A 118,966-nucleotide genomic window follows, 5' to 3' on the forward strand; every position below is an offset into this window, starting at 1 on the left:
AACTCAGACTCAATGTTGTATTATTGTTTTAATGTAGTGAACCAATGAACACATTACATCATGGATTTCACAATGCCCCGCCCTATTATCCATTTCAGTTCATGGGAAAAAAGGAGGTAGAAGATTTCACATCCAAGTCGCAACACAAAAAGCACACTGCCATCTCCTGGATCAAAGTTAATAATGCAGTCCTTTAAAAAATGATAATCCTACAGCTCCAGCTAAGAAAAGCAGATCTACAAAAAGTAATTATACGTGCAAATGAGACTCTGCTTTCCTTCTAACAAATGTTAAGGACAATGTCATTAACATCAATATTGATCACAATAGTAATGAAAATCTTAATCCTGAATTCAGGTCATTTACAAGCCAGTCAATTTGGCCTATTAACGTGAGCTTCCAAGTTCATCTAAGGACCCTCATTCCCCTAGATGCTTTATTCTTTTTCTGAATCTCTACCAGGTCTGGATTCACAGTTCTCTGGCAGTTAATGATGTTGTGCGTTCAGTTAGTGACAGCTTTGTTCTGTTTTGCTCTACCGAAAGCAATGACAAAATCAAGTGTGGCGCAGCAGCCTGACTTAGAAACATTTCAGATGGCAAAGGCTGAAGTTTGACAGACTATACACTCAGTTTGAACATTCTGACTTACTCTGATGACCCAAATCAGGCTTTCTTGGGTGGAAAAGAAGATGAAAAGGATGAGTAAAAAGGCCTAAGTCAAATCCCAGGTACCCAATGTAAGACACAAGGCTAAAATAAATAAATAAATAAATTAATTAATTAATTAAAACCAACATTTGGGGAATCACAAGCATTCTCTGCGCATTCTGTATTAACTGGACTTTGTTTTTCTCTTGGGAAGTTTTTCCTATTGCTCTGAGAAAGACAAGTTGCATTTTGGTCAAGCAGATCTAAGGCTAAGTGCCTACCCACTCATCTTTCTGAGAAGTCCTGAAGATGGGAGTAATCCAGGGCCAGGAGCAGAGGCTACAGAATGAGAGGCCGAGCCTTCAAATGTAAAAGCTACCTTCACAAAATAACCCTCTGCACAGACTGTTAGAAGAGGGCTTTATCTGGCTTGGGCCAGATTTATCTGCTTTTGCTTTATCTGGCTTGGGCCAGCTGGGAGAGGAGAATTCTGGACTTGAGGAGGGGCACCATGCAAGGAAGCAGTGGACTCCAAGAGCGGGGATGCCTGGTTTCAAGTTCTCTTTCTGGCCTGTAATGTTCTGATGGCATCCTCAAATGTTGGATGAAGTCTTGTTAAGCTTCGCCTTCTAGTATCCCCTGTGTTTGGGAGGCTAACAGAGAGGTCTGTGCCCACACTTTGGGTTGAGCAGGCTTTGGGAGGTGCAGAAGCCAGAAGAAGTCGTCACAGGGTGGCCATGGCCAGAAAGCCTGCCTCAGCTGTCCATAGAAGCTGCTGACAAGGAGCAGTCAGGATGGATTTGTGCACGTGTAAACACTCCAGGGTGGGTGTTTCTGGGACCCAACGGAAGATGATGTCTTCCAGGGACACAAGTAGGAGGCTCAGGCTATGTCTGGGGAAAATCAAAGAAATGGATGACCCACTAGAGCTGGAGCCCTTGAAGTTCTCCTGGTGAGTTACAGAAATCTATTTGAATCTGGATCCTGCCGTGTGAGGGCTTCGGATGGCCTTGCTATTTGGTTTGCAATAGGGCTGAAGGTAGGTGGGAGCCACTTACAGCATCCTACTGAAACTTCCCTCCCACCACCTTGCTCTAGTGTTTGCTGGGGTAACAATAACCAGAGTACCTAACACTGAACTGACCCAGGAGAACACTCACCCTGGAGACCCATGGATACTTACATCAAGGCTGTGAGCCTAGGACCTCAGTGTCTCCAGGCCCCACTCAGGCAAAACTTTGAGCCTGTGGGAGGTAGACAGGGTCCATTTGCCTTCCTGTTCTCCTTCTCCAGTGGCCCTAGTTAGGTCACTCCCTACACTTCTGGATTACTTGGAATCTCACCCTGGCTTTGGCCTCCCAAGTCTGCCTTTGGATCCTTTTAGCATCATCCTCTCCAAGGCCTGAGGGTGGTATGGATTTTATGAGATAAAATCATCTCTGTTAATGGGCCAATTAGCTCTTTCAAATTATAATGCCCAAGCCAAGGTAAAATTGTTTGTCTCCAAGAGGTCTAGAATAGGTTTTTCAGGCACTGCAGCAAGCCAGTGGGGAGATGTACTTGGCAAGGGGCCCTCTGGCACTTCTCGGTGGCCGCCTAATCCAGGCCCAGGGCTGAGGACACGATTGAGTCTATAACCGAGCAGAGTTTCTACCATTGTTAGACTCTAGAGATAATACTGCCCTGGGCCTCAAATTACAGGCTTTTAGGGCTAAAATCAGGTCAGTAGCAACTTCAGCTGGAGAAACAGCCTGGCACATCACTTTATTGCTAGGCAATAAATGGATGAGTCCTTCCCTTTGGTCCTTTTGACATCCTAATAAGCTAATTTCTGCCCAGTGAGCAGTGACCAATCACAGAGAATTCAAGGATGTTTAGCACTCACAAAAGGCTTGGTTCAAAGAGTAGAAAAGAGGATTGAACATGGCATAATCTTCAGGATATCGAACCAATGACCACAAAACTATGACAACATCTCGTTCCCAACTTGGCTTTTTGCCATGACAAATGCACCAGTTTACCATAATCCTCGATCTGCCTTGACTTCATAGTTATCATAGTTTTTGCTCTGATGTTATGGAACATGCACATTGAAATTATCCCAGTGAGAAATACTCAAATCACCATATTTCATTACTTAAATGGACTCCATAAAGCAAAAATCAAAACAATTTCTTGATGATGGAAAATGGGAAGCAAAGAAAGTAGAAGAGAAACAGATGGTCAGTAGCTAAAACAGACCTGAATATCATATACAGACCCTTAGCCATTTCCCACCGCACATACAGACGCACACACACGCTCCTCTCTCCTCTGTCCCAAAGAAGGACAGACCATTTCTACACACTCGTTTCTAACTGCATTTTGTGACCTCTTCAAAGTCCAGTCTATTTTTATTTTAGATCCCGGTCCCAGGTACTAAAGTACTGAAGGGAGGAAGAATACCCCCACGCACACCCTCCTAGTCCCTAGAAAGATCTTGTGACGCTGCAGGAAAAGGGATTCTGCTTGGCGTGGAAAGATGGAGCCTCTGATGTAGCCACAGCTGGGCACTGACTTTGATGTGTGCTCCCTGGCTGGACATTTGCCCAGTGACCTCACAGCCTCCCTGTGTGAACACATCCAGGGATGTCAGATGACTTTGGCCAAGACAGAGTGAATCCAATGGCTCATAACGGGGCTCAAACAAACACTAACAATACCCTTTCCTGTGTGCCAGCTCCCGAAGCCAACCACCCTGATGCCCGGCACAGAGGAGGTCTGCAGGACCTGTTAGTCAACAAGATGAACTGAAGAACTCACGCAGGACCAGACTTAACAAACTCTTGGCCACACTCTGTCCCTTCCCCATATCCTCCTCCCAGGTTTCAATACGGAACAACACCATCAAAGGTTAGACCTTCACGTTTGCTAAAAGTGCTAGGAGATTTCTACAGACGCTGAAGAGCCAACATCTTGCTGAGAAATTAAAATTCACTCTCATTTGGATTCCTATCAGCATGCTGTCTGTCATGCATGCGCTATTTTCTGAAGATGCAGTGGGTGGCAGTGATACCAAAGAAATGCCAGCTGCCAGCCTGTGTCTCCAGTCACCCTACTTCTGTGTTATTGGGGAGAGAGCTTGGCAGTGACTAAAGTGTGGAAGGAAGAGTATGAGTGTCTTAAGTCAGACTAACCTCTGTTCAACTCCCAGCTTCCCAGAACAACTTCTTTCTGAGCCTGTTCCTAGGACGGAGATAGTATGTGCAAATCCCCGGGTACAGTGCTACCGCACACACAACAGAATGCATATAAATGGCAGGTAACATTATCACTAAGCCTTTTGAATTGTTATGACCAATAAGAGAGTTCCACATGAGAAACAAAATTTCTATTCCCTTTCCGCATTCATTTAAAATTCAAAGAACATTGGGGGAGGGGTGAAGTTCTCTGAACACAATCCTGCGGAACAGAATTAAAATAAGCCTCATCGATGATGAAAGGTCTTTAATGTTCAGGCAAGTGCTTTGAGCCAATTAAAAGGCTATTCGCCTGGAGGCTTCATCTTATTCCATAGCGCTTCATTCATTCATTCAGTTATTCAGCAAATATTAACTTCATTTTATGTGCCAAGTAAGGTGCTTTGGAAACCATCCCTCGAAAGAAATCACATTACATGTCTATGATCCCACTGATATGCAGACTAACTCTAGTTCCCACTGAGCCACCACTCAATGGTTTGTGGTGCTACGAGTTGAGTCATAAGATCATTACTGGATTCCATGAGTGGGGACCTGATTGAAGTTTCTAGAACCACCACAGAGTTTTGAGTTATGTCGCAATTCACACGACTTTGGGCAAGTAATTTAACCTAACAGCTGCCCTATATATCTCACTGGATAGTTTCAAGGGTCACAAAGGAGCAACTGAATGCCATGCAGCACCAGAGCACGTTATGATACAAACTCTACCTTCAGGGCGCCTGGGTGGCTCAGTTAAGCATCCGACTTCAGCTCATCATGATCTCACAGGGCATGAGTTCGAGCCCCACTATGTTGACAGCACAGAGCCTGGAGCCGGCTTTGGATTCTGTGTCTCCCTCTCTCTGCCCCTCCCTTGCTCGCACTCTAACATACATTAAAAACAAACAAATAAAATAAATAAATAACCCACTTTCTACTATGGCTCTGATTCTTTGAGACAGAGTTCCAGATGTATTCTGAATGGTACTGCAAATTCCATTCTGGTACCTGATCGATAGAATGACTGAGTCATCTACCCTTGTGTGTTTCCACTACTCTGGTTATAGAATGGCTGCTTTTAAAATTCTCCTTTTGTAAGCTCAAATTAATTTACAATCGCTTCCGCCTGGTGTTGGTGGACAGGACTCAGCGACAACTGTCTTGAGCTTTACTCACCTTTCAATCAGTGAAGTGTTAATCGAGTGCCTACTCTGCTCTGCTCTATGCAAGTCAGTCTCCATGCTGAGGGAGGAAGCAAGCTTGTGTGGTGAGAGACTCATTACTAAAAGAGAGGCAGACCAGGTCAGAAAAGCATTTGACAGATTTCAGTAACTTACCAGCAGCTGAGAATCTTCTATTAGTGATGACATCTTTACATATTTTTCAATATTTCTTCCTGTCTCTACCCAATCTCTATTAATCTCATTTTATCCTGTTCTTCGGTCCCACATCTCCCAAAGGATGCCCTAGTTTTATGAAACTACTGTTCTCCCGACTCTCAGCCTCAGCGTCATCTTCAATGTGTTCATTGGCTTTGGTGATTTTAAACGTCAGTCGGCAAGGCAAGCAGTAAAGTAGATTGAAACAGAACTCAGACAGGACTTCCTCATTTATGCTATTCCCTGAAGAGATGATAAACCAAAAGAAGGATCCTAATGAGGCCTAAATTTGTAGTTCCATCTGCGCGGATTGTATGACTGTTTCCTTTGATTTTTTTTCTCTGACCTCTCCGGCTGGTATTTGAAAAGTGTGAAGTTTAAATGCTACAATGTCATCATGTAAAAATACAAGAGCCTCCAGGAGACACACCAGAGGACAACTCTACTACTCACGGTTCTCCCCCAAGGGATCTCCTGAGGGAACAGGACTGGGCTTTGCTGCCCCGTTCAGAAACTGTCACAGCGGTTTCCATGCTGCCACTTTGTTGTCCATCCGTAACCCCTGGCAGCTAGGGTCACCTCTCTTCTAGCGAACCAGATCCTCTGTGCCCTTCCAGGCCGCTCGGGCCTCCTCACGCAGCCTTCCCTGCCTATCCCCGTTATCTCCAGCTCCAGAATCACCAGTCAAGTCCCTCCACTGCTGGGTCTTTCATGACACACAGTCCTGCTTGCTTTGCCGCCATCAACACAGCACCAGTCGCTGTAAAGGCACAGTTCTGATTCCATAAATCGACGGTGTCCTACCTCCCACGTTGGACTGGCTGGTTGCAGTCAGAGAGATCAACAAAAACTCAGAGTATCTTCTTAGATCTGCTACCCACAGCCCCGTGTCCCGGGACAGGGAGGGCCCAGAGGCACACAGACCAAGCCCACCCCACCCCCCCAACACCACCACCACCCCGCACTGCTACCCGTGGTCCCCTCCAGAGTGGAAGTTCAGTGTGGCACCAGGGAAGGGCTGTGTACACACACAAGCTGTGTTTCTGCTGATGGCAGGGTGTGTGTGTGTCTTCTTGTCTTTCTATTATTAGATATGGAAATTCTAAGAGAAATATAGATGAACATTTATTGGATAAAATTACCCAGAGGTCTTTTTTACTTAATTTCAAATGCCATTGTAAGCATCAGCCAATGAAGGATTATTTCCAGATACTTGAGGTGCTCCGACTTCAGGAGCAGCTGTTTTCAGAAGAGAGATGTAGAATTCGGCTCCTCACGAACAGGTTAGAATCAGCAGCGCACATGGCCTGCTATATAAAACAAATGATCCATCTCGTTAGAAAGGCTGCTCTTAGGGCTAATGTAGACGGAGGCTTTCCATCCTCACTTGAGAGGGAAATAATTGAATTTTCAAACCTTTATAGAATTCAAAACAATTGTTAAAAAGAATTGCTAATCAAGTCCTATTGTTGCCCCAAATTATTTGACAAAACATAATCAAAGTGATTTTGAAATAACCTGTACCATGTATAGCTTCACTCTTCTCCCTAACTATTCTGGAAAAAGTTGTGAATAGTGTGATTCTCCAGTGAATTAGAAATTTTGCTTTATTTTTTAATTTTCTTTTTAACATTTATTTTTGAGAGACAGAGCGTGAGCAAGGGAGGGGCAGAGAGGGAGACACGGAATCCAAAGCAGGCTCCAGGCTCTGAGCTGTCAGCACAGAGCCCGATGCAGGGCTCTAACTCACGAACCATGAGATCATGACCTGAGCCGAAGTCAGATGCTTAACCAACAGTCACCCGGGTGCCCCAAAATTTTGCTTTATTTATTTTTTTTTTTAATTTTTTTTTTTTCAACGTTTATTTATTTTTGGGACAGAGAGAGACAGAGCATGAACGGGGGAGGGGCAGAGAGAGAGGGAGACACAGAATCGGAAACAGGCTCCAGGCTCTGAGCCATCAGCCCAGAGCCTGACGCGGGGCTCGAACTCACGGACCGCGAGATCGTGACCTGGCTGAAGTCGGACGCTTAACCGACTGCGCCACCCAGGCGCCCCTGCTTTATTTTTTAATGTGACCTGCTTCATAACTCACTTCAGAAAAAACTGAATCTCTCACACCTTTTTCAAAAGCAGACGCTCCTGAAAGTCTACTTTCCATACCATTTCGGATTTTTAAAAGCATGAAAACAAGATTTAACTACCTCTGTAAAAACGAGCCGTCACAAAATACCTGCCATCCGTGCCACATCAAGTCGCAGCCCCAGAAGAAAGGAGACGTAGCACCGTACTGTTAACTGCCAGTTTTTTGGACTCCCTAGCTACACTGAGAGTCACCTGAGGGTAGAAGCTGTGTCTGGTTTTCCCCAGTGCTTAGTCCCCTACATTCCTGTGTCACCCTCTGTGGTCTCTATTTCTGCGAATGAAACCACCACTCTCTGGGGGGAAAGCTGGGCATGGTCCTCAATGCTTCCTTCTGCTTCTCGACCTCTCACCCCAATACTCGTTCCACAACAGGATCAGAAGGCTGCACAGATAGGAAGCATTCGCAGTACGTCCAGGGGTGCCATTCCCTAGGCAGTCGGTGCGAACGGGCGCTCGCTGGAGTGACGCGCTGAATGTGGAGGCCCTGGATCCAGAGCCAGGTCTCATCTATTCTACTTCCTAAATATTTCTCCATTCTTCCCACTTCTCTCTCTCCTTATGGCTAGTACTCACCATGATCTCTTCCCTTAATCACCCAAAAAGTCTGCCAAGTTGCCCTGACTCCAGAGTTCCCATGCAACTGTGCTTCCCACAGCAGCCAAAGGAAACTTTGTAAGATACAAACCTGACGGCCACTCCTCTACATGAATCCTCCCTAGGTTTCCCAGTTCGCTCACGGGAAAGTCCACGTCTCTTATGATCTCGGCCCGGCTTTCTTCTCCCACTTCATCTCTTACCGCTGTCTAGCTCCCACTCCATGCTCCAAATTAAAGTTTGTCAAACAGGGCTTGTATTTTGCATCTGTTCCTGCTGTTTCCCATGACCCCCTCGTATTACCTGTCATAACAGCTGTCATACGGTTTATTTTATCCCCCACACCCTTTTAAGCTTTGTGAAGGCAAAATCCATTTTTAGTTTGTTCATTTTGTATTTCCAGTGCCTACTAGCACCTGGCATTAGATGTGTACTCAATAAATACTTGTTGAAGGAATGAATGAATGAATCAGTCAAACAATAGTTTAATTAACATTAAATGTTTTAATGTTAAACAGAATTCTGACAAATATCAAACATTAAAAAATTATAAAAATGTAAACTGAGCTTTGGTACTGTGTTCAGAAATGCTTTCTCTTGACACAAATAATAGATTTGTAGGTTGGGAGTAAAATCTTTCTCAAACGCATTAACATAAATTACTGAAATGGTAGGGACTTGGGTACACTGTACCCATTTGTTGAAATTAATGCAAATAAAAAGACTGGGAGGAAGTCAATAAATGGTAGGCATGGTATTTCTGTCAATAATGCAAGATTATGATTTAAATGTTGCTTTCAAGTAAGGAGATATTATTAACAGTGAAGAACTAGATTTTTAGAAAGAAATCACTTGGGAAGTTCTGCTTTTGTGTTTTTATGTCAATTAGTGATATTACTATTATTAACAAAAATAACTAAGCACTATATGACAGGCACTGTATTCAATGCTTGTATGTATCAGCACATTTATCTTTCCAAGAATCTTTGAAGGAGGCACTTACTATTTTTCTAATTTTATGTAAGGAGAAACTGAGGCTTGGGAAGGTTGAGCAATGTGTCTGAAGTCACAAGCAATTTAAGTGCAAATAGGATGTACACTCGGAATACAAAATGACTCTCTTTACCACTGTGCTATTTTGCAGTAAGGCAACAATAAGACATTCCCTAAAGACTATACTTTATTCCAACAACTTTCAGGAAATGAGGGTACCTATAATAATAATAACAACAGTAACTTAAAGTGCTTGCTATATATCTGGACTCCGTTCCAAACACAAGTGTGTCCATTCCTTTAATCCTCACGGTCACCCAGTGAGGTAGAAACTACTAGTATGTCCATTCCACAGCTCAGGAAACCAAAGCAAAGCAAAGTGATTGGTCCAAGGCCCTAAAGCCAGAAGAATGAAGCCAGGATACAAATATGAGAAGTCTGACTCCAAACCTTTGTCTTAACCACTACATGCAATCTTCTCTGGGGGAAAACAGGCTAACATTAAAACTAATACAAACTCTAAAGTAAATTTTGGGATCCATACTTCTTCAGTCAGTCCACAGTCTGTATGGAAGTAATGCAAAATAAATATTCCAGGTTGGACTAGTTCAAATAGCTGTAGGTTACGAATAGAAGACACTATATTCTGAACCTGTTCTGCTATTTTTTAGCTCTGAAATCATGGAACCATTTACCCTGTAAATCTCCTTTTCTTGTGTTAAAAATGGCAATCACCTATCGATAGATGAATGGATAGAGAAGATGTGGTGTATATATAAAATAGAGTATTATTCAGCCATAAAAAAAGAATGAAATCTTGCCATTTGCAACAACATGGATGGAGCTAGGGAGTATAATGCTAAGTGAAGTCAGTCAGAGAAAGGTAAGTACCATATAATCTCACTCATATGTGGAACTTAAACTAAATGAGCAAAGGAAAATGAGAGAGACAAACCAAGAAACAGACTCTTAACTATAGAGAACAAATTGATGATTATCAGAGGAAAAGTGGTTGGAGGGATGGGTGAAATAGGGAATGGGGATTAACGATGACACTTGTGATGAGCACAGGGTGATGTATGGAAGTGCTGAATCACAGTTCTATACCTGAAACTAATAGAACACTATACTATGTTATACAGTATGTTAAACAGTATGTTAACTACACTGGAATTAAAATTAAAAACCTAAAAAAAAAAGGCAATCACACTACCTGCCCTAACTAGTTTGTAAGCCTTTTCTAAGGATCACTCAAGAAAACAAAGAACATTTTTGCCTTTGGAATGCACTTCTGTACATCAAAATCATTAAAGTCATTCAAAATTCAATACTTGTAGCTTATGTATAAGCTATACATAAAAGGCTCAATTTCATTGCCTTTCCATAGGCCAAAATAGAATACACTTAGCAATGCATAACACTAACGAGCTCTATCCCAAGTATATTGTAAAATACGGAAACTCCACAAATTATGATTTTAATAATGCATACCATGAACTGGGAAATTATCTTTGTAAACACAGTACGATTATTACTCAAGCAATTTTAAGCATATGTACGATGTAACAAAATAACCAACAGTATAAAATAAAAGTCCTAAATTTGTCTTACTGATGCTGATAACAGCTACAGAATGGTGACCTAATATTTTAACAACCTGATGGCCTCTAAAATTAACTTAGTTTTAACATTTACAGTATGCCCAAAATTTGCTAGGGTGCTATTTTAAACATTTACTAAAGTTGATTCCTATGGTAAAACTGAATTAAATTGTGTAAATACCAATTGAGTGCTTTATTATGTGGAAAGGACTGTGCCAGGTAGTATGTAAAACAAGGATGAGTAGAATACCAGCCTTGCTTTCAGAAGCTTTACAGACACCACAATTACACGCAAACACACACGCAAGCTACATGCTAATTACAACTTTAAACATTCTTAGTTTTTAAAATTCTTACACTTTACTTTAGATAATTGTCTGCCTTTAGAAGACATAAATGTGGATATCAGGAGGAAAAAAACCTGCAGCATGAAAACTGAAGGATGCTGTGACTCTTTGATTAACCTGTTCAAAGAGTCTAGTTAACAGTGTCCTTTCAACATAAATACTAAAATTATACACCCTGCAATTAAATAATTTTATATTACTTAACTAGCATAATGATATTAAAACTATAGAAACTGTTTATCTACTTAACCTCTATACCAATATAACTTTATTCATATGCTAACGAAGCAACCTTGTCACATGGCTACAAAAACATGAAAATATAAAAATACTGTTATAATTATGGGGTACTGAAGAATGTAGATTTAAAATTTTAAATGACGTAAAATATTGATCTTCATAAGTATACATTATATTTTTATTTCTGGAAAATGACTTATAAATAGTTCACTTGAGGACATTTGTCATTACTTAAGTCACAGTTCACTGTATAATTAACTTATGTCTACAGATAGTCCTTTCCTGTATGATTTCATTTTCTTAAAAAGCAAAGTACTTTATTTTCAGTAAGCAAAATTTACATATGAAAGTCACAGACAATAATTTCAGTAAACAATGGAAATCAGCCACCATATCTTTTCTTAAGTTCTTCAACAGACTTATCCTTCAATCCTGATTTGTCTATGTGATTGAACAACACACATGCAACTGAAAAAAAGAGAAAAGAATCATTTTAATCTCCATTTTTTAAAAACTAAGTGAAACAAAAACTAAAGGCAATAACCTGATTTGCCAAGTAAAACTCTTCATATTTTAAAGCAATAATCATTAGGATTATTTATAAATTCTAATTCAGACATCTAAAAAGGTTATCTGAGAAAAAAACACAGGAAACTAATGACATTTCTTACCAGAATATTCTGTAAAAAAAATTCCCCTACTTTCTCAATAACATTAAACTTGCAGATTAAACTTAACTGATTCTGTACTACCTTAAACACTTTTGCCTGTGTAACAAGTATACTTTTAGTTACTTAATATTTCAATTAACTGTTTTTCAAACTGAAACCATTTTATTTTAAAAGAAAATTCTGTATCACTACTGTAAATTAAAACTTCCTAATAACATCACAAAATCATGTTAGTGATACATTTTTATTATCTCTAATAAAATATGTAACCCTTAAAAGTTAAAACAGGGCGATTGGGTGGCTCAGTCTGTTAAGCGTCTAACTCCTGATCTCAGCTCAGGCCATGATCTCATGGTTTGTGGGTTCTAGCCCCAAGTCAGGCTCTGTGCTGACACTATGGAGACTGCTTGGGATTCTCTTTTCCTCTCTGTCTGCCCCTCCCCTGCTTGTGTGCTCTCTCGCTCTCAAAATAAAAAAATAAACTTAAAAAAATAAAACAGGATTTGCCTATAAATCATATAAAATCACCTTTCATACCACCGAATGGCCCACATTCAACACTTTGGAAAACTCCATTATAGTTCATATATTTCTCAACATTAAAACCAGCTACTGGTTGTTAATGATACAACAGATAACAACAGCTAAATATTAATTAAATGCTTAGTTACATGCCAGGAGCCATTCCAGGTGCTCCCCTGGTGCTCCCTTTGGCTGGCCATGGTGACCCAACCAAGACAGTACTGTTGGTAGGCCAGTCAAAGGAACCAACTCACATTCTTTGAATACACTTGAACTTCCCACATGACAGTAGCAAGAAGCTCCTTTATTCAATGCATTTATACTGACAGGCTGTTATGCACTAAGCACGGTTCTAAGCCCTGAGGCCTAGAGAACAAGGTACACAAAGATCCTGTTCTCAGGGAGCTTTCATTCTAACAGGGAGAGAAAAATAATAAACAAATACAGGAAGTATTTTCAGCTAGTTACATACTATGAAGAAAAGTGAAGCAGGGTAAGAAGCCAGAGGTGATGAGGGAGGGCAGGGGAGCAGTTATTCTGAGTAGGTCTACTGAGGAAAGGTGCCTCTGAGGTGGCAACTCTCAGGTGAAAACTGAATGAAGTGAAGGAGTAGGCAAGGGGAAGACATTCTAGGCTGAGGCAATGGCCAAACGCAGAGCGCCGAAGGCCAAAATAAGTTTACTAGCTTGATATATCTAAAGATATATGGGGCGCCTGGGTGGTGCAGTCGGTTAAGCGTCCGACTTCAGCCAGGTCACGATCTCGCGGTCCGTGAGTTCGAGCCCCGCGTCAGGCTCTGGGCTGACGGCTCAGAGCCTGGAGCCTGTTTCCGATTCTGTGTCTCCCTCTCTCTCTGCCCCTCCCCCGTTCATGCTCTGTCTCTGTCCCAAAAATAAATAAACGTTGAAAAAAAAAAATTTAAAGATATAAAGTCAGTATAGTGGAGCAGGAAAAAAAGTAGTACAAAAGATCAGAATAGTAATTAAGAGAAGCCAATATTTTTTAGGGAATTTCAGGGGCTATTTTTGACTTAAAACAGAAACATCTTTTACTTTTTAAACTCTACCCAAAAAGTTCATGTAAAATTACATGTCCACTTCTCTCAGTACAATGTAAAATGTATTTTTCTTAGTGATTCAGACTCAATGTTGCTGCGAGAAACATAAACAAGAAAAGGAGCCCAAAGTACGTTTAGTCCAGGAGGTATATGAAAATGGTACACAGAGTTTTTGCTATTTTTAAAACTAAACAACCGGTACTCTTGTATTCTAATACCTTTCTCTTTTTCCTAAAACTTAAGTAAAGTCCCAAACTCTAAGTAATTGAAGTTCCCGCACAGTTCGATTTTAGTCAGGTTTCCCTAAGCTGACACCTCATGGTAAAGACCAAGGTGTAGAAATAAATAAGGAATACAATTCTGCAGGCTCATCGCCTGCCAATTTCCCCCCCATAATCCAGCTGCACTGTACTGTTTTAGTTTCTGAACTCAGTCTGCTCTCTCCTGCCTCAGAACTTCTGCATACGTCACTCCCTGGGTCAAAACTCTTCCCCACCCTCTTCATTAATCAACTCCTGTGCTTCTTTGAGGATTCAGCTGAAATCAAACACAAGAAAATTACTCTCATTGTATGAGTCCCACCTCCTTGCACTCATGCCCAGTTACCTGCTCCTATGGTAGGTACCCTTTACGTGGTCCACGACAGCAGGCTCTCCACCGTTATGCTCTGATGCATTTTCAAGAAGAGTCCAGACTAGAAAGCCAGACTGCCTAAGGTTGAATCCTGGGTCTGACTTCCTACCTAGGTGACTTTGGTCAAGTTCCTTACCTCTCTATGCCTCAGTTTCCACCTTTGTAAAAGGGAACTGATAATCACACCTACAACTCATAACGCTGTTGTCAGGATTAAAAGATTTTATTTCACTTAATTCAATTTAACTTAATTGTGATTAAATTTAAATGTATGTGCCTTATACATAGTAAATATTCAATACATGTTCCCTATTGTTTGTTGAAAACATAAAGGAACATGTCAGAATAAAGAGATCTGGAAAAGCTTTCTTCACAGAACTTACTTTTTTTCTCAGGTTCTGACATAAACATCACTGCCATATCAAACCTTTTTAGTTCAGAAAGCCTCTGTAAGATTTCAAAGATGAGTGATGGCTCTTCTTTCCTGAAATAATCCAAATATAAAACAAATGATTAAAAGTAACTCATTTAATTGTTTTTTTCTAACACAGTATTTCTAATTATATAGAAATAAGACCTCCATTTATCTTTCTCCCTGGATACAGTCTATATTTTAAGTGCCCAAATGAAGAGATTTATGGTCAACTGAAGAAATTACAATATTCCTAAATGTGAAGCTTAGCACAGACTTTATTAACTTGCTATCACATCTGTCACTTCTACACCTTCCTTTCTTTAAAAAAAGTTTTTTTTAAGAGGCGCCTGGGTGGCTCAGGCAGTTAAGCGTCTGACTTCGACTCAGGTCATGATCTCACGGTTTGTGAGTTCGAGCCCCACATCAGACTCTGTGCTGACAGCTCAGAGCCTGGAGCATGCTTCATGCTTCAGATTCTGTCTCCTCCTCTCTCTGCCCCTCCCGTGCTCATGCTCTGTCCCTCTCTGTCTCTCAAAAACAAATAAACGCTAAAAAAAATTTTAAAAAAAATTTTTAAGTCCTTTTTTCTCCTACCTAGTCATTTCTCTTTTTATTGCTTGCACTTGTCACCTTTTTTACAACTTCTGTAATGCTGAAATTTACTAGAAAGCTGATTTAGTTATACAGAAGGTAGTAATAATGAAATCCAAGAGAATGACTTTCCCAAATCACTAGAAACAGCGTAACACTACAATACGCAGGTATAAGGGAAAAAAATTCAACTTACTCAATGTAAAAGTCATGCAGAATTTTAATGATTTGGTTGAATACATCTGGATCTAGATTCTTCTGAAACAACTTAGGATACATGGATGGTTCAATTTTCTTGGAAGAGATATAAAGAGTTAGAAAACTACATTATGGCAACATTCACATATCACAAATTATGTATATAACAATTGCTTAGGTGAATATGGTAAAGAATAACTATTATGCATTAATCCTTACTGAGTAATAATGAGGTCACAGTGAAATGTAACTGTGACAGAACAAAAGTTAGAGGAACTGTAAGATAATCACTCTGCTCAAGACAGAGAAAAATCTCATGAACAGAGAGATGGAGATGTACACCCCCTTAGGAGAGACAGGAAACTTGAGAGTGCTCTCAAGGAGCAATAAAAATAACCAGACAGTTTAAAAAATAGAATTACATGAGACAATGTATTTAGAAGTAACTGCGTTCTGGAAAATTGCAAGGGATTATTACTGTAATCACACTTGAGAAAGACAATGCTAAAATCCATTATTTGGTCAATTTCATAAGATTTGTTCTTTTTCTGGGAGCAAATAAGAGCTCATTTTCAGGAGAATGATTGCCTAAATATTGCAAGCAGTTGCTTGGGGCACATGGAAGGCACTCAATGTATTTTAACTTCTTAAAGAAGTTAAAGAAGAATGAAGAATTAAGTTTAGGTTATGGTTTTTCAAATTAGATTAAGTTATTTTAGACCACAGAATTTAACACAGAACCTATTTCCAAAGGCTTCCTGGTTGCAAATATTTAAAATAGTCTGGCCAGGGTAATATATGCATTCAGCAAGTGCTCTACAACCCCCTTATACAAGAGCAAATACAGTACTCTTATTATATAGTGACAAAAGCAGCTCTGACCTTTCACTTAACTAGAACTGCTAGCTTCCTCTTTCTTACCTTCACATACCGATACAACATATCTGGGGAATTTTTAAGTTGTCTGAAATCAGATTCAAGCTGAAACGAGTTTGCAGGAACAGGAGGAAGAACAGTAGTGATAAACTGAGCAGGTGCTCTGTCTATCTGTATAGAAGTCTTCTCACTGAAAGACTGACATACATCCTGTTTCAGGTTGACCTGGGGTCTGAAATATTTCAGAGGCATCAAACAATTAGAAAAGAACCACAAATCGTCAAAGCTTATATAAGGAGACATCAACAGAGATTTTTTAATTTCTGACTTTACTAATATATTATTGTAACTATTTATATTCTGCACATAGCAAATTCTTTTAGCTGTCAATATCTGTATTTTTGGTAAGACAGATTATACTTTTGCAAATTTTCACATACTGGCTATATAACAACTATTCTCATCTATAGGGCTAATATAACCTGGTCACGTTTTAAAGCGCACCATTTCTATATACGACATTACTACATCACATACACTCACAACTCAGCCTTTCCGAAATCTGAATTAGCACGTGTCAAGAAAGATACTCCAAGACACTAAGTGCTTCCTCCTTTAAAAAAAAATCTGCCTACTTAGTGTTTTCCTCAAATCACTTATCACTATCACTTTAAATAAAATCACTGAAATTCAACATTAAAAAAAACCTTTTAATAGGATTGCTGAGTGGCAATACAAGAATGGATGAATAAAGCTTCAACATCCCAAAATAAACCTAATTAATCTATATCTTTTATGTTCTTACCATTAAGCATACATATGACTATTTTAAAATTCCAAGCATAATTTAAGGAGCCCACAAATAATCTTATGTATTAATGACTAGAATAACGATGACTAAATTCTACACTTTTTATGAAGCTTCTTATTAAAAAATTAAAGATTTTTAGGAGTGCCCGGGTGGCTCAGTCAGTTAAGTGTCCGACTTCGGCTCAGGTCATGATCTCACAGTTCGTGAATTCGAGCCTCACATCGGGCTCTGTGCTGACAGCTCAGAGCCTGGAACCTGCTTCATACTCTGTGTCTCCCTCTCTCTCTGCCCCACCCCCACTTGTGCGTACTCTCAGTCTCTCTCTCTCTCAAAAATAAACATTAAAAATTTTCATAAAAAAGAAACTAAAGATTTTTCTAAATTAAAAAGTGAAATACATACACAGAAGTTCTAGAACAAAAATGCACAGAATCAATTTCCTCAAGATACTTTCTTATTTTTAACTCTCCCACTATGGTATAGGAATAGTGATCACACCTTAAACGAACCCTCTCTTACAGTTAAGTACAAATGAAAAAGAAAAACTAGAATGTGAAGTTGGGCAGTTCAAAGAATTTTGGTGATGAGCACAAACCAGAAGTCTCATCAGTAATATCAACTTTCTAGTGAATTATAACCATTCCAGATGAGTATAAAATAAGAGTATTTCTTCTACTCACGGCCGGGCTGAAGTATCACTGATTTCTTCTATTTTCAGTACTTTTGCTTTTGGAATATCACTTGTGGGCAAAAGGTCATCTTGGCTTGAATTTTTCTTACTTGTAGCGCCCGCACTTGCTATCCCATTTGCCAGAGTAATGTTATTAGCAGCAGTATCTGGCACATCAATAGTCTGTATCAAATTACCAGTTTCTTCAATAATAACCTTCTTGAGTGGTTTCTAAAACAATTAAAATCAATTCTTTAAATCAACATATTAGGGTTTTCTATTTTAGGATCACAAATTAAAAGGTTGCAGTGTTCTTACAGCTGATATTGGCTACGTATTTTGAGAATGTACTTGGATTTTAATTTCCCAGACTAACAGTTGTAAGTAAATTCAATTTGATGGTTAGACACACAGGAGTCATACTCTGAGAATATAAAGAATAAAAAGATGCACAGTCCCTACCATATGGAAGTCTAAATGGGAGAAAGAAGAGATGCTCCTATACATAATTACAAGACAATGGGATGCATGTTATAAAAGGTGAAGTACAAAATGCTAAGAGAACAAGGGAGGCTTCACAGAAAAAGGACACATGAACGGCAATGTGGAAGGGCACTGCACGGTCAGTGGAAATATGAGAAGTCCAATGGGGCTGGTGCAAGGGGAGGAGTGGTGGTATGGACAAAGCCTGAAAGGCTCCTTAAAGGCAGTTTATAAAGGAATTATGCGTCATGTCAAGGAGTTTGGACTTCATCCTACAGGCAACAAAGCCAAGAAAAATGATAGCCAAACCTACAGTGGGCTAACTGAAGACACACAGAAAAAGGTCAGGGAGTTAATTAGTATTCTGTATGAAACAGACTAACATTAAAATCGAAGTAGATTTTCTAATATGTAGCAGCTGGATAAAACCAGCGAAGGATTAAAGATCTGCCAAATATATTCACGAAGTTGGTCAGACTTGACCATATGGTTTTTAATTTAATAAAATAAATAGGGTTCACTCTTTCAGTCACTGTGTCAAACATGTTCCATTTCTTCTTAAGTTTACATATAATACTCTGTTAGTAATAAAAAAAATTTCTTCAATATAATCTAAGTGTTCATTCCAACTGTATGGTTGAACTTTAAATCAAAACGTTGTAGATATAAAAAGTTTTTGGGGGCGCCTGGGTGGCTCAGTTGGTTGGTTGAGCATCCAACTTCGGCTCAGGTCATGATCTCATGGTTTGTGAGTTCAAGCCCTGCGTCAGGCTCTGGGCTGACAGCTCAGAGCCTGGAGCCTGCTTTGGATTTGGTGTCTCCCTCTCTCTCTGCCCCTCCCCTGCTCATGCTCTGTCTCTCTGTCAAAAATAAACAAAGATTAAAAAATAAAAAACTTTTTTGACACATATACTGAACTCAATGACATACAAACTCAATGTTAAATGCAGACATTCTATTAACACAGCTAAGACTAACAGTTAACAACCAAATGTTACCGGATGAATATAACTTTTAAAAGCCATTAGCAAATTTGTTAACAGAATCACAGTAGCAGTTCTATTTAAAGTGCAATTACGTTAAGCTAAGGCCTTCGCTTTGCTGAGAAAAATCAACAGCAACAGTTTTCTATGAAGATATTAACCAAGAATGGGCATGTGTTAGTGCTGCAAAATAAACTGTCATTTCTGACAGGCAATAATCATTGAACTAAATCAATATAGTCCCATTTAAAGCCAAACCTTTCACTGACAACAGATGTGTCAACATGATCCCAATTTTAAAATTTCCTAGTCGGTGGTCTCTATTAAGTGTAGGCAGCTCCCACTGGGAGCTGCTGAGGGCTACTGATGGTTAGGGGGGCAGGGGGAATGACAGTATGCTGGTTAACAGGAGTCAAACACAAAAGATATCACTACAGAAAGATGTAAGAATATATGAAAGCTTCAATTAACCATTTTTTTTAATTAAACTTAGATGCATGACATTTTACTTAGCTCTATATGAATATGGCCATTTCAAGAAAAGGAAGAGAAAAATAATAAACAGAAAGGGGGAAAGAGATGGGAAGTACCAGGTAGAAAGGTGAGGTTTTGCTACAGGAAAACAGAGAAATGAAAATAAAGTATTTCAGCAGAGGCTATGAGATCAGGAAACGCTTCATTTACTACCACCCATTAGGGAGCCCCAGGTCCCAGATAATCTACATCACTGCTCTTCTACATTCTCTCCAGAGATCTGCCAGAAGTGCTCTCAGGCTGTCAGCCCTTGAAACAGAGACTTCCCTGGCCTAGGCTCTCACTTGACTAAAATCATCCTAGGACTCTCTCCACGCCCTGGGCTTTCCTCTCTTTCCTGACCACTTTTCCCATGATCGGGTTCCTGAAAAGGAAATTAATATTCATTTCACCTAAAACTGCCTTAGCGTTAATCGGTATTATTTCCTTTGATCTAAACTAACCTGTGAGTTATTCTCAAGGAGAAAAAGTAAGGATCACACAGGGATTTGGTAACTGGCCCAAGACTTCAAAGTTTATGAAGGGGGACTAAAATCAACTCTTAAAAACATTACATCAAACTGCATCTTTGATTTTTTAAATAACACCCACTTTTTTACTATAGAGACCTATTATAAAAATAAACAGCAATTTTCCCTTCCCCGCTAGGATACTGATTTTGTTTGGGATCATTTACAGAATGGTTCACCTCAGATGTTTCATTTCATAGAGGTGTTTTGTTTTGTTTAGAGGCCTTCCCACAAAAGAGTTAAATACATGTTGCATTTTCAAACTATTAACATAAACTGATTTTTAAAGTGAGGGAGAAGAGAACCTAACAGATATATAAAAGCTCCTCAGGGCACACTGGCCATGGTACATCACATACACAGATATTTGGTTTACTACATGTCAATGTTTTTGTTTTTTTTTTTTTTTTTTTTTTTAATTTTTTTTTTTTTCAACGTTTATTCATTTTTGGGATACAGAGAGACAGAGCATGAACGGGGGAGGGGCAGAGAGAGAGGGAGACACAGAATCAGAAACAGGCTCCAGGCTCTGAGCCATCAGCCCAGAGCCTGACGCGGGGCTCGAACTCACGGACCGCGAGATCGTGACCTGGCTGAAGCCGGACACCTAACCGACTGCGCCACCCAGGCGCCCCATGTCAATGTTTTTATAATTATGGACAACGAAGTCTGACAAAAGCTTTTTAAACCTTGTGAATTAATTTTTGTGAAAACATCTTACAAAGATGTAAAAGTTTAAACCACTTTTAATTAAACATCTGATCACCTTTACTGAAAAGAACAGAATAGCAGCACATTAACATAATGTATGAAAATGAATACAATGTATAAAAGCTACTAGGTTTATGCCTGGCATATGAACACGTACAGTCTCAGAATAAAGTCACAGTAAGAACACTAGGGGGCGCCTGGCTGTCTCAATCAGTAGAGCATGCAACTCTTGATCTCGGGGTCCTGAGTTCAAGTCCCACGTTGGGTGTGGAATTAAAAACAACACTGGAAAAGCATTAAAGTAAGAAATTCTGTTACTAACCTGAAATATGAACTTGACAAACTTTCTTTGCCTTTCTTCCTTTGTAAAAGGAAGACAAGGTATCTGTTTTAACTTCCTTACAAAATTATTTCTCTCAAAGTATCTGCCATGCGTAACAGCTACTTCCAGGAGGCAGGGAGAGAATCACGAGCAGTGAGGGGCACACAGGGAGATTTTGGGGGCTGACACCTTTCAAGTTTTGACCTAGCTGATTTCATGGTTGTTCACTTTATAATTATTTTTTAAATCTTAATTTGTCTTGTGTACTCTTCTGTATATGTGAATGTTAGAAATTACCATAGAGTCATATCATATATATATATATACTTATATACATATATATTTGCCCTAAATGAATAACTTTAAAGATCCAGCACAGAACAAATTGCTAAATTCACGCCAGCTATTCCTTCTAATATTGCAGGGGGAAAAACTGGCTTTGTTGGACTTAATGAAAAATACTACAGTATACCAAAAACAATGTGCAATGGTATATTTTTAAGGACGATTTGCATATACTACAGTTTTGCCGTAGGTGCTTTTTTTTTTTTTTTTTTAAGGTGTAGATATAGTACTGAGGGCTTTGCAATGTTAGGGTAATAAACCTGAGGACATTTTAACGATCCTCAGGTTTCTCAGGACATACATGCGATGGGCTGTGTCATTTCCCCACACAGAGCTGGGAGCAGGTGTCTCTCAGAGAGACTGAGGCTGTTTACAGCAAGGTGGACATACCACCTGTGCAAATGTGCATTGTACAAAGACCATGTGCTGGATTCTTCGAGCCACGAGGCACACCTCTAACTTTATTTCCAGCTGACTGAGCCCCAGGCTGTCCACAGTTGTTTGATGAGTTATGAAAACACCCGAACCAGGGCCCTGTGGTGTCTTCACTAAGTAAAAGGGACAGGTCTCCCCCTTATCCTTGGGGGTCACCTGAACATGTGAAAAACTCTCTGCTTCTGATCAGGGACCTGAGAGTAGAGAGTTTAAGATGGTGAAGGAATAAATGGGGGTTTGTTTTATTTCTGCACAATCTATGCAAATCACAATAGGCCTCCAGTCCTCCTAGGGCCTTTATCAGATCCAGAAGCTGGTGCTGCTCCCGTGAGGAACAGCAGCTCTGTCTCTACCAAGGGTACAGAGGACAAGGGAAACGCTGCGGTCATTTTCAGTTGTGACTCTTCCGGGAAACCTTCATCTTTTTGGACAGCACCCTCTACTGGCCTTACCTCTGTTTTGTGTGTTGTGTGGTGTGTCTGCTGCGTTACTTATTTTCAAAGTCCAAACTCTTAGCTCAGGAACCTCCAGGCTTCTCTGTTTTCAGCTTGTTGTCTTGGTTGTGCCTCCAGAAGCCAAAAGCACTTAAAGGCTCAGGACCTTAGGGCTTTTACCGCGCATTTCTGGGAATAACAACGAGGATGGCAACACACTCCATACTGAAGTCTCACGGCCTGGCTGACTCCCAAGAACTCCTCTATGTGGGATCGTTGTTGTTTCCTCCTTTCCTGTCTCCAGTGAGACAATTAACCTGTTCAGAATGTCTGCGGTAATCCTCACAACTGGAAAATGTGAAACCTCATCCCTCCAACTTTACATTGTGTGCTTTGTGCCATTTTGAATGGTCTTAGGTAAATTTCCTAACTCATCACTGCTCCTTCTCTGGTGGCAGATGCGCTACACGGAATCCCTCCAGTTGTACCCTGGGTAAAAATATGCTTAATTATCAGAAGTCACGTATTTGTGCTAGAAAACGTACACTGGAAATGGAAGTTATGAAGAAAGAAAATCAGTTAAAACTGCAGGGCCAGGTCCCCACAAAGTCCTTCAGTTGCGTTCACATGACCACGTTCTGTTGTGTCCTGAGTCACTGTTAGAATGGATACCACCCCTCATGATACATCATGGGAGTTTTATACTAGAAGCTGAAACACATCTGTGTTGACCCTATCATTTAGAATTTTTGTCTTTTTCCATAGAATATAATCACTGTGTCTCACAGTGTACTTAAAAATCAGAATTGACAAATTAACCTAAATATAACTGAGCTTAGTTGACATTTATAAGTAACACGCTCCTCTCAGAAAACACGTTCTCAGTTCCCCTGTAAGACTCCAGACATCCCTATCCAACCAGAGGTCTGAGGCCATTGACAGAACTTCCAGAGAAGACTTCTTTGTCTTGGAGAGACACAGAGGGAGGTCAGGGCTGACAGGCAGAACTTTTCCATGGGAGTGGCTATGATTCCATGTGCAGAGTATGGGCTTTTTATTCCCATTTGTTCTCTTCTCAATATACAAATAACAACATTCTGTGGCCAAGGAGAGGGAGGGATGCGAATGCCTGTCTGAAATGCTACTTTATTAGTCTGTAATTACTTGCGTTCATCCTCTAGGATGCGACCCCTTGCTGTTCTACATTCGCAAACATGAGCAGTGACGGGTGGTGACAGTCATTTAACCTCCTGGCATCTATTCCTCCAAGCTGTAGGTGACACCCAGTGGGAAGGGTAGCGTTTTCTGGCACTGATGCTGCTCTCTTGCAACCTGGTGGTAGGAAAGGTGGCAGGTGCTGACACCTGCTTTTTTGGGTTTCAGCTGCTGCTGGTATTGGTTCTTCTGTCATATCAACATAGCTTTCACTTCTGTTTTGCAGGTCAATATGGATGCAAGAGAACTTCCTCCCTTACCAGGACCATCCTGCACGTCCTACTCCACGCCCCCCCCCATCACCATTCATGCGCTACAAGCCACCTCTACCTCCCACATCTTGGTGGCCCCGGGGAGTGCACCTACCACCTCCACCTGCAGAGGATGTGAACAGTAGGAGTTGACATGCAAAGCACATTCACCTTATTTCTGTTGTGGTTGAACTCAGGTGCTGATTTTATTTTATTTTTTTTTTTTTTTCAACGTTTATTTTATTTTTGGGACAGAGAGAGACAGAGCATGAACGGGGGAGGGGCAGAGAGAGAGGGAGACACAGAATCGGAAACAGGCTCCAGGCTCTGAGCCATCAGCCCAGAGCCTGACGCAGGGCTCGAACTCACGGACCGCGAGATCGTGACCTGGCTGAAGTCGGACGCCCAACCGACTGCGCCACCCAGGCGCCCCAAAGGTGCTGATTTTAGATCAAACCCCACACAAGATGCAAAGCTCTTATAATAAAATCATAATCTCGAACAAGAATGGTACTAGCAATTAAAAATATTTAATTATTATAAAATGTAAAACGACTTCAAATATCTTTAATATCAGAAAACATATGGAAATATTTAAATTTATACCGCTAAATTAAGTCACTGGAAAAGTTATACCAGAATTCTAAATAGCTGAATTTTCTCCAGTTTTATTATGTCAATAATCCTAAGAAGTGTTTTTTAAAGATTCTAAAAATGGTCCTAAGAACTTTCAACATTTCTTTTCAGAGTTTATTAATTCAACAGTTTGTTTCCAACTCTTATTAATACAACACTGATACTTAAAATGGAAAAAACCGAAAGAAAAGTGCTTTTCACTTACAGTTGACCCAAGATGAGATGGATTATCAACAGGTTTTATCACATTTTGCCTTTGTGCAGAATCGAGAAAAACATCATCCCAGTGTCCTTTCTCAATTAAGTCCTTGAAAATAAATTTGTAAGCATGACTATCAAAATATCCTCAAGTTATTTATGTTAACAGATAATGTGTTTCTGTTTCAGAAAATAAGACCGTATTTTGGTGAAAAGAACACATTACCTTTTTAATTTTGGAAAGTTCAGTTACTGCTTGCTTATTCCCAGGTTCCAGAAGTAAAACAGTTTCAAAATCTAAAGTGAATTTTTAAGAACTACAATAAATTAGTGAAAATACTTTATGGAGTTCAAGACATGATACATTTAGTTAATAACCATGTTTATCTCAAGAAGTTTTACTCAGGATGCTAGAAACAGGGGAGCAACAGTAAGAGCTAAGCATTTACTAAGTGCTATTCTAGTTACTTTATGTGAATTCTCATGTAACCCTCATCACAACGCCACTTTACAGATGACACAAATAAGACCTAGAGGTCATCTAACTCACCAAAGCTCACACACACTATTAAAGAATGACAGGGTCACTCAGCAAATGTTAAGATAGAATCTAAGAGACCATATAATGGAATATTGTTCAGCCTTAAACCTTGAAGACATTATGCTAAGTGAAATAAGCCAGACACACTCCCTCTCTCTCTGCCCCTCCCCCATTCATGCTCTGTCTCTCTCGGTCTCAAAAATAAATAAACGTTAAAAAAATAAAAAAAAAAAGAAATAAGCCAGACACAAAATGACAAATATTGCATGATTCGACTTATATAACGTATGTAGAATGGTCAAATTCATAGATAGAAAGTAGAATGGTGGTTACCAAGGGCTGGAAGCGGGGGGCCAAGAAGTTCTTATTTAATGGGGAGATTTTCAGGATTAGATGATGAAAAAGTTCTCAAGATGTCTGGTAGTCATGCTTGCACAACAGTGTGAACGTACTTAATGCTACTGAACTGTACACTTAAAAAGGGTTAAGATGGTAAATTTTGTTCACGTTATGTATATTTTACTACCATTTTTTAAATGCATGAGCTACAGCTAAAGCCAGGCTTAGAGAGAAACTGTCATATTTAAATGCACATATGAGAAAAGGCGGCTGAAAATCTAAGTACTGATGTCAAAGTATTAGAAAACACGCAAATTAAACCTAAACAAAGCTGAAGAAAGAGCAGAAATAAAATGAAACAGAAAACACACACAATAAAACCAAGTTGGTTCTTTAAAGAAACTAACAGAATGAATACTTAAAATCTGACAGATCCTGGAAAAATAAAATAATTAGTACCAAGAATAAAAAGGCGCATCACTCCAGATTCCACATTATCCTCTAACCCTGAACAGCTGATCCCCTTCCCTTTTCTTTCTGCCTTTTCCTTTTCACTGATAATTCAAATTATTCATTAATTTCCACTGGCAGTTAGCCAGATTAGACTATATGCTATTAAAGTAAAAGACAATCAGGTCCACTACGGAAGCCATATTCCTCCAAATATGCAAACTATGAATGATCTAAACTGTGAAAGAAAATTTACTTCTCTGACTTCTGTATTCTTGAACCCTGGAAAAGCTACATGAATCTCTGCTTCTGTAACTTGGCAGTCTCATCAGGACAAGTGAGTGACAGTTGTCATAAAACAGTCGTACCTTGTTTGGCATCATTTAACTTTCCCAAAAATGTTCTTGCTGTTCCTCTCCTGGCAAAAGCTTTAGAGTATGAGCCATCTAATAAAATAGCTTGTGTGCAGTCTTTTTCAGCTTCTTCATATCTATTAAACACGACAAAATTACCAACTGGAAAATGCAGCTTATAGAAAAACTTCACATAAACTTGAGTTTCTAATGTAAAAAGCAGGCATATTATTTCAACTAAAAACTCCCAAATCTGTCTTTGAAGGAAGACCATTTCTTTTTTATTCTTCACTCTCACCAAAACCTGGGATCATCTGGTAAGGAGGGAAAAGGTACCAGATTAAAAGAAAGCCAGAAAAAAGTGTGCTGGAAGGATGCAATAGAATGATGGTAAAGCACAAGCAGAGCAGACAAAAGAATCCCACTGCTGGCAGCCTACCTCCCCTCTAACTTTACATGCAGTACACATAAGTACTACACTAACAATTAGAACTGGCACTAATTTTCAAATACAACTTCATGAATATTTACCCACAATAGACACCACCTAAGGAAAACAAAACCATGGGACTTAGGACTCCTTATATCATCTAACGCTTTTCATAAATTCTACTCAACCATGCAACCAGCTATCAATTCAGTCAGACTGGGTAGTGCTCTATAAAAACAAAAAGCGAAGGAGACCTTAAAAAAAAACCCAAAAACTTAAGACCCTCCTATATTTGAAAATGACATTAATGAATTACTGTAAATTTATTTGGCATGATAATGGTATTGTGGTTATGTACAAAAAATCCTTTAGGGATTAGATGTCATAATACCTATGATTTGCTTTACAATAATTCAGAGGGAAAAAAGCTAAATGTAACAAAAAAAAGTGCGGCTTGTTAAAACTAGATGATTTGGTACATGAAGTTTATTATAATACTTTCATGAAAGCTGCAAAAATTTCATAATAAAAATATTCTAAAACAGGAGAATCTCCCGTGATTACATTCTCCCCAAGGCCTACATGACTGCTATCCTACCCTTGAAACAAGACCTCCTAAGAACAAAATAAAATTTCTAATGAACTTAAACATCCCTTAATCCTTTAATTCGCTTTTCAATGAAAGAAAGAGTATGTCTGTGTATGTGCAAATGTGTGTGCCCTATGCCTCTACCAATATATTTTCTACTTTGCTGATTAGGTCATTCTCCCATTCAAGTCATGAGCATGGCCCCCTCACTTTTCAGGGTACAGTACTTTAAAGAGCACAAAGCCAAGGGCTCGTCTGGCTCTCCAGCCTTATCTCTATCACTGGACCCTGCATAACAGTCATAATATGAACCACTTGCCCTTTCAGAAGTTACATGAACTTTTCCACTCTTGTGCCTTTATACCTGAACTGGGACACTCAACCTATTTTTCACCTCTCAACCTATTATTCACTCTCATTGATCAAAATAATGTGTCTCTAATTGTGTCTATTTTTTTAATTTTTAATATCTATTCATTCTTGGGGGGGGGGGAGAGCGGGCAAGGGGCAGAGAGAGAGGGAGACACAGAGACACAGAATCCGAAGCAGGCTCCAGGCTCCGAGCTGTCAGCACAGAGCCCAACACATTACTTGAACCCACAAACCACGAGATCATGACCTGAACCAAAGTTAGATGCTTAATCGACTGAGCCACCTAGGCACCCCATGTTTGTCTGTTAGTTTAAATGAGGATATATATAAACAAAATTTACTTATATGACAGGAGTTCCTAACCTGAGGTCCTTTGAGAGATGTGAAAAGCTGAATGGAAAAAATACTACATGCTTATTTTCAGTTACTTACTTTAAATGGGATTTAGCTTTCTTTCCATTATAACTGCAGACAATAAACCATGGTAGCAAAAGCAGTAGGTGATTTTACACTAAGTATCACTGATATTTTCATATCACATTACAACTGTTACAAACACCTCAAAATACTATTTATGCTCACCACTATTTCAGAATTACAGTAGTAATTTAACCTGCTGTTTGTTTGTATGTGATCACAGAATCCCTGTTTATAAATGCTCCTATGACCTAACTGGCCAACTATCGGGCAACTCTGTCCCTAGCAGTCATTCAGATGCCAAAGAGCAAGGTCATGTGTTATCACACTGGGAACACAATCATCTGTGCACCTTTTTGGGTATTTCCTATCCACACTTACCAGTTCATCAGTATGTGGAAGATGATGTCACAGATCACCCCAAACCTAAAGTTCCACATTATGTCTTTAAAAAAAATTTTTAGCTTTAAATTTACCTGTATTTTTTTTAAAGTAGGCTCCATGCCCAGCATAGAACCTGAACTCACAGACCTGAGATCAAGACCTGAGCTGAGATCAAGAAGTCAGACGCTTCACCAACTGAGCCACCCCAGCACCCCGAATTCGCCTATGTTTTAAATGTAGTTTCTCATTTTGTTGTGGTATGTATATCACTGTATCACAAATTTTTAAAAACTGTTTCAATAAAATTGATTTCCTTTGTACTCTCAAATGTATAATTATACGTGGAAAAATACTATTCTGAAGAAGGTTCCCCATGCAGCCAAAGGGGTCTATGGCACCAAGGTAACTACGAATCCCTATTTTAAGTATTTACATGGTTTTTTCTTAAATTCTGTCACTAGTGTATAAAATATTATTACAACAGATATAAAGAACCATGAGACGCAGTTTCTGCCGTCAGATATTATCCTGATTGTCCAACTTGGAACCCCTGAGTACATCCCGAACAGTTGTTTAGTACCATAGGACCAAGTTTTAGCTGTATATATATATAATCAATCAGCTTATCTCAATGGCAACAATCCTCTTTTGTGATGTATGGATATGCATATAGAAAACACTTCCAGATAAAAATGTGCCCAAAAGGTTCTGAGGTTAAAATAATCTTTAGGGACACCTGGGTGGCTCAAGTCAGTTAAGCGTCTGACTTCGGCTCAGGTCACGATCTCACAGCTTATGAGTTTGAGCCCTACATCGGGCTCTGTTACTGACAGCTCAGAACCTGAAGCCTGTGTCTCCCTCTCTCCCTGCCCCTCCCCACTCAAGCTGTCTCTCTCTCAATAAACATTAAAAAGATTTTTTTTAATAATTTTTAAATCATTAATTCAGAATAACACGCATGAAACAATTAATGTTAAATTGTGTAATGGCAGACTATTAAAAGTGGGAAAATAGGGGCGCCTGGGTGGCTCAGTCCGTTGAGCATCCGACTTTGGCTCAGGTCATGATCTCACAGCTCATGAGTTCGAGCCCCGCGTCGGGCTCTGTGCTGACAGCTCAGAGCCTGAAGCCTGCTTGGGATTCTGTGTCTCCCTCTCTCTCTGCCCCTAACCCACTCGCATTCTGTCTCTGTTTCTCTCAAAAATAAACATTAAAAAAAAACAAAAATAGTGGGAAAATAATAACAAGAGCTAATATTTCCTGAATACATACTGATATTCAGTCTCTCTCTCTCTCTCTCATTTAAATTGAATGCTCAGCTGCTTCTGATTCTGTGTCTCCCTCTCTCTCTGCCCCTCCCCCACTCATGCTCGCTCTCTCTCTCTCTCTCTCTGTGAAAAATAAACATCAAAAAAAATTTTTTTTAATAAAAAATAAATTTAATGCTCAGGAGTAAATAAATTATATTTTATTTAATTGTCTATCTAATAAGCCAATTTATGGTAAATTTCATTTTCACCCTGAAAAGCATTAAGTACATCCAACACTTACTTCTGAATCTTCAGATAGGCCATTGCTCTGTTAGCCGGAAGAAGGGCATTAGTGCCATCTGCTGCTATCCCCCGAGTGTAGCATTCAATTGCCCTTTCGTATTTCCCCTCTTTGAAAAATCCATTCCCCTATCATTTTGGAGAGAAATATAAAGAAGAACGAAAAAAAATGCCAAAAAGTTAGTTGAATTCAAATCTTAAGTAAACACTATGAGAATACTCAACAATATTATACCAGTAACTAAAGTATATTTTAATGTTAAAAATCTAGTCCATGATATATGCTTTAGAATGTTAGTTTCGGTGGTTTTTTGTAATGGCATTCTTCTCTTTTCAGAACTAAAAAGAAACATACACTACTATACTACTTTGCAGCATTAACCATTATTCTACTAATTAAATGTTAAAGCTTAAATTTAAAAACACATTGTAATATAGGCTCAAATATTATACTCTAGTTATACCAAAGGTTGCACAATAGAATTTCATAACCCAAGTAATTTTTGTGAAAGGACAGAGTACCAAAATTGTACAGTTCATTCTTTGGTAACATTAACATGTCTAAACACAGGATAAATTAAACCATATTAGAATGTGCATACCAGATTACCCTGTAACATTCATTTATAGGCTTATCACAATCAATAATCATTCCATAAGTATTTATTAAAAATCTTCTGTGGGTCCATGAAAAACTACAGACACATTAAATTAAATCTCAACTCACGATTTCTAAACGAATTTATCAGAAACAGTCTAGTGTGAATTAGTGGAAAAATAATTATATATAAGAATGAACTGTAACTTATTTCTATGCTAAATTTACATCTATATGTAAATATGTTAAAATAATCAGAGTAATTTGCTCCCTAAACTATGTTTTTTTTTTTTAAATTATGTACCAAGTCATCAATTACTCAAGTTTTGAATTATAAGCTCCAGAGGTTTTTAGTGTAATTTGCAACTCCTACTGAAGAATTTAAATATTAGAGAAGACAGAAACAGATGAACAAGAAACAAAGAGCAAATTCAACAAAACATATGTATGTTGAAATCCCTCTGGATTACCAGATCTTTCTGTGAAATGGCCTGCTGCTTATTCTGTTGCTGTTCAATTTGCTTTTTCTCTTCTTCAGTTGTCTTAATCATCGTATCAGCTCCCTTTGGGCATGAATTTTCTTTGGATGCTAAAGCCTAGGAGACACAGTAGTCCACTAAAATAAAACAAGTAATACAAGATGCATACATATTTCACTGTGAAATACTAAATTACTCAAATATATTAGAATTTCTACCACATTTCAAATTAATACTGAAATAATATCTTTTACTCTAATTCAAAATCTAATTCAAATTACAAAACAAAACAAATACATAATAAATTTAATACACATCTTATTCCAATTAAAATCACTAATGGTAGTTGTTCATTTATTTATCCAACAAATATTTACTGAAATTCTACACAGGCCAGGCACCATCCTAGAAACTATTTTCAAAAATAAACGGATAATCAAGACATCACCAAATTTCTCAAACTTCATATTCATAGTCATTACTTGACCTCAGACAAAATACAAAAATATATAACACAGTTCACAATTATAAGACAGTTGATATATTTATCAACAGATTTTATGTGCTATACAAGTAATGGCAATATTTAAAAGCTGATTTTCCCCAATTGTCACTTTTTTCTCAAAGTTTCAATGCATGGCACAATAATTATAACTCTGATTCAACAGCAAAGTGAAAGGAATATGTAACTGTACAGTATAATTTGACAAAAAAATGTTTAAGTATTTTCTTACTGTTAAAAAATTAGTATTGTTTTTGCTAAGATATAAACTATAAAGACAGAACAACTTAAAACTAACAAAATCAAAGAAATATGCAAAAACTTAGTACAGAAATAAAAGCACAAGCCAAAAAGAAAAATTATGGGGATAAAGAAAAATAATTGTCATCTGGGAAAAAATAAAGCAGCAGGAGTTGAAAAACCTCCAGTGATTTTTTTTGAAGATTTTAAGTAATCTCTACACCAACAGTGAGGCTCCAACTCACAACCCCAAAATCAAGAGTCTTATACTCTATACCAAGTGGGCCAGTCAGGTGTCTCTCAGACGACTTTTTAAACTGATGATTCCAAGAGATCCTGAAATACTATTCTACTTCCTCTAGCTTGCAAATTTGTTTAGTAAAACTGTACAGTACAAAGAATTAAAATTAGAAAAAGTCTATATTAAGTAATCTATGGTACAAAGACTATGCAAAAACCTTTACTTCATCAAATAAACGTTAAGTAATGCACTTAAATAACTATGTTTTACCTGATTAATTTTCCTGAGTTCATTTGTTGCTTCAAAGTTATTTGGTTCTAGTTCTAATACTTTTTCATAATCTAAGTAAATTTGAAGATAAAGAATATGTGAAAGACAAGATATTAAAAAATTCCATACAACAATCATTTGCTACATGTGACAAACAGGCATGCATCCTACAGCAAAATTACGAGGAACCAAGAAATACTAACCAACAGGTTACTGGACTATCTCCATTCTCCACCAAGACAAACAAAATCCTAACAGAATCCCTTGACAAATCACCCTCTTCCACCAGCCCCAGGAAGGACACTTACTATCATTAAGTTGTACATCTTAAAACCAGAAACAGCAGAATCCTATTAGATTATCAACTTTATTCAAATTTTATGATTTATAGTACACAAACTTATTTTATGGAGTAACAAAAGGCTTAGACTTTACAAATGAAGAAAAACATGTCAAGGACTCTATGTGCCGTGCCTCTCTGCCTCACGATATCCAACAAGATGCTTTAATCCCTATTTTACGGCTGAAAAACTGAAAATCATAGGGGACCCACAACCTTCCCCTTGGTCACATAGCTAATACACAGTGGAGTAAGATTTTGAACCAAAGTCTGATTGGTGGCAAATAATGCATTCCTTCCCAAAGTAGCAAAAATGAGATTTCTTCAAATACAGAAAGCTCTCTGAGGGTAGTAACTGTGATTACCTAGTATTCTTTGTATAGCATCTATTAAATTAAACTATTAAAGAGTGTTTTAGATAATAATAAGATGAAAATATTAATACCTTTTTTGGCATCCTCTAACTTTTGCAAAGCAAATCGAGCAGCACCTCGTCTTGTATAAGCCTTGGTGTAACTTCTATTCAAGGCAATTGCTAAATTACAATCAGACTCAGCAACAGCAAATCTGCAATTTAAAAAAGTTGAAGTTAATAATATTCATTTGTCAAGCCAAAACTTCAAAATTTGTTTCTGAAATACCATCTTCTTTTATTTACTTAAGGCTACTGAAAAGCATTAATTCATGATGGTGAGATGTAAATAACATCCCCTCTAAAGGAAAAAGAATGCCCACTACCACTGCTTTCTGTCAGTATTGTATTAGAGGTCCTGGCTAATGCAATTTCACAAGAAAGAAATATACAGCTAAAAGACTGAACAGGAACAAAACTCAGATGATGTGATGGTCTACCTAAAAAACTCAAAACAATCTGGAGACACTGTTAGTAATAATGAAAGTTTGCAAGGTGACTGCTTTACTAAAGATAAGCAACAACAACAACAAAAAAAAAAACAGAAATAAATCTAGCAAAAGATATGTAAGACCCATATGCAGAACATTTGAAGACTGTCTTCAAAAACATTAAAGACGTAAGTGAAGATGTATCATATTCATGATTTATACTAAGTCACAAAACCATAGCAATACAATTCTCTCCAAACTGATCTATAAATCCAAAGCAATTAGAATCAAAATACCTACAGAATTTTTCAAGGAGTCTGACAAGATGATTCCGGTATTTACACTGATAAGCCAAAGTCCAAGAATACTCAAGACATTCCCAAAAAATAATAAGGTAAGAATACATGACCTATGCCAAATATGGAGACTTATTATAATGCTATAGCAATTAAAGGTAGTATGGAATGAGTTATACGGATAGGCAACAGATCAACTGGAGAACAGAATGATGAAAAAAGAGATTCATGTGGGACACCTAGGTGGCTCAGTGGGTTGAGCTCAGTGGATTTCGGTTCATGGTCTCATGGTTTATGAGACTGAACTCCACATCAGGCTCTGTGCTGACAGTGCGGAGTCTGCTTGGCATTCTCTCTCTCCCTGCCCCTTCCTTGCCCTCTCTATCAAAATAAGTAAATAAATATAAAAAAAAAAAAAAAAAGAAAAAGAGATCCATGCAAACTAAGCATACGACAAGGTGGCACTGCAGATCCATGGGGAAAGTGTGGATGTTCAATAAATAAGACTGACTTGACTGAAATAGTCATATGAAAAGATATGAAATTAGACTTCTACCTTCAGCATACATAAAGACTTAAACATGAAAATTAAAACTTAAAAACTTTTAGGGCGCCTGGGTGGCGCAGTCGGTTAAGCGTCCGACTTCAGCCAGGTCACGATCTCGCGGTCCGTGAGTTCGAGCCCCGCGTTGGGCTCTGGGCTGATGGCTCAGAGCCTGGAGCCTGCTTCCGATTCTGTGTCTCCCTCTCTCTCTGCCCCTCCCTCGTTCATGCTCTGTCTCTCTCTGTCCCAAAAATAAATAAACGTTGAAAAAAAAAAAATTAAAAAAAAAAAAACTTAAAAACTTTTAGAAGAAAATATAGAAGACTATTATGAGCTCAGCATGGGAAACTATTGTTGTAACAAATTATATATTTTAAAGTGCTAACCTCTAAAAAAAAACATCAATAAACTGAAATATATTAAAATTAAGAATTTCTGCTCATTGATACTTCACAGAGAAAGAAAAAAAGAAAAGCTACAGAATGGGGGAAAATAATTATTGTAAACAAAACACTGAAGGATTAGTATCCCGAAAGAATTCTTAAAAATCAATAGAAAAACAGACTTACAGAAAAATGCCCAAAAGACAAAACAGGCATTTCACAGGGAAACAAAGGAATACAGGTGGCAAATAAATATATAAGATGTTCAACCTCATTAGCAGTTGTGGAAATGCAAATTAAGACCAAGGTGAATTACCATTTTGCACCCACTTGACTGAAAACAATTAAGAAGCCCGATTCTACCAGTGTTGATAAAGACACGGAGCAAGCATCCACACACACTCCTAATGAGAACATAAACTTATACAACTACCTTTGCATTACTTGTACAACTGGTCATCACCATGTAAGTAGAACATATATATACATCCTGTGACCCAACCCCAAGAAACCTACAAAACTGTCAACATTATCACTGCTTTAAGGAAGGGAGAAAAGGGTGGTAGGGAGGGAGACAGGGGGGGAAAGAGGGAGAAGAAAAGGAAAGAGTGAAAGAAAGGAGGCAACCAACAATCCAGCACCAGGAAAATGGATACAGGGAGGAAGCCCTGGTGGTGAAGAAAGATAAGAGAGAGGAGAGCGCACCGGGAAACGTACGGGGAGAACACTTCCCCAAAGCCACTGGTTTGGAAAACAAGGGACTAATTTTCTAGTTTCTGCAACCAGCAGGGCTCAAAGCCAGAAGTTTTAGAGGTCATAGGGCAGGGCTGGGATAGAGCCCTGAAGGGCACTGCCCTACTCCTGGAGGGCAGGCAGGCAAACAACCCTGGGGCAGACAGTACAGTGATCTGAGGATCCCCTAAAATTGTTCCCTCTTCTTGGAGCACATCTATGAGAGGTGGCTTTCAAAAAGGGGCCTCTCCAGGGATGAAAGAACCATTTCCATCCCCCCACACCTCTCAGCGTAGGCACAGAGACACTGACTGAGGGCAGCTAACCCAGACACTGGCTATTTAACCTGCTTTGCTCCAAATCCCATGACCCTGAGCTACAGCGATTGCCCTTCTTGGTCAAAACTGCATCCATCCCAGCACAGTGAGACCCTCCTCCAGAAGACCAGCGAGGGTCCCCACCAGACCGGGTCCCTAAAGTCTGGAGTTTTAAAAGTCAGCAGCCTTGGCTACAACAGAGCCCAAAGTGCACTGCACTGTTCCAGGCAGGCAACATGGAAAGAGCATGAAACCAGCAATCTGAAAACCACTGGGGATGCACAAGGGAAAATTATTTGCTCTTCTGGAATGCTTCCCCGAGAGCACAGAGACCCCTCTCCGAGGACAAAGGAGCTGGCTGACACCAGTTCCCTCCCCTACCACCCAGCATAAACCAACTTCAGTAAACAACACGGTGCCAACACTGGCTGCCCTACCTGCTCACACCAAGTCACACCCACCTGTGCTCCACTGGCACTGCTTTTCTCAGGCAAGAGTGCCTAAGTCGCAGAGCAGTGGGCCCCTTCCTCAGAAAGCCAGCAGAAACCTCTGCATGCACCACATCTACTGGCCATAGAGTTCTGCAAAGCTTTCGTTCTAGTGGAAGTAGACTTAGGTCTCATTTAATAAGTGGACCAAAGCACACCTAGTTAAAACTCCCCATACTCTGGCTAATGCAAACACTGCCCACTGCAGGCAAGGAGAGCCTCTGCAGATGACTGACCTGAAAGACAGAGCAGCCAAAACCCAGCAGCAGAGTGCATGCAGCACACACCAGAGACACTTCCCGAAGCTCCAGGCCTTGGACACTTATATGACCTCTTCTTCACAAAGCCATGACTCTCAGGAGCAGGAAACATAACAGGCTTTTCTAACACAGAGAAGAAGACAGAGACTCAGACAAAATGCCAACATGGAGGAATTCATCCCAAAAGAAAGAACAAGAAAAGATCCTGAACAGAGATCTAATGGAAAAAAAGCATAAGTAATATGCCTGATGGAAAATTTAAAGCAACACTTAAAAGGATACTTGGTGGTCTTGAGAAAAGCATGAAAGACATCAGGGACAGCCGTACCACAGAGACAAAAGAGCTAAAAAACAGTCAGAAATGAGAAATGCAAGAACTGAGATTTGAAACAGACTGCATGTAATGACCACAACGATGGAAGCAGCAGAGGAACAAATAAGTGATACAGAAGATAGAATAATGGAAAATAATAAAGCTGAACAAAAGAGAAGAATTATGGATCACGAGAATACTAGGGAACTCAGTGATTCCATCAAATGTAGTAATATTTGTATCATAGAAGTCCCAGAAAGAAAGACAGAAAAGGGTGCAGAAGGTTTATTTGAGGAAATAATAATTGAAAACTTCCCTAATCTGGGAAAGGAAATAAACATCCAAATCCAGGAGGCACAGAGAACTCCAATCAAAATCAACAGAAGCAGGCCAACACCAGACATATTGTAATTAAACTTGCAAAATACTGTGATAAAAAAAAAAAAAAAAATCCTAAAAGCAGCAAGACAAAAGAAGTCCCTAACTTACAAAGGAAGACCCATAAGGCCAAGCTGCAGATCTCTCCACAAAAACTTGGCAAGCGAGAAGGGAGTAGCATGATACATTCAACACACTAAATGGGAAAAATATGCAGCCAAGAATACTCTATCCAGCAAGGCTGTCATTCAGAATAGGAGAGATAAAGAGTTTCCCAGACAAACAAAAACTAAAGGAGTTCGTGACCACTAAACCGGCCCCGCAAGAAATATTAAGGGGGACTCTTTGAGTGGGAAAAGACCAAAAGCAACAAAGACTAGAAACGGATAGAGAAAATCTCCAGAAACAACAATAAAATAACACTAAATTCATATCTATCAAGAATTACTCTAAATGTAAGTGGACCAAATGCTCCAATCAAAAGACGGTGTCAGGATGGATAAAAAAAATAAGACCCATGTATATGCTCTCTATAAGAGACTCAGCTGCAGACTGAAAATGAGGGGATGGAAAACCATCTATCATGCAAATGGAAGTCAAAAGAAAGCCAGAGTAGCAATATCAGACAAACTAGATTTTGCTTATTTTTTTTAAGTTTATTTATTCAAAAGAGAAAGTGCACGCATGTGTGCAACCGGGCAAGGGACAGAGACAGAGAGGATTCCCAGGATCCCAAGCAGGCTTTGTGTAGCCAGAACTCACAAACCATGAGATCATAACCTGAGCCCAAATCAAGAATTGGGACACTTAACTGACTGAGCCACACAGGCGCCCCCAGACAAACTAGATTTTAAACCAAAGACAAGAGAGGAAGAAGGGCACCATATCATAATTAGGGGACTATCCAACAAGATGATCTTAACAATTATAAATATTTATGCCCCCATATGAGAGCACCAGATATGTAAAACAATTAATATCAAATCTAAAGAAACTCACTGATAATAATACAATAACAGTAGGGGACTTTAACACCCCACTTACAGCAATGGAAAGATTAAGCAGAAAACCAGTAAGGAAACAATAGCTTTGAATGACACACTGGACCAGACAGACTTAACAAGTATATTCAGAATATTTCATTGCAAAGCAGAATACACATCATTTTCAAATGCACATGAGACATTCTCCAGAAGAGATCACATACCAGGTCACAAATAAGGCCTCAACAAGCACAAAAAGAGAGACATCATACCATGCATATTCTCTGACCACAATGCTATGAAACTTGAAGTCGACCACAAGAAAAAATTTGGAAAGACCACAAATACATGGAGTTAAACAACATGCTACTAAAGAATGAATGGATCAACCAGGAAATCAGAGAAGAAATAAAAGAATACATGGAAATAAATGAAAATGAAAACACAACGGTCCAAAACCTTTGGGATGGAGCAAAAGCAGTCATAAGAGGGAAGTATATAGCAATACAGGCCTATCTCAAGAAACAAGAAAAAACTCAAATAAACAACCAACCTTACACCTAAAGGAACAAGAAAAAGAACAAATGAAGCCCAAAGCCAGCAGAAAAAGGGAAATAATAAAGATTACAGCAGAAATAAAGGATACAGAAATTAAAAAACCACCAGAACAGGTCAATGAAACCACAAGCTGATTCTGTGAAAAACTTAGTAAAACTGATAAACTCCTAGCCAGACTTATCAAACAGAAAAGAGAAAGAACCAAAATAAATGAAATCACAAATGAGAGAGGAGAAATAACTAACACCACAGAAATGCAAACAATTATAAGAAAAAAACTATGAAAAATTATATGCCAACAAACTGAAAGACTGGAAGAAATTGAAAAATGTCTGGAAACATATAAACTACCAAAACTGAAACAGGAAGAAATAGAAAACTTGAACACACCAATAACCAGCAAAGAATCAGTAATCAAAAATCTCCCATAAACAAAAGTTCAGGGCCAGATCAACTTCCCAGGGGAATTCTACCAAACACTGAAAGAAGAATTAATACCTATTATTCTCAAACTATTGCAAAAAAATAAAAATGGAATGAAAACTTCCAAATTCACTTCATGAGGCCAGCATTCCCAATTCCAAAACCAGACAAAGACTCTGCTAAAAAAGAGAACTAAGCTCCAATATCCCTCATGAACATGGATGCAAAAATTCTCAACAGAATACTAGCAAATCAAATCCAACAATACATTAAAAAAATCATTCACCACGATCGAGTAGGATTTACTCCTGGGCTGCAAAGATGGTTGCAAATCAATTAACGTGATACACCACATTAATACAAGAAAGCAAAAGAACCATATGATCCTTTCAATAAATGCAGAAAAAGCATTTGACAAAGTACAACATCCATCCATGATGAAAAAATCCTCAAAAAAGCAGGGATAGAGGGAACATATCTCTACATCACAAAGGACATATACAGAAAACCCACAGCTAATACTATCCTCAATGGGGAAAACTGAGAGCTTGTCCTCTTCCAGTCAGGAACAAGTCAGGGATGTCCACTCTTACCACTGTCATTTAACACAGCACTGGAAGCCCTAGCCTCAGCAATCGGACAACAAAAAGAAATAAAAGCCATCCAAATTGGCAGAGATCAAACTTTCATTATTTGTAGATAACATGATACTCCATACAGAAAACCCAAAAGATTCCACCAAAAAATTGCTAGAACTGATATACAATTCAGTAAAGTCGCAGGATACACAATCAACATAGAGAAATCTGTTGCATGTCTATACACCAATAATGAAGCAGCAGAAAAGAGTAATGAAGGAATCCTTTTTACATCTGCACCAAAAATCGTAAGATACCTAGAAATAAACCTAACCAAAGATGTAAAAGATCTGTACTCTGAAAACTATAAAACATTGATGAAAGAAATTGAAGACAACACAAAGTGGAAAAACATTCAATGCTCCTGGATTAGAAGAGCAAATACTGTTAAAATGTCTATACTACCCAAAGCAATCTACACATTTAATGCAATCCCTATCAAAATACTACCGGCATTTTTCACACAGCTAGAACAAACAAGACTAGTATTTATATGGAACCAGAAAAGACCCCAAATAACCAAAGCAATCTTGAAAAAGAAAGCAACACTGAAGGCATCAGAATTCCAGACTTCAAGTTATATTACAAAGCTGTGGTCATCAAGACAGTATGGTACTGGCACAAAAACAGACACATAGATAACCCAGAAATGGACCCACAAATATATGGCCAACTAATCTTTGACAAAGCAGGAAAGAATATCCAATGGAAAAAAGACAGCCTCTTCTGGGCACCTGGGTGGCTCAGTTGGTTAAGCATCTGACTTCGGCTCAAGTCATGATCTCATGTATTGTGGGTTCGAGCCCCAACTGTGCTCCATGCTGACAGCTCAGAGCCTGGAGTCTGCTTCGGATTCTGTGTCCCCTCTCTCTCCCATGCTCATACTCCCAAGCTGACCCTCTGTCTCTCTCCCATGTCTCAAAAATAAATAAACATTAAAAAAAAAATTTTTTTTTAAGCCTCTTTAACAAATGGTGTTGGGAAAACTGGATAGCAACATGCGGAATGAAACTGGACTACTTTCTTACACTATACACAAAAATAAATAAATTCAAAACGGATGAAAGACCTACATGTGAGACAGGAAACCATTAAAATTCTAGAAGAGAACACAGGTAGCAACCTCTCTGACCTAAACCATAACAACTTCTTACTACACATGTCTCCTGAGGCAAGAGAAGCAAAAGCAAAAATGAACTACTGGGACTTCATCAATATAAAAAGTTTCTGGGGGCACCTAGGTAGCTCAGTTAGTTAAGCATCTGGCTATTGATTTTGGCTCAGGTCGTGATCTGATGGTCATGGGATTGAGCCCTGTGATGAGCTCTGCACTGATAGGGTGGAGTCTGCTTGGGATTCTCTCTCTCCTTCTCTCTCTGCCCCTCCTCCACTTGTGCTTTCTCTCAAAATAAATATATAAACATTTAAAAAAATAGCTTCTTCACAGCAAAGGAAATAATCAATAAAACTAAAAGGCAATCTTCAGAACGGGAGAAGATATCTGTAAATGACATATCTGATAAAGGTTTAGTTACCAAAATCTATACAGAACTGATCAAACTTAACACCCAACACAACAAATAATCCAGTGAAGAAGTGGGCAAAAGACATGCATAGTCATTTCTCCAAAGACGTACAGACGGCTAACAGACACATGAAAAGATGCTCAACATCACTCATCATCAGGTAAATACAAATCAAAACTGCAATGAGATATCACCTCACACCTGTCAGAATGGCTACAATTAACAATGCAGGAAACAACAGATGTTGGTAAGGATGTGGAGAACAGGGAACCGTTTTACCCTGCTGATGGAAAGGCAAACTGTACAGCCACTGTGGAAAACAGATGGAGGTTCTTCAAACAGTTAAAAAGAGGACTACCCTAAATTCCAGCAATTGCACTACTAGAAACTTACCCAAAGGATTAAAAAATACTAAATACATGCATCCTGATGTTTATATCAACATTATCAATAGCCAAATTATGGAAAGAGCCCAAATGTCCATCAACTGATAAATGGATAAAGAAGATATGGTATCTATACACAACGGAATATTACGTAGTCATCAAAAACAATGAAAGCTTGCCATTTGCGTTAACACAGATGGAGCCAGAGAGTATTATGCTAAATGAAATAAATCAGTCAGAGAAAGACAAATACCATATAATTTCACTCATATGTGGAATTTAGAAAACAAATCAAATGAACTGGGGTGGGAGAGAGAGAGACAAAGCAAGAAACAGACTCTTAACTTTCGTGAACAAACTGAGGGTTGCTGGACGGGAGATGGGTTAGGCTGGGGTGGGGGGATACGTTAAGCAGATGATGGATATTAAGGAGTGCACTTGTAATGAGCATCAGGTGTTGTATGTAAGTGATGAATCACTACATTCTATACCTGAAACTAACATTACACTGTATGTTAACTGGAATTTCAATAAAAACTTGGAAGAAAAAAAAAAAAAAATGAAGACCCCATCCCCACTTTCAAGGGAAGATGACAATTATCTTTTTTATGATGTATGGTTCCCAAATGCTACTCTGCATGCAAATGCCAAAATTTGGGACAAGTTTTTACCACTTTATGTTGAAAATCTGGAAAAGAAAGGCCATGTGGGAAATTTTTATAAAGCCAAATTGATTTCATTTAAAAGACTGCTCTAAGATTATGTCCTTAATACTGCCAAATGCTCTTTTGTTCAAGAAATTATAATGAAAGCAAATGATTGTAGGTTTGTTTTACTATGCTTAGTAATGAGAATAAAAAGTCAGTAACACTATTAAAAAAAAAAAGAAGAAATATGTGTCTAGAGTTTCTCTACAACTTTTCTTTTTTTTTTTAATTTTTTTTTTTCAACGTTTATTTATTTTTGGGACAGAGAGAGACAGAGCATGAACGGGGGAGGGGCAGAGAGACAGGGAGACACAGAATCGGAAACAGGCTCCAGGCTCTGAGCCATCAGCCCAGAGCCCGACGCGGGGCTCGAACTCACGGACCGCGAGATCGTGACCTGGCTGAAGTCGGACGCTTAACCGACTGCGCCACCCAGGCGCCCCACTCTACAACTTTTCAAGGCTTAGTAACTCATGCCTTTTTATCTCTGAATATTATGTCATTGCCTGGGTGTATGAAAGATTCTTTTCTTAAATCAGTGTCGATACACACATAAAATATTCACAAACATTATGGAAATGCCTTACTTTTTCAACCTAAAGTATGCTGACGCTCTGTTTGTTGGCAACACAGGATTATACGGATCAGCATCCATGCCTTTGGTGTAGCATTCAATTGCTTCATCATATTTTCCTTGTTTGAAGTATTTATTGCCCTGAAAAAGCATATGAGTCAGATACATACTGGCACAGAATTCCAGAGACATTTGCTTTCAATATTATGCATAGCTTTCTAACTCATTAGCTCTATAATCAAGGTTAACTGTAAAGAAAAGAGAATTAAGCAAAACGGTCTTTCAACAAATGCTGATAATTCACTATATCGTCATTGTATGGGCACAATCCAAAAGCCCTGGTAGAAAAATGAGTAACACACCTAGCACTATATATTTTTACTGACAATAACCCACAGAAATGTAACAAAAGAAAGGCATCAAGATGAAGTTTAATATGAAAAGAGTTCCATCTTTTTGAAAAAAGCATTATTAGTTTTATAACAAGGCTCTTCCAAAGAGGGATGTTTAACATTCCAAAAAGTAACCAAAGATGGCCTGTGATATGGAGGAGTGGAATTTAATACTCATGTCATGCTGATTTTAAGTTACTTTTGTCTACTACAAAAAATCCTAAAACGACTCTCTGTACAGTCCATGCACTTTACATATAATAATTCCCTTAATATTCATAATAATCCATTGAAATTTACTAATAATATTAATCTGATATTTACAGTTAAGAAAACTGAGGTACAAGCAATTTAAAGAACTTGTCACAGGATCTGAACCCATGTAATCTGGTTTCAGAGCATACATTCCTAATCAATAAGCTCTACTGTTTCTTGATATGGGTACAGCCAATAAAAACTTAAAATTTGAATACCCCCCAAACTATGTTGAAGAAATACTGGGAGCCATGTGATTTTCTACATATCCTGCTTACATGAAGGAAACTAATGCTAACCTAAACAATACCTTTTCTTTTAGAGTAAGAGCCTTTTGTGAATCTACATGAATCCCATCTTCTTCTGACTCTGATTCTTGAGACACAGAATCATGGGTACTCTCTTCTTTATCAAGCTCATCAAGGATGCTGTCCTGAAATTGTAAGTAGGAAAACTTAGTGTTCATAACTACATGACCATTAAAATAAAGAAGACATTTAAAAAAACAAAACAAAACAAAACAAAAAAAAGGACACTCAATAGAAGTTAGGTTGTTATCACCTAAAGACCTAAAGGTCTAAGGTTGGTTTCAACCCAAATAACCCTTCATGGTTAGGATTATATCCAGAGAAAAATGTACCCTTAGAAAACGAAGATCCAAACCACTTAAAGAATCTACCTTTGGGGCGCCTGGGTGGCGCAGTCGGTTAAGCGTCCGACTTCAGCCAGGTCACGATCTCGCGGTCTGTGAGTTTGAGCCCCGCGTCGGGCTCTGGGCTGGTGGCTCAGAGCCTGGAGCCTGTTTCTGATTCTGTGTCTCCCTCTCTCTCTGCCCCTCCCCCGTTCATGCTCTGTCTCTCTCTGTCCCAAAAATAAAAATAAACGTTGAAAAAAAAAACATATAAAAAAAAATTTTTTTAAATAAAAATAAAAAAAAGAATCTACCTTTGAACACATAAAGTAAGCTAAGTCAATAGGGTCCACAAAACACCACTAAGTCACAAACTATTAGTAGTGAGGTATTAGCTTGACATAACCAAAGTTTGCAAATAACCCCAAATTAATATAATAAACAGCCAACAGCCAAGAGAGTGTTTTTTACTAAAACCCTTTTTCCTTCCTTAATCTTAAAACATTAAAAACTGCTTGTAGAACACAGTAACTCCTAATCGTCAAAAAAACCTATGAGGTAAGTATAGTTACCCATTTTTCACTGCAAGGAACTGAAATACAGAAGTTTGTTAACTCAACATCACTCAGCTAATAAGTGGTCAAGTCAGGATTTGAACCCAGGCAAATCTGACTCCTCTGTCAGCGGCTGTTATACTGTTTCTCGGCGAATTCCAAAAATATAGCAGACTATCAAAGAAAATATGTATTATACTAGTCCCGCAATTCCCAATCTCTTTGGGATCACACTTTCATGGTAATAAATCATCTCATAAACCCCATCAATATATTTTAAATATATCATATATGATAAAAGAATGGTTTTTACAAAGAGATTTTAAACTAGTAAGCGTTAAAGAGTTCGCTAAAGCTCATTTAAATATTTTTTAATGTTTTTATTTATTTTGGGGAGACAGAGGCAGAGTGTGAGTGGGGGAGGGCAGAAAGAGAGAGGGAGAATCCAAAGCAGGCTCCAGCCTCTGAGCTGTCAGCGCAGAGCCCGACGCAGGGCTCCAACTCATGAATGGTGAGATCATGACCTGAGCCGAAGTCAGATGCTTAACCCACTAAGCCACCCAAGCACCCCCACTAAAGCTCATTTAAACAAAAACTTCAATTATGTAAACAAAATCGTTTTTGCATTTAACAAACAGCATACTATTTTATGTAAAAAAAAAAAAGTATTGACAAATTAAAAAATAAAATCTATGCTTAGTTACACTGAATGAACATTAAGAGTTAGACTGAAGCTTAGCTGTGTGTTACTACCAACATTAATGAGACAAGATTATCCATTCCTGCTATGTTTATATGTGTATAACACCACCAGCAGCAGGACACTAAAGCAGGATGCTCAGATCTGAACTAGAGCGGATGGTAAGTAAACACCTATTATCTTGCACAGATACACTAAAATGACATCAAGCAATGCAGTACATCATGACAGCATTGACCACACAAAGCAGGAGTTCAATCAGTATCTGTTGAATGAACAAATGTTTGTGTAGAAAGCACCTCTCTAGGTAATGATCTGAGATGATGTCTTTCAAGAAAAAGCATTATAAGATACCACCTTATGAAAAGGAAAAGGCTACATAATGAGGGGTAAGGTCACAAAAAATGCAAAGTGGACTATATAATACTCAGCAGAGTAAAAGTCATGTTCAGAAAGTATCATTTCCCACAGTAATAAATCCAAGACCTAAAACCATACTTCTCTTACATCAGGACAATACTGAAACAGATAGCAAACTATTTAATTAATAGTGCCAGCTCCATCTTGAGTCAATTAGCCTTGGTTTCATTAAGAAAAATACAACTAATTTGGAAAACCACTAAGCAGTATCTTCTAAAACTAAATGTGTATATAAAGTATGACCTGGCAAATTCCCCCCGGGTGCTTATATCCATCAAAAGACACATACAAGAATGTTCATAACAGGTTCATAATAGCAACCCAAATGTATGTCAACAGAAGAATGGATACACAAATTGTGATATACTCTCACAATGGAATTCTGATCAGCAATGAAAAAAACAAATTACTGCTACTGACAATACGGATCAATGTCAGATAATGCTAGCAACCGAAGCTAAACAAAAAGAGTGTATACTATATGATACATTTATATGAAATTCCATAACCGGCAAAACTCATCTAAAATATTAGAGATCACAACAGCAGCTACCTTTGGGGGGCAATCAACTGAAAAGGGAGGTTTCTGAGATGCTGGAAATGTCTTATATCTTGATGTGGATGGTGGTTTCTCAAGTATATATATGAGCAAAAATTCAGGTTTTTGCACTTTACTGTATGTATAACCTCAAATAAAAATGTTAAACAGTAAAGTGCAAATAAAATAACAAACACAAAAATCACAAGAGTGGTTATCTATGGAAGCAGAGGGGGAGAAAAGAAGATGGGGTAGGAAAGGAGCACACTGGTAGCTTCAACAGGACTGAAAAATTCTCTGTAAGTTACATGGTGGGCTTACATATTCATTTTATTATTATGCTTTAGACCATATATCTTCACTTACTCTTTTGTATAAATCGACTATTACATTAACACTTTCAGAGAGACTAAAAAGGAATATATATTTCAGATCAATCAAACCAAGTCAACCCTTAAGGTGGGTGAGAGTCTAGAATAAGGCTGACCAACAGATTGCCTTTCACAGGCTGACCTAATGATGGCTGCTTGAAGCACTACGCAGAGGGTTCGGAGGCAGAGTACTGGTGGTAATTTTCCAGTTACACCATGTGTTACGTGTGGGAGATGGGAGGCAAACAGATTTACCCTCATCTAGAAGGGTGAAGCCCATCCTCTGGGGATCAAGATAGGCCTACTTTTATTGTCCCATAGCCACAGCCCCAAGACTAGACACTAAGACATTCCCTTTCAGCCAGTATTAGGTCCTTCGGTCTATAAAAACATACAGCAGAGTCCTTCTTTTCTGGGAGTTATTACTATCTTAGAATTCTGGCTGTCTAGGGGTTAGAGACAGCGGGGAGGAGGGATGTGGGTGCAAGTATTAACGGACAGCACAAGAGAGATCTTTGTGGCGATGCAATATTTTTGAGTTCTAAATGCCATGGTGGTTACCCAAGTGTTCATGGGATAAAATGGCACAGAACTATACATACATTATACCACATTGATTTCCTGGTTTTGATACTGCACTGTAGTTAAGGAAGATATAACCACTGGGGTAAACTGGAAGAAGAGTACACTGGACCTCTACATATTATTTTTGCAAAAAGAGAAAAAAGATAGAAAAAAATAGGAAAAAAAGAAAAGAACACTGGCTGTTTTAGCCACTATACACTGAAAGAGGGCTGCAGGAGAAAAAAATAATGTAGCAAATTGAAGAGCACTATGAATGAATTTGTATCCACATAAAACAATCCAAATGACAAAAACAGGCATAAGAACTTTATTTTTCATTTAACCCATGACTCTTAGCTAACTCTAAGATAATTTTATTCAAATACTAAGAAGCACAAGAGTAGATTAACTTACCACATCAAGTTTTGCCCATGCTTCATAATCATAAGATTTTATCCTGTTTTTTGTGTTTTCATCTTTGGTTTTTTTAGAAGACTCTTTAGGTTTGCCTTTCTTCTTTTTCCTAAAATTCCCATTTCGAATAGGAGGTAAATTCTAGGGACAGGGGAAAAAAACACACACAATGTTTTAAGCCCTGCTATATTAATTACATTTTTGTGTAACTAAAAATGTTTAAAATTCTCACTAAATTATACCTTCAAGTAGAAAGTACTTTTTATTTTTTATGTAAAAACATCAATTTACCATCTTCACTTATAATAATTCATGCCTGAAATGTTAAATTCATTCTCTGACAAATGTTGAACATTGTTTAGTCACAAGAAAAGTTAGTATCTAGAAAGTTTCATTATACATTTAATTTGCAATCCTAAATGCACACTTCCAAACCTGCCTGATCTTCAGCCTTACTATAATGAATTAACAGTAGTACAACAGCAAACTGAACTGCCTCTACATCATTAGTACAAAAAAGCTATCCATATTTAAATGCATACTCTTAAGAAAAACGTTTGGTTGTACCATCTACATTTTACGCTAATAGTGTATGTTAACATATCATGAAATATATAATTAGATATGATCTGTATAATATATATACACACTAAATATTGTATGATGTTACTCATTTACCTTAAGAATTATCACATGGCCTTCCTTTCAAGAACTATTCGCTAAGTCTTAAAATGTCTTCATGTAGTTAATATAAATAATTACAAAGACTTTAAAAAGCAGAATTTTTCAGAATGCCAACAGGCAGCAAATCACTTCAAATTCAGTATTTTCACAAAACATTTTAAAAAGTTGTGCATTGGGGCACCTAGGTGCCTCAGTCAGTTCAGCATCAGACTTCGGCTCAGGTCATGATCTCATGCTTCATGGATTCAAGCCTCGTGTCAGGCTCTGTGCTGACAGCTCAGAGCCTGGAGCCTGCTTCGGATTCTGTGTCTCCCGCTCTATCTGTCCCTCCTCTGCTTGTGCTCCGTCTCTCTCTCTCTCTCTCAAGAATAAACAAACATTAAAAAAATTTTTTTAATGGTTCTACTTCTCTTTAAACTAGTTATGCTAGAGGCTAAAGTAGGATTTAATTAAGAAATTTACCTCTTCAGGAACACCATTCTGTCTTCTTAGTTCCATATCCTTCTGCTTAATATCCTTTTCCCAGTTTTCTAAATCTCTCATAAAGTCTTGTAATTCTTCTGCATTTTGTTTCACTTGTAGTTGTAATTCAATTGCTTTATTTGTTGAAGTCATTATGGCCTGCAGAGTTTTGACCAACCAATCTCTGACAAGAATTAAACAAAAATATTTGGTTTATTTTTTTGAAGCTTAGCTAATTATTTTTTACCACTTCATAAATGGTCAAAAAACATAGAGGAGAGCCTAAAGTGATGCTGAAGAAAGAAAACATCAGTATATTATTTTTTAGATGAATCAATGTTTGCTGAATGAACAAATGAAAAACAGGCAAGTCTGGGAGTTGCTGCAATCAATGTAAATGAAAGGCAATGAGGAAATCACTGAAATTAGCAAGTAGCCCATGGTAGCAGACTGTTTGCCCATCTCTAGCTTATAAATTAATCCTAATTATCTCCTTTACTCCTTTTCAAAATTTATTGAACTTCTGCTATGTGACAGGCCCTGTAAAAACAAGACAAGGTCTTACGTCTAGTGGAGAAGGAAGCAAAATAATCAAGTACTGAGCAACAAAATATTAGGCTAGGCAGGGTTTCTTAACCTTAGGGCTATCAATATTTTGGGACAGATTATTCTTTGTGGTAGGAGATCTGTCCTACGCATTGTAAGATGGTTGGCAACATCTCTGGCCTCTTCCAACTAGTAGCGGTATTCCCCCTCCCCTCCAGACTGTGACAAAGTGCTCCAGACATTGTTAAATGTCACCTGGGAGGCATAATTAACTCCTGGTTGAGAGCAACTGTGCTAAATAGAGGTACACAGAGATGCTGTGGGACTGACACCAAAGGACAGGCATAAATCAGATGGTGGGTAGGGTGGTGGGTTCAAGGAAAGAGTCCCCAAAGTTGCTGTAACTAGCTAAGCTTCAAATAGGCCAGCCAAGTGATTAACCATGGAGAAGTGGGCAAGCAGACTGAAGGACTAAGAGAATGATGAGAGAGAAGGCCAAGGTGGCTATGGGACAGGTCTTGAAATGCCATGCCATGAGGTCTGAAAGCTATGTGAAAAGCATTATAGTGGGAAAATAAAAGATACTTGATGACTGATTCATATAAGGAGTGGGGGAGCAGAGGACTTAACCAGTGTCTTAGATTTCTGGCTTGGGAGCCTGGTTAAATGAGTAGTGCCATTTTGAGTCTGGATCACAATTTTAAAAGGAAAAAAAGGGGGCACCTGGCTGGCTCAGTTGGTGGAGCATGTGACTCTTGATTTTGGGGTTATGAGTTCAAGCCCCACATTGGGTGTAGAGATTACTTAAAAAATTTTTCTTTAGACCTTTAAAAAAAAAGAAAGAAAGAAAAGGAAAAAGTTTCAGGATTGGAGGACAAGAGGAAAGGCAAATATCTCAGTTTGAGATATGCTGAACTGGGTGCTTATGGAAGATCAGGATATAACCAGTAGGTAGTTATAGGTAGTCACACAGGGCTAGAGATACAAATTTGAGTGTCGCTAGCATAAAGGTGGAAATTGCAATCATGGATTTGGACATGCTTAATCACTGTAACTACAGGTTTGGGTGGGGAAGGACTGGAACCTGGAAAACACTATCATTTGGGGAACAAGCAGAGGAAGAGATGCCAACACACATAGGAAAAACTAGGCAGCAACAACTAAAGAGTTGGTAGGAAAACTTGGGCGAGTAATTTCACCGAACAGAATTCTTAAGAGTTCAAGGTGAGAGAGGTTAGCAGTGCCAAATGACACAAAGATCATCTAAGAGTAATGAAAGTGCATTATATTTGGTCATGTAAAGATTAAGAATTTTATTGAGATTTAGAGAAAAAGTGGAAATAAAATGAGATGCTGAGTAAATGAGATTATATTGGGATTAGCGTGATTCTGTAACAATCTAAAATTGCTCAGGAGTATAGTCTGGCGAAGAGAAACAAGATAAGATCTAGGAAAAAGGGTGAGTGATGGGACAAAGTTCCCAAAAAGGTGGGAGGGAACTCAAAGCTTAAGAGGAGTGGGGAAGTAGAAAGGGAGAGAGAGAAATTAGAAAAATTAGTTTTCTAACGGTTGCAAATGCAGATAGGTCTTCTGACCCCTAGCCTGGCCCTAGAACCTAAACTAAGTTTAAGATTCTTTTCAGGCAGTGCCCATGTTTGATCACATATGTAGATCTCATTTAAAAAAACAAAATAAAGCGAAACCAGTATAGTGCTTTGCTGGGGGCTCAAAAATAGGAATAAAGCCGCAGCAAGCCACTGTGATGCTGCAAAGCGTCGAAACCCTTTTCCATTTCATTCATCACCTCTGCTGCTCCCGCAGGCGCAATGGCTCCCAACGGTACCTGCGACGAGGCTCGAGTCGGAGCAAGCACCCAGAAACTTCTAGCGCGGGACGTATCGCTTTCACACTCAATATCCGAGCGAACACTGCACACCGACGCCGACAGGGGGCGTGCCCCACCGCAGTTCTCTCGGGAGAGTGGATCTGTGGTCCGACCACCGCAAACCCGCCCAGTACCCCGGGCAGCCGGGATGGAGGGACGGTCAGCAGAGCAGGCCGTCCAGACCCGGGCGCGCGGAGCAATCCCCTTCCGGAACGCTCACCCGGGACGCCGCTACCCTGGACACCGCCGCGCCCTCGCCGCCCACCCTCACGCCCTCACGCCCTCACGCCCTCCGCCTCACCCGGGACCCACGGCCGCGCGCCCCCTTCGAGCCACGCGACCCCAAAAGCCCCGTCGGCTGCCAAAGCCGGCGATAACGACAAGGCCGGCTCACCTCACTAGGCCGTTACTGCCCGCAAGGCCGGCATCCCAGGCTCGCAGCAACTCACGCCGAGCCCCGCCTTCCTGAGCTTTCCCACAAGACCCCGCGTGCCGTCGCCCCGCCCCCTGGCGTCCGGGCGGAGCATGCGCAGAAGGTCAGATACAGTGCGCGGTTCTTAGAGAATTAACAGGTGCGTTAAAGCCGAATCTGACGCCTTGCCTGCTTCCAATATAACTAAACTTCACGGGAGATAACCCCCAATCTGCAATCATCCTGACTTGTTCTGATTGTCAAAATAATAACTCCTTGACTATTTCCTTGGACTCCCCTCAAGATAATTTCATCCTGAATATTTGCCCTGTGGGTGTCTATAGGTCACGACCTTTGTAAGTACGATAATCATCTGAGAAAGTTACTGTTTCTCTATCTGAACAGACTGTGTAATCTTGTAACTCTGACGAATGTGCAAGGTTGTTTTGTTTTGCTTCCTGTAAGTACTTGTATTTATTTGACAAACCGATTCTTCAGTCTGCCTCTCTTCACCTTTGCGAGTAAACTCTGCTTTTCTAAGTGTATCTGACTCTGAGTCTTTCTTGGTCATGTGTCAGTACTAAGGTTTCTCTTTAGAGTGCCCTGGCTTACAAAGAAGAAAGAATGTGAACCCTTTAACATTTCTTGCGTCTGCTTCCTGTATGAGTGAGCTTTCTTTAATTTTTCAGGGCAACTCTAAAATTGTAAAACAAAAATAATTTCAAAAGTCCATGAAAACAAACGGAAGCAAAGAAACCTGTCAGTTCGAAACAACTCAGTGATCTCAGACATTAGCCTCAAAATCCAGTTCAGTGGCTCTCAGGCTTGACTGAACTTTGAAATCATCTATGGAGCATTTAAAAAAAAAAATTCTTATTTCTAGATTTTGTCCCCAGAGATTCCGATTTAATTCCCAGTGCAGCCTGGGAATCCTGATTTTTTAAAGCACAGGATACAATTGTTCATTTAAGACTGGGAGCCACTAATCCAGATAATCATCAACGAAAACCCACCCTGGGGTCCTCTCTTACAAGGGCAGATCATTAGCTCATCTTTCCCACTGTATATTTATATAGTATCTTTGTATTTTCACATCATAATAGTCAAATCATCGAGTGTATCATCAACATATTTACCAATGAAATGATCCTTTTGGTTTTGTGTTTTTAATTATAATAAATCATTTTAAAACAGATATTGATTTATGGATGTTCTTAACAAAAGCAATCTATTTTTTTAAATGAATTCTACCAGAGTCAATTGAGATGAGAGGGATGGGGGCTGCTGGCTCCTTTAGTAAAACCTCATAGACCCTTGGGTGAATCCTCCCTCCTATTTTTCTTCCTCTCAAGTCACATAATAGACAATTTCTTAGTGAGTACAGAAGCAAAGTGAAAGGAGTTAAATCAAATGGTCTTGATGGCCTTTGTTACCTAATTCTGAGGCTCACATTGTTCTACCAAAAACAGCTATGCCTGTAATGACCACCTTCTCTCTTGTGAGCCCAGACATGGGCCATTGTAAGTTCTTTTCTAGAGTGCGGACTTCCCCACTTCTGTTGACATGTCTTCAAATAGTTTTCAACAACGTTGGTAAATTATGCTTTTATGTCTCATTAATTAATTTCTTTTTAGGGAAAACAAACCCCAGTCATCTCAGTTGCACTTATTGTTAATATCTGAATAGTCACTTTCAAAAAGGTGTCTCTATGTGTTCTATATGTTGAATTTCTAAGAGTGGAAGTATATATAAATGTTTATTATTGCAAGAGTAAAATGCTGCAATTAATGATTATGAATGGTGTTAATTTTGTCAGTGGTGTTAATGTCTGAAAAAATTATTGACATCTTCAAAATAGCTAAATAAGGAAACACTCTGAAAGTTAATACGAATCTTAAGAAAAGGAATACTAGAGGCTCCTGGGTGGCTCAGTTGGTTAAGCGTCCAACTCTTGATTTCAGCTCAGGTCATGATCTCACAGTTCATGAAGTAGAACCCCACATCGGGCTCTGCGCTGACAGTGTGGAGCCTGCTTGAGATTCTCTCCCTTGCTGTGTCCCTTGTGTGCTCTCTCTCTCTCTCTCTGAAAAATAAATAAAACAATTTATGTATGGGGTTTAATTGCATGTGAGATAAAGCCCAGTATAAGAGTAGCTTAAACATGAGAGAATATTTCTCTCTCAAATAAAAGAAGACTGAATATGAGCAATCCAGGGTTGGTATTTGTCACAGACTTTGAGTCTGGAGTTCTCTCTTGTCCAGCAAGAGAGTGGATGCAGAATTGAATATGAAAGAGGCTAATGTGTGGGAGGAGACAAGAGCCCCCCACAGAAGTTTCATCTCCATATTTTTTGAGCTCTCAAGATCTTACATACATGGTGAATGTGAAGAAAACTATCAGATAGTAATCATTAACTCGTATAAGAAGCAAAGGGCCTGGGGGCAAGTGGAGTTTGTGATCAGGTACATTGGTGTCAGATGGAAAGGAATTTTACTCATGATCCCGTTATAGTATCTCGCTACCTAGCCTCGGGTGCTTTCGCCCCATGGTGGTGGCTTTCTGCCCTAAGCTTTTTTCTAACCCATTTATGTAAGTAGAACCTATTTCTCCATAGGTATGATAATTTCAGTGTCAGACCCAGGCACCTTCAACCTTATGGCTCCATCATCTTCAGCATATAGCTTCCCTGGTGGCTCAAGATGGATGCTTAAGCTCCAGCCATCGTATCTGCAATCCAGACAGCAGGAAGGGGCAGAGTGGGAATAGTGACCTTTAAAACACTCCTTTTTCCATGCCACTGGCCAGGACTTAGACACATGGCCACTCCTGGCTGCAAGAGAAGTTTTCACTCTCGGAAGTCATGTTGCTCATCTAAAAACAATTCAGGAAAAACAAGAGGAGAGCAGATATTGAAGGGAAATTAGTAACCTCTATCATAGGCCTTCGTAAGTATTCTTTGAAAGAATGACAAACACATAAATGAGTCAATACTGCTAGAAATCCAAGCTCACTCTAGCCAGAGGAAAGGGGTTAAATTTTGTAACCCTGTTCTGCTACTTACTGAGAATGTGGCTTCACCTAAGCCTTAGTTGCCCAGCTAAAATTAAAATGGTAAAGATAGAAATAACTAATAGACTGAGCAAAATGTATGTAAAAACCCAACCTAGCACAGTCTGGGACAGCTTTAGATCTTAAATCTGCCCCTCCCTCCTTAGCAAAGCTAAGATCCAGACCCTGGGATATGATCACTCCTACATTTCTGACTCTGTCTCCCACTTGACTGCCTGGAATACCTCTGAAGAGGTCTGTAAGGAGGATGAGTACTAGGCACCAGTAGATGAATGTTAAGGTTAATCGCAGGGAACACGAGCTACCTCTCTTCATGAAAAATGAAATCTGTGTAATAAGCGAGACAGGAAAGCATTATCGTAAGTAATAAGCATATTATACTTTTTACCTCACAACGTGATGGTAATATTATCCCCATCATACCAGTGAGGAAACTGATCTGAATAATTAAGAAATTTGCCTAGACAGCCAGCAAATGACAGGGTTTGGTGAGGTACCTGGCCATTCTGACTTCAGAGCCAGCACCTATGACCACTGCGTTCTACTGACTCACTGTCTTGTTCATTTGACTGTTAGCTCCCCTGAGGAAGGAAAAGATGAGGCCCTGTTTCATCCATCTGAATTTTAAGTTGCCTGAGGTATTCCTTCATACTTGGCATTTTCCTAGCATCTGTGACCTACATCATCTGTTTACAGGTAAGAACTCTCTTTTTATCTCTCTTTATCTCCTCCTCCTCCCTCACTTTGGTCCACTCCCACAACCACAGAAGCTACATCCAGAAGCGTCCTTACGTTCCTTGTGGATGTGGTCAAGGGGGCTGGTTACAAGAGCTAGGGATCACCAGTCTCCATTTACCGGACCCCATAATCTATGTGCAATGCTCCTTCCAATCTTTGTTTTTAGACTTTATTTTTTTATAGAAGCTTTAGGGTTCCAATAAGCTAAGAGGAAGGTACCGAAATTTCCCGTATACCTCCTGCCCCACACATACCTAGCCCCTCTCATTATCAATATCAGTCATCAGAATAGTGCAATTTTTTACCAAAGATGAACATAACATTGACACATCACAGGCACCCAGAGTCTTAACTTAGTTTAACTAAGACCCAGAGTCTAACTTTAGTTTAACTAAAGGTTCATTCTTAGTACTGCACAGTGGGTTTGGAAAAATTTATAACAACAATACATCCATCATTGTATCCTGCGGAATATTTTCACTGTCCTAAAAATCCTCTGTGATATGTCTATTCATCCCTCCCCATTACCTGCAACTCTGGGAACGACTGATCTTTTTTATTGTCTCCATAGTTTTCCTTTTTCCAGAATGTCATATACTTGGAATCATACAGATGTAGCCTTCTTATATTGGCTTGTTTTCACTCACTATAATGAATTTTAGGTTCCTCCATGTTTTTTCATGGCTTGATAACTCATTTCTTTCTAGCGCTGAATAATATTCTATTGTCTGGATGGACCACAGTTTATCCATTCACCTACTGAAGAGCATCCTGTTTGCTTCCAAGTTTTGGGATTTATGAATGCAGCTGCTATAAACATTCACATGCATGTTATTGTGTGGACATAAGTTTTCAGATCCTTTGGGTAGATACCAAGAAGAATAATTGCTGGATCATATGGTAAGAGTATGTTTCGTTTTGCGAGAAATTGCCAGACTGTCTTACAATGTAACTGTCCATTTTGCGTTCCCACCAGTAATGAGTGAGAGTTCCTGTTGCTTCACATCAGTACCAGCGTTTGGTGTTGTCAGTGTTCCAGATTTTGGCCATCGAATAGGTCTATAGTGGTGTCATGTTGTTTTAATCTGCATTTCCCTGATGACATTTGATGTGGAGCATCTTTTCATATGCTTATTTGCCATCTGTATATCTTCTTTGGGGCGGTGTTTGTTATGGTCCCATTTTTTAATTGAGTTGTTTTCTTATTGTTGAGTTTTAAGAGTTCTTTGTATATTTTACAAAGAACACAGTCTATTATCAGATGTGTATCTTGCAAATATTTTTTCCTAGTCTGTAACTTCTCCACCAATGCTCTTGCTACTGTTTTTCACAGAGCAGACGTTTTTAATTCTAATGAAGTATAGCTTATCAACTTGTCTTTCATGAATCATGTCTTTGGTATTGTATCTAAAAAGGCATCACCATACCCAAAGCCATCTAGGTTTTCTCGTATGTTATCTTCTAGGAGTTTTATGGTTTTGTGTTTTACATTTAGATCTATGATCCATTTAGAGTTAACTTTTGTGAAGGGTATGAGACCTTTGTTTAGACTGATGTTTTTTACATGTAGATGTCTGGTTGTTCCAGAATCTTGTTGAAAATATCTTAACTCCATTCTATTACCTTGGCTCCTTTGTAAAAATCAGTGGCAATATTTATGCAAGGCTATTTCTGGGCTCCCTATTCTGTTCCATCGAACTACTTGTCTTTTCTTTCACCAAACACCATACTGTCTTGATTACTGTAGCTGTATAGTAAGGCTTGAAGTCGGGTAGCATAGTCCTTCAACTTTGTTCTTCGCTTCCAATATTGTGTTGGCTCTTCTGTGTCTTTTGCCCCTCCACATAAAGTTTAGAATTGATTTGTCAATACCTATAAAATAATTTGCTGGGATTTTGATTGGGATTCCATTGAATCTATAGATCAAGTTGGGAAGAATTGACATCTTGACAATATTGAATCTCCCTATCTGAACATGGAATATCTATCCCTTTACTTATTTTTACATCTTATTCATCAAAATGTTTTAATTTTCTTCATAAAGATCTTATATTTTGTCAGGTTTATACTTATTTCATTTTGGGGGGTGCTAATGTAAATGGTATTTTGTTTTTCATTTCAAATTCTGCTTATTCATTGCTGGTATATAGGAAACCAACTTACTTTTATATATTAACCTTGTATCCTTTAACCTTGCTATAAGCACTTATTAATTCCAAGAGGTTTTTTGTTGAGTCTTTCAGACTTTCTACATAGATGATCATGTCATCTGTGAATAAAGATAGTTTTATGTCTTCTTTTCCCGATAAGCATACCTTTTACTTCCTTTTCTTGCCATATTGCATTAAAAAGAGTATTGTGTTGAAAAAGGGTAGTGAGAGGGGACATTTTTGCCTTGTACCTGATTTTAGTGGGAAACTTTCAAGTTTCTCAGTATTAAGTGTGATGTTAGCTGTAAGTTTTTTGTATATTTTTTAAATCAAGTTGAGAAAGTTTCTTCTTTTTCCTAGTTTACTGTGAGCTTTTATTATGAGCGGGCATTGGATTTTGTCAAATGCTTTTTTTGCACCTATTAATATGATCATGTGATTTCTCTTTTTTAGTCTGTTGATGTGCTAGATTATATTAATTGATTTTTGAATGTTGAACCAGCCTTGCATACCTGGAATAAATTCTACTTGGTCACAAGTATAAATCACAAGATTTATATAATTATTTTTATACTTTTTTTTGGATTCTATTTGCTAATTTTTTTTGAGGATTTTTACATCTATGTTCATGAGATATATTGGCCTGTAGTTTTCTTTTCTTGTAATGCCTTTGTCTGGTTTTAGTATCGGCATAATGCCGACCTCATAGAATTACTTAGGAAGCATTCCCTCTTTTTCTATCCTCTGAAAGAGATTGTAGAAAATTGGTTAAATTTCTTCCTTACCTATTTGACAAAATTCACCAGGAAACCCATCTGGGCCTGGTCCTTTCTCTTGTGGAAGGTTATTAATATTATTACTTCTTTAATAGATATAGGCCTATTCACATCATCTATTATTTCTTATGTCTTTCAAGGAAGTGATTTATTTCATCTAGGTTACCAAATTTATGAGCATAGAGTTGTTCATAGTATTCCTTTATCATCCTTTTAATTTCCATAGAATCTGTGGTGTTGTTCTTCTTTCATTTTGATATTAATAATTTGTGTCCTCTCCTTTTTTCTTGGTTAGCCCGGCTAGAGGCGTATCGACTTTTTTGATCTTTTCAAAGAACTTTTAGTTTCATTGATTTTCTCTATTGGTTTCCTGTTTTCAATTTAATTGATTTCTGCTCTAATTCTTATTATTTATTTTCTTCTACTTATGTTTTACTTAATTTTCTCTTCTTTTTCTAGTTTCCTAAGGTGGAAACTTAGATGATTTATTTTAGATCTCTCTCCTTTTCTAATATATGCATTCAGTGCTATAATTTTTCCTCTAAGCACTGCATCTCACAAATTCTGGTAAGTTGTATTGTCATTTTCATTTAGTTCAAAATATTTTAAATTTTGTCTTGAGATTTTTTTTTCCTTGACTCGTGTTATTTAGAAGTGTGTTATTTAATGTTCATGTATTTTAGGGTTTTCCAATTATCTTTTGTTATCTTTTGAGAGCAGACATGGTAGGATTCTATTCTTCTGAATTTGTTGAAGAGTATTTTTTGGGCCAGAATGTGGTCTATCTTGGTGAATGACCCATATGAATATGAATGTTGGATGGAATAGTTTATGGATGTCAATGATATTCAATGTTGATTGATGGACAGTTTAACTGTCCTTAGTGATTTTCTGCCTACCAGGTCTGTCTGCTTCTGAGAACAAGATATTCGCATCTCCAACTATGATACTGGACTCATCTGTTTCTTCTATTTTATCAGATTTTGCCTCTTGGAATTTCATGCTCTGTTGTTATATGCATACACATTAAGAATTGTTATGGGGCGCCTGGGTGGCACAGTCGGTTAAGCGTCCGACTTCAGCCAGGTCACGATCTCGCGGTCCGTGAGTTCGAGCCCCGCGTCAGGCTCTGGGCTGATGGCTCAGAGCCTGGAGCCTGTTTCCGATTCTGTGTCTCCCTCTCTCTCTCTGCCCCTCCCCCGTTCATGCTCTGTCTCTCTCTGTCCCAAAAATAAATTAAAACGTTGGAAAAAAAAAAAAAAGAATTGTTACATCTTCCAGGTGCCTAGGTGGCTCAGTAGGTTAAGTGCCTTGACTCTTGATTTCAGTTCAGGTCATGATCTTGTGGTTTGTGGGTTTGAGCCCCACTGCCCAGGATTCTCTCTCTCTCCCTCTCTCTCTGCCCCTCCCCCACTCGTGCATGCTCTTTCTCTCTCTCTCTCAAAATAAATAAACATTTTAAAAAATACAAAGAATTGTTATATCTCCTTGGAGAGTCGACTCCTTTATCGTTATGTAATGCCCTTTTTTTTCCCCTGATAACTTTCCTTACTTTGAAGTCTAGTCTGTCTGAAATTAACATAGTGATGCCTGCTTTCTTTTGATTAGTGCTAGCATGGTATTTTTTTTCTCTATCCATTTACTTTCTATCTATGTGTGTCTTTATATTTGAAGTTGGTTTCTTGTAGACAACATATAATTGATTCTTGTGGGTTTTTTTTTAATGTTTTATTTATTTTTGAGGGTGGGAGGGGCACAGGGAAAGGGACAGAGGATCCAAAGAGGGCTCCATGCTGCCAGTGCAGAACCAGATGCAAGGATCAAACTCACTAAGCATGAGATCATGACCTGAGCTGAAGTCAGAAGCTTAACCGACTGAGCCACCCCGCTTTGATCCACTATGACAATCTCTTTTATATGTTGCACTTAGACCACTGACATTCAAAGTGACTATTGATATAGTTGAATTAATATGTACCATATTCGGGGCGCCTGGGTGGCGCAGTCGGTTAAGCGTCCGACTTCAGCCAGGTCACGATCTCGCGGTCCGTGAGTTCGAGCCCCGCGTCAGGCTCTGGGCTGATGGCTCAGAGCCTGGATGCTGTTTCCGATTCTGTGTCTCCCTCTCTCTCTGCCCCTCCCCCGTTCATGCTCTGTCTCTCTCTGTCCCAAAAATAAACGTTGGAAAAAAAAAAATATGTACCATATTCAATACTGTTTTCTATTTGTTGTCCTAGGTCTTTGTTCCTATTTTTGTTTCCCATTCTTTTTCTGGCTTTTATGCTCTTTTTAAAAAAAAATTTTTTTTTACATTTATTTATTTTTGAGAGACAGAGTGCCAGCAGGGGAGAGGCAGAGAGAGAAGGAGACATAGAATCTGAAGCAGCCTCCAGGCTCTGAGCCTGGCTTTTATACTCTTAATTGAGCTTTTCATGTGATTCCATTTTTTTTCTCCTTTCTTAGTAGATCCATTATATTTCTCTTTTATTTTTTTACTTTTTTAAATCATTATCCTAGATTTTGCAATATACATTTACAATATTAATCCAAATCCACTTTCAAATAACACTATGCCACATCATGGGCAATTGGAGTACCTTATACTAACAAAATAATTCTAATCCCTTCCTCTCATCCCTTGTACCTGTTATTAATTTCATTTATATGTAAGGATAAATATATGCATATATATCCATAATACATATATGTATACAAGTATACATAAGTATGTGTGTGTGTGTGTGTATATATATGCATAATATATATGATAGAACACATTATTGCTGTTGTTATTTTGTATATGTGCAGCCCAAGTGAGCACTTGCTACTGTTATCCTGAACAAACTGTTGTCTCTTAGAGAAATTAATAATAAGAGAAATAAAAGTTTTTACTTTATCTTCATGTTTCACTTCTTCTTTTCCTTCTCTCCAAAGAACTTCTTTTTAAAAAAATTTGTTTAATTAAGAGTCTTTGGGGCACCTGTCTGGCTCAGTCAGAAGAGCATGTGACTCTGATCTCAGGGTTGTAAGTTCGAGCCCTACATTGGGTACAGATGTTACTTAAAAATAAAGTCTTCAAAAAAAAAAAAAAAAAAGACAGTCTTTATCTCTCCTTCCATTTTGAAGAATAATTTTTCAGGGTCCAGAATTCTAGGCTGGTGGGTTTTTTCCTGTCAACATTTTAAATATTTCACATCATTCTCTTCTGGATCGCATGGTTTCTGAGGGGAAATCAGATGTAATTCTTATCTTTGTTCCTCTGTAGGTAAGATTCCCCCCACCCCCGGCTTCTTTCACAATTTTTCTTTATGTTTGATTTTCTATAATTTGAATATGATATGTCAAAGTAGAGTTGGGGTTTTTTTGACATTTATTCTGCTTGGTGTTTTCTGAAATTTCTGGATCTCTGGTGATGTCTGTCATTAATTGGGGGAAATTCTCAGTCATTATTGTTTCAAATATTTCTTTTGTTCCTTTCTCCCTTTCTTCTCCTTCTGGTATTCTCATTATGTGTATGTTACACCTTTTGTAGTTGTCCTACGGGCCTTGGATATTCTGTCTTGGATGTTTTTCAGCCTTTGTTCTCTTGCATTTTGGTTTGGGGGATTCTTTTGAGCTATCCTCAAGCTCAGAGATTCTCTCCTCAAATGTGTCCAGTCTGCTAATAGGCCCATCAAAGGTATTCTTCATTTCCGTTATAGTGTTTTCATCTCTAGAATTTCTTTTTGGTTCTTTCTTAGGCTTTCCATTTCTCTGCTTACATTTTGCCCATCAGTTCTTGCATGCTGTCTACTTTATTTATTATAGCCCTTAACATATTAATCAGTTGCTTTAAATTCCTTATCTGATGATTCTAACATCCCTGCCATGTCTGTTTCTGATGTTTGCCCTATAGCCTCAAATTATGTTACTTTGCCTTTTGGTATGCTTTGCTGATTGCCAGGCTTGGTAAATAGGCCTTTAGTAACGTGGTGGTGAGGTGTGGGGAGAGGGGAAACGTCCTACAATGATTGTGGCTGAGTCTTTTAGTGAGCCTGTGCCTCTGGATTGAGAATTTCACGAGTGTTTCTCAGAAGGTTTTTTTCTCCCCCTTTGTGTGTGAGAGGATGGCTAAAGTGGGTTGATTTGGGTATTTCCCTTCCCCAGATCAGTTAGGCTCTAATAATATTTCAGCAGGTTAGCCTCTGGCTAACAAGTTTCCCCCAAAGGCAGGCTTTGTTAAGGACAGAGTGCTCTAGTTATTTCAAAATGATTCCACCTCTCCTCCCTATGCCAGAAGCCCAAGGGGGTTTCTCTCTGATACACTCTATGGGACCTGGCGGAACTCCAAGAGGTAAATCTCACAATACTGTGGCATCCCCCTGTGACTGGGTTCCTGGAGTTTTTAACTCTCGGATTAGTCTGTACCGCCTCTCCATCAGGCAATTCATCAGTTGCAGTTCAGATTTTCCTGTCTTGTCACTGCCTTCTGCAATGGTTTCTGCCTGAGAGTCTCTGCCCCAGTAAGCTGTCTTTCCAAACTTATTCCAATCTTGATTTGCCTGACTTTCCAATCCTAAGGACATCTGTTTGCCTGTGTCCTCTCCTCTCTTCCAGATCCAAGAAGAGTTGTTGCTATTTCAGTCTGTTCAGCTTTGTATTTGTTGGTAGGATGCTGGTAGTAACTTCCAGGCTCCTTATATGTGGAACCAGAAGCCATAAGTACACTCCTTCCACTCTTCCCGTTACAAATCCACCAGGAAGAACTCCCTTCCCCTGTTGGCTAGAGAGACTTGGTGAGTCCTCAAGGACTTTGAGATACCGCATTCCCACACCATCCTGAAGAGACACTGAAGCCAGCAGCATCGCTCCCAGCCCTGCTCCAGGGAAAAGGCAGGGAGGGAGACAGACACTTGGGCGGGGTCACATACAAAGAAGGGACAGATTTCAGGTTTTCTTAATGACTTTAATTGGAGACTCGAATGCTGTAAACCATCATTCAAACCTAGTTCCGTGAGACAGTATCTGGTTCTCCCTGAGGTCAGGGAGAAGTGCGTAACTGAGGTTGGAAGAGGGAGTCCCACTCTCCCTGGTCTTTAATTCTAGAGTAAAATGATGGCTGCTGGATAAGCCCTTAAAATAACTGTTAATGCCACCAAGCTGTAAATTCCTTTGTTCTGATGCAAAATCTTCTTCCCATTTGGGGGACTCTCTCACAAAATATGTGGGGTCAAAATACACCTCTGCACCTGCACTAAACAAGTAGAATGCTTCTTGATGCAGGCACTGAGCTGGCTGCAAAAACACCCAGGCCCGGAGAAGTTCACTCCCTCCCAGGTTCACTCACAGTGCCAACCCATTATCCTCTCCATCAGGCATCAGCGTTCTCTCAGACCCTGTTCTGAGAGGATATAACCCTAGAAAAGACCAAACGGCCACTGCTTAATTTCCATGACCAGAGTCCTTTGAGGCCCCGAGATAGGGCTGAACTTCAGTTTGCAAAGCTGTGTACGATAACAGCCGTTATAGTGACCTTAAATTTTTATCTGCTGTTCTTCTTAAGAACAATTGAAAACACCTTCACGGTAACGATACCGTCAGGTTTGCCCTCTCACCAACCTACCCAAAAAGGAAAGGGGGAAAACTCCTTCCCTTTACATTCAAAGGAAACATGAGGCCTAGAGACGTCAAGGACTTGTATCCATCAGGGCAAAGGGCTGTGGAGGGCTCCCATCTTCTCTGTCTGGACTCAATTTCCAAAATGCTACAGCACAAAGATTTGACGGTTTCTCTGCATTTTTCTTACTTGTTTCTTTTCCCTCTTTCCCATAAGGGCATTTTTAGACTTGGGAATCCCCCCTCCAGTCTTCCCCATCCTCCTCCAGCCCAGAGCAGATAGCACCTGAGTCTTGCCAGAGCTCCCACTGTCCTCATGCCCCTGTCTGGTTCCAAGCTCTATTGGGTGGAAGATACCACATAGGCTGTGGCGACGTATTTCTTGCCATTTCCATAGGTGGACTTGTCCCACGTATAGGTCTGGATGGCCAAGGGGTATCCACCCAGGCTTAACTGGCACCTGTGGGGAAAGACGGCCAAGTCAGAGGGGCCCATCACATCTCTCCGCACCCATCCCCTGCCTAGGAAGATCAAGCCCGACCCATGCAGAAGGGCTCCACCCGGACTTGAATAGCCTTTAAGAGACCTGCCACAGCTTTATTTCAGCCACTACCTCCAGCACAAGCAGCCCTTCAAAATCTGTGCCTTATTTTCTATCTTCTTAAAGAACACTGCTCCTCATCTCCTCCAGAACAGTATTATTCTAAAATCTCAGACTCTAGGGCTGAACCCCCCAGAAATGAAATGTCTTGTTAGGGTTTTAGAAGTAGTAGGACCCCAAATCCTCAAATGTTGGAATGCATGGGGCCCCGTGGTTTCTAGCTATACTCTCTGGGATGTCAGGTTCCCACTAGGAGCCTTGGGTGCCAAAGAGAGAGGCTCAGGTGCCAGGGCAGCTCCATTTTCTCACTGTTTTATTTTTTTTAATGTTTATTTTTGAAAGAGAGAGAGAGAGCAGAGGAGGGGCAGACAGAGAGGGAGACAACGACTCCAAAGCAGGCTCCAGGCTCCAAGCTGACAGCACAGAGCCCGACACAGGGCCCTAATCCACAAGCCTTGAGATCCTGACCTGAGCCAAAGTCAGACACTTAATCGACTGAGCCACCCAGGTGCCCCTCACTGTTTTATATAGGAAGGTTCTGCATAAGATTTCACATGGTGGTTCCGCTGCTAAGGTAAAGTTTGGCAACCATCAGTCTTTTTTTTTTTTTAATGTTGATTTATTTATTTTGAGAGAGAGCACGCATGTGCATTAGCAGGTAGGGGCACAGAGAGAGAGAGAGAAAGAGAGAGAGAGAGAGAATCCTAAGCAGGCTGCTCACTGTCAGTGCAGAGCCTAATGTGGGGCTCAATCCCACGAATCGTGAGATCATGACCTGAGCTGAAATCAGAAATCAGATGCTTAACCGACTGAGCCACTCAGGTGTCCCTAGCAACCACCAGTCTTATCTAACAACTCCATTTCACAAGTGAGAAAACCGAGGTCCAGAAGGGTGATTTGTCCGAGCCACGGAGTCACAGAACCCAGCTCTCCCGACGGGTCCTGGCTGAGGATGACATGTGGCCCCAGCCTGCTCCCCGGGCCTGGCCGGCCCAGTACTTACACTTTGCCGGGCCTGGCAATGAAGCACAGGGAGTAGAGCGCAAACTCAAACTCAGGGCTGCTGCCGATGAAGGCTGAGCCCACTTCCTTGTAGTAGCCGTCCCAGTTGAACTGCATGGCTAACACGTCGGGGTAAGAATCCCACTGTGGAGAGTAGCAGAGAGGGCCTGGTGAATACCGCAGAGTGGGGTCTGACAGAGACGTGGCAAACGATTAGCAGCCGGCCAAGATTTGGCGATGGCCCGTCTGAATTTTCTGGGGAGGCTGGCTTCTTCACGTCGACCAAGGAGACAGTCTGGCCCGCTAAGGTGTCGGCACCCTCCGTCTGGAGCTGCCCGTGTGCATCTCCCAGGGAGGCCAGAGCCAACATTCCTGTGACTGACAGCCAGAGCTCTGTTTCTTGTGGCCATTACGTGTGGAGGAGGAGGACAATTTATTGCCCCCAAATTATTTCCTGGCACAGGGCAGCAAAGATTTCTTTTTTATAAAATGTAACGGGTTGAACTCAGACTAGCCAGGCTGAAACTTCCAGCCAAGGCCACCTTCTAAGGAAATTCAGGCAGGGGGTAATGGCACATCTTTGAGAGCGGTCTTCCCCCCCCCCCCCCCCCCCCCCCGCCATGAGAATCCTCCCCTCCCCTCAGCCTCGCATCCAGAGATGGCGCTGTCTGCCTCCTGCCCTCTGCAGCCTGGAGCCTTCAGTGTTTAGAAGGGGATCTCGGGGTCCCAGCTGCCTAAATGTGCTCTCCAGCAGATAAGGAAGTCATATTCACAATCCCCACTAGGTGGCCAATGAGAGTCACGGTGAGAGGCAAGTCTGGCTATTTGGAGTGCAGAGTGAGGGCAGGAAGTCTGACTACTCATAAGGCTTCTTCAGCTCTTGGGGTCATCACTCAGTACTCACAGGGCCGTCATAGATGTGACTGTAATAGTCGACCAGGCCCTCCTTCTCTTGCATGTAGAAGCGGATCCAGTTATGGAAGCCAGTGACTTTGCCTTTTTTGACTTCACCTATAATAAAGAGTTCAAGGTGGGTGATCTGGGCCTCCCCTCCAACCCCTACGGCCCCTCCCATGCCGAGGCTGTCCCCCTTCTTCAGGCTTTGGCTTGTAGCATGCACACCTGCTCAGTCCCTCACCCTGACTTCCCAGCATCCCACACATCCCCAACTCTCACCTAGGAAAGCCTCCCCCCCAACCCTTTCAGCTCAAGCTCTTGGGAGGATTCCTCCTCCTGGCTGGCCCTGGTGATCAATCTGGATACTCCTCTCAGCCATTTCCCCAGGAGCAAGCCAAACCTGGTGGGAGCTTCATGGGGTGGGACAGTGGGGAGAAAGCCCATGGCCCTCTTGGAAAGCAGAGGACCATCCAGAGGTAGACGGTCATACCCCCCAAACACATCTCCCTTCCTATGTGTGCCCTTGGGGAGCCCCAGTATCTGGTCTCCTTTCCTCTCCAGATACTCCAGAAGAGACCGTTCTTCAAAAACAGCTCCTCAGACGTGTCCCTCCCCATTAGCTGACTTGGCTGCCGATTCATCAGTGCCCAATGCCGTCCTACTCCTGAGGGAAGCTCTCTTCATTCCTCCAACTCTTTATTTCCAAGCAGAATAGTCTCACCTGAGAAGACATGTTCAAAGCCACTTGAGTCTTCCTCTCCATTGCCTCTTGAATAGAGCCCAAACCACATGTTCTTCAAGTCACTGACAAACTCTTGTTCCGAGCTGTAGCGGTCTGCAGAGAGGAACACGGAGGACTTAGGAGAGGAGAAGGTGGGACCAGGTCCTGGGAAGCAGGGAAGGGTCGCCTGCTCCAGCACATCAAGAGACACACGGGTTCAACCATCAAATATGCATTCAGTTGTGTATTCAATAACTATGCACAGTGCCTCTGTTCTGTGCCAAGCCAGATAAAGGCTGAGGATCCAGCAGGGAAAGGCAAGGACAAGATCCTTGCCTTCATGGTTTCCATTCCAGTGAAGAGACAAATATTAAACAATATGATTGAAAATAAGTGCCATAAAGAAAATAAAGCAGAGCATCCCATGATGACTGGAGGTGGGGTGGGGGTAGGGGGCTCTTCTAGAAAAGAAGATCAGAAAGGCTTCTCAGAGAAGGTAGCACTAATCAGAGACCTGAAGGAGTCAGCCATGTGAAACCAGGGGGAAAGATTCTTCCACGTAGAGGGAGCAGCAGGTACAAGGCTCTAAGATGACTTGGGCTTCGTGTTCAGAGCGAAGAAAAAGTCAGTGTGGCCGGAGCATAGTGGGCTGCAGGGGAGAGTGGTAGGAGAGGTGGTCTGAGAGGTAGGCAGCGGCCCCCCACACAAGCCATGGCAAGAAAGCTGGGTGTCAGCCAAAAAGTAATCATACAAAAATATTTTAGACGTACCGAGTGTGTTCTATGTGCCTGAAATGTTTTAAGTGCTTTCAGTCCGCACACTGATGGTTCACATAAGGTTGATACTAATTATCCCCAATTTAGAAATGAGGAAATCGAGGCAGATCTAGGCTATGTAACTCACACAAGATCACGCAGTTAATGACCGGTAAATATGGCCCGTGAGTTCACGTGATCGTTACCTACGGCAACTGGTCTCTTGACTCTTTTATAGCTTCTGAGAGGACAAAGAGCCACCAAAAGGTTTTAAGCAGGGAAGTTATACAATAGCTTTGTTTTCAAAGGCTCACTCTGGCAGTATATGTAAAAAGCCAGCAGGGACACCAGTTTTGAGGCTAACGCCTTGTCCAGGTGACAAACCGCGGTGACAGCCATGGAGGAGGGGTGAGAAGCAGGGAGATAGATCTTGAAGGAGGATGTGCTGGACATTACTGATGGGGCAGTTGGAGGTGAGGAGCTGTGAAGTAAAGAGAAGAACTGAATATAATTCCCGGGGTTTGGGCCCGAGCATTGGGATAAGCTGTGGTGTCACTGATGGGATGGCGCAGCCCGAGGAAGGAGGTCTGGAAGAAGGGGTGGGAAGCGTGAGTTCTCTCCCCACTAAGTTCTGAGTAGATGCCATGAGAGCCACGTGAGACGTCAGAGAGGCAGCGGGGAAAAGTTGGGGCTGGAGCTCTAATTTAGGGAGCCATCAGATGTCGACTGCCTGCCGCCCAGAATTGTGTGCTGGAGGCTACCAAAGAGGTACCAGACATCTTCCGTCCTTTCAAGGACTTAAAGCACAGCCGGAAAACAAGAAAGAATACACATGAAATAAGACAATGGTTTCACCATCTGAAGGGCTACCACTTACCCGGTGCTCGGCTTTCCCCTCGGTGCTTTACATGCATTAATCTGCCGAGACCCCATTTCACAGATAAGGCTCAAACAGGGAAGATCATTTGCCCGACAAGTGGCACGGTCTCCGGCCCAAGGCGATTTGGGCCGCAAACCCTTGACCTCTGAGGAGATGCTGAAAGCCAGCAGTGAGCTGGGGCAGGTGCAGCTTCAGCAATGTGGGATGTGAGCTAGAACTGGAAGGGCGGTCTGGATTTGGACAGGGAGAGAGGTGAGGACAGGATAAGTAGTGGAACAGCCTGGCCCCAGTATCGAATCCCTGGGTCCCAGAGAACTCGCAACGTCCCTCATGGTCTCAGACAGGTCATCTAGCCTGTGTGAGCCTCCGCTCCTCTCCTCTGACAAGCTGGAGGGCTGCCTTGACCTCCAAGACTCTCTCCTGTGTTTACTGCAGAGGAGCACCAGGGGGCGGTGCCGGCTCGCGCCCTCTTCACAGGGATTACTTGCCTGTCACCGGCTTTACCTAAAAATGCGTGTCACTCACTCTTTTTAAAATTTTTTTTTTCCAACGTTTATTTATTTTTGGGACAGAGAGAGACAGAGCATGAACAGGGGAGGGGCAGAGAGAGAGGGAGACACAGAATCAGAAACAGGCTCCAGGCTCTGAGCCATCAGCCCAGAGCCCGACGCGGGGCTCGAACTCACGGACCGCGAGATCGTGACCTGGCTGAAGTCGGACGCTTAACCGACTGCGCCACCCAGGCGCCCCTACGTGTCACTCACTCTTAAGGGAAGGTGGGCAGGTGGAATGCAGAGGCTCTGAGGCAGGGGAAAGACCTGGACAGAGCTGCCCACGAGGCAGAGCCCAGCTGCCTGGAGTTCACGAGAGGCATCTGCACGACCCTAACAAACACAACCCCATGCCAAAAAGTCCTGCGGCTCAGACCTTTTTTTGGTCTGATTCAAATGTGTCCCTGCCTGGAGCCGCTCCAAACAGAACCCCTCCGGGAGAACGTCCCTCTCTGAACTTTTGGTGATTTTCTGTTGCTGTTTCCCCAGAAAAAGGAGGGAGGAGGATCAGGGACCCTACGTGCCCAGAAAGTGGCGCTGCCCCTGGGAGCGGCTGCGGTGGGGTGGAGTGGGGTGACTCCCCATCCTGCAGAGACCCTGAGACTGAAGCAGTGAGTGGCGGGGATAAATGAGGCAACTAAGGGTAGATCAAAAAGAGAGGCGACCTCCAAGCCAGACAGAGGCCTTCTTCAGCCCCTCAGGGCCACGGTCTGTCCTGGGCTCCTCGCTGGCCCCTTCCCTGCCCCTCACAGGCATCCACTGGCCACTACACGGTCCCCACCTGCTCTCTTTGCCTCCCCACCACGGAGCCCCAGGGCTGGCAGGCTCTCCTGCAGACACCCGCGTCCTCGGCACCGCCTCCTGGGGCCTGGGGAGGCTCACTCACTCTGGTGATGGAGGAAGGCATAGAGTTCCTTCATGACCGCGGTCTTCATGACCTCTCTGAGGAAGGCATCCTGCTCGGCCAGCTGCTGGGCACTGAAGTGCTCCCCACGGCCCGTGGCCCGCTGGTAGTTGTTGAGGAGGTTGATGAAGGTGGCGTAGGTCGGCTTGGAAAACAGCTTCTCGTTGACATATGTGAAGAGCCTAGGGAAGGCAGAGGGAGGCCCAGTGAGAGGCCGAACATGGAGCAAACCGCCCCCCCACGGGAACTGCCAGACAGGCCAGGGCAGGCAGGGGAGGGTTGGGTTGGGGAGCAGAGCGGGGACTCGAGACGCTCTCCAAGGGTGTACGTGAGGTCACTCTTTTCTTCCCCTTCAGCTCTTGGAAGGTCAGTTCTATTATCGGCCCAATCACAGCAACCCTCCCAACGGGACACCCACAGTCCCTCAAGACAACTTTATTTGTCTCTGGAGACCTTTTTTTTTTTTTTTTCCTCAACCTTTGATCCTTCCTGCCTTGAGGAGAGAAGAACGGGGGCAGGGAAGAAAGCAAAGCCGGGGTGGGAGCGGGTAGGGGGAACTTTGCTGGAAGAGGAGTGACGAGAACTCACGGCTCTGGGCAGCAGTCCACTTGGTCTCTGGTCTCCGAGGGCGAGATGCGGTTTTGGCTGTTAATAATGACATCTTCCTTCTGGGCTTTGTTGGTGTCTGCCCTGTAGATCTTCTCAGAGATGCTCTGCAGTTCCTCCTTGGTTATGGCGTCACTGCTGTAGGAGAAGCCTTCTAGAAGGAATTCGGGAGGGGTATCTCAGCCCAAGGCAGGCCCGGCAGGGGAGGCAGCGATCTGCGTGCCCCCTCTCTTGGGCAACTTCCAGAAGCCAGCAGCCAGGGAGACAGGCCGCATGGGTCACCCTCGTGGTTGGAGGGCAGGGGCCTGGGGCCCAAAGGATACTTAAAATCAGCACGTGGCCTTGCCCACAGAATGTCCACACAGTGTCCACACCGCCCCCTCCTCTGGGGAGGTTCTCAAACTTGGGCATGCACCAGAATCCCCTGGAAGGCTTGCTAAAACAGGTCAGGGGGCCCCACCCCCAGAGTTTCTGACAGTGGGTCTGGCGGAAGCCCCAGAGTTTGCATTTCTAATAAATCCTCAGGTGTTCCTGCTGCTGCTGGGTCCAGGGACCACCCCCTGGACAACCACTGCTCTGGAGAGTTCCTCCGTCTCTGGGGCTATGCTAAAGGGAGTAGGAGACTGACCGTGGCCACACAGGCTCTCGAAATCCTTGCAGCAGTTCCCAAACTCTGGGCAGCGGGCATCACAGTGGCATGGTTGGTGCCTGTCGAAGGCCTCCTGGCAGCGGTCCCGGCAGGAGCTGGGCGCCGAGTACAAGTCTGAGAAAACAGGGGAGGGCGGGTGTGTGTGTGTGTCTGTGTGTGTGTGTGTGTGTCTGTGTGTGTATCTGTGTGTGTGTGTGTGCGCGCGCGCGCGCGCGCGCGTGTGTCCGCGGTGGACCACTAGAGGGCGCCCCTCCATCCGACGGCCAGTTCGCCCTCTCCAACCCCCCAGCCTTGCCCTCGCCCTCGTGCACTCCTATTCCAGATCTCCAGGGAAGGAAAACAAACAAGCTAAGTTGGTGCACACCCTTCGCAGTCCGGAAGCCCTTTCAGAGAGGCCGAACTCTACTTTCTGGCCTGTTGTTTTTATAATCTTCCCACTCTAAAAATAAAATCTCTTCCCCCTTCCCTCTGTAGGCCTCAGACTCCCTTCCTGCCTACAGCCCAGGCTGCAGAGGCCAGCCCTCTCACCACCTCCAGGTGCTGGGTTGGGGGGGGGGGTGTCCATCTGGCTTAGGCCTGGGCCTGCGGCCACCGGGATGGCTGACCCCTCCTTGTCACCCTTTCATGTCCCCCCTCCTCTGGCCTGAGGGCCCCGCTTTAGGAAGGCCAACTTACGGCTCACTGGGGCCTCTGTCTCTTCCTCCAGCTCCAGGAATGGCTCTGGCTCGTTGGGGTCCTCTTCCACTATAGGTCAGAGAAAGAAAGTCACCAACCACCCCCGTGGGGTCCCTTCCCTTTATCTCGGTTCTCAGATCCCCCAACCTCAGGGACAAGCAGTGCAGCGGCAGAGAATACAAAACAAGGGCTGAGGCGCAGGGGGTAAGGCCCACATGAAGAAGGAGACAGACTGAAAATGGCTGCAGACTGTATAGAAAGTGAAGGGAATCTCCGCAGGGGACAACTCTTGCTTGCCACGTTAGCATTCAGGTATTCAGCGGGATCGGCTGAAGTGGGAGATCTATTTGTATTTGCTCATCTGTGTAAAGGGGAGGGGTGGCAGAGGTGGTGCCTTCTGGACTGAAAACTCTGATTTTCATATGACTTTTCTTTAGTCTAAGTTGGTAGATGGACAGGCTTGACATTCTCCAAATGACAAGGCCCTCACTCACTTAGAACATCCCTTACCTATAACAACTCCCCGTCAGAGTCAAGGGTGAACTCCACCCAGGCCCTCCAGGACGGAGAACTGTTTGCTGAGATACCAACTTCCCTTCTTTCTTTACAACACTTGGCAGTGGCCACAGGGACTGTCTGGGGGGAGGGCGTGTGCAGAAAAGCACGTTCTTAATGCTGCCCTATTCCCTGGCCTGCAGGCTGTGTGACTGCAGCCCTGCTCTGGGCAGAGCAGGGTGGGCGGAGTGGGGGGTGGGGAGGAGGAGGAAGGCTACTCCTGGGGACTCTGAGCTCCTCTGCCAGGCGCTAATTTGCCCCAAAGAAGCAACACTATTACAAAGTACTTCAGAATCTGTTAGTGAGCTTTCTGGAGAGTGTTGTGTTATTACCATCAGAATCGCGGGTCGGCTGATTCATTCAGCCAACCGATATCTTCTGATCACTTACTTTGCGCCAGGCTGCGTGTTCTAAGTGCCGACAATCCGCAGGGTTCTCAACGCAGCCAATGTTATGCTAAATGGACTTTCAAGGGCTGATTTAGAGTCTGGAGCATGAGCATCATCTATATTTTTTTTTCTGTGGGGAAAGGATTCTGCGTTGCAAATCAGAGACTTGGAGATGGACTGGCTCCAAAGCTAAGTATTGTCTCTGCTGTGAAATGCCAGCCCGATGGTCCAAGGTGAACGGGCTCTCCTGTGTCTCCTGAATAGGGCACAAGGCAGGGGAAAGGGGCAGGCTCTGATTCTGGCAGTGAGCTCCGGACCTGGGTTTCCCTGCCTGGGCCTGATCAGCAGAACTTCTGCTGGTGGTGTTTTTGTGTAAATTGAACGAGGGTTCCTTCAGGGTGGAAGCAGCTCGGTGAACACATGGCCAGGTCAGCAGATACCAGAATTTACTTCGGGAAAATTAGGAAAAGGTACTCCTTCCTCTCAGCAGACCGAGCTCTTCATCAGGGCACATGGCTCAGCAAGAAGGGTATCGATTCAATTTTGGTCCAGCTTGCCTTCTCAGCCAGGTGGCCTTGTGCAGTGCACAACCTGCACAACTGTATGCGGTGGTCTTGCTGGCCATTACCTACCATTGGCTTCAGTGATCACGTTTGCCAAACTGAGAAGCAGGGCACATGGTTTGGCAGTGAACTTAGCAAGGCTTTGTGTCACAAAGCAGAAGACCATTTATCTGGTGCTCTACAACATTGGAGGCACCCAAGCGGGGGAATTATTCAAAATTCTTTTTTCAAACGATTCCTTTAAAACTGTGTTGTTAGCATAGCAGAGAAACAAATGGCTTTTGAGGGTGGTGCGTGTCCCGTTCAATCGCTAGGCAGGGAATGACAGATTGGAGATGTTGCACCCACTGGGTCCACTCATTATAGGACAAGTAGAGTGAGTCACAACAGTACTGTGACACGCGCAGTCTTCCCGGTGGCTTGAGCATCGGGAAGTTCGATGCCGTTATTACACTTCTGCGATTTAACGTGTTGAATAACAATTGGTAACGTAATTCACACTATATTAATGTTTGCTGTCATTTTGCTGTTGGGGGAATTACTTAAACTTCCGAGATAGGACTGTTAATCCTGACAGTTCAGGCATGTACTCCAGGTAAATGCCATCTATTTTCCTTTACGTTGGGGTTTTACAATGGGGACATCCTAAAATACCTGGGACGAATAGTGGCCAAATCCCTGACCCTTGCTCTGTGCCTCAGTGTCCCCATTCGGGCCCTGTGAGCCCTGTCATCAGTCTTGAACCCCGCGATGAACCGCTGGATGCCCAAGCCAGCGTCCCTTCAGGCAGACTGGGCATGCGCCTGGACTTGGCCTGGCGTGCTGTGCCTCCCAGAGCCCTCACTCCTCAAGGAGCCTCACCGGTACACAGCTGGTCATAGTCTTCACAGCAGTCCCCGTGCCGGGGACACCGGCGGTCACAGTGGCAAGCAGCATCCCGGTTAAATTTCTCATTACAGCGAGACGCACATGACTCCATTTTTCCTGTGGACAGTGAAGGTCACAAACTCAGTGCTGTGAGGCTCCTATTCTCCTCATCCAGGTGCCCCCTGCAGTAGGGTTTGCAGACGGGGAAGCAGGGAAGATCATTGCTATCTGCAAGGGAGAGATACACGCGTAGCCTCCCGAGCATGACATAAGCCTGGTCCTCACCGCCTTCCACCCACTGTGTATTGCAGGGCTCGTAACACAGATGAGGCTCACAAACTCAAGTGCCTATTGAGACCAGACCACTAGTAGAAGCAGGTAAAGAAGCAGGGGTGGGGCGGGCGGTAGGAAGAGGTGGGGACCGTGACAAACTTGGCAGGGATGCTCTGCCTGAAATTGGCAGCCACTCTCAGCTCCAGTCACTTGCTGCCATGTCGGGACGCAGGCTCGGTGTTGCCAGAGCCTCTAGTTTTTCAAGAGAAGCCTTCATTTTTAGGTGAAATTTCCCAATTTAAAAAAAAAAGAAAAGAAAAAAGTCAGGCAGACCAAAGAAAGAGGTCTGTGGGCTGGTCGTGACTCACAGGCCACCCTTCACCCGTCACGCGGACGAAGGCGAGTCACTGCCCCGCCCCAGGGATCCCACCTGCCCTCTCCCCGCTGCCACCCCCTTCCTCTCATCCCGCCCCTTTTATGTCTTCTGCTGCTTTGTTCTTTGCTCCCCTTCTTCCGGTCTTCCCCACACCCTGTTTCCCCCTGGGTCCCAGCTTTCTGTTTCTGCTAGCCTTTGGAATGCGTTTGAATTAGTTCATGCTGGGGGTGGGGGGGTACGAGGAGGGTACGGGTGAGATCTGGGTTCTGGAATAGGCTCTGTGATGGAACCGCAGGCCACATCGCTAGCTCCGGCCAGATGACTTTTGCAGAAGCAAATTTTCAGTCACGAAGGGCGTGAGACAAAAAAGTCTTGAAAGGAATGGCACAAACCCACTACCACTCCTAAAGACGCAAGTCCCACCCGGGTGACAGCTGGCTTTGGGGGCCCCTTCCTTCCACTTTGAGCTTTAAGGGTGATTACAGAGTCTCTGTTTCCACTTGAGGTTCCTGAGGTTTGGATTTAGCAAAGGCTGGGCTTGGGGGCCAGGCTGTGGGCTACGGAGGAGGTCAAGATCAGAGTCAGGGTGACTGTTAGCATCGGAATTTGAATGAACTCGGAAACGGAGTTTCCAACTCACTTGGGCCAGAGTTGGGATTAGGCTAGGTTGAGACAAAGAGCTACCACTGGGATTTGGGCTGGAGTTACATTTGTTGATAAAAGTAACAATTTTGTCTCCACGTTTGGATGAGGAATGTGGGGGATGGGTTTAAGACCGCTTCAGGGTCGACGAACGTGTCAGGATCAGGAGAAGGGAAATTATCCCAGTTTTGCCTCAGATTAGATGTGGGGTTTGAGTCCGGTTGTGACTGCACACAGGTACGGTGTCTCGACTTAAGCCTGGAGTGGGTGGGAGGTGGGAGGTGAATATTAGGGATATGGATTCAGTTACTGGTTTGGGGTCCGGGAGGCGGGTTTATCCTGTGCTAATGAGGGGGGAATAGCAGGGAGGTTGAGAAACCCGACCCGGTGCCCAAACGGCAGGGAGCTGGAATTCTGGTTCTTTGACTTGCCAGCTACAAGATCTTGGGCAAGTTATTTGACCATCTGTGCCTCAGTTTCCCTATCTGTGAAGGGGTCATAACGATGGAGACCATCTCATAGAATATTTGTAAGAATGAAATGGGTGGATACCGGTAAAGCACTAGACAGCACATGACACGTAGTGGCCGCGTGTGTTCGATAAATGCACAGTGGCCATATTCCATGCCCACCTTCAACGTGGCAAGTGTTCAGACAGGCTGAAGCAGTCTTCCCTGTCGACATACGTAATCTAGCTGACTCCCTCCCCGCGTTTCAGCTGGGCCATCCCTTGGACTGGGGTGTCGGTGCATTTATGTTGCTGACGGTGACGTCATTGCTGTGAGCCTGTGTTCTTTACCTCAAAGAGGTGTCAGGTCAAGGTTAACCAGATCCTGAGGCAGCCTCAAGTTGCGCACAGGGCCTCCAATGTGGCCAGGAAGGCAGGCCTTTGATCCGATGGACCGTCCTTAAAAACAACCAGGCCCAGGGCACCTGGGTGGCTCAGTCGGTTGAGCAGCCGACTTCGGCTCAGGTCATGATCTCGCGGTCCGTGAGTTCGAGCCCCGCGTTGGGCTCTGTGCTGACGGCTCGGAGCCTGGAGCCTGTTTCAGATTCTGTGTCTCCCTCTCTCTCTGACCCTCCCCCGTTCATGCTCTGTCTCTCTCTGTCTCAAAAATAAATAAATGTTAAAAAAAAAAATTTTAAAGAAAACAACCAGGCCCAAGGCCACTGGTCCCTTGGGGCTCAGGGGAAGTCCTCTTGAATCTAAATGATGCTCCCTTGGAGCCCCAATGCAGAGATCTTAAGGAGAAATTTTTAGGCCAGGAGGAAGGCTTGGTCAGCTGCCCGCTCGGTCAGCCTGGCAGTACACCCAGAATCCAAAGGGAGAAAATCCAGACAAATCAGGGCAACATTTACAATGGGCCAGATCAGCAGAGTCCAAGGAGAGAATTCACTTCTTTCCAGCAGCTGGCACCAGTTGAGAAGGCCCCAAGTGAATGGTCTGTTCTGGGGAGCTCAGAACAACCCCCACTGGCCCTGGCTGCGGGGACTTTTTCATCTCTGTTCAAGAACTTTGTCCCCAGTAAGAACCCCCTTCCAGGGGTTCCCTGTAAACTTGGTCTTCTTCCAGATGACCTGGGGATTTGAGGGGGGGGGGGAGGTAGGAGGGACTTTTCCTCGTAGGCGCCTTGCTGTGCTGTCCTGGGGACGCTCAGTGGACTAGTCACCCTGACTCCTCACTCCAGCATCCCCGCCCTGTGCCTCCGGGCCACACAAGGCTCTTTGTGTGCCTCACCCACTGGTCAGGTGCAGTCACTGCTTCAGCAACCATCTGTCCCTTGCCCTTCTGCCTCATCTCTCCGAGCCTCTGCCTTTCTTCGTTTTGGCCTTTTCTATCTCAGGTTTTCCCTCCATCCCCCTCTCCTCCTCTCCCATGAAATGTTAAATTTCTCTGCACTCTTCAAGACTTCAGTATGCCAGAATGCCCCCTCCCTATCCATGCTGCCCACCAAGAGAGTCTGGTCCCAAGCCTGAATGTCCCTATTATATTAGGCCCTCTGATGATTGGGGCATCCTACATCCATGCCTGTCCAGGAGCCCCAGATGCTGTTTCCCTGGAGACCTAGTCAACCAAGAAGATTCATTTCTAGGACCAGCTTCCTGCCTCAGTTCACTTGAAACAACCAAGGTCCTGAGGCTGGCAGTGACTCCTTCATCTGATTCACATTCTTGAATCTCAGTTCTGAGATGTTGGAACCAGGAGAGACAAGAGCAGAGCCTCTTCCCTCCCACCTTAGGAAAGAAGGCATCGCCCACTGGCCCCTCCTAACCTCCCCATCCACCCCACGGCCAGATCAGATCACCATCCCAGACTCAGGGGTCCACCTGCACTTCAGAAGCCACTGTTGCCTCTGCCCTCAGGGGTGTCCACCCGGGGACCAAATGTCTCAAGCCGCTCTCCTCTCCTGAGACTGGGATGTGCCAACCCAGCGGCCACTCCTTTACGCTAAGCTAAAAGGTCTCATGCCCTCCCTTATTGGCTGTCCACCACCCAGGGCCCAGACAGAGCTGACTCCCAGCTGTTCTGCTGTGGGTGCCAGAGTAGAGGCGGTCCGTCCCGGTGCAGGGAGCCTGGGAATAGCTTTCTCCTCCAAAGCTTTTCCATTTGGGCATCCCGCTAGGGGTTTCCTTAGACATAACCTGACTGGAAAGGACTCCAAGAGGGAGTTTTGCCCAGGAATATTTATAAGCATAATCATAACCAAAACCCCAGTTCATTGGAGGCACCTGGGTAGCTCAGCCAGTTCAGCCACCGACTTCGGCTCAGGTCATGATCTCACGGTTCGTGAATTCCAGCCCCAGCATCGGGCTCTGTGCTGACAGCTCAGAGCCTGGAGCCTGCTTTGGATTCTGTGTTCCCTTCCTCTCTCTCTGCCCCTCCCCTGCTCTCTCTTTCTCTCTCTCTCTAAAATAAATAAACATTAAAATTTTCTTTAAAACCCAGTTCATTGAGATCTCACTCCGCGTAAGGTACTTATACATTATCCTAATCCTTACAACAACCCTATATAGGAACAACCTGGGTTGGGTGGGATGGATATCAAGCTCTGATTCTTTCTCCTCCGGCAGGGGAGAATTCCCCACCCACCTCTCAGCTCGGCCCCCTCCCTTGGCACTCGTTCCTACTCACCCATTAACCATCAATTAACACATCGGCATCAGCATTTTGCACAGCTACCAGGCAGGAAGCCGCTGGTCCCACCTTCAGCACCGCTTAGTAACTGCAGGCGGGACCCTTCTCTGTGCTCTGGTCCCTCTGACACTGGGTCAAAGAGCCATTCCTCTGCTGACCATTTGTACAGCTGGGAGAGCACATGGCCCACCTCCTGGTCAGGGGCTTTTCCAGTCGCCGCCTCCCCCGCGCCCCCCCCCCGCCCCCCCACTCCCAGACAACCTCACCCAACCCCAGGCAGTGGAGCCAGTGACCAAAGGCAACCAGGCCACTCAAACCCAGCAGGCCCCAGCCCCCGCCCCAGCCTTATACCACATAGTGAGCCCGCAGACAAAACCTTGGTGAGATCACAAGTCAGGTTGGACTAAGAGATGTTTGGAGCTGGTCTTCCAAAGAGTCAAGAAGTGACAAGTCATGAGTGATAAGAGTCAAGTCATGACATTAGTCCATCAGCCCTGCAGCCCCCTTTACACAGTCCCCTTCACCCCAGAGATCACTCCTATACTCCAACAGGGACAGGTCTAAGATGCTCCATGGCTGTAGAACAGAGCTGACCCTCTCTTGTCCCACTACCCTCACTTTCTACCAAGTTCCCTACCTCTCTGCTTCTCTAGGCAGGACGCTTTTCACCCCCACCAGATAACGACTTACCAGCCCAGGCCAGGCTGCAGAGCATGGCCACTATCAAGGGCACGCAGGCCCTCATGGTGCCCGGTTGGAGGCCAAAAGGGGACTGGCTGTTTGGACTTTCACTAGAGTCAAGGTGAACGTCACAGCTCTCAAATGAGCCTTATTTCCCAGGCTGATCCTTTTAAAGGCATCGGAACTTGTGGATCTGGTACCTCCAGATCCTTCCAGGAAGAAAAAAGGGAGGGAGGGACCCTAGATGGACAGGAGGTGGAGAGGGGGTGGGGCCCTGCAGCTGTTTGAAGCCAGAGGGAAGGTGACTAAGCAGGCAGGTAATTCCAGATGTTTAGAACAGGTAATGCTAGCTGTTTGTAGCCAGAGAAATAGGTCATGCAAACAGGCACAGCAAGATGGATCTAGTTTGGGGGGGGGGGGGGTTCCTCTGTCCAAATTGGGAGCACTGATGGGCTTATCTTTGGGTGATGCTCTCCAAACACCGACCCACCTGCAAGCCACAGGCCTGACTTTCCAAGGAGCTACAGCCTCGCTTCATCTTTAAGTTCCTGGGGCTTAATATGAGGAACAGAGAAAGGTGGTCATTACAGGTCTGAAAAACAGTAAGTGCTCAGGCAAGCGTGGGGGGCAGCGGAAGGAGAGATATAGGAGGTGTGGGTCGGGAAGAGGGGCTGCCCTTGTTAACATCAAGCCACACAGAGCTCAGTCACCCCAGCAATAGTGTGCAAATGGTCTCTAACTCTTGCTGAGTCAGCAGCTCAGGTTTTACATGTTCCAGGTTCTCACAGCTTCCTGATTTACGGTCATCCAGGCCAGGGATGGGCAAGAGGTCTTAGAGGGAGCCAGAGGGCCCACCCTTCCTCTCCTGGGGGCCCAGCAGCCTGCTCCCTGCATCCCTTACTTACACTCATCTTCCCAAGGACCCTCCCCAGAGAGATGAGGCTTCTCAGCATCCTTGCTCCCCAAGTCCAAGAGCAGAAGTGCAGGAACTTGGGGCTGCCACATTTTCCCTCCTGTCGAAGGTAAAATCTGCTAAAACGCCCTGTTCCAGAAAGAACACCGCATGGAGATTCTGCCCTCTCAATAGAAGAAAACTCTCCAATGAAAAGGCACAATTGATGAACGACTGAGACTACTCTATAGTGACTTTTTGCCAGGGGTGAAGTAGGAGGGCGTGTCCCCCTCAGCCAGTGTGCTTGAAATGTGAGACACTTCCCCTCTCTGACCTCAGTCTCCCATCTCTGAAATGACAGGGTTGGACCTGACAATCCCTTCCAAGTTCATTTGGGGCTTCCCGCCCCAGCCCAGGGTTAGGGACGGTCCTCCACCTGTGCCGTGTGGAGAAGAGGCCACAGGTGGGGTCTCCGGGGTGCAGGGGACAGCCTGCGGCAAGCCACCTCGCCAGGGACTCACAGCAGAAGCACAGCTGACGAGTCCGCCTGGCCCTTTCCTGGAAGGGGGGAGGCCAGTGGAAGGAGTAGGAGCAGAAAGGCTGCTCGGCCTGCCTGAGTTTCGTCTGCACAAGCCGAGAGCGGGCAGCGACCCCTGCCAGCCAGAACCCGCAGCCTCTGGGGGTGGGCAGCACAGGCCCAGATCTCAGACTCTAGTTAGTTTAGGGAATAAAGGAGACTATCACTGGCTGGGCCAGGAGAATGACGCCTCGGAATTCGGGGTGGATGGTGCCTTCAAGGGCCCGGCCGGGTGATCCCTGGCTAAGGCCAGGCTGTCGAGCCCTGCCGGTGTGGCCCTACTGTCCAGCTGACCTGCCTGTGGGACAGAGCTTCTGGGGCAGGAGCGCCTCCCTCCAACAGGGGAAGTGTAGGCCAGGAGCAAGGCTGGGAGCCAGGGACGGTTGAGACTGACCCCATAGAGCCAGAGGGCACATCAGAGGACCCGGCTCTTTCAGACCCAGGTCCCCCAGCAAGAACTACAACGCCAACGTTGAGGACAACTGTTAACACCGATGAAGCATGTGTCACGTGTCACACACGAAGCCCCCTGTGCACCCTCTCCTTTAGTCTCCCTGCAACCCTTAACAGTACCGTTGTTATCCTCACTCACCGATGAGGAAACTGAGGCCCAGAATGGTTGGGAGACACAGCCGGGAGCACGTCGGTGAGCTATGCAGTGGGGCTTCCCACCAGAGGCCATCCTAAGGGGCACTGACGTCCCGTTGTCTCGCAAAACGCATCAACAACCACTTAATCGCGTCTGGGTTGCTATGCAAGGGGGTCTGCACTCAGACTCAGTGGCAACTAAAGTATGGTGTTGCAAGCCCTTACGCGATCCTGAGAGGCTATCCCGCCTCCACTTGAATGCCTCTGTGCCTCTCGGGGCTGCTCATCCCCACTCCCTGGGTCGGGACTCTACATCCCAAGACGCGCTGACATGGCCACAAGTATAGGACAGGAGGAAAAAAGTCCACCCGCCAAGGTATGAACACACATCTGTACGTTCACACGAAGACGCCTCCTAGATAAACTTAGATGCACGTACGTATGTCCGTACAGACGAACGCATTAAATGGTATTGCAGACAGCAGCTGGTCTAGACAGAAACCTCTGCTGTTCCTCTTTCTGAGTTCTCTCACCGGCTGGGTCTTCACGTGGGCTTTCCACCCTTGATCGAAAGCTCTTGCCGTGGGGCCAGCCAGCAAGGTGGGAGGCCCAGGAGGCTGCATTCTGGTGACAGAGGGCAGGGAAGGGGTGGGGAGAGGTGCGCAGGAGATGGTGCGCCCGTGATGAGAGCACCAACGGGGGGGGGGGGGGCTCCTCTCCATCAGGAAGTGAGGATTGAGTGCCGCTGTGGAGGTTTAGAGGGCGAAGCCACCTGGGCAAGGATCAGGAGGCAGGCGGACTGTCAGTGTGAGCAATGAGCATTCCATCAGCAAGTATTTACTGAGCGCTCACCGTGTGCCTGGCGCTATGCCGTTTACTGGATGGGCAGGATTCAGGCTGGGCTGGAAAGCTGTTCTTAGAACCTTGGTTTCTAAGTGGGACAGAGGACAGAGATGGCCCAGCGTTAGACTGCTGATTGAAGTAGACCCCACGCGTCTCTGGGCCACCAAGGTGGTTGGGTGGGGGGGGGGGGGGGGGTCTCAGAACCAACAGGCTATGGGAGGGACTGACCCAGGCCAGCCTACCCACCATCCTTGTCCTCTGAAACCGAGGCTGGGTCACTTCAGCACAAGACCAGAACGGGAAGGGCCCTGCAGCTGGCCCAGCGCAGGTGAGACCTAGTCACCTCCCAAGGGGACCCCCGGCACCTAAAGGTGCTCTCCAGCCTCCATGCCACTGTGGCCTGGAAGTACCCAGGGTCGAGACCCAAGACAGTCACCCACATCCGGTTGCTTGTGAACCACCCTCGTCTGTAGTTACGCCTTATTGAATGTGTTTTAGAACAGCTCCGTGTGTGTTTTTCGTTCTCATGGGTTCGTATGTTGTGTGCCACCGTTGGATTTCCAGGCATTTCTTTTTAGGTTCGTGGGCAGCCCTGATATTCAGCATCACACTCGCCACCTGCCCCGGATGCATGAGTCAGACACGCCACCCGGGCCATTTGTCAGAGTCCCAGGCTATGTGTCTGGTTCTGCTGGCCAAACCCCAAGCCTGTAGTGCCCTCCCCGCTACTGTCCGTGGCCTACTCACCTCCCGTCCCGGGACAAACCCACCCTTCCACACAGCCTGACTTCAGCCCTCCTGACAGGGTAACCCCTCCTGTCTGTGAACTCTCCTCTTGATATTTGTCCTGGGCGCGTCTGGCATATCACGACGCCTCTGGTGTTATTGCCGATGTGGTGTTGGTTAGCCCCTGCCCTGCCATTTAACTTTTCATCCATACAGGTTGTTTCTTCAGCTCACCTCTGAAATTCTTTGTGACAGGGAGTCTGCCTTCTGGATCCCCTCTACCACTTTGTATTGTCATTGAATGTATCTTCAGTAACCATGTTAACATGTGCAAGGGACCAAGAAGGAAGGAAGGAAGGAAGGAAGGAAGGAAGGAAGGAAGGAAGGAAGGAACCGAGCCTTCCAGCCCCACTTGTTATAAAGGCTTGATGGAAGATAATGAGCAACACAGAGAGCAGACGGTTCCCTGTCTGAGGCTTGGAGGCTCCTGAGTATGCACAGGGTGGGCGGCTTATGGGCAGTGGGTAGAAATGGGGTGTAGGCATTCACTGCGTAGTTACGTTTTGGTAGCAAACACACCATTTTTGGCATTACTGCACATTTGTTTGGAACTAATGGAAACTTAGGGGCATCTAACCCCCCAAGCCACCCCTTAGCACCACCACTGCAGGGATCAGACAGGACCCAGGATTCCAGCAGCTTCCGAACCCACAACGTAACAGATAACTCAACTGAAACTGCTTTTTAGGATCCCGAAGTAACCATCTGCCTACATCTTATGCCAGCTGTGCTGATGTTGGTTTTACACTGCCCAATAGTGTTCATGAAATAAAATTTCTATTTCGTGTCCTCAAACCCCAGTAGTCTGGGGGAGGGTCTGGAGGCACAGACAGGAACAAAGAGAAGCGGATGAGACAGGCAGACAGAGATAAGGAGGTTCAGAGAGACGGCAAGGGAGTGAGCAAGGGCAAGGGCAAGACAGAGGAGCCGGGAGCAGCCAAGCAGGAGCCAGGCACTGGCACGAGGCCCCTCACTGGCCTCTTGCCCCAGGTGTGTTGGCACAGCTGGCCGTTCCGCCCTCACAAAGACGACGTTGGGACTGACGGGAGTGGTTCCTACCCATGGTGTGAAGATCCACAATCTGTCAAAAGTATCATAATTAGTGTCTAAGGTAGTTAGCTTATGGGCACTTCCCCTCTCTCAGCCTTTGTTCATTCACTTGACCTTGCTGAGCAAAGTGGATGAGAGGACAGGGAGCTCCGCTGCCAAAGGGGGAGGGAGACCACGGACAAAGCACACTGCAAGCTGTGATTGGGGGAGCAGAACACAATGCCGAGACCGCTGGTTCAAAAGCCAAGCCGCCTGGGTTCGAATCCCAGCTCTGCCACTCGCCAGCTCGTACCAGCCTGCTTGGATTTCCTAACCTCTCTGTGCCTTGGTTTCTCCCCATAACTGTAAAATAGAGAAAGTAGGAGTACCTGACAAGGATTCTGCGAAGATTGAATAAGTTAATCCTTGCAAAGCCCTTAGAAGAGTGCCTGACACATAGCAACAGCAGGTTAAATGTGTGTTTAAAAAAAAAAAAAAAAAAAAAGACACATAGATCAATGGAACAGAACAGAGAGCCCAGAAATAAACCCACACATCTATGGTCAATTAATCTACAACAAAGGAGGCAGGAATAGGCAACGGGGAAAAGACCATCTCCTCAATAAATGGTGCCGGGAAAACTGGACAGCTACATGCAAAAGAATGAAATAGGACCACTGTCTTCCACTATACACAGAAATAAATTCAAAATGGATTAAGGATCTAAATGTGAGAGCTAAAACCATAAAATTCCTAGAAAAACAAAACAAAACATGGGCAGTAATCTCTTTGACATCAGACATAGGAACGTTTTCCCAGATATGTCTTCTGAGGCAAAAAAAAGCAAAATGCAACTATTAGGACTACACCAAAATAAAAGGCTTTTGCATGGCAAAGGAAACCATTGGAGATGTTTGTAAATGATATGCCTGACAAAGGGTTAATATCCAAAATATATAAAGAACTTACACAACTCAACATCGTAAAAACAACCCAGTTAAAATATGGGCAGAGCTTGAATAGACATCTTTCCAAAGAAGACATAAGAATGGCCAACAGACGCATGAAAAGAGGCTCCACATCACTCATCATCAGGGAAATGCAAATGAAAACCACAATGAGATATCATCTCACACCAGTCAGAATGGCTAGACTCAAAATGACCAGAAATAACAAGCGTTAGTGAAGATTGCGGAGAGAAGGACCCTTCATACACTGTGGGAATACAAACTGGTACAGTCAGTATAGAAAACGGTATGGAGGTTCCTCTAAATTTTAAAAATAGATTTACCAGGTGATCCAGTAATTCCACTACTGGGTATTTACCCAAAGAAAACAGAAACTAACTCAAAAAGGTATAAGGACCCCCATGTTTATTGCAGCATTGTTGACAATAGCCAACATACAGAAGCAACGTAAGTATCCACTGATAGATAGATGGATGAATAAAGAAGTGGTGTGTGTGTGTGTGTGTGTGTGTGTGTGTGTGTGTGTATTATATATATCATATATACATAATGGAATATTATTCAGCCATAAAAAATAGTGAAATCCTGCCATTAGCAACAACATGGATGAATCTAGAATGTGTTATGCTAAGTGAAGTAAGTCAGAGAAAGAAAGACAAATATCATATGACTTCACTCATATGTGGAATTTAAGAAACAAAACAAATGAACAAACCAACGAAAACGAGACAAATAAAAAACGACAGAGAACAAACCGATGGTTACCAGAGGGGAGATGGGTGGGGGGGATGGGTGAAACAGGCGACAGGCGTTAAGAGTGCACTTATCATGATGAGCACTGAGTAATGTACAGAACTGCTGAATCATTCTATTGTACACTTGAAACTAATAGAACACTGTAGATTAATTATACTTCAATTAAAAAATGCAGGGCCACAAAAGATCTAATTTAGATAGGATGGTTAGGGACGCCTCTGTGAAAAAATAACATTTAAGACAGACATAAAGCATGAGAAAGTGCCAGTTTTCCTAACCTAAACTCTCCATCATGTGATTTCTTTTTATAATTCCATGAACAAATTTGTATTTTAAAAATGTAATGCGCTTTTGAGTATTTTCAAGTTTGGGGGAATGACTTCAATGAATCGCACCGTCGAGCTCACCTGGTTTGATTGCCAAAGGGGATGGCTTATTTTCTGGGCGTGGGGCTTGCAGCCCCATGACATGATCTGGGGGAAGCTAGGAGCATCAGGGGGGAACAAATCCATGGCTCTGTGATCTCTTTGATGATATTCCCAGCAGCTGCCCAGCACAGAAGTCAAGAACCAAGAGAAGAAGAGAGATCGAGAAGGCCGACCTCCTCCATGAGCCACCAGAGTCCACGTGGGACCCGCAGGCTCCTGTTCTGCATGGGTTGCCCCTGCAGCACCGGCCCCAGCAAAGCCGAACAGGTGAAGCCGGCCACCTGCCTCGCCCTGGGGTGCCCTGCGCTACCCAAGTGATACTCTGGGCCTTGCCCCTCGCCCAGTATCATAAAAACTCCCCTACTGCCTTGCCTCAGGGCTCTTCCTTTCTAGTTCTCCCTTGAAGTGACCATTAGAAGGATTAGAATCCTGACCATTAGACCATTAGAATCTTCCCAAGTTATGTATCTACACAACAGGGGCCTTCTACAGACAACCAGAGCTCAGGCAGGCTGCAGGAGGCAATACTCAGGGGTAGGGGACTCTGAAAATCCTTCTAAAAAAATTGCTCGCAGCTGACACTCCGTCCTGGTTGGAGGCCACCACTGGGAAGATGCTCGGAGAGTCGCAGCTTTATGACCAAGAGGGGTCGCTGCCCCCTCATCTCCCGTTGCCTTGCACAGCCTAAGTTAAGACACTGAGAGTGGGAATACAACCCAAACCCTTCTAGTCAATATCCCTGTTTATAAATCAGGAAAGCAAGGGAAAGAGAGAAAGAGACTTGCCCAAGGCCACGTGGCCGCTGAGGCCTAGGCCCCTCTGGCTCCACTCGCTGCCACCCACGGAGGGCTGCCCTGACACCCACCTGTGCCGCCTTGCGCTCTGGTTTACAGGGCACCTTTCTGGAAGGCAGAGTAAGCTAAAAATGCCTTGCTGTCATGACCCCAGCAAAAAGTCACCCTCCCTCCACCCGTCTGATGGCTACAGTCCCCTTGGTGCCAGGAAAGCCTGCATTCTCCTCCATTCAGCAACCCAGCAACTGCTCCGGCTGCCCACACCTCACACCCCAGCCAGACAACTGAGGCCTTGAGTTCTCCCCAAGGGCTGAGAACATGTCGGGCAGAGTCAGATGAGGCCCTATACATAGGGCTCCTTCCCCCAGCGTCCACGCTGGTCGAAGTCTAAACATATGCAAGCAACTAGAATCCCACGCCTTCCCTTAAAAAGTGGATCTGAGCTCTGGACACAGCTTTCCTCTTCTTCTGGGAGTCACTGGGCCCATGTTCCTTCCACAGTGTTCCACCTACCACCGGCAGCATCCCTTCTGGCCCCAGCGGGGCCACCTGCTCCAGGAAGGCCCCAGGCATGACTAACAAGATGCTCTGAAAGCACAGCTGAGTCAGACTCAGCTTCTCAGAGGGATCTGCTCTCGTCATCACAGGGAGGGACAACAGCCGCTCATCACCGGGGCCACAAGGCGCCCTGTCCAGCTGAGCAACAGGAGGGCGGGGCTCGGGTCTTGAAGAGTCTAGAATCTCAGGGGCAGATACCTGGATTGTCTGGGGCAACTGGACAGGCCTAAGGGGACTGTTAGGTCAGGCCCAGGCCCCCCTCCACCCACCTCCGGCAGCTGTGTGAGAAGCCTAGCACTTGTGTACGGGGCAGGGCGTGAGGACACATTTGGAAATGCATTTACATTCTGGTCTATTGGTCCGTGGGAGGGAAGAAGGAATCAAGAACAACCGTCAGGCCAGAGTTTGCCCTGGCCAGCAGCCACTATACCTGTCTGATGCTCAGGATACTCAGTGGCTCTCACCAGTGGTAAGTGGAGAGAACACCCAACTCTGCGAGGCAGAGCTGTGCCTAAATGCTTGGGGGTGAGCAGTGAGACCGCACGGCCCTAGGCACCCTCCAGTCTCTGGAGTTGCTCTCTGCCCATCCTGTCCCTTCTGACAGCCTCATTCTGTGTCTGTCTGTCTGTCTGCCTGGCTGGGTGGTCTGCTCCATGAGGGCCAGGACTGCCTGTCTCATTCACAGAGCCCCTACTATGTAAGATTTCAAACATGAAGTGAGAGAGGGGGGAATGTCCATGCCTGGGCCAGTTCCTATAAGAGAAGAAAATGTTGGGGTTCAAGGGAGATTGCATCTGGAGTGCCAGGGGCACCAGGAAAGGGCAGGGGTGAGCTAAGGCCCATGGCATGGGCCCAGCTGATGACACACCCAGTCTCCACCAGTCCACCTGCTTATTAGCCAGCTCTGTGACCTTAGGCAGATCATTCTGTGCCTCAATTTGACTGTACAATGGGGGTGGGGTGGGGCAAAAACACCTGCCTTATTATCAGCATAAAAATAAGATAATAGAGGTGAAAGTATGCTGGAGAGGATGAAAACTCTTCAAATCTAAATCAGCATGGGAAATACTATTGAGTAACAGCAATATTGAGATTAATCTTTGCTGCTTGGGAAGCCTAGCGGCCAGAGGCCCAGGGCATGTAGAGAGAGAGGAGGGCTGGCTCCCAGGGAGAAAAGCTGGAGGAGACGGAAGGTCCGACAGTTGGGCTCCCGGCCTGCCCTACCCTTTCACCAGATCCTGCTCGGCCTGCTGGAGAGGCGTGACCCTCCCTGGACGCACCCCGCAATTAGCGTCCCGGCCTTCACAAGGAAGCGAGGGGTCAGGGGTGAGGGAGGGGTGAGTACGTGGGTGGACTGGAGAGGAAGAGTGATCTGCTACATTCTGTTCCTCCTCTCGGAGCACGGGTGCACACGCGCGCACATTCCCTCTCTGCTTTACCTCCTTTTAGGTAAGAGAGGGTTTTTTTTAAAAGGCCTCCTCTTATACTATCTTCTCCCAGCAGTCCCACGAGTTTCTCCACCCGCCACAGCTGTCCTGAAGCCGGGACACCAACTGGGAGCCCCCCGAGCACGGCCTGGGCGGCTAGGACACGAGAGGATGCCCCCCAGCACCCCCATGCCTAGGCAGTCAGGGAGACAGAGGTGGTGTGGCCCTAAGAGCAAGAAGCCACCGTGACCTGGAGCCTTTCCCTCCTCCATGGTGACCCAGCCCAGGTACCAGGGTCTCCAGAGCCCCGTCTGTGACTTCCTGCCCGTTCTGGGCACTGTTTTCCTGGCAAAGCCTCTCCCAACAGGCTCAAAAGGCGTGTCCAAGGGACTGAGGCAGCCGGGAGGTTGTGGGGTGGTTCAAGGCAGAAGGGACATCGATGTGGCCCCAGAGAAGACAAGTAGGAATGCTGACAAGGACACCAGCCCCGACCACGCTTGGCTTCCACGCTGTCTTTGCAGAGCCGGTCTCGCCCCCGGGTCTGAGAGGATGGTGAAGGGCTGTGGCCGGCAGGCCGGTCTGGCCTTTGACCAAACCCCAGCAGACAATGCGTTCAGGGGGGAAGCGAGGCCCTGGGAGTCCTGACTCACCAAGGCTGGGGCCTCATGTCATGATTGCTCAGCTCTGGCAGCTTCCGTGCCCCGTGGTCCTGCATCTCCACCCACAGGCACCCTGCCACCTGCCCTACCCAGGCTCTCCCTGGAGGAGTGGGCTCTGCCCAGCTTCACCCCGTTGCTGCCACCCACCCGGTCGGGCCGAGGCCATCTCCTTGGCCCTTGAGGCAGAGCTATAGTTCGACTTGCTTTTCACTTAGAGCTGGACTGAGACCATCACACCCACCTTACCCATGGAGAAATGGAAGCGGAGAACTGTTCCTTAACTTGCTCACGTTCACTCAGAAACCTGAGGTACGATCCCAGCTGTGCCGCCTCCTGTGAAGGGCTCTAATTCTCTCCGGAAGCAGTTTGTGTGTGTGTCCATGACCACAGGGAGAAGAGAGGTCTGGCAGTGCAGGGGTGAGGGGAGGAGGACTTGAGCGAGTACGGAGCCACACCAGCTGTCTAGTCCACCTCCAGGTATGGGCCCATGGCCTCCAGACGCCCTAGGGCCCGGCTGCTCAATACCTACTCTGGGGTCATCCCCAAGGCCAAGAGATCCTTCTCCGGGCCAGACAGGGCACCTCCCCCCGCTGAGAGGAAGGAGGCCCTGGGGAGAGAGGGGGCTGCTGCAGGGCAGGGGAGGGAAGGACTGAATGCTGACGGAGCTTGCTGGGACCATTCTCATCCCTGAGAAGAGACTGGATTTCCCGGGATCCGGCTGTGGCTCAGAAAGGGATGGGCTCCCCTCCGAAGCCTCGGCCTCAGTGTTCTCTATGCATCACCTGCCGCTTCTCTGAGGCCTCGGTTCATGGTGAGGACCACCCAACAGGCTGAGACGTGCTGCAGGCAGAGAGGGACAGCAAGTGCAGCCAGGAGGCGAGGGTGGAGGAAGTTAGTCAGCTGGGCTGTGACAGTGCTCACAGACCACACTGGAGAGCCAAGGGTCGCCCCGGCCGGCCACTGACAGGGGCTCCAGGCTCCAGGAGCCGCTCCGGCCCCTGTGGTCAGGGGGTTAGGTTTGGATGGCAGTCAACCATCTTGGCGCCCTGCCTGGACCCCAGAGACCAGCGGGACCGTTTGTCAGCCTCTCTGGGTCCACTCTGGAGCGCAGCACCTCCTCCTCAGCTCTTGAGTTTGGGAGGGTGTCACCTTCACTGCCATGCCCCAACAGGGCTGGCCTGGGAACACAGCATCCCGGTTAATTCATGTTAATGGTAAGGCTCCCCAGGGACCATCACGCCTGCCCCCCTGCCCGTAGGAACAGCCCTGGCCACACCCGACTGTTTATCTCCTGTGCTCTGAGAAGAAAAGCAGGACGGCCCCTCCCCCGCGCCCCTCCCCAGGCGGCCACCCTGCCCCTGCCACACACCCCGCACAGATGTGACAGGCTCCCTCTGTCCGCTGCGAAAACAAACCGCCTACAGATGGCCTGACAACAAAGCCACAAGACACAGAATCTGGGAAAAACCTGGTGTGGAGAGCTCTCTATTGAACCCAGAGTCCCAGCACCTGCTCTGCTCTCCCACCCGCTCCAGGGCCTCTCTGCCCCCCATTCCTTGGCCTTGGGCCCCGGCTCATTCCATTCCGAGGTCCTCCTTGGCCACCCGTCATCACAGGGGACAGCTGCCTCCACGCTGCCCGCTCCAGGGCCTTGAGTCCACTCTGCGGAGAGCCCTGCCCAGCTGTGGCCAGCCTGTGGGCCTCTTGGCCCCGGGCGTGCCCTGGCTTTCCTGACGGGAAGTGCCCGCTCGGGCCCCAGCCTCCTCATGGCTCCAGCTCCCGGGACAGGCGGGAGAGTTCCCGCTGGTTGTCGATGACCTTCAGCTGCTGGACATAAGCCCAGGTGCTGGCTGGACTCCGGGTGTTCAGCGACTGCTCGGAGCCTGTGGGGGTGGGGGAAGGGGAGGGCGTAGGGGAGAGTGGTCAGGGGGGGTCACCCATGCCACTTGGGAGTGGGGGTGGGGAGGAGAGTGGGAGGGGCACCCATGCCACTCGGTAGAGCCCATCCCTTCTCCCACAAGGAGCAAACGACCCTTGCTGCCCTCCACCCCCCCCACCCGGCCACTTCCCACAGCCAGTCCTGAAGACTGTCCACCCCCCGGTCTGGAGCAGAAGGGTGGTTGAGAGCTCAGACTCAGAAAAAAACAGGTCCCCAAGATTCCATACAGCATAGTACTCCTTTTACTAAATTCAAAAACAACTGAAACTAAAGAATATTTTGTGCTCATAACATATATACGAAGCACGTTAAAGAGATAGGTACACGTACACGTGTGTGTATATATGGCTGTATATTTATCAATATATCTAAATAAATATATTCTAGAGGCACAGGAAGAGGAAACAGTCTGTAGGGAGGGGAAGCTCTTGTCAATGTGCTCACACTTGGCTGGGGCCCAGCGGTGTTCATCATATTATCACAATATATACATACATAAAATAAAATAAAGGGCCGATGATGACAGTGTTATATGAACTGTGGCTTATGATTGAATCCCACTTCATCACGCAGCTGAAGACCAACCAAAAAAATCAGGCCCGGAGTCACTAACTGTGGGGCCTTGCCCAAGTCACTTCAGTGCTCTGGCCTGTTTGTGCGTCTGTAAGCTGGGATAACATTCTACCTACGTCACAGAGGTGTGGGGGAGAGCTCAGGGCATCATGCGTGCAAGTGCCTGTAAACGCCAGCCGTGGCTGACCCGTCAGCACCCAGCCCTGCCCCACTTACACGTGGATGTCCTGGCTGCCTGGCTGTCCTCGTGGAGGTGGGAGACGCGGCTTCTGAGCGGTGAGAGGGGCACTGCGTGGGGTGAGCGGGGGGGTGGGGAGTCAGGGAGACTGGGCCGAGCCAGAGCCTGGAAGGGGACGAGGTGGGGCGGGGGGTTCCTAGCAGGGTTATCAGCCCTCTCACCATTGCTGTGGCTTCGGCAGTGATGCAGCATCCTCACGGCTCTGGCCATCATTCTCTGTGAGGACAGAAGACCGGGCCTGAGGGGCAGGACCCTGGCGTGGCCCGTGGGTCAGCTGGTAACCAAGCCCCCTTTGAGCGGGGCGCTCCCGGGGACTAGATGGGGCCATGTCTGCTTTGCCCCGGCCTACCCAACGGCCCCGCGGGGAGCAGGCAGTGCGAGAAAGACGAGAGATCAGGAAGGGCTTAGAGCGGAAGAGGCCTGGAGGGCCTTGGTTGCAGGGTGAGGTGATAAAGGCTGTCCTCTCCACTACGCAAGGGAGTGAAGCAGGGGCTATTTAAAAGAAGTATTCGTATTTGTATTATTTTCTGAAGTTTATTTATTTATTTGGAGAGAGACAGAGCGCACACAAGCCGGGGAGGGACAGAGAGAGAGGGAGAGACTCCCGAGCAGGCTCTGCAGGGTCGGCGAAGAGCCCAACGTGGGGCACAAATTCACGACCCCCAAGATCACGCCCCGAGCCGAAATCAAGAGTCGGACGCTTAACCGACTGAGCCACCCAGGCACCCCCATAGCTGTATTATTAATAATACCTTTAGACTATCTCCTGCCCCACCCCCCACCTCCTTCCACGGCCACAGTCACATCCCCCAGCCCACTCTAGGGGCAGACTCTCCACTGTCCTTGAACTCACCATCTTCTCAAAGTTGATGAGATTCTCTACCAGCGTGTGGTTTCCCTCATGGATGAAGGTCATGTCTGCCAAGAGATGGGTTTTGCTTAAAGGTCCCCAAAGCTCTTCCCCTTCCTGCAGCCCAGGAAAGGCGAAGGGCCAATAATGAGAGCCTTGGGTCTGCCCAGCCCCACACTGCCCTCTTCCTCCGGTTCCCCTCTGACCTCCTGGAGCAATTTCCTTGTATCCCTTAGGCCTCTCGTATCAGACACCATCTGATGTCACCAGCACTTGCCTGCATGTCTCAACACTGCTTCTAGCCTGGGAACGCCTCACTCATCTTTGTGCCCCCAACATGTCAGCACCCCGAGGGTCAGATAGACATACAGACGGGCACAGGACTGGAAGGGCGGAGGCAGAAGGGTAAGCTCTGGTCCTATTACCTTTGAGAAGAAGGGGCATGAAGGGGATGATGGGAGGGGAGAGCTTGGTGAGGGCCAGTCGATAGACTCGGTGGTTCCATGAGGGGTCCTGAGAGGGAAGAAGCCACAGTGAGCGAGGGAGGGCCCCGCTCAGCATGACCCACCACACACTGCGACATAAGCAAACACCATCCTCTCAGAGCTCCGCTTCCCCTGGGCCCCAGGTCTCACCACGGCGGGCTCTGCAGAGGCGGGAGGAGACCTAAAGCACTCGGCCAGCCAGCGCGCACGCGGCTTCCTGGCTTCTGGTTAGCCCCCCAAGCAAACTTCACGGCCATTAGTCTCTCAGGGGCCCTCCAGGTTTCAAAACTCTCTCTCTCTCTCTCTCTCTCTCTCTCTCTCTCTCATTTCTGTCCCTGTCCCTCTCTAGCGAGTAAATTCCTTTGAACCTCTTGAGCCTGCAAAGGGAATTTTGTTCCCAAGAGCTCAGAGCCAGGCTGACAAAAGCACCTTTGTGCCAGTTCTCTCTTGAACACTCTCCAAACCTCTTAGCCCCCCAACAATTCCTAGCAGGGAGGAGGAGTGGGAGAGGCAGTCGGCTCCCCTACTCTTCCCTCATCATTTGGCCTAATTTAGCCCACGGGCTCCTCGCATCCCCCTGAGGGGCCACTGACAGGCCCCAGTGCACCGTGGGGTCTGGGGCCTGCACCGTGGGGTCTGGGGCCAGGACTTGCTTCCAGGGTCCTGAGGCAGGTCGGCTGGAGACCGGCGATCCCCTGATGTTCCCCTGGTGCATCAGAGCCCAAGGCCAGACCCCACGTGGGCCCTGTCCTGGTCTTCATACAGGACGTCATAGCCACGGCCAATGCTCCCCGCACTGAGGGATATAATGCACTGCGCAGCTCCCTCAAAATGCTCACACTCCGTCCTTCGGCCAGCAGCCCAGACTCTCAGCCCAGAGAGAGTCAGGCTCTGACCCAGGGCTGGAAACCCTGGAAGTGACCAAAGACACATAGAAGGGCTGCTGGGAAGCCCAGAATCAGGGTTTCTGGAAGGAGGAGCCAAGGCCCAGCGCTCACCAACAGCCTCTCCAGGGCCGAGTACAGCTTCCGGACTTTGTGGGGCAGCCGCTGCAAAGGACAGGCAGATGGAGCGGTCACTGCTCTGGGACGGGAGCCCCATCCCCAACCAGGACTCCCCCCCACCCCCCCCCACCCCCCAACTCGCCAGATCATACCTACCTCCCAGGTGTGGGCCAGGCGGCTGATGGCCGAGTTGCTGAGGCCAAACATGACGGCAAAGAAAGAGTTGAGATTCTTTTGCTCCTTGAGGCTGTGAGTGGAAGACCCAGAGGCCCTCAGGGGAAGCAGCCACACCCACGGAGTCCCCACACCCAGGCAACAGCCAGCCTGGGGCCAGGACCAGGCTGGGACAGCACTGCCTCTGTGGGGGCTGGGGTTAGGTGGGGTGGGGACCTGGGGCTCGACTGAGCAGGGAGTGGGATGTGAGAGAAGGTGGCCTCAGGGCTCTGCCACACACCCACCGGCCCCACAGGTACTCACTGGGCAGCCAGCTTGATGAACTTCCTGAGCAGCTGGGCCCGCAGGCCGGGTACAGGGCAGAGACACAGCTCTGTGGCCACCCAGTACTGGAGCTCGTTGAAGCGGCGCATGAAACGCTCCAGGTTGGCGGTGGTGACGTCCCGCAGATGCTGGGGGCCCAGCACATAGTGGATCAGCTCCACCTGGATGGGGGACAGCAGGGGAGATCAGCCCATGCCGGGTGAGGTGCCCCTGCCGTCTGCGCCTCTCCCCTCCCCTCTCTGCCTCCACACCTGGTGGATACTGTTGAAGAGGTTCCAGTCGTGGTCCGTCAGCTGGCCCGCCAGGTCCTTGGCACTCACCAGGTCCAGCCCCTCAGCAGAGCCCACGGAGGGCCCCAGCTGCTCGGGGAGCGGGGTCTGCAGGTGGAAGAGAGCTCAGGAGGGGTGCCTGAGCAACCCAGGGGACAGGCGCAGGGAAGGAGAGAGTTGGGGGCGGAGACTCCGTGCCTGTGGTTGAAGGGGTGTCTGGGCGGGTAGGGCTGCTACCAGGAACGGAAGGGCCTCTGAGGCATAGGGCTTCCCAAAGAGGCATCTAGTTTCCTCCTGGCTCCCCAGTGCGGAGACCCCCTCCTTGTACGGCTCCTGTCTCCTGGGGGAGCCCCCAACAAGGGAGGGGGTCTTGTTTCTCCTTGAGAGCTCTCAACCAGCTCTCTCCCTTCCCCAGCAACTGGAATCTTCCCATCCACTGAGGCCCACTCCTTCCTCTTCTCCCTTACGTCCAGCAGCAGCCAGAGCCAGGCCCCCCTCTCCCCTCTCTATGACCCTCCCCTGCACCCACCTCTGCCACCCCTAAAACACAGCTCCTCCCTGGCACCCTGCTTGTTCCTACCAGCTCGCGCACTTCCTGTGGGTTGACAACAAAGAGCCGTTCGTTGAGCCCCAGCGATGTGGCCACACCACGGGCATCTGGCTGCAGGCCAATGGCGTCTGCAAAGAGAGCAGAGAGTGGGCTGGGAGGGGTCGGGGTGCAGAGAGGGAGGCCAGGGAGCCACTGAAGGCAGGGTAGAGGCCCCATTTGGGAGGCTGGGAGGCCCCTTCTGCCAGCAGCCAGGTTGGAGTCCTGGGCAGATGCTCTGAATGCACAGGGGCAGGTGCCCACACACCCGTACTGCCCAGGTCAGCACACCCGAGGAAGATGAGACAGGGCTCTTAGCGAGACAGGCAGAGCCTGGGCAATATTGGAGTCTTCCTGAGCTTCCTCCTTGGTCACATGGAGACAGCAAGACTTACCCTGACTACTCACGAGTCTAATAAACTAATTTATGGAAGTAGTGGCCATAAGTATACGATGCATAGAAAAGCCCTTTGAAAACTGGAAATGCCTTACAGAGGTCTTAGTGTTGATTTTCACCACTTCCTACTGACCAAGACTGTGTTTTTAGTCACGTTCGAGTCCCCAGTCTGTAGGCCAGTAGCCACCAAAGCCAGATATACGAGACCATCCATGTGTCCAAAACAGTATTACCTCATATTTATTTTTCTCTTCTGTTTTGCATTTTTACGTCGCAGGCAGCTTGATACGATGTTAGTATAGGACTATATGCAAATGGCTTACAAGCAAATATACACATAGAAGGGGGCTTGTGGTCAAAATATGAGTCACTGACATGGAAGTCCATCTAAACAATCTGAAGGTCAGTGCTCTAAACAGCTTCTGCCTCATAGTAGGGTTATCGATTAATCAAGTCCTTGGACAACTGTAATTCTCCAGGTGGCCACCAGAGGGCGGTGCTTCCCAGAACAGAGCACAGGCACCCATGACTTCATCCTGCCTCCCCACTTCCTGAAGGGGGAGAAGGTTTTGCTTTTCTGGACTCCACTCCTTGCCTTCATTCTTTGGGTACCCCTAATTCCTGTCTACCCTGGGCTCCAGCTGTCAACCCCGGGGCTGTGTCCTTCACGGAGAACTCGCAGCGGTTTCTGATGGCCCAAGTTCCCTGAAAGCAGGTCTAAATAATTCTCACGCTGCCCCGTTCTGAGCACTAACTTTGTGCCTCCTCGTGCTGAATGTTTTATATACGTTATCTTGTCTAATGGCCACAGCAGTCCTGTGAGATAGGTGCAGTTTTAGTGCTCATGTGACAGACGAGGAATCCGATAAGCGCTCTGCTCAGACCAGGATCACACAGCTAGTCAGCAGTGGGTCCTGGGATCCCAGCCCAGGTCCGGGAGTCCTGTTTCTGGTCCTAACCATCAAGCTCCTCCATCTCACCTGCCATGGTGCCTCTATCTCCCAACACCTTGCTGGCCCACTAGCTGACTCTCAAATACGTTTGCCGGCTGACAGAATGAATGAGGACTACCTAGAGTCAAAAGCCAGAGTCTCTCATTTACTATGTGGACTTGGGAAAATTGCCTATAACCCCTTTGAGCTTCAGTTTCCCCGTCTGCAAACAGGATGAAAGTACCTATCTCAATAAGGTCGTTACTCGGATTAAATGGATATATGAGCATGATAATAATAAAACCTATGTACGAACTGCTGTGTCAGACACCATTCTAAACCTTTAAATAAACGAGCTCATGCACTGCTCACAGTTCCTCTATGAAGTAGGCACTCTCATCAGCCCCATTTTACAGGTGCTAAAAAGAGCACAGAGAGATTAAATATCCTGCTCAAGGACCTACAGACACGGTGGGGCTCAAACGCAGACAGCAGGCTCCAGAGCTCACGCTCTTAAACACCACACACCGATCACTTTGAAGACACATAACGAACCGCCCTGAAATGCTAACCATCATTAACACCGATGAGTATGATAAAAATGATGATCTTAATATGGGGGGGAGTCTGGGCACGGATCCGACGGGCCTCTCCCTCGGGGCCACCCTGCCCAGAGACACGACTCACCGCCTGCAGAGTTGACCTTCACCAGCTCCTGCCCCTTGGTCCAGCCATCCTCCTGGGCCAACGCTGCCATCACCTCTCTCACTGAGGCCGTCACAGGCAGCTTCAGGGTCAGCACTGAGTGGTCCGGCCGGTAAATGTCATAGGGGACTGGAGAGGAAGACGGGGCTGAGCTGGAGGAAGGGGCTTCTTGGTGCCCCTACCCAGAAGTCAGCAGGCAGCAACGGTAGCAGTGGGGGCGGGGGATCCCCAGGAAGCAGGACAGGTGACAAGGGGAAGCCTGGGGGGATTCGCCGCACGGAGTAGGTAGGGAGGCCCTGAGCTGTGGAGGGACACACGGGGGGCAGACTCTGTCTGGCAGCTTGGAACAGAGACCCTGAGGAGTCCAGCGTGCCCTCCTCGGCCAGGCAAACTAAGGTCAAGGGTGACGACGGCAGGGTGCAGGCTATGCCCTGGCCGGCTGGGACCACCAACCTTTGTCCCCAACTCGAATGGCACAGTTGCTGCTGGGGAGGGGCTGGTCCTGGCCGGGGAGCCAAACAGGCATGTTCCTGGCCTAAGAGGGAGAGAAAGTAAGGCCCGGAGGACACAGAGGAGAGCACGCAGAGCCAGGGAGAGGACTCTGTCACGGGAGCATGGGGCCCACGCAGCACACACACCCCCAGTGGGGTCTGCTGGCGGCAGGAATCTGAGCCCCAGCGGGCGTCGGGCGCCACGGCTCCATGAGAAGAGCCAGAGCAGGGCTACAAACAAGCCAGTGCCCAGTACATGTGTGTCACCCCCTTTGCCAAATAGATCCAGGGCTGGTCTAATATGAGCACACCTCAGCTGTTGGCCCTGGTTTTCTCTTCCTCTTCCTCCTTGGGCTCACGTTTGCTAGTCTGCTATTTGCTACATGTCAGGCTGAGCACAGGCTTATTCTAAGTGTCTAAATATTCACAACAGCCCTTTGACGAAAATATCATCATTCTTATTCCCATTTTACAGAGGAGATAAGTGAGGCTCAGAGAGGTTAATAACCTGCATGAGGCCACACAGCTGTACGTGCCACAGCTGGAATCCTAACCTGCTCCTCCCTCCCTCCCTCCCTCCCTTCTTACCCGCCAATGCTCTACTCCCCCGTGTCACCTGCCCTGTCCAGTCCCACAGCCGCTCCTCACTGGGCCCCAACACTGGGCCGATGCGGCAGCCCTGATGGGCAAACGCCTCCGGAACGCAATTCCTCTGCCCACCCGACTGTTCTTCCAATGCCTGTACTGACTCTTCCTCCTCCAGCTCTGCAGGCGGCAGATCCTCCAGGTTCAGACCCTGCCCCCCGCCCCTGGCCCGGCTTCCCCACAGCTTGTCATCTTGTTCTGGGGGTTCCTCTGCGCCCTCCCTCCCAGCCCAGGCCAACCTCCTGTTCCACCTGCCCAGTGGCCTCCCTCCTCGTGTGTTACAATGGCCCTACTATTCTCTACCCTCGGCCCTCGGTCGCCTCCCGCCCTCCCCCTCCAATCTGCCTGACCTGAGCCAGACTAAGCTTCCTAATATAGCTTCAAGGCCATCATTGTCTGCTGGATAAAGCACAGGCTCCTTAGCTGACTTACTCAAAACACACATCTGACCTTGTCAATCCGTGGCTCCAACACCTCCGGTTGCTCACATGGTTTGGAGAACAAGCACCAAACCCCTTACCGAGGCTCACGGGGCCCTGCACGTTGTGGCCCCTGCATGCCTCCCCGGTCTCCTCGCTCCTTCTCACGCTCCCTCCTGCAGGGTCCCTAACGGGTGGACTCCCTTCCCCTTGAACCTGACTGCAGTCCTCTACTGCCTTGATCCTCACACCCCGCAGCTCTCGGCTCCTGGGGTCGCTCTCCCTGATCCTGACCCCGAGTCAGCCCCTCCCTTTTCAGAGACTCCCTCCTTTTCCGTCCTGCATCGTGACACTGCTCAGCAGCTCTGTCCCTCACTTGACTATGAGCCCCACGAGGCCAGGGGCGGCTCTCCCCTACTACCGCATTGTCAGCACCTAGCACAGTGCCCAGCACACGAGGGCGATTCCACACTAGTTCCTGAGCATCAGGCACGAGCCGGGCAGTGTGGGAGCCCTGGGGAAACAGAGGTCCAGGCCCTTCCCTCATTCTAGTGGGACGTGACCGACACTAACAGACAATAAGCAAGTAGGCAAAGAAACAAAACGACTCCACCTGGTCATAATGCTTTGAAGGGAATCATGGAAGACACCTTGGAGGAAGCAGAGAGGGGGCCTGCGGGAAGTGGGGAATGCTCTGGATAGGGAGATGGGAGGGGGGCCTCTCTGAGAACCAACATTTTGGCTGAGATCAGAAAGATAGGAAGGATGTAGGTGGGCAAAGAACCAGAGAAAGAAAGTTCCAGACCCTGAGGGGGGAACATGTGTTGCCCGTAGAAGAGGAGGAGCTGTGAGAGTCTCCAGCAGGAGGAGCAGGAGTGGGGACAGGCAGCTGGGCACAGAGAGCCCGGTTGTTCTTCCCAGGGCAGCATTCCCCACAACCAGCCCCATCCTACCTTTCCAGTCTTTTTTTCCTACCATGCCTCAAGAAATCTTGGCTCCTGCCCCCTGTTCTCATTCCCCTTTGCTCCCTGTGGGCCCCCGCCGGGAACGGTATGGGCCATCTCTGGCTCCCAGAGTGCTGGGCACCCGGAACCCTGGGCTTCAGAGGCTGCCTTCAGGCAACCACCCCTCACCTCCCAGGGAACTGCTAACAGGCTCTGTGAACATGGATTCCCTCCCAAATGCAACAGAAGCCCCTTGGGGTGAGGGAGGGGTGGAGAGGTGACCTTGGGCCTCTGTGTCTCCCATCAGGCCAGCTCCCAGTGCCACACATGGCTCATGCTCTGTGAACACCTGTCCCCGTCCCGGGGGTGTGTCTGTGCATGGGGATCCCTTCCCAGGCAGAGCCCCTGGGGTGGGGGCTGGAGGGGCCGTGTGTGGTCCCGGAGGCGGGCAGAGAAAAAAAGCCGGGGCCAGACAGAGGTGAGAGGAGCCAGTTCATATGCAGACACCTTCATCTGAGGAGATGCATTCCCACAGCCGTTTTCCATCCTGGGGAGCAAATGAGAAGGGAGGTGACATGAGACCAGGGGCCCCCGTGGGCAGGGCAGGGGCAGGGAGGGCTGGCTCCGGATCCCGTCCACCCTCCTCAGAGGCTCAGAGTTTTGCACACATGGTAAGCACCAGCTAGAGAGGGGCAAAGCGGGGGCTTGCAACCCAGAGCCTGCACTCTGGGATTTCCCCAGGCCAGCAGGGGAAGGAGAGTTCAAGGAAGTACCCCAGGTGTCAGACTGGGCAGGGGCCACTGCAGGTGAGCTCTCCCTGAACCTCACCTGCCCCCATGGGAATGTCTGGGAGGGCCAAGATAAGCTCTAGGGAATTCACCGGGCGCGGCCAGCAGGAACCAGCCCTGAGGATGCTTGGTAATAAATATGTGCAGAGTGGAGGAAGTGAGGACAGCAGGTGCGCTCGGGATATGAGAATGACACGGGAGTGACTGCGTGATGCAGGAGAATGCACGAACATGACGTGAGGTGGACAGCAAGGGGACTGGTAAGAACAGCTAATTGAACGAGCAGGTCTAGACAAATGAGCAACCCCAGCCGACGCTCGTGGAGCACACAGGGCATGCAAGGCACCGCTCGGTGCTCTTAAGGCGTGCTAACATTTTGTCCTCCTGAGATAGGATCTCTCCTGGTTTTCCAGACTGGAGCCCAAAGCCCTGAGAGGGAGGAACGTGCCCAGGGCGGCACAGCTACAGGCGGTGCAGCTTGGATTTCAAGCCACATGTTTGGCCCCAGGGGTGCTGTTCTCAGTCCCTGATGCACTGCCTGGCATTCATATGGAAGGTTGACTGGGAGCCAGGCGTTACCTGTGGTGTTTCCGCCTCTCCGGCCACTGCTCCCGTAGCAGGATGCAAAGCCGCGCGTCTCTGCTCACCAGGTCTGAGAGTTTCTGGGAGGAGCCAAGATTCATCAACACAGAGGTGGCTGCATCTACGCTGGCAGCCCAATCCGGCCCTGCCTCACTCCCAGGTACCTGGAGAAAGCTGGTGGCCACGGGGTCAGCGTAGAGCATGGGACCATACAGGGCCACCCACTGGCTGACCAGCCGCAGGACCTGCTGCCTTTTGTTGCAGACGTAGGTGCTGTGCTCCTGCTCACTGCCTCCTGAGGGCTCCGCGTGGAAGGTGGGCACCGGTCAAGGGGACCACAACATCCAGCCAGACCACCCACCACACCGCGGGAAAGGAGGGGCAAGGATGCCCAGGGCCCACTGACAAGCTGGCCTTGGCATGAGGCTGGTACTTCAGAGGGTTCGGCACAGCCATGCTGTGAGGGATGCCTTCCCCCTGCTCCATACAACATCCTAGTCACCCCGGGGCTGGAAGGATATTGGTGCAGGAGGGCAGCACAAAGCTGGGCGCTGGGCATGAAGACGCTGTGGGTCAGGAGGAAGTCGCTGAGAAATGTCTCTGTAGGGCAGGGACAAGGGGACAGGAGGAGGCTTCAGAGATTAAGTCTACTGAGCACTGACATAGGCATAGCTGGAGTAGCCCTTCTCCCGGTCCCATAATGGGCGGTGTGCCAGCAACGTCCAGCCGCTGTGACAGCTCTCCCCACCCAAGCCAAGAGCACAGGAACGAGTACTTCTTGCCGACTGACCACATGGAGCAGCCCAGCAGCCAGTGAGGTCAGACTCAGGGTGCCTGGCCCTCTCCCAGACGACACTGCCCACCCGCTGAGTCACACAGCAGGCAGGGTGTCTCTTGCCCCCACCTGTTGGGTCATGAGCACTGGAATCAGGCCGCATGGCCTCCAAGAGCAGTTCTAGGATCTTCTCTGGGGTGCCAGACATCACTGTATACCTAGCAGAAACAGCCAGTCCATAGCACACGTGCTACCACTCCCACTCCCGTATCTGGGACAGACATCAATAATCAATCACATCATCTCACTCTTCCCTATTTGCCAGTTCTGTCCCACCTTGGGGTTGGAGGGAAAGCTGGCTCTGGGGGGGGGGGGCACATCTTATGCCTGGGTGCCCCTCTTCCCCCCATCCCCAGGAGGCCAGCAGGCAGGGGTCGGACACGGAGGAAGGGAGGAAAGCCTGGGAAACGGAAGGAGAGAAGGTGGGCAAGAGAGAAGGGGTGCAGAAGGAGCATGGCGGGTGTGTTACCGGTTCCTGCCTGGGGTTGGGGGGCGAGAAGGGCCAGCGCCCTGGGAGGCTCTCTCCAGCACCAACACCACTTTGCCGTGCTCTTCTAGCCTCATGGTCTTTGCTTCCACATCCTGGACGACAAGCCATACCCAGAGCTCAGCACACATCATGGCTCCTTTCCCCCATTTTAGAGCATCTCCCTCCACCTCCATGCCAGACCCACAAGGCTCCCACAAGGGCATTCAGCCCTTCTCCCACCCCATTCCATGCCCATGGCCTTGGATCTGCCCTACCAGTCCTGTCTATCATGCAGCCTGAGCCCCTCTCTACCCATCCCTCACTGGCCTCCCTCTGTGGCTCCCCCTTTCCATTACACTGCCTCCCCTCAACCCTAGTCCCCTAGCTCTCTGTGACCCCCTACCCCCACGGTCTCCCGCACTGAGCTGGAGTTCTTGGGTCTCGCTAAACTTCTTCAATGTGCTATTGCCCTCCTCACTTGGCCATACTCCAGCCATCACCTCCAAGTTCCCCCATCTCCTACCTCTCCCTGCTCCTTACAGGCCCTCTCTGTCCACGCCCCTTACCTTACCCCCTACCACTTCTCCAGAGACATGTCCCTGCCATGTCCCCTGCCCTCCCCACCCCTAGTAATGGCACCTTGATGATACGGTTGAAGTCCTGCTTATCCACACGGAGAAAATGACAGTTATCTTCTCGCAGGATGATGGTGGCTGCCCGGGGTGCATCATTCACCAGAGCCAGCTGTCCAAAGTCATCTCCCTCATGCAGTGTGGTCACCAGCCCCTGCAACCAGGTCTCAGTCACAGCCCAGCCAGGCCCCCCAACACTCAGAACAGATGCACGGTGGGAGAACCCCAAGGCAGGAGGAAAGCTGGAGATTGGCAACCTTGGGTCCATTGAAGGTACTTCCTGGGAGGACTTGGACCAGGGAAGCCGGTACAACCCAGGGGCTGGGGAGACAGGAAGAACTCACTTTGCCATGGGTCACCACGTTGACAGATCCCTTCCAGATAATGTACCACGAGGTGCCCTTGTCTCCCTGGCTGAACACTGAGAGAAGCACAGATCAGACACTCCTGTGGGCATCCCCCACTTCTCCATGGCCTCTGCCACGTCCAGGTCCCTGCTGCCCAGCTTCCTATCCCCTGTCTGACTTACACACGGTCCCTGCTCTGCTGTGGGGTTCAAAGAGCAGAACTGCTGCTAATTCCCGCTTCACCTGTGAGGTGGGGAGAGGAGGGTCAGTGGGGTGAGCCCAGGGTACGAGGCGGCAGTGGCGGGGGGGGGGGGGTTAGGTCCAAAGACACAAGTGCTCGGGGGCAGAGATGTGGCTAGGTCAGATGCCAGGGATTCAGCAGGATACAGGGCAAGGGGAGGAAATGAGCTAAGAGAGGCAGAAGGATTTCTGGACGAGGATGCTGGGAACAAGAAATTAGATGGGCATTTCCCAGCCATTGGCACGAGGCGAGGGACGTGTCTTCTGGCTCAGCAGTTGGGGCCTCAGGGGCTCACAGGGAGAGGGGGTCCTGGGGAGAGTGTGAGGGCGGGCAGACTGACCGAGTTGGAGAGGTGGGCCACGGCCTTGATATGCAGCAGCTCCTCAAAGATGAGGTCCAGCTCCTCGTCTGTGCGCTGACCTGGGCTGCGGGCACGGAAGGGCCGGGAGGCACACGGCGTACCGTGGGTCTAAGGGCACGGGAGCCGCTACACCCACCACGCTCTGGGCCCGAGGCCAGCTGGATTGTTACCCGTAACAGGCCAGCCACCACTGAGTGCACACGGCGTGCCAGACCAGGGCTAGGCGCTTCAAGTGCATTATTTCTGCCCTCATGACAACCCCTGATGTGGGCATCGTTATCCTCCTTTGACAGAAGAGGAAGCTGGCACGGAGAGGCACGGAGAGGCCCAAGGCCACCCAGCTAGTAGCCAGCGGAACTGGAATTTGAACCCAAACCTGCCTGCAGACTCCAAAGCTCCCCCGTCTCAGCCACTGCGGCACCTGAGCGGACAGGTCTTTGGAGGTGCTGTGCCCCCCACCCACAGTTACAGAGGAAGAAACGGGTTCAGAGGTGGGGAAGGAAGACTCCAGATGACCCAGCGAGAAGTAAGGGAAACTCTCAGCGATGAAACTGAGAAACTGCAGAGTCTGAGAGCCGCGTGAGGCCCAGGATTGTGGGGCGCAGGGCACCCGACTCACGGCTTTCGAAGCGCCACAGTGAGCAGGGCATCAGGCCCCCGCTGGGAGAGCAGGGCCATAGCCTCCACCAGTTCCTCCTCCAGCTCATGGACTCCCACGGGCTCTGGCTCTGGCCCGGGGAAACGGTAGAATTGGGTATCTCGGTCCTGGAAGGTCCAGTCGTGTTTCACTGCAGGGCAGAGGCCCAGGTGTGAGGAGAGGAAATTGAGGCCGCGTGGGTACAAAGCCCCCATTGCAATTGCAGGCACCCCCGGATGCCTGCTCCCCAGGACCGGCCGGCCCCACGGGGGCCCCACCCTGGGCTCGGGCTCACCATGGCAAAGGGCACCTTCATCCAGAAGCACCTGGCAGATTCCAACGGCTTGGTTTCGGGAATGAACTCCAAGGCTCAGTGCCAAGATCCCATCCACCAGCTCCCGGCCAGAGCAGCACTGCCTACAAGAGGGGAGGGGACAAAGAGGAGGGAGAATTAAGCGGCAGGAGGGTGGAAGGCAGAAGGAAGACTTTCCAGGTGCCTTCCCTCTGTGGTGACAGCACGGAGACTGCTTGGGATTTTCTCTCTCCCCCTCTCTCTGTCCCTCCCCTGCTTATACGTGCTCTCTCTCTCTCTCTCTCTCTCTCCCTCCCTCTCTCTCTCTCAAAATAAATACATCAACCTTAAAAAAAATTTAAAAAGAAACAAGCGCCTTCCTCGGCTAGAAGCAGGACTCAGCCCCGATGTCCAAAGTAGAGCAAAAGGGAGAGAAAATGGGGGTGGGCAAGGAGGCGGCTCAGGCCTCCACTCACCGATAGAGCCTAAGGTGGTACTTCCGGTCTCGGATAAGGGTCGGGCAGGTGGCCAGGAGGTGTCGATGCAGCTGCTTCCCAGCCCGGAGCACCCGCTCCGTGGAGGCCTAGGACGGGGGCAGCACAGCAGGTTCAAGCCCTGACCCCCGGCGGTGCTGTCCCCTCCCGGCTCCTCCCCCTCCCGGCTGGTACCTGCTCCAGGCTCACGCTGAAATCCAGGGACTCCTCACTGTCCGTGAGTGGCGTCTAAGGGCAGGGGCGGGAGCAGGGGGAGGGTCTGCACGTTAGTGCCAGGACTTCAAATCCAGCTCTTAGACCTCGGCCCTCCCCCGTCTCTCTCAGTCCCTGCCCAGTCCCCAGCTCCAAACACTCAGTCAACAAATACACTAGTTCTCCCTGACCACCCCTGTATGCCAGGCACCCGCCTCTTTCCACCGTATCACCAGAACTTTGCCTTCCTTCTAGACTCACGCACTGCACCCCCGCAGATGAGCTCCCCATTCTGCTTACTCAGGGCCCAAGTGTGCCCAGGCTCCCAGGTAAACCACACCTGTGCAGGGGAGAGAGCTGAAGAGCATGAGGATGGGAGGTAAGGAAGGCCCATGATAGGCCAGGAAGTGAGTGGCTTGGAAGGGAGGCCTAGAACACCTGCTCCTGGGCCAGAGTCACAAGGCCTGATCCTGAGCCAGGCTTTGTCCCCAACCACAAGACCCTGAGACGCCTGGATTCAAATCCCTGATCCTCCATTTCCTAGCAGTGTGATCCCGAAGATAGGGCTAACTTCTCCCTGCCTCAGTTTCCTTGTCCATAAACTCTATAAAACACTCGTAATACCAATACAGAGGCTTTGGGAAGGGTTACGTGAGTGATTCGTACCGAATGTTTAAAGCACTGCCTGGCATAGAGTTGTATGTACATGTTAGCTATTATTACTCATCTGTGAAGCAGAGGGCAGGCTGCTTGCTGGAAAGCCCCTCATGAGTCTTCTTTTTTTTTTTTAATTTTTTTTTTTAACGTTTATTTATTTTTGAGACAGAGAGAGACAGAGCATGAATGGGGGAGGGGCAGAGAGAGAGGGAGACACAGAATCAGAAGCAGGCTCCAGGCTCTGAGCCATCAGCCCAGAGCCCGACGCGGGGCTCGAACTCACGGACCATGAGATCGTGACCTGAGCTGAAGTCAGACGCTTAACCGACTGAGCCACCCAGGCTCCCCTCATGATCCTTCTTTTGCTGCCACCTGAAAACTGGAATTTGTGGACCTCTCTGGACAGGGTGCCCTACCCTCTATGAGCCCTCCCAAAGGCGCAGCACTTTATAGTTTACAAAGTGTGTCTCCCTCCATGATGTCCTGATTCTCTACAGAATAGGACCAGATATAAAGTAGGCAGAACAGGGATGGTCCGTCCTCTTTGACTTAAGAAACAGAAGTCTTGGGGTGAAGAGCCCATGTAACTCAGTCACACGTACTTGGGACGGCCAGACAGCCGTGCATAAATTCCAGAAGTGCTCACATTCTTGGTCTCACCCCACCCACCGCACCTGCCTGGTTCCTTCCCTTCCCCCTTCTCGCCAGCTCTCTCTCCTGCTTTCCCATATACACTCAGCCCCTGAAAAGGACCTGGCTAGGAAGCTGGGGTACAACCAGACTTGGGGCCAGAACCCCCTCTGCTCATCCTGGCATCTTCCCACTGTGTGCCAGGCAGAGGCCTGAGGTCTGGCATGCATAGGCGCCTGGCCCGGGGCTGGGCGGAAGTCACTAGGTGTCCCAAGGGTATCCCTGCCCGGGTCATGGGGCCCAGCCTGGTGCCAGACACAGAGCCCTGGAGACTTAGCAACAGGAAATGAGGAGGAGGAGGAGGAGGAGGAGGAGGAGGAGGAGGAGGAGGAGCCAGGGAAGGAGGAAGGGCAGGAATGCTACCCAGCCAGCCCCCTGTGTTGGAACAAACAGTGCTGAACACTAATGACTTGTTGTTGTTCATGTCAAAAGGCCCAGGTGGCCCCGGTCCCTGCCCCAACTCTCTGGTGCCCACGACCCAGGCTCCAGCATATGCTCCCTTCCTGGTATTATTCTGACCCTGGAGGGCACATCAGGAGGGGAGGTGCCAGCTCACAACCCAGATCCCAGATCTCCAGGCCTTGTTTAAACCGTTTCCTGCCCTGCCCCAGGGAATAAGCAGGAGGGTCAGAAGGAGGCTCTGACCCATCAGAGGTGAAGAAGTTTCCTGAAGGCATCCCTCCCAATTTGCCAAGGAAAGCAGGAGCCCAGAAAAGATGAAGTAACTTACCCTGAGTCACACAACTACTCAGAAATTCAAGATCCTACTGAATAACCAACAGTGGCCCCGAAAGTAGGTGTTTGTCTGCTGTTTCACAGCTAGACAGAAGGAGGCTCCGAGGTTACATAACCTGTCCTGAGAGTGGGTAAACAGGGCCACCAGGATTCACACTGTGCCTGTCTGATTCCAAAGCACAGGTCACCATCTCCCAGGCACCTCCACTGCCTCATGTTTGTCCCACTTCATGCTATGGAAGGGTAAATTCTGCCCTCAGGAATGTTCCAAGGGCAAGTAAGTCTGGAAGACACGGCGTGAAACAAAGTTCTGTGGGTTTGTCATAGTCCCTCTGGGACTATGTCCACATGCACTGGGAGCCTCCTAGGCTGGGGGTGGGGGTACTATTCAGGATATGGTCAAGGGCATGGGCTCGCCATCCATGTGTCTCGGCCAAATCTCAGTTCCTAGTTGTGTGACCCAGCTAGTTGTGTGACCCTGGCTGCTCATTGACCTCTCTGCCTCAGTCTCCTCATCTGTAAAATGGGGTTCGTGATAATAGTAGCTATGTCACAGGTAATTATGAGGATCAAATGAGTTAATAACATAAAGCACGCAAAGCGATGCTTGGCTTGTGGTAACCGCTTAGTAAATGTTAAGCAACTCGATTAAACTTCGTTATTTTATGATGGGTGCCTATTACCTGGACACAGTGCAAAGAAGTGTTGTACCTTGGCTGACCCTCTCTCTGATGTGATAACCCCGAGCGTCAGCTCGGGGTTCTCAGTTGGAAAGAAGTGGCTGGTATGGGTAGGGGGGAAGGCTCTTGACCACTGCCTCCTCTCCCGCCTGGACAGGAAGGACGCAGGGTAGGAGAGGAGGGGGTAGCTAGCTTCCCTGCACCAGCGCCATAGCCTGCCCCCCCTCCTTCCCTCCCTGTCACTCAGTGTCAGAGCCACGCTGAAGGGGCAGGCACAGAGCCAGAGAGCCTCGTGGGGACCTGTCAGACCAGTTCCCTTAGGCCATGGCTAGGGTCTCAGGCCAGGGCTGTGTGTGCTGGGACAGGGAGAGGACGCAAGGGGAAGGGTGATGCTTTGGGGTGTCAGTGTTTTCATTTACAGCAAAAGAAAGTGCACCATGAGCTCAGACTCCATGGCCAGGTCACCTGGGACAGAAGCCTAACTTTGTCTCTTAGCCGATGTACAACCCTGGACCTGTCACTTAGCCACTCTGTGCCTCTGTTCTCTCATCTATAAAAGGAGACAATGACACTGGTATCTATAGCTCACACGGCTATTGTCAGCTCACTTGACATGAAAAAGGTAAAGCTCTTATAATGCTGCCTGGGACACAAGTATTATACAACTATTAGCTACTACCATTGTTTGAACATGCTTGCGTGAAAGCATGTTTTCTGAGTTAGAGAATCTGGCCACCTCTCCCCAAACAATCCCTCAAAGGGAAGCATCCCAGGCTTCTCTGAGATTACGGGATCCCCCCCCCCCAAGAGGTCATCCTGATCTTGCCCCTGCCTCTAGATAAATTGATCCCTCTCTGGCTCCTGGGCATTGGACAAGATCTCCTCTCCTTCTCATGCTTCCCAAAGGAGATGTTCTTCCATCCCATCCCAGTGTCACTTTTGCCATCGATGGTAAGTCCGTCCTCTGTCTAACCTCACCCTCCTGTAGCCTGCTTTCATTTCTCTTGTCCTGATCTAGTAGCAACAGAAAGTACTCTCTTCAGACCTCAGGAGGTTGATGGGTTTCCCCCTGGTTTTCTAAGAGGCAGGCATGACCGGAATAACTCCCAGCACTGTTCGCCTAGGCTCCACCCCTTTACAACATCCACCCCCTACCCTACATGTGCACACTCCCTGACAAGCCCTTCTTCCCTCATGTGAGCCCCTCCTAGGCCAGACGAATCATCTCACAGGTGAGAGGAGCGACTTGACTGGTCCCCAGAACCTCTTAAATGCAGCCGCAGCGGGCTGAAGCCACCCCACTCACCCATTCCCCAGAGACGGTCAGAGGGCGGGGTGTGGCCCAGGCCCCTAGCCCTAAAAATCTAAGTACCCTTTAATCACCAATTCCCACCTACCCCCCCCCACCCCCACCCCACACACACCTGGCTAGAGAGGGGCTGTGTTTCTGTGACTTTCACCCTATTTACACTCCAGCAACCCTCACATTGCCCTTCTGGCTTCCCCGTGCACCCCAGCTCTTCGATTCTGGGGGTTGAGGGAGTCAGGAGACAGCCTGGCGGCCTCTTCCACCCCTTCCCAGACTCTGGGTCCCAAGGGATCCTCCAGTGACCTCATTGTCCTGGCACCTGACCTTTCCCCCACTCACCACCTTGCCTCTACAAGCTGGGAAGGGGACAGGAAATGCACAAGTAATTATAGACTGAGAGGGAAGGAGGGAGGGAGGGTTCCAGCCCACGGGCTCCAAGCAATAGCTACTACCAGTGACCTGGCGGGGTGGGGGAGACAGCTTAGCCCAGAAGGGGCCAGCTCCCCTGCTCCCTCCAGAGCCCCATCTCGAGCAGGACCCAGGCCCAAGAGGGCCCTGACCAGGAAGACCCAGGGAGGGAGTGCGGGAGGGGTTGGGGGGGAGAGCCAGGGACACCTAGATTATCCTCCCAGTTCCGACGCTGAGGAAGAGCCCATCACTTCCGCAGACCTAGTTTTTTCTCACTCAGCCTCCTATTTTGATAAATATAAAGGCCATTGGGCAAGAGGTGGGAGGAAAGATGCAGAAGGTGGTAGTCACTCCACTCAAAGGGACTTGACGACAAGAGACATAAGTGACAAGCTCTCCCAATTCTGTCGTCTGCTCTGGTTTTCCCTCGACCCCTTTGCCCAAGTTCCCTCCTGGTACCAGCGCCCCCTCCCCCAGCCGCCTGCCAATGCTGTCCCCGTGGGCAACAGAACAGACACACAACTGAACCTCACTGAATCTCAGGTGAAGGAACTCGGTGAAGTCTGGGTGGTTGGAGAGAGCTTCTCCGCTGATTTGGATCCTGCGACCATTATCCTGTCCCCCACCCCGCCCCCACTGCTCTTCCCCTCCTGCCCTCTCCTTCATTCTCGCAGCTCCAGGACGTTCTTCACTGGCAAAGGGAGACTCCAGCTCCAGTCTCCAAACTTCTCAGAGTCCCCCGCTGAGCCCCCCAAAGCCAGATGCCAAGCACTGTTCACATGACCACCTCACCCCAAGATCAAGCAGAATTGACGCAGTTCTGTTGCTCACTGAGGGAGAATGTTGCCACGGTGATGTACCAAGAGCAATAAACAAGTTTACCTCACCTCCCACCTTGACCTGGCCCCCAGCGTCTCACACATGCCTCCCCTCACCACCTGGAGAACACACAACCACCCACCTCAGGGCACACAGAGGTGACACAAATGACAAATCCCTCTCTCCTGCCCCCAGGCCACAACGGGAAGACGCGAGTACCACATGCACATGGACGTACACGGTGCAGCTGTGTGAGCCACCCACGCGCACAGCGGCCAAGCTGCTTGACCCACTGTCCAGCCCAGCAGGAGCCCCCACACCCCGAGAAGCATGCTCTTTCTCCCAGTCCAGGCCCTCCTGCAGTCCTTGGTGCCTGGCCCTGGCCCGACAGACGATGGGCACTTACCCAGCGGAGCCCCTGGATGCAGCTGGGGCGCTGGTGCTCAAGCAGCAGCTGGTAAGAACAGCTCCGGGGCCGGTGCATCCTCTTCAGCACCATGTTGAGCAGGGTCCCCTCCGGCACCACGTCCGGGAGGCCTCCCACCTGCGATGCTCCGAGAGCTGGGCTGTCCTCCACAGCCAGGCCCACCTGCCAGCGGCTCTCACCTGGCCAGCCCACCTGTGACGCAGGGAGGAAGGCAGAGAGCCATGGGGCTGGGGCTGGGACTGGGACTGGGGCAGCTGGACCAGGGCACAACTGCCCCAGGCAGAACCACTTCCTCTGAGTCCTCTGGACTGGTCAGGCGGAGGTGCTGCAACCCTGCCAGGAGCCGGGGGAGGGACAGGAAGACCTTCACTGGGGCCTGCCGGTCTGGCGCACTTAGGGGTCTCCAGCTGGCGGACCGGAGATCGGGCCTTTCTTCCCGGTCTTCTTTGGACTTCTGCCCCACCCCACTGCCCATGTCCCTGGAGGGATCTCCACCACCTCCCAGTATGAGGCTACCGACTCACTGGATCCCCCAGAAATGCAGCTGCAGCTCAACCCTTCTTCGCCCCTTCTCCTTCACCCCTGACCAGCCCTCTCTTTCCCACCCAAACACCCCACCCACCATGTCAGCTTCCTCTCCTGTTCCTCCCCACCCTGACCCCACTTTACCCACCTTCATGGTCCTTCTCAAGCTTGCACAGCCCTGCAGGCTCTAGCAAAAGGTTGGGGAGGGGGAGACCCTCATCGAGACCCCTACTCCTCCTGGAGGGGTGTGGGCTGTAAGCCCCAGGCGAAGCGGAACAGGGTTAATTCCTAGCTGGACTGGCTGCCAGGGCGACCGGCTGGGTGTAGAGGCTCCTTTTGGGTGGGTTGAGGGCAGGGGGCGTAGGGGGGAGTCCCCCCCCCAGCGGCAAGGAGCCCCAAGCCTCCGCCTCCGTCCCAGACGAATAAGCCAGCTGGCACCGGGCGCCGAAGCGAGGCTGCAGCTGGCACTGGTCCGGGCGGGAGCTGTCACACCCCCTACGCTGCCCGCCCCCTTCCCCTCCCCGGGACAGGCTGGGAGGGCAGGGAGGAGGCGCCCGGCCTTACTGTGGGGGAGGGCACAGGGAAGGGGGCGGGCTGGGCCGGGGGTGGAGTCTGGACTCCGGGGTTGTAGGGCGGGCACCAGTCGGAGGCCTGAGAAACCCCAGGGGGGCAGGAGCGGCCCAGGGTTGTGTGTCGCGGCGGCCGCGGCCGGAGTGTCGGGGTAGGGGTGCAGAGTGGCCGCGCAGGCCGCCACGTGGCCGGGAGGAGAAATGCAAACACGGAAACCAGGGGAAGGGGGAGAGGGGTGAGTCATTGCGGCCCCACCCGGGAGGGAAATCCGGGCTGGGGCCGCTTCCCGGCCGGGGGCGTCCTGCCTCCTGTTTCGGTTCAGGGTCTCGAACAGTCCGGGGAAGGGATTGGGCTGCTTTCCCGTGGGGAATCCCCCTCCCCACCCTACCCCCGCCCGACACACACACACACACACACACACACACACACACACCCCACACGGGCGCGGGTGGGGAAACTGAGGCCAGAGGAAAGGACTGCTCTCCAGGATGGGTGGGGCCGGAGTTGTGGCTGAGCTTCGGAAGAGAGAGGGTTTTAGAGAACCACACCCCCACCTCGTGCTCCCGGACTGCTGCCTGCGGGGGGGCGGGGGGGATTGGGGGGTTGGGGGGAGGGGGTCAGGAAGCAGAGCCTCGGGATTCCAAGGTCCGCAGCAGCTCTGTACCAAGGCCGGTCGCCCTCTGGGCTTCACTTTCCACCCCCGCGCAGATGGCCCAGAGCCGCCCTCTTCTCCCCACTCCAGCTTCTGAGAGGCGGAGAGACAGTGGCTCCTGGACTGCGACTCCCTCAGCACCCAGTAATTGGTGAGGACGTTGATGAGGGGTTTGAAAGGAGTTACACGCCCCGCTCCCAGCTTTCTAGGACTCACTTTTTTTGTCCCAGCTTTCTAGGACTCACTTTTTTTTGATCCCAGTCCTTGTCCCTTTCTCTTTGCTGCTGAGCCTGCCTGAATTGGGGAAGACACTTGTCTAACAAACCATCCTGCCTGCTTTGGGACGCTGAGCCCCTACCTCCCACCGATGATTATTTTCTTGGAGACGGATTTTAATTGTGATTAAAATCTCAGTTTTAATGTGTATTTAAAAATCCTCCCTTCCCCCAAATTCAGATTCAGTTCTGTTGGCACGAAATGGAAAATCTGTACTTTGAGCAAATGCTGCAAGGTTATCTGCTAGGTTCACATCTTTTTAAGTCTATTTATTTATTCGGGGGGCGGGGTGTCGGGCAGAGAAAGAGAGAGAATCTCAAGCAGGTTCTTCGCGGTCAGTGCAGAGCCCCATGCAAGGGTGCAACCTCACCAACCCTGAGAGCATGACTTGAGCTGAAATCAAAAGTCTGTTCCTTGGGGCGCCTGGAAGGTTCAGTTGGTTAAGTGTCTGACTCTTGATTTGGACTCAGGTCTTGTCTCAATGGTTGGTAAAATGGAGCCCCCCAGCGGGGCTCCGCGCTGACAGTATGGAGCATGCTTGGGATTGGGATTCTCTCTCACCCTCTGCCCCTCCCCCCAACTCTACATAAATAAGCATTAAAAAAAAAAAAAAAAAAGAATGTGATGCTTAACTGAGCCACCCAGGTACCCCTGCTGGGTTCACCTTTTGAGAAATGGTGGTGCAGTTTTAAATGCCCCTTTCAGGAAGGAGGGAAGCCCCAGGCCCAAACCCACCCACCCTGGTTCTGGGAATTTGAAAGAGGGGAGAACAGCTTAATTGTTGCCAGGAAAGGCTAACAGGCTGGGGCACAGGGGTGCATGCAGAAGAGAACTGAGGGGGGCTTGGGAGGCAGTTAAAGTTAGGGTGCTGGGGCTAGTGACTTGATCTAGAAGGTCTGACAGAGGAGTTTCAAGGGACCGGCAGTGGGGTCAGAAAGGGATCCCCCATTTCTTCTTTATACTTGCCCTTGCTTGGGCAGGTGGAAAAGGAACCGGGAAATGGAGCGGGACATCTGCGTACCTGCAGGCCGCAATAGACTGTAAGTGCCTGGCACTGTTCCAGGGGCTTCATGTATTTAATCTCTGCCAGTACCCTAGAAAGTAGTGCTAGCGTTATTCCCACTTTATATGCGCGGGGCAGCTGAGGCTCAGGTGTTAAGTGACTTGCCAAGGTCACACAGCTAGCAAATGATGAACTGGGGCTTGAACCCAGGTTGCCAGGCTCCACTAACCCGCCCCCCTCGTGCTGTATTGCACTGTGCATACATAGTATTCATTCTCCTAAAAGAGGGAGCTATGGACAGGGAAATGGAGCATGTGTGTAGAAGTGGGGGGGGGGGTGCAAGTCTCCAAAAAAAGTCATTCAAATGAGTGAAAATGAAGTGTCTCAAACCTACCCCCTCCCCCAATCCATGTTCTCTCTCAACACTATTCTCTCCTTACCTTTCTCTTTTTTACATCTCTTCCCCATTTCCCCCTCTCCTGGGAGACTGAGAACATGGCTGGGGTGATTGCCTGTTCACTGGTGGCCAGGGCGGGCACAGGAACCGGACCTTCCATTGGTCTCATTCTTATTACTGGCAGGCAAAGCCCCCTGCCTTCCACCAAGGCAGGTGATGGGGCCGGGTTTTTCCTTCTCAGGATTCCCTGGTGAGGGCTGGCTAGTAAAATGACCACTCAGCAGATATTTAAATAAGGCTGAGGCCTGCAGGGGACGGGGGACTAGGGGAATGTGTCTGAGTAAGACATCCCAAGACAGAGAGTGAACATCTTGGGCACAGTCATGCCAGGCCCTGGTACAACCTTCACCCTCCCCTGACGTCATGAGACACCTCCTTCACGCCTGGAAGAGTGTTAGGACAGGCAAATAATAACAATTGCTAACATGCATCTGTCCCTCTTCCTAATACTTTATATACGTTTACTTTCTTAAGCATGACAACAATCCTGTGAGATAGGTATGATTGTTATCCCATTTGATGGATGAAGAAGCTGGTCTATCCAGACAATGAGCTCTCTGCCAGGACAGAACCTCTCCTAACCCTGCCCTGTTCCCTTCAGGGGAGTGCAGAGGCTCCCAGACAATAATCAGGGAGAGTAAATGGGTAAGGAGAGCTTCCGGGCCCCTGGCTTTGACTTGGCTGCATTCCTCCCACCCAGGCCTCTTTGCTGAGCTGTCCTCTTGAACCCACCGCTTCCCGGATCTTCCCTCATGCCTCTAGGTAGGCATGTCTGAACTCCCCCCTCCTGCCCTGCATCTCCCAGCTGCCTGCTCCAGGAGCCCCACGACCGCCTGAGCCAGGAACTGGATTCCTCTGTCTCTCCTTCTCCCACATCAGCCAGCAGGTCTGGTTGATTCGACCAACGCATAATCTGTTACATTCATCCCTTATGCCCCAGCCCTGCCGCCACTGCAGTGGGACGGTGGTGGCCTCTCCCGGCAACTTACGTGTGCCGGGTGCTATGTCACTTTGCAGACTTTACCTTTTAAGCCTCAGAACACTCTCTGCTCGCAAGGGAAGACACTGCGAGGCACAGAGAGGAGAAGTAACCTGCCCACAGCCCCACGATGGAGTCTGGTAGAGCCAGACTCGGGCAGCGGGATTGCAGAGCTCACGCTCCACACCGTCTTGTACCGCCTCCCATCGCTACTCTCAGCCTCGCCTTCCTCACTCTTTCCCGTGCGATGCCGCAGGAATCCTCGGTTCACTCCATGGCGACATTTACCGTGAGTGCCAGAGATACAGCTCAAAACTGGAAATCTGCAACTGGGCGGACTGGGGGCTGCAGGACCACAGGGCCAAGCGGAATTTTCTTTATCTCCTTCACACACCAATCTGGTCAGGCCTCCCTGCCCAGCACCATGCCTGACGTAAGGATCAGTGGTGGGGGGCACCCGGGTGGCTCAGTAGGTGAAACATCTGCTTCTTGATTTTGGCTCAGGTGGTGATCTCACGGTTCACGGGCTCGAGTCCCGCATCGGCTCGGGCTCTGTGCTGACAGTGCAGAGCCTGCTTGCGATTCTTTCTCTCTGCCCCTTCCCTGCTCACGGCCTCTCTCTCTCTCTCAAAATAAATAAATAAACTTTAAAAAAGAAAGATTAGGGGTGGCAATGAAATGAATAGGAACTGTGGGAGACCAGCAGGTGCCCACCAAGGGCCTGCACCTCAGGCCAGGGGAGGGAGAGGAGCTACTTTTCCAGCCCCAGGTGGTCCAGCTTCCAGGGCAATTTGTTCCATCTCCCTCCTGCTTCGCTGTCACTGACCCTTTTCTGCTGTCCTGGACCGCAGACTTTGCTGGCAGGCTCACCTGTGTCATTTGAGGTCAGTTGGTGGGATGCACAGTGGGAAGATAGAGGAAGATTTAACGAACAGGCCTCGGGTGGGACCGCAGACAAGGGGAGACCAGACGATGGAAGAGCTGGGCCGGGGTATCCGGGCCTGCTTCCACTTCCCTCAGCATCCCTGGGATTCTACCTTGGCTGTGGTTGATCCACAAGCGGGAGGAATGAGAGCCCAGTACCCTCATGGGAGCTCTACCTCCTGGAATCTGGAAGATTAAAGTCCTTCAATACTTGCCCAGGCACCTTCCCCTGAGGGCGGTTCCAGTTCAGCTCCCCCATCCTTTCCTGCCCATTCCTGGGGGTGGGGGACAGAGGCAGGGAGGCGGAATGCTAATGGGCACGGAGCCAAACCTTCCCAGGACTAGCAGGTCACAGCCAGCGGATCATGGGCCACTTTGACAGGGGTGGAGCGGGAGGAAAAGAGCATTGGGCTCCTGCCTTCTCCAGGTGGGGGAGGTAGGCAAACTGGAGGGAAGGCTGGATAGGGCTGGGGATCCGTGGGGAGCTGACGGAGACAAGAACAGGGACCCCCACACTTTCCTGGCTGGTGCTCAAACCAGTCAAGTGTGACAGGGGCAAGGGAACAATCACAGAAAACAGGCCCGTGATGGTGACTGTGGTGGCCGGAGGGTAAGGAGAGGCTGGGAGAGCAGGAGGGAAGGCAGGGACAGGTCTAGAGCTGTGTGGGAGGGAACAGGCCTGCCCAGCAGGCAAATGTGCTGTTCTGTGA

The 118,966-nt window shown here is 46.6% G+C and overlaps 3 protein-coding genes and 1 long non-coding RNA gene across 8 annotated transcripts; 1 reads left to right on the forward strand and 3 right to left on the reverse strand.

Moving 5' to 3' along the window:
* Positions 1-8,474: 8,474 nt before the first annotated feature.
* RPAP3 (RNA polymerase II associated protein 3) lies at positions 8,475-52,038 on the reverse strand. The gene is made up of 17 exons (XM_045465650.1): positions 51,926-52,038; positions 49,101-49,284; positions 47,955-48,095; positions 44,073-44,195; positions 43,129-43,256; positions 33,212-33,333; positions 32,427-32,497; positions 31,165-31,290; positions 30,098-30,225; positions 26,370-26,491; positions 24,898-24,968; positions 24,679-24,780; positions 17,626-17,846; positions 16,180-16,366; positions 15,257-15,354; positions 14,438-14,538; positions 8,475-11,639 (listed from the first exon to the last, which is right to left on the reverse strand). Exons 2-17 carry the CDS (start codon positions 49,251-49,253, stop codon positions 11,554-11,556), a joined length of 1,980 nt encoding a protein of 659 aa, XP_045321606.1. The 5' UTR covers positions 49,254-49,284; positions 51,926-52,038; the 3' UTR covers positions 8,475-11,553.
* A 24-nt stretch (positions 52,039-52,062) lies between these two features.
* On the forward strand, positions 52,063-88,946 carry LOC123591385. Of its 2 annotated transcripts, none has more exons than XR_006709292.1 (3): positions 52,063-52,299; positions 55,590-55,709; positions 86,981-88,946. It is a non-coding gene; the product is annotated as an uncharacterized LOC123591385 (long non-coding RNA). The 2 variants fall into 2 exon arrangements; XR_006709290.1 differs by having other exon boundaries at positions 52,064-52,299; positions 86,978-88,946.
* On the reverse strand, positions 64,435-81,182 carry ENDOU (endonuclease, poly(U) specific). Of its 2 annotated transcripts, XM_045465652.1 has the most exons (11): positions 80,005-81,182; positions 75,320-75,431; positions 74,882-75,004; positions 72,514-72,582; positions 71,818-71,952; positions 71,172-71,343; positions 70,566-70,765; positions 67,494-67,607; positions 66,780-66,886; positions 65,877-66,019; positions 64,435-64,732 (listed from the first exon to the last, which is right to left on the reverse strand). In XM_045465652.1, the coding sequence occupies exons 3-11, from the start codon at positions 74,997-74,999 to the stop codon at positions 64,612-64,614; spliced, it is 1,179 nt and encodes a 392-aa protein (XP_045321608.1). In that variant the 5' UTR covers positions 75,000-75,004; positions 75,320-75,431; positions 80,005-81,182; the 3' UTR covers positions 64,435-64,611. The 2 variants fall into 2 exon arrangements, with proteins under 2 accessions (XP_045321608.1, XP_045321607.1); XM_045465651.1 differs by lacking the exon at positions 75,320-75,431 and having other exon boundaries at positions 80,005-81,180.
* Positions 88,947-91,756: 2,810 nt separating the features above from the next.
* Positions 91,757-113,897, reverse strand: RAPGEF3 (Rap guanine nucleotide exchange factor 3). Of its 3 annotated transcripts, XM_045465648.1 has the most exons (28): positions 113,544-113,895; positions 112,850-113,062; positions 107,128-107,181; positions 106,936-107,042; positions 106,463-106,584; positions 106,150-106,318; positions 105,510-105,594; positions 105,111-105,171; positions 104,926-105,002; positions 104,589-104,735; positions 103,950-104,062; positions 103,550-103,638; positions 103,167-103,245; positions 102,810-102,960; positions 102,643-102,725; positions 101,783-101,822; positions 99,230-99,311; positions 98,759-98,905; positions 96,737-96,834; positions 96,139-96,264; positions 95,867-96,048; positions 95,546-95,636; positions 95,384-95,434; positions 94,326-94,413; positions 93,904-93,968; positions 93,212-93,266; positions 93,029-93,100; positions 91,757-92,183 (listed from the first exon to the last, which is right to left on the reverse strand). In XM_045465648.1, the coding sequence occupies exons 1-28, from the start codon at positions 113,547-113,549 to the stop codon at positions 92,065-92,067; spliced, it is 2,772 nt and encodes a 923-aa protein (XP_045321604.1). In that variant the 5' UTR covers positions 113,550-113,895; the 3' UTR covers positions 91,757-92,064. The 3 variants fall into 3 exon arrangements, with proteins under 3 accessions (XP_045321604.1, XP_045321603.1, XP_045321605.1); XM_045465647.1 differs by having other exon boundaries at positions 102,643-102,960; positions 113,544-113,897; XM_045465649.1 differs by lacking the exons at positions 104,926-105,002; positions 105,111-105,171 and having other exon boundaries at positions 113,544-113,896.
* Positions 113,898-118,966: the final 5,069 nt, after the last annotated feature.

Source organism: Leopardus geoffroyi, chromosome B4, assembly GCF_018350155.1.
Source record: "Leopardus geoffroyi isolate Oge1 chromosome B4, O.geoffroyi_Oge1_pat1.0, whole genome shotgun sequence".
NCBI classification, from domain to species: Eukaryota; Metazoa; Chordata; class Mammalia; order Carnivora; family Felidae; genus Leopardus; species Leopardus geoffroyi.

Excerpts from the sequence above, each read along its gene's own strand:
- RAPGEF3 (XM_045465647.1), bottom strand. Across the intron at positions 99,312-101,782 it reads ATGCATCTCCTCAGATGAAG|GCCAGGAACATGCCTGTTTG; the intron begins GTGTCTGCATAT and ends TCTCCCTCTTAG. Across the intron at positions 96,265-96,736 it reads CACAGGAAGTGCGCGAGCTG|ACCCCGCTCCCCGAGCAGCT; the intron begins GTAGGAACAAGC and ends TTCCACCTGCAG.
- ENDOU (XM_045465651.1), bottom strand. The coding sequence starts at position 80,059 with ATGAGGGCCTGCGTGCCCTTGATAGTGGCCATGCTCTGCAGCCTGGCC. Across the intron at positions 75,005-80,004 it reads CTGCAGCCTGGCCTGGGCTG|GAAAAATGGAGTCATGTGCG; the intron begins GTAAGTCGTTAT and ends CACTGTCCACAG. Across the intron at positions 71,953-72,513 it reads GACAGAGGCCCCAGTGAGCC|ACTTGTACTCGGCGCCCAGC; the intron begins GTAAGTTGGCCT and ends CTGTTTTCTCAG.
- RPAP3 (XM_045465650.1), bottom strand. The coding sequence starts at position 49,253 with ATGACTTCAACAAATAAAGCAATTGAATTACAACTACAAGTGAAACAA. Across the intron at positions 48,096-49,100 it reads AGAATGGTGTTCCTGAAGAG|AATTTACCTCCTATTCGAAA; the intron begins GTAAATTTCTTA and ends CCCTGTCCCTAG. Across the intron at positions 30,226-31,164 it reads CCATTTCACAGAAAGATCTG|GGGAATGGATTTTTCAAAGA; the intron begins GTAATCCAGAGG and ends CCAAAATGATAG.